The sequence below is a fragment of the Rhopilema esculentum genome, chromosome 5 (genome assembly GCF_057945365.1).
Source record: "Rhopilema esculentum isolate cy_ngs chromosome 5, ASM5794536v1, whole genome shotgun sequence".
Taxonomy (NCBI): Eukaryota; Metazoa; Cnidaria; class Scyphozoa; order Rhizostomeae; family Rhizostomatidae; genus Rhopilema; species Rhopilema esculentum.
The window spans coordinates 3,334,476-3,461,607 of NC_142819.1; the positions used below are offsets into that span (position 1 = coordinate 3,334,476).

A 127,132-nucleotide genomic window follows, 5' to 3' on the forward strand; every position below is an offset into this window, starting at 1 on the left:
GAGTTGAACTAAAAAGAAGTAAAGCTTTTCGAAAAGGATTTATTTTATGGTTGCTACATGATCTGGAAGATAATGAAAGATTTTATTGTGAAGATTACACCCTCAATCAGAGAAATATTGTTACAAGAAGAAGGCATTCAAATGCATGGATAAATAACATCTCGATAGACGGAAAAACAGATAATGATACAAAAGTATATAAGAACAGAGTATCGTTGACAATAATTGCACTTAGCCCGCCACAACTCCGGAATTTAGAGGCAGAATTGAAGTGGTAAGGAAAAACAATTCTGGAACATTTTGTCGATATTCCCACTGGAACACAAGCCTGCTTTAACCGAATTTGCAAAAACGCATTGAAAATTTTTCCAAACGTGAATTTGATATGTTTCTGTTAAAAACTTGTGCATGCAAATACAATACTCCTAAGACACAGCATTTTCTAGCTTGAAAATATAGTGAATAACTGAAGAACAATGTTTTCTTAATTTTCTTATGTACAATCTTACATAGAAAACCGCATGCTTTGTTCCTTCAACTGCAGGCTTTGTTCCAATCTGCAACCATCAACCAGTAAATGTAAAGCACTGTCCTATTCTGCAACATTGTATTGAAAATTTGTCCTATAGGAGTTGAGTTTGACTTTAAGCATAGGAATTTTTACTGCTTTACATATTTTTATATTTAAGTATGTAAGGAATATAAATTATACCCTTTCAGCTTAAATATATGATTTTGTTTAACCAAAGAGGATTTTACTTGTGGTACTATTGTGAATTTATTCATTGTGAAACTCTTATCTTCAAAAAGAGGATTTTTTGCACTAGCTCAAGTATTTTTGTTTGAGTATTCTGGTTTCCGTGAGAGTACTCTGTCAACAATTTACAAGCATAGCAAAATTATGAAGTAAAATATTCTAAAACACTCCAGAACTTCTGGCTTAATCTTTTTCTGTATTACTTGCAGTTTTCTAATTTTGAAATGCAGTAAATTAACTTTGCAAAAATGCATGAATTTAATCATAACTGATCTAGTTAACTTAAGGTTAATTTAAATGCAAAGTTTTTAAAATTGAAAACTTCTAAATTTGGCTTCTTATGAGTAGTGTCTTCTATCAGCCATGTTTCTTGGAAGCTTACGTGGTTTTTTAGCTGCACCTATACAATGACTCTGATGCTTTTTCTTAATTAGGTCGTCCCTACTGATGCCTCTTGTTCATCAAAAATTCTGTCTCGAATATATCCTTGCTTGCCTTTCAACTCTTGGTGGAGCTTATTCATCACTAGGTGAATGGTCAACAAACCATGTAAGTCTTAGTATCTCATTCATACTGATTTTCCTTCAGGACGGAACCTTTGCATTTTTATAATAATGTGATAGCGCCCTGTAATAGTTTAAGTTCGTGGATGGGTGTGTCTAGCGAAACTATCCTGAGATCATCTGGAGACAGAATGTTGGGGAGATCAATGACAATCAAGGTCCTGCAAAGACAAGATACTTAGGGAAAGAGTGAGAGAGATAACCCTAGCCCCCTGCCCCCACCCAATGCTGTAAAAACATCATTCATACTGATTTTGCTTTAGGATGGAAGCTTTGTGTTTTTATAATTATGTGATAGCGCCCTGTAATAGTTTAAGTTCGTGGATGGGTGTGTCTAGTGAAACTATCCTGAGATCATCTGGAGACAGAGTCTTGGGGAGATCAATGACAATCAAGGTCCTGCAAAGACAAGATACTTAGGGAAAGAGTGAGAGAGATAGCCCTAGCCCCCCCCCCCCCCCACCCAATGCTGAAAAAACGTTATAAAGAAATATTTTTGTGTGACTTTTTTAAAAGCACTGGTTTAGCCTGTATGCTTTCATTTATAAATGAATCTTTGCATATTTTTTACATTTAGTTAGAACGACTGTTTTGTATTTTTTCAGGCCAAAATAGCTGGTAATATCTCACTGAAGCAACTGACAGTGGCATCAAAACTTGGTAATCCTATTTTGGCATCACATTGTCGTTTGTATCATGCACATAGTTTAATACAAACTGGAAAGTTCAGATCTGCAGCTCATATAATTAGGTAAAAAACTCTTGCATATTTTGTTGTTTCCTTTATTATCCAATATCCTAAAACTAAGAAAGTTACAAGTTTGGTAAGGAGAGCAAATTATTATACACTTAGTTATACAGTGGAACCCCGCCTTTCGGACACTTCGTTAATACGGTCACTTCGTTATTACGGGCACTTTTGTTTGGCCCGGAAAAACGGCCATACATAGTTTCATAAAAAATCCGTTGATGCGGCGCCCCTTAATACGGCCAACGGCCACATTTTGCGATCCCAAATAACAGGATTCTTTATAATTTCACCCCGTTAATGCGGCCATTTGTATTTAGCAAAACTGCATTAACATCAAATAATCCCTTTAATTTTGAATAGGAACTTTTCATTATTGAAATCGCTTGCTTTTTTTCTTCCCGCTTGCTTCTTGCTATTTAAATCTTAGACTTTGGTATGTTTGGTGGTTGTGCTTCACAGAGAGGTTATTGTCCGTATCCAGTAGGCTCTTCTGAAGTTTAACACATTTTTTATGTTCCGCAAGTCTGTAAACGCAATACCGTACCCACCACCTCAATTTACAGCTTTCCAACAATCTCACATTTGCTTTGCATCCTGATTTTGGTAGAAAACGCCAAATGATCCCTGTTCATTGCTTTGTGCTTGCTAGTTCACGTTGTGCCAACTACATTCTTGTCTTGTTTTGTTTGTAGACCTTTTTTTACAATTTCATCTACATTCTCTAGAAGTTTTCTTAAATTAACATCTAACAGATGCCTAGGATATTTTTATTAACATCTACCACTTAAACTCATAAATTCGACGCTTCCTTGTTAATGCGGCCAATTTTTGGTGGCCCGTTGGTGGCCGTTTCAACGTCTTCAGTTTTATTTCCTTTACGTTAATAAAATCGTTAGGAATGATGCGCCTAGCTGGAGATCATCAAAAACTGCCAAATTTTTTTTCATTGATAGAAATGCTCTCAAATTAGATAAATTTTGCCTGATTGGGTGTGGGGGGCTGCATCACCTATTTTTTCGATGCCAATGGGCTCCCTGCTGCATTTTGAATGCTCAGATACTCCACTACGTTTTCCAAAGGTGCCCAGTCGCTTTCCAATGTCACTATCCTTTCTTAGTGTGCTATATTCGATCTAGACTTAAAACTTTAGTTTTCATTTCTTTAAGGATCAATGTAGCTTTTTAAGGACCTTACTGTGTATCCGCCCGTAATGAATTTGGATTAAATAATAAAATCTCCATTTTCTAGACATGAATACACAATTGCCAATTCTTCATTGGGGAAATGTGATCCGAAGGTATGTACCTTTTTGTCTCTTGTTCTGAAGCAGTTTCCTCCCTTTCCTTTAAAACCGCACTTCTTAATCCTGGGTGAGTGGGACGACGGAAGTTCTCGGTTACGAATTGAAGTAGTCTCGCTCTCAGAATGGTGACATAATATTTGTGTTGTGATTTATCTAATTTCCAGCAGTCCAAGACGGATTCAATGGTCTTTCCGATCTGGATTAATGTATATGATCCATTTTTTCGACTTTGGCCTAAAATCATGCCAAAGTAGGCCCTTTCTAGAACGATTAATGCCTAACGGTTTTTTATTACTAACTGGAAGCGTTAAAACGGGGTGCGGAAAGATTGTATCATATTGAATTGAATTATCTTTCGAAGTTTAGATGTGAAGTCTTTACTTGGGAAACTGCTACCACACTGTTCTCAACTACAAATGCCGTTTCTTTCTCGTTGGACAGTGAACAGTCTACTTTATAAGAGCACCGGGGCTCGGTTTGCCAATAATAGGAACATCGTAAGAACGTGAAAATGTTTAGAAAAAACGGTAAAAAAGACGGTAGCAACGTGTGTTTCAATGGTAACACATTTTATTCCCCTGTTTACTTAACAAAACAAATTTTATCAGCTAATCAGTTGTTGAGATATAGATTTTAGAATAAGAACAATGTTAAGAAATCTGCAGCCGTTGCTCAAAATATTAGAACATTGGACATTGGTTGAAATTTTAAGGTGCATAAATACTATCTGATCAATATAGACAAGAGACATCCTCGTAACCTCGGCAATCAGTTGCTAGAAATTGCAACCTATTGATGAGTAATCGATTCAGAAAGCAGTTATAAACAGGTAGGAAAAATTAAACTTGTTTGTAGGTGGGAGCAGCTAAATCGTTTTCTGCTGTGAGCAGGCTCTCAAAGAATACCCCCAAACAGCATAATAATCCCGAGGGACAGATAGGGGCCCGAATGACAGATAATTTTGCTCTAACTTCTTTGTCACATAGTTGGATTGCTGAAGAAGTAACCTGCGAACGTCACACCTTACAACAAGTAGGCAGCGTTGCTAAGTTAAATGGACTGGGGGCAAACGAAGCCAGCCTGGCGGAAGGGGTCTGAAAGAATTATCATGAGCAAGCCCTTTGGGATGCCATAAAACGCCCCTTTTTTTAAAAGAAATATGAAATTTGAGATATGCTTATGATACTGGTACATTTTCAAAAACATCAGTATTCTGATCATTTAAGAGGGCGGCTGGCTCCCCTTGCTTCCCTTCCTGTTGCTTACAATGTTCTTTTGCAGTATCTCTGGTACCTCAGGCCTTTGGTACACAAGGTCCCACATTAGTCGCAAATGGCTACAGGATGTATTTTTGTGTTTCTTGTGCCCGTTTGCTGCCATGACTATAAAACAAGCCACTAGGGCCTTGTTTTTGTTTTTACTGCATAATTCAAGATGTAAGATGCCACCTTGAAATCATTTTATGAATGACAACATGCTAGATAAAAAAAATTAAGGTTACAAAGATGATGTTAAGGCATTGCATGAAACGTCTTTCTGAAGACATCACAGATAATCCAAAATCTGATGTGTAGGAGATTTTTCTCTGCCTGTCAGAGTGCACATGGTGTACTCTGAGTACCCGAGCCTCAAAGACTCAATATAAGTAAAAACTGTGGAGAGAAATTGCGAAGGAAAACTAGGGAGAAATGTAGAGGCGAGGATCCAGAGTCTTGTATCTCCCTTCTTTCACCATTCCCTATATCCTTTGACTATCCCAGGCTCTTGTACCTCGGGTAGCTATAGAGCGTGTCATTCGAGTACATTCATTTTCAACATTTTCGAAAGTTGAAAAACAACCCTACCCAAATTAAAAAAAGATAAGTAACTTTTATAATTTGCAGCTTTAATTTTTCGAGTTTACACTCGAAAAAGTCTTGACATTGAACATCACTGTATCTTGCGACACTACACTTGACATGCAGTTTGCATTCATTCTCAGTAAATTGCACACTCAGGTAGTTTCCATTTAAAAATTTGTTTTGACTTCAACTTGACATTGATGAAGTTCAACGAGCTTAATTGTTTACAGATCTCAACAGAGTTAGTCATTCTAGGAAAACAAAATTTCTTGATCACTTTGTTAGTTTATCTCTGAATGTGAGTGAACTATTTACTTTACCTTGGAAACACGTTTAAAAAAATCATTACCTAACAAATTTAAGAAACATGTAAGAAACTTTTGATAGCAAAATGACTAGAAAATTTAAGAAACTGCCTACCAGCACCTGACCTCAGTTTCATATAAAATAAATACGTGTACTTGCATCGAGAAATTTCAACGAAAATTTACGACGAACTCCTTTTTTCTCATTGAACACCTTCTTATTGAAAGCTCTCTAAACGTGCTTAAAGAGTTACCCTCGTCCCTCGGTACCAGAACCATTTAAGTTATGTCAGTGATGTCGTTTTTGTCACAAAGGCACTTTATCATGTGCAGTAAATTACATGAATTTTTTCTGTTCTAGTTGCTGGTTTGCTGCAAAGCAGCATGGACAAGATTGCTTTATTTCCAGAAGAGACAAGCTAAAACTGCCAAGTCATAAAATGATACATGGAATAATAATGTCATAAAATGGAATAACAATCAATTAATGTAAAATGAAAAAAAATCAAGGCCACTGATGTTTAATGATTCGACGAGAAATGGTGAATAAACTTGTTTCCCTGTGTTATTTTTTATTGCATGACATTCTTACTAGTTTAAGTTGACGATTTGAGATTAGAGATTACACGCGATTACTTCTGCCAGCTCTGTTAGTGTTAGCAATGAGTCTTTAAAATTACATTGGTTTTCACACAAAGCAAACTTGTTCTATTTGCTTTCATCGCCCCGTGTTCTCTCTTATTTCACCCCCTTTTCACCGATTTGATCAAACCAAGCCTTTTTGAACAATAATGGCGGCCACGGTTCGTGGTTTTCCTCCAGGCGTGAGAACACATATCAGACTGGCAGAAAATACTGGCATGCGTATCTTGTTATTTGCGCGTGAACTTTTGCGATTGTTCAGCGATGACAAATATGACGTCATAGCCGACGGTTGCGCCAAGGTTTTGACCAATATAGCTTGAAGGCGTGAAGGTATAAGAATGCCGTAATTTCCTAAAACCACAAACACTCAAATCAACTCTTTTCAGACTAAATTGCACTTACATGAAGTCAGACTGCATGAAAATTAGACCAAAATGAACTCGTCTTCTTCATTTATAAATGACATGGCCTGGAAATTTAGAGTTGATATATTGTACATAACCTCAAATCTGCATTATTTTGCGCTTTTCGTGGTTTTTCAAAACCCGGGAATCTTTACGTGCGAAATTTTGTGAAAATCAGTGGCGAATTGTTACATAATAAACTACTTGAACTATTTACATAATAAATGTACTTGAACTATTTGGAATATGTTGGACCGTTACCCTGGGCACCAGAGCCGCAAAAATTTAACGGCAGCAAAAATAATGAGAGCTGCGGAGGCGAAGAAGAGAGACGAGGAAAGAAGAAAGTGTGACGTAAAATGGGACTTACCAGAAAATACAAGAATGCTTATAGAGCAGCCAGGAAACGTGTAGAAACTTAGTACCCTTGTACTTTAGACTTATTGGAGGGGCACTATTATTTGAGATTGTTCTAGGATAAGGAGTGATTGTTTGTAAGCAACGAAGGTTTTTAATAATTTCTAGAGGAGCACGAGTCCCCCCAAGAATAATAATAGCTATGAGCCCTAGAAACACTTAGAGACAAGTTCGTTATCAATCCATATAACAAAGGTCTGACGTAATCGTCGATATAATCTTCGAAGAGAATCTTTTTAAGGCTTTGTTTTTTAACATAGTTAGGTTTTTGTATTTATATTGCTTCTTGTCTATTTTAACTACTTTCTAGTTTAAACATACGACTATTTTAAGTAAAGGACTTGTTATTCTAAGAAGAAACTTATGATTTTCACATCACCAAATTCCCAAATCAAGACTGCTTTACTTTCTTCATACTTTCTAAAGGTTTGAGGTTATTTTCACAGGGAAGGATGAACGCTTTCGTAGTATTGGCATTTTCTTCATTCTTCAAAAAGTGTTCAGTTTTATTCCACACGTGTATGGGCTTCGCAAAACAAGCTTGATAAATTTTTGTTGAAGTTTTTTAATTCATCTTCAGACAGTAAGACAACATGTAATGAAAAAGAACCGTTAAGTTACTCTCTACTGTTGTGTCATGAATTGCTCTAGCATGCCTTAAATGCTTTGCTGTTTTAAACGATTTTCAAATTGTTTGCTATTCTCATTACTCATCAAATTCATTTTCTAATTTTTGAATTACGAGAATTCAGAAAATTAAAGTATTCATTAAAGAAATTAACTAGATTTAGACTAAAAGTTTCTGTTTGAGACAAGAGCTATTTCTGATTTAAAATTCTGGCAACATATTGCGCAGGTGAATTTTACTGTAGCAGTAAACTGATTCTTGCAACCAATTTCCATTGAAGTTGAAATCATTTTGAATTAAAACCCGTCCAAACCAAAGGAGACGTGTTTGCATTTTCTCGACAGTAGGATACAATAATTTTTGTATGAAGCTCGGGACAAGCACTCAGATTCTTAAGTTTCTTGTTGATTTCAGTGCTTAAAGGTCTTAAAAATTATCTTGAAAACCTAATGCTGATTTTTAGTAGCAAAGAAAACGTAACATGGAGCTATATGAAATAGAACACATAATAAGACACAGGGCTGCCAAGAAGTTTTGGAAGCCCTGGGACAAAAGCAATGGACTAGGCCCATGGCGAGTAAAAATTTTTGCAACCACGCCCTTTGGAGTAGCTCAAATTCACCCATTCGCTCAATATGTTTACATTTTTAACTGTAATTTTGTTACTTTTGATTAATTTCATTTTAAATGGAATTCGTTACTTTATGAGGCCCCCATAGATCTCGAGACCCTCTCGGCGGCCCTGCATCATGAAAAGGATCCTTCTTTCAAATTTTCTGAGTCAGTTAAACAGGACAAAATTGCCTGATCATCGAAAAGAATCATTTCCACCACATGGATTTCAAGAAGGATTTTCGAGCAGACTCTTAATGTTAAAGGTGATAAGTGGTTTCTTAACTTGTTGGTCATCCTAGGTCCTGGTTTCTCACAAACGATTTACTATAAAAGATGAGTGTAAGCCTACCTGTCAAAAGGATTACCAATAATCCCATCGGAAAGGCTGTACATCAGCTGTATCTGTATCTGTAGTGTTTTCAGTTAGCAAAATGTAGACACCTTCCGGAACTGACCCTTAAGTATAACATCTTTTTGGAATGATATCTTTATATATATATATATATCTAAAAGCCACATCAAAAATAGAATTTTGAGGCAAAGGCGGAAATTGTTTCATAAATTATATCCCTTCTAGTCGAGTTTCTAGATTTCAGGAAAGAGGCTGTTAGACTATTTCGGAAGAGAGGTTTATGCACTTGTCTGCGGGAATGCAAAGTCTCCTGGAATTCCCTGAGCTAAACAAGCCATTTTGTTCCACTCCATCAATGAAAACATATATAAATTGATTTTTAACAAAAACACTTAATCAGAACCCCGAATACACGCTACACCTCGATTGCTGAATAATTCTTCATTTCCTTTTCTAGGAGGTTTTTTCCAAACTCTGAATTTGAATGACGTCCTTTTTTATTTTGATTGGTTTTTTCAGTTTTCCTTTTGCACGTACGATTGTAACAGTCTTATCTATCGTTGCAAACCATCTATGTAAATGAGAGGTTCAAATGAAAGTTTTTCATTATTGTATATCATTTCATTACAACAATTGTATTTGTTAAAGCAAAAGGTTGAAAGATCTGGCCCAGGCTCCCAAAAGTTTGCCCACCCCTATTGTAAATAAATGTCCATCAAATTCTCATCACGAGCAGTGCACGACGTTTACATTTTAAGCAATCTTCTGGACTCCAATGCATACTTAAATTGAAGTATGAAGAACGCCGTTTAATGGGCTTGGACATTCGTACTTTGTGAAAAGTCAACCAAAAATTACATTTGTATATTACTAAAAAGGTTTTTTGAAGATTTGGACTTAAAAAAAGCTGGTTAATAATGAAAGGAAGAAGTAACAATATTTGGGTCGCGGAAAACTCAAATAGAATTTCCCGTTAATGTGATAATATTATCCGTTAATAATCTCCAAGCCTGTCGAAAAAATCGCGGTAAAACTTTCGCCAAAAGTCACCACGATAAAAGCACCGCACGTGGGGCATAGAGTCAAATTTAGAATTCATCACAGTATGTGCATATCAATATTTGTCAGGTTTTTTGAAAAAACTTGTCATCAAATTGAGGCCTTTTCCCGTTCTCTGTTCTGATTGTCACGCCGAATAAACAAACAAGGATGGCGGCCATAAACTCCTTAAATGAAGCCGTCAACATTTGACCTAAAAGAAATGAGAAAGGGAAATAAAACATATTAACTCTAGCAAAATAATATACCGTAAAAGAGGGAATTGCAGTTTAAATTTCCAGATTCTTAGATTAATCGAGTTTTCTAAATGTAACATCGATATTATAAACTTTTCTATTCCGCGAGGCTGTGGGGCTGTCCAGCCGCAGAGGGCTTTGTTGGAATCGAATGAGGACACAGAAATTCGTGAGTTAACTTCCGCGAGAGTCGATCTGTAATCAAAGGCATACTTTAGAAGACAGGTCACACAAACTGAAAAGAAATCGATAGCTAGGAAATATAGCGATTTATTCAAATCAAACAGAATTATTGTTTATTTTTGCATAGAGACCTGCTTGGCTCAGAAAGTATTTTGAATAACCATCGCATTACTTGTCTTTGATGTCCAGAAGGAATTGAAGTCACCTTTTCGATCATTTTTGGCATGGTTTTCTAGATTTTCAGAAGATCTAACCAGTATTGTTGTGGAATGGCCTTTTTTTGCTTCAGAAAGAAGTTACCCTGGTCAAAAACAAACCATTATAACTGCAACGGTAAGTTGTTTACATCATTATTTTTAGGTGATTTTGCGTGTCAAACGATCGGGGCTGGAGTACCACGTGTTACCATATGACCCAATTTATCATTGATTGGTATTAACTTAAATCCCTCAGAAGCCAAACATCTTTTGAACATTTTTACAATCAAATACATTTTCCTCGTGATCTCGTGCTGCATTTAAGCTTATTTCTCTTCAACGAATTCTTACAAGCCTTAAAAGTACCTGTCAAACGCGCAAATCAAATACGATTTCTCGCGTTCATGATTTGTGTCATTATATTCATTGATATTCTGGCTTTGTTTCCCTTGCAAAATTAATTACACTTATTCCGCAAAATTACCAATGTTTATTTTTAATCTGTGAAAAGTGAAATTAGTTTTACCACTGTATGTTTGTGGTTGAGTTACTTGTTTACAACATTGAATTGTAAAGAACAAAAAGAAGGTTACTTTCCGCTCATTTCTGAAAGTTGTCTAACCAAAGAGATTACAAAAAAGCGAATCATGTGCGTACTACATACCTTTAGTTTCAAGGAACGAATTTAATTGAAAAATGCACGAATTCACAGGTGCCCAGTTCATGTGTGGTGATAAAACTATGAAAATAAAACAATCAACTGTTATCTGTTTTCACCTTGATAAGTTTTGTACGCAAGTCGACCACAAGGCAATCTCCTCCTTATCAGATGAACAATGTTCACCTCACGACAAAAGCTTTCAAGGAATGAATATTAAACAATTTTAGAAAGAAACAGAATGTTAATTTAAAAAGTTTTGTAAAGAATGAAAGTTGGCCATTACGAAAAGGAGTTGGCTAGGCCCAGACGTTATGGCAGCCAAAGTCTTCGGTCCTTTTATCTCATAGAATACCTGAGACTGACACAAAAATGGGTAATCTTTTATGAAACCGTGTCCTTCCTGCCTACATTTTGAATTCTTATCAATTAAATGAAGGAAGCCTCAATTTTTTGATTTCTCTTTCTGCATTGTTTAGCTTATCAGGTCGGTTTCAGTTCGTACAAAACAACTAATTTACATGAAAGGAAATAACAGATAAGTCCGGATCTCACTCGGGTCTAGTGAAATAATTTATGATAAACGTCTAACTAAGCAAACATTCGCTAATTTTGTGGTGAGTACAAGGCTGCCAAAAATTTTCAACTAGATACTGAAGAGGAGATTTCTTTTGATATTTTGACTTAATCGAAGCTTATCGATTAAAGATTGCGAAATTCAATAATTAACTTATAATTTATATATAATATATATATGTATAATTTCCATGGCTATACATACAGGGTGTATTTTCATAGAACAACATGCGCCTATCCAGTCGGGGACAACCTATCCTATCCCGAAACCCAGTTTATGATAATTTTGGAAGTGACCATACCTTTTTCCCAGAAAAATTTATCCCTCCCTCCAATCTCTTTCTTACCTTCTCCCTTGAATTTTACCACTCGAAGAATGTTTTCCGTGCCCATTTTTCTGTCTAAAATGAAATAACCCATCTTACAGCATGGATAATTAATATATCGGATTTCTACTTATTCGATATGGTAGAAAATATTTTGAAAGAAGAGTATCTCACATACGATTTAATGAATGATAGATTTATATAATTGGTTTTTTAATTTCAAACTTTCATAATGATGGGTGCCCATTAAGAATATAATGATTCCTAAATGTTTGTATTCCTTTGCATTTAACTCATTGCGTATCATCTATCGAGGTTAAGAATGCGAGTAAACAGTTATAAAGATGGCAAGTTTTACTATGTTCATCAAAGTCGGCTTAAATTTTGTTTTGCTTTGAAGTTTTCGCAGCTTGATGTCTCTTTAAGCTATTTTTGCAATGACTCTTGACTGAAGCTTCTTATTTGGGTGCATCGAGACTTTAGGGCAATATTTTTCTAAAATTTTCTAGAAGGAACAAAATTTTCGAAATTTTCCGACAAATCCGGCTCTCTAAAAGGTGGAGGGGGGGGGGGTCTTTCTTGATTAGGAAACTCTGTGGACAGTATAGCCAATTCTTTGCGGGATGCAGGGCTTGGGACACGTATTTTTTTATAAGAAACTAATGTCCGGTGCTGGTAGGCAGTTTCTTAAATTTTTCTGGTCATTTTGCTATCGAAGTTTCTTACATGTTTCTTAAATTTGTTAGGTAATTATTTTCTTAAACGTGTTTCCAAGGTAAAGTAAATAGTTCTCTCACATTCAGAGATAAACTAACAAAGTGATCAAGGAATTTTGGTTTCCTAGAATGACTAACTCTGTTGAGATCTGTAAGCAGTAAACCTCATTGAACTTCATCATGGTCAAGTTGAAGTCAAAAAAAATTTGAAATGGAAACTTCTTGAGTGTGCAGTTTTCTGAGAATGAATGCAAACTGCATGTCAAGTGTAGTGTCGCAAGATACAGTGATATTCAATGTCAAGACTTTTTCGAGTGTAAACTCGAAAAATTAAAGCTGGAAATTATAGAAGTTTGTTAGTTTTTTTCAATTTGGGTAGGGTTGTTTCTTAACTTTCGAGAAATTGAGCCTACCATTTCTTATAACCTGTTTCTTATGAATAAAATGAGTGTAGTGGATTCTTAAAATTTTTCAGAGGCCACGTTTACTTTGTGGGTTTTTCACTAGTCACGATAACACAATCTTTCACTTCTGAACTATGTCGAGGAGGTAATGCACATGGATTAGTATAACGAACCTATAAATGTGTAACATTATAGACTAAGTCAGATCATCATCCATGATCAGTGATAGCAACCTCTCCGAGATGACATGCAACAATCAGTTAGGGACATTCGAATCCTATTTCAATCCATTTTCTGATATCCACTGTGACACAGTGAGAATAAATGTTCGCGGTTTCCGAATGAACTTACTAGATAATTTTTTCTTCTTCAACTTCCTAAAGTGATTTTCTGGACTAATCTGTAAACCGCAAATTTTATCAAAACGTTTCTGTTGTGACTGATCTTATGCAGACGTAATACAGGAACTCCATCTTTCTTGTCACTTCCTACAATTCTCTTCTTTTACTTTTTGACGTCATAAATCTATAGAGATGAAGGGTTCAGTGCAATGGGATGGGTTCTGGTGAATTGAGGCCTCAGGCCGTCTGCCATAACATTGCCGAGGCTCGGTCTTCTCATTTTCTGGATAGGCAGCGGCCGCTAGGCCAAACATATTTTGCGGGGCCTTAAAGAGCGGCAATGTGATGGCGTCATCATAATCTATTTCAAAAGTTTTTGAGCATTGTAAAAAATTTCAAAATTTGTAAAGACAGCTAGATCTGTTGCACTTTGGTTCTGGTTCTAAAACTTAAATAATTCAGATTTAAATTTCATTGATGCCGTATCATTAATGACAATAATAAGACATACGTGAAGTACTTTAAAAGATAACAGTGATATTGTAAAGGACACCGAGAATTGCTTATTGGACACTAGCAGTGGCGGACACTTGGGGGGGGGGGCGAGGGGGGGCGACCGCCCCTCCAATACTTTGGAGGACAATGGTCTTTTGTTCTAAAACAATGGGAAATGCTACGTCATCTTATTAAAACAATAAGCTTGCCCCCCCCCCAATATTTGATCAAATGTCCGCCCCTGGACACTAGGTATTTGTTCAGGCCCTTTAGGTGTTTTGCCATGAGTTTTCTATATCAGTTTACAATTGAAGGCTTCATTGAAGTTTAATAGTAATTTAATTATTAGAATTAATGAACTGCAAGAAAACAAGAATAACAGATGAAGAAAGATACAACAAAAAAGACAGATTTAGTGAATAAGAACAAAGGATAAAGACATTATGATATTTTTTGTTTTCACTGTATAGTAAGGACAAAGTAAACAAGAAAGGGTTCTTTGTTAGGATTTTTAGTAAGGTTCTCTTTAATTAGTAACTTATGTTGTTCTAAATATTTACGCTTTAAAGACCATGATTATTTCCTGTAGTTCGTTCGTACGGTTGATAGGGCAAAGTTATTGCTTTCGGCATTGTTGGGTACTTTTTTTAAAAAAGCTACATAAGACCTGTGTTTCTTATGTCAAACATAGATTATACATATTCTGTTTTAAGGAAGTCGCGGAAGTAATGAAAACAAAAAAAAACTGCTTCTGCTTTGAATTCTTTGAACAAAGCCAAATTAACAGTAATCCATTAGCAACATATTTATTAGTAATCCATTAGTTGCCAAGTGAACTTACAAATTTTACTTACAAACTTTTATTTACAAGAACGCCTCAATTGTTTCTGAGCCTCAATCTTGAATATTTTTGAAATTTTGTGATTCTTAGCTTGAAATTATTCTTGGATCATTCTTACGTATAAGTTTGTGTTCAAATCATTGCATGTCTAAGGTCAAAATGCATCATGAACATTTTTAGTTTGAATAGCTGGATTCTTTTTAGCAGGTTTTGCATGGTTTAAGCTGGGGAAAGGGTCCGCATGAAAGAAGGGGGGCTATAAAAGATGATTACCCGGCGCATAGTGAGACCTGTTTTTATGTTTTAAGAAATCCTTTTGAACATTGAACTAACTGATAATAAGTAGTTAAAAAATCTAAATTTAAGCCTCTAACAGTCTATGTCAAACAGTCACCAAGCACTTTACATGCCCAGGGTACCAGAGCCACAAAATTCCAAGCAAGAAAAAAAGATTGGAGCAGAGAAGCGGAGGAGCATCTTCTCAGATAGACGCTCTCTTCACTTCTCCGTTTCTATCTTCTATTTCCTTGCTTGAATTGTTGTGGCTCTGGTACCCAGGGTATGCTTGACATTACTTTGTGATCATGATTATATCCTTGACGTTGATTTATATACTTGACATAAGATGGATATGTTCTTGAACTTGGTGTAATTTTCTTGATCTTATTGGTAAATTTGTTTGAAGGTCTCCCAGGGGTTTTTGGGAACAAAGGAACATGACACCAAATGGTACAGGAACATGGGAACAACTTGAATTTTCCACTGGGAACATGGGAACATTATTACTAGTTTAAGGGAAGAAGGGAGCATTTTTCAACGGAAACACGAGAACACGGAAACATTGGTTGTTTTTTCAAAGGTTACCCCCCCTCTCTCTGGGAGACCCTTATGTTTGAATTTTCCACAATTTGGCCAACCAAACCCATTTGGCCAACCATATCCATTTGGTCTGCCATATCTATTCCCAATAATATGTTTGAGATGAGCTTCGTCTAGCTGCAGCAATGAAACAGTTTTTTGATGTTCTTCTGTGTCTGATTGTTGCATTTAGCTTGAACTCAAGATATTAACTTTCTAAAACTCAATGTAGGACAGGTCTTTCGATATCAGTAGAACAGAACGACCAAAACCGATCATAACTGAAAGTTGACAATATGATTATTTTGATGAAAGGAAGATTGGATACATGTTAAAAGGAACCTATTCATTCTAAAATTAACTCAAAAGTAAGTTTTATAAGGTCTTAGAGTAAATTCATGTAGGAATCACTTTTAAATGTAGTTTGTTTCCAGTGGACATTCCTGTTATTATGTTATGGCATATATGATAACCAATGGTGGTGTTATTGAAATCTCTTTACTTTCTACATAGATGCAAAAGACAGAAACAGCGTGAAAACTAGCAGGACTGGCGCTGCAGATGAAGACTATGGGCCGTATGAATGCGTGGACGCGAAGAAATCCAATGGGCTTAGTCCAACCTTTGGTAATAAAAATCGATTAGATAAATATGGTATCGACGTCACCTTGGATGGCAGCTTAAGACGATCAAAGAAAAAGAAGAAGAAACTGCACATAATGAAACCTAAATTGCACGAAAAGCAGAGCAAATCACCTGAGCGGAAGGACGAGAGGTTTAGGCTTGCTTCTATTCTTGATAATGCAACGCCAGATTCGCCAGTTCAGATAATTACGTCATTAGTTGATGACTATATGCCTACCACGGAAAATAGTGGATTTCAGGTTAAAGTAGGTGACAAAGTTCTTGCTCTGTACAGGCAAGGGGCCTTTGTGTTCGTTAAACGCTTTGATGGGCTGTCAGGGTTTGTACCAGTCCAGTTATGTTTCTTAGTTGGAGAGTATGATTCACGTTACGCTAACGAGAAACTATTTCCAACAGAGTCAGGTCTAGTTGCAAATGGTGTAGTGATGAATCCTGATAACTGCCCTGAACATCAGAACGAGCCAAGGGAACCTTTGAAAGACATCACTGATTCCCAATTGGAGTTAGAAGAAAACAGCAAGCAGAAAAAGCTTGTTACGGTTACAGCAAATGAAATAGGAGTTGAGTTGAATGACTATGAGTGTGATAGTTTGGCTCGGAAGGTTCAAAAGCATGAAATAAGACAACTTTTGAAGCAGGAAACTGGTTTACAGATATCATTAAGTTCTAATAAAGAACTGGAAGGGAATATTGGCCTAGGATCGCAAACCAGTCTACAGAAAACAAACCCACTGCCTCCTGAGTTAGAAAATGTTTCTAGTGAAGATAGCAGTCAAGAAGCGTTTGATAAGAAACAGGAAACGTTTGACAAGAAAGCGTTAACAAAGGATTTCTCTAAGGGGCTAATTTTACCCCAACAGCCCCCTGTTGGCCCATTTGTTAATGGGGGCTCATCAAGTAGCAGAAGCAATTCTAAGCTGAGTTTGATTGAAAAGAACGGTTCCCAGCACAGTTTGAATTCCCTTAAATCCAAGCTTATTAGGCCAGCTTTTTCGCAAGAGCACGCAAAGATGCACCCAAATGGCCTTCGTCATAACGTTAACATTGAAAGTATGATGCAAATGCAAATGGTACCTCATATTAGCATGCATGAAAACAGCAGTCAAGGGACCCTTAACAGCATACGTGCTCATTTTGACAATCAAAGTCTTAGCTCGTACGATGGCAGCATACAAGATATTTTCGCAAAGAGAAATGAGAATTCGTCTAAGTACGGCCAGAACTATCCTGCCTTAGGACACTTTTATGAGAATGGAAAGCCGTCTGGTTCTATAGAATCAAGAATACACGAACTGCTTCGGGAAAACCAGTTTATTCGGAATCGGAGATGCAGCAGCCTCCGCAAAACGGGTCAGCATGGCGGATATGGTAGGGATCATTCTCATGGTTACGGACATGGCTATAGTCCTGCCCTCGCTGCCGACGAAAGGTCCTGGAGAATTTATGCAGAAAGCATTTCGGCTCCTGGCTCTCGTGTTATGAGCCCCTCGGAGTTTGGGTACCAGTTCTCACCAACTTGTAATGGCTCATTCGAAGAGAGATCTGCATTTGAAGACAGATTTATGTTTGCACTGCGAGATTTTCGAAGCATGGAGAAAGATGACGTAAACCTTAGAAAAGGCGAACGGGTTCTCGTTTTAAGGAGCGATTCAGAATCATGGTGGTGGGTTCGAAATAGCAATGGTGACGAAGGATTTGTACCTAGCCAGTTTTTGATTCCGTTGCTTAAGCCTACGAAACTTGACTTCGGTTCCTCGTCTGACTTTTCAACGAAAAGCAGTGTCTCAAGTTATGGTGAAAAAAGAGGCAGTGATGAAGTAGACGCCACAAAAAACAGGGACATGCATCCAGCAAAACCAACTTCCTACCAGGAACGTCTTACTTTAATTGGAAATAATTCGTCTTCAAGGCTTGTAAGAGCCAATACTTTGGGATCTGAGACCAGAGGAAAACGCGGAGTCAAAGTAGACTGGACCAAAATGTATAACACCGGAAATGGCCATGCAGAGTTAAGTAAGTTGAAAAATTTGAATGGTTATAAAAATGGAGAGGAAGTTGAATCTAAAGAAGCACTTTTGAGAAAAATTCGTAGTGAAGTTCAACGAGATCCAATGAGCCCTTTGGTTGCAAATGGACGTGCCAGATCCAACGAAAACATCAATAGAGTTAATGTAAGAAGTTTAGACATGAATAAAGCATTAAACGTGAGCAATCACAAGCGGGTTACAGAAAATGGGCCAGCATTAAAGAGCAGAGTACCCCAAGAAGTGAGCCAGTCCTACGAAATGAAATCGAATGCTGTGAAACCGGTTGATGTTGATCGCAAGTACAAAGCAAAACCAGATTTACCAAGTTATGAACAGTGTGTGGACCAGATAAAGCGGGAAGAGTTCTTGGAAGGGCAGCTTTCTGGAAGCAATGGGGATGTCACTCAAGATTCAGCGTTGTTCTCAACCCCTCGCGTTCTAAGAAGACGCAGAACTTATTCTGGGACATTGAATAATAAAAAGGTCAGGTTCAACCAGATGGCTGATGATCAAACTGATGACCAGGTTCAAGATGACGGACACCCAGAGGTAGATAATCCGAAAAATACAGCAAATCAAAACGGAGCACAAACTTTAGGTGACGAAGTAGATCCAAGTCTCTCAACATGGTGTTGACAAGGAGTATAAGAATATCATAAATAAGAAAGTTTGAATATATTTAAAGAAGTAGTTATATGTTAATTTTACGAATTCATCTAGTTCTTATTATTACAACATTATTTAAAGAACATTTTGTGCTTTATACAGAGTTATTAATATTTAGTTCATTCGTATGCATATAGAATTCTAAATGAGATTATTTCACAAGATAATTTGAACGAATCCTCGTTATAAATGTTTATATGGACATTGACCGGCTCATTTACGTTACATGGCCGGCTCATTTCTTGTGATTACTTTAGGGCTAAAGACCACAGCCTACCAGGTCAAGTAAGAGAGCAAATTTGATATGATGAGAAAGATGAAGTACAGGTATCTATATTGGTAGATATTCGGATATTCGGATATTTACTCATAATACTGCAAGAGTGACTGTTTACACAAAGATGGGGTGTTGAAAATAGATCATGAAATGTACAATCATCCTCAGCTATAAATAACTGGGTAAATGTTTTTTCTAACTTCACATTTGCGGTAATTATTTTTACGTGTTATACCTTCAGAAGAGTATCAGATGAAAAGCTTTAGTGTGTCTAAAAATATTCGGTTTCTTTAAAGCCATGTCATCAGATAAGTGAGCAGATGTCGAATAGCGTCAGTATCTCTACACTACAATGTTTCCTTTAATGAAAACCTCCATCTTAATGAATGTGAGACGACGACTTCAGTAATGTCTGCCTTTGCTACTGCCTTTTTATCATGCACTAAGGCCTGGTTCAAACGTCGCGCTTCTCATGTGCCGAACCTAACTCGAGAATTAAGTACATGAGGGGCGCGACGTTTGAATCAATTTGGTACGGCAGGTTGAGTTAGGAGCGGCAGACTAGTTTGGATCAGCAGAGCTTGCCGAGCTGCACGACTCCAGCACGGCACGGTTTCAAGCGTCGAACTTGTCATGTACCGAACTCAATGCATAATTATATTTAATTTACTTTCCTTCCCAGAATTCATTTCTTTCTTGGAAGGCGCATGCGTTTCAAACAAATATTTGGGATTGCGCGCCTTAACCAAGATACTTCATGTAACAATCCTGAAACCCAATTGGCGCGACATAATTAAGTTCGACGTTTGAAACGGGAGTCGCGCTAAACATGCTCAAGTGTCGCTCCAAACAGAGTTAGGTTCGGCACATGAGAAGCGCGACGTTTGAACCAGGCATAAGTGTTCGATACAATTCTGAATGGAGCAATATTTCATTATTGTCCCAGTTCCAAATGCGGTTAAGTGTTAAGAGGCGCAATCTGGAAACATTCATGACAGAAGATAAAAACAAAATAAAACTCAATTAAACCAAGTTTAGGCCGTACTTTGATCTCTTAGCCGTTTCTTTAATCTCGTCACTGAGCAAAAAGTCTGGTTATTTGGAAACTCTGCATGAATGAAGAAAAATGTCTCACAAAGCCTATATAACCTTTCGGATAACATTAGTTTTGTTTTTTTAAAGAACTTACTACAAACTAACTTTTAAGTCTTATTCAATATTATGAATTGAGATTTTCCTAGTTTTTAACAAAACTTGAGCCTCGCGCTTCATAAATGCTGTAGATTTAGATGCAGTTATCAACGCGTGACCATGACTCCTTCACGATTCGGTGGAAGATCTACGAATTTCATGGCCAACGAGAGCCGCACACTGTGACTTCAGAATGTCACCAAACTGATTCGGCTTTTGTCGTTTTTTTCCCACGGAAAGGTGCAACTTTAAAGCCTTATAACTTCCAAACTAATTTGAATTTTGCAAAAACAACTACTTTGCCATGATACACGCACCAGATGCTAACTTTTAAGTCAATAAAAAAAAATTTTTCTGGCTGGAGAGGCCTTTTAACAAACCTTGAGCCTTTTGCTTCATAAATGCTACCCTGGGTACCAGAGCCGCAAAAATTAAAATTAAAAAATAATGAGAGCTATTATTTTTTAATTTTAATTTTTGCGGCTCTGGTACCCAGGGTACATAAATGCATGTCTCTTAAAAATGAATAATAATAACAAAAGACACTGGATCTTGAACAGGGTAAGATATTTCTTAGAACAGGCAATTATCTAAAAATCTAGAGAAGTTAGAAAATATTTAATTTTTATATTTATTTTAAATACTAGATTTGTTAAACTTTTATAGTTTTAGTACTAATTTGGTTATAGGTACATTTAGAAGCCAGATTCCTTTGCTCCTGTTTTCAAATAAAATAATTCCGGACAGTTTATCAATTTTTGCTACGTTACCTCTCATTGTAGGATATTTATCATGTGTGTTGCAATCTATTTTAAGCAAGCGACACAAGTTTAGACGACAAAGTTCACTCACTTTTGTGCCTAATTATGCTAACTTTCTCGCAAAAAATGAGAGCAGTAAAAGTTGTCATGGATTATTATCACCATGAAATAATGAAATTTATGCCTGATTTATGCGTGGGGCAAAAAAAATTCCTCATTACGTAACAGAAAATGTTTTGTCTTTTGAAAAGCAGTAGTTTGATGGTTTGACTCAGTGGTTTGACTTGGTAACTGCGAAGGAGACTTAGTAATCTCATGGCAATTTGAGAAGTTGATGATGATTACAATGGAGACGTGCATTGCAGTTGGTTAGGAACGCATCACTGTGAAATGCACTAGGTTTGTTTGAAGTTACTTTGTTTGAGCCATTTTATGATAAGATTCTCAACTTTTTGCTTATGTTGTTTACCGTTTAAGGGGTGATCTTGCGTTTAGATCAGCGTATGGTTGGTTATGGTTTCGTGGCACGAGCTAATTTTGCTTCCTGAATGCGACACGAAGCGTCTGTATTGCAGCAAGCTAGGCTAGCGATGCAAATGCTTAGGTATCTCTGCATAGCATTTTGCAACTAACAAGCTTGGATCGATAGTAATTCACTGTTGACTTGTTATGTTGAAAAAATTATTTGCATGTTGCGTGCAAGGATTCCAATTATTGTTGTGCTCAACTGCGCTGTTCAACAACTGACCCGGTTAAAAGGACAATTACATCGTGATTACATGCATTAAGTTGAAGGCTTCGCTGTGAAATTTTGGTTCTGTGCGTCAAAATGTAGATACAAGCCAGGTATCTCCCATCGTCAGCTTGAACATCCATTTAATAGTTGTTTTGACTGGCTATTACTGGATCTCAGTAGATAAGTGGAAATGATAACAATATTGTTATTGAATCTTGTTGCTCGCCTGGTCAATGTTTTGGCGTTGCAAGTGATAATAAAAATCGTAAAACAGATGGTAATCTGTCATATTTTATGAATGGTACTTGATGATTTCTTAGAATAATTTTATCGCTTAAAATCCCTCAATGTATATGCAGAGGTCATCAATGTCATTTTTTAAAAAACCTATTGTTGATTGCATTTGGAGTTGGGCAGTGTTGTCAAATTCCTGGCAGTAAAGTATTATTTGTTAATAAATAAATTTGTTAATTTGAAGTATGGCGACAGAAATTTGGAAACTGTGTGGTTAACTGTGTTCTAGATGAAAAAATGGATTGTCATCAATTGATCACTTGATCAAGTGAAAATTACAAATGTACAGGTCAATTTTGCTGTTTTAAAAAATATTCTTTGCTCCCTAACTAGAACTTGTATATTCCTAAAAAGTGTTCAGCGTGATCTTCTAACTAGACTCTTATTGATTAAAAATTTATCTTTATAAGTTTTCAAAGCAGATGAAAACATTCATTTCTATGCACACATTTTTAATTAGAATGCTTTAAAAGAATATTTATGCTACATCTAAGAAATTAATATCTAATATCTAAGAAAGTTATAAGGATATTGCTTAGCCAAAGCTTCCATATTTGATTTCTTTGTTGTTGTTTAGAGTTTTGTGGCTATTATTAAAAACCTTTCTTTATTATGTTCAAGTGCAAAATGAAAATAACTAATTATGGAGGCTGAAAAAATTGTTTTTTATGCCTTTATGCGCATATTTTTGTTTTTTAATTTATACTCTATAAGAGCAAGTAGACTTTTCTTCGAAAACACAAACATTTCTCTTTTTTTACAAAATATATAACTTACATATTGAAAAATTGGAAAAATTTGTGGCAAAAACACTTATGTGAAAAAATAATTTTCTACTTCTCAATGCAATTGTAATTAGAACACTCTATGAACACATCAAATTATTATGTTTTGGCTATTTAATTTCTTAATGGTGTTATTCCATGTCAGATCAAGCTATTTTTCACCTTTCTCAGATATCAATAAAATCTATAGGACAAACAAGATCAAAGCCAAGAAAAAATCTTGAAAATTATTCTGTTTCAGATTTAGGGGCATTTAAAGTTTTAGGGGCGAAAAGAAAGAAATTGCAGTAGCATTTCTTTTACTCTTTATTTGAAGCTTAGAGATGGCTCATTCCATTGCTTCTATATGGCATACCAAAGCAATTAATATTATTGCTTTTAGACTATTATGCTCCAAAGCAGACTATGCACCAAGGTTTTTATTATCATTACTTGGTTTTATGCAATACAATTTTGCAATTTTCATTATTTCTATTATTGTTTTTTGTCTGTCTTTATTTTTTATTATAATTTTTATTTTTATTGTGCAATTTTCTCTTGTGGTTTATTTGGCCTTGGAAATTTATTTTATTTCTTGCAATTTTTCATGACTCACCTGTGATTTGGTACATTTGAGTGCATCTGAAATTTTTTCCATGGCAAAAATGCTTTTTACAAATACACAGATGAAGACAGATATAATTTCTACTTGATCCCTCTAATTGTTTTGGATGCATCTTCATGCTTGTTCTATTCTTCTATTTTGTTTCTTATGGCCAACTACTAGGCTTTTTCCATGGAGCATGGAGGTAACTTAGTGGATATTTAAAGGCAAGGACTGCAGAGCAGATTACAGATTCAGGGGGCTAAAACATTTTAGGAGAACAAAATATGCTCAAGAGCAGGGCCATTTTTTATGGGTTTTAATTATATTTTGGAAGTTGGGGGGGGGGGGGGGCTAAAGCCCCTGTAGCCCCCCCTTGACTTCTGTGGCCGCCTGGTTTTTATGCAAAACAAACAAAATTTCCGAGCCTTGCTGAGAACTTTATCTTTTCTGGTATTGCCTCTCGCAGCCTTGTGTTGATATTTTTAATATCAAAATCAACAAGTTGCAAGAGTTCATCGATATTTTCACAAAAAATTCTCAAGAACATTTGATATTTGTCGACTTCATCCAGATGGAAATCTTGCAAAAGTGTGTTATCAATTCCTAGTTCATTTCTTCAGGGCTTAACCCAGACAGATCTTTGTTGCCTGTTAAATTTTTTGCGCATTAGTTTTCATTTTTTATAAACAATTGCAATCATAGTGAAAGCAGCTGCACATTTCGCATCAGAGTCAATGATAAAATGTGGCAAAGCTTTAAAAAACTGATTCAATTTAATGGATGAGTGTAAACGGAGACACTTTTTCATTTAATTAGACCATCCATTTAATCGAATCTATTTAAATGCATAGTGTATTTTTAAGCCTTAAGCCAATTGTAATTTTGCTCTTACATTGTATTAAACAAACTTACAAAATCTTTGTCATTCTTTTCTTAATTGAGAGAATTCTTGGCATTCCCATTATGCATTTTTATTCTCTAGAGTAAATAATTTCTGGACCAACATATCTGATTTTCACTTCAGAATTTTCAAAAATAGTTACAGCCAAAGATACCTAGTTTGGGTCTCTGATGGGAAAATATTTGATAAAAAATTGTGTAATCAGCAAACATTGATCCTTAAGAAGGGCAAGGGGCAAAGCACCAAGAAAAAGGGCATAAAATATGAAAGATAAAAAGAATTGCTAAATTTTTTAAGTGCAACTGGGCCACATCCCCTGATGTCCACTGCTGCCTCCAGGGCAGGTTTTCTTAGATAAAATTTACCAAGGAAGCCTCTTAATCATACAAGTAACCGCCCTCAGAATTTCAAACTTCAAGGAGGCCACTAGAAAAACTGTGAGGTAAAAAATGCACAATAGTGCTGAGGGAATAAACAATTTGAATTAGCACAAAAATATAAGAATTGATATCTTTCAGTTGTTCTTGCTTCATTTGCTATGGCATACAATACAATGCAATTGAATGCAAGACATAATCAAATAATATAATATAATATAATATAATATAATATAATATAATATAATATAATATAATATAATATAATATAATATAATATAATATAATATAATATAATATAATATAATATAATATAATATAATATAATATAATATAATATAATATAATTGATATAATATAATGTAATATAATATAATATAATATAATATAATATAATATAATATAATATAATATAATATAATATAATATAATATAATATAATATAATATAATATAATATAATTTTGTTATTTAAAACATACCCTTGTATAGTTTGATATAACATACCCTTGTATAGTTTTATATTGATATTTTATATTAGTGTCTACTATTGTGTATATTGCTCAAGAAAAACATTAGCAATATAGTGGTCTGCCAGATGTGGAAAAATAAGGTTTTTTGCTCTCTTTCTGATTAGAAATCTTTCTAATTTTTTATCATGCTGAGAGGGTGTCATATTTTTTGGAATAGTAGAGGGCAAATATGTCAGGTGCATTCCATTAAAATGTTGCAGGTAGCATTTACTCTGTGATTTGTAAAACGTAACTTGGTATTGGCTTTCTTCAATGAATTGAGTATCTCCCTTGACCAAGCTCCAAATAACTGAAAAAACAAACTATGATATATGGTTTATCTCTAAAAGGCTGCATCTTGATTGCAGGAGGATTGCCCTAAAAGACATGGATTTAGATGCAAAGAGCCGGGGTAAACATGGCTCAGTTGACCATGTTTCATATGCGTCATCAATAGACACAATTCCGTTTGTTGTCATGAGAAGAGTGTTCCTTTTTTTGGATATTGATTCATTGCTTACTTTGGAGAAAACAAGCCATAAGTTCGCTGATTATCTCTCTCTGTTCTGGAAGGAATTCTGTTTAAAGAGAGGCTATGGAACAGAAGCAACAGTATTATGCGTAGCTTGGGAGGTTAATCCAGCCTCTTTTTACTCATACGAAAAAGCCTCTCAGTTATGTACTGATCCTGTACGGAAATGGAGGTTATTGGCAACGAGAAATTACCTGATCGACAACTTCAAATGCGTCATCTGTGAAGAGTTTCTGAGAGATATGTGTGGCTTAAATGGATTCAAGTTCGCACATGATGTTTTGTTATGCCACCCAAGTTGCATTGGGAATTTTTCACTCTATCTCAAAAATGATGTGGTATGAGAATACTGAATTGATTCTAATAAACTAGTGTATAACTATAAAATTGCAAACTTCTCTCTCATACACTTAATGTTGCTTTCTCATCTCCTTTACTTCAAGGCTCTGACAAGCTTAATCCATAACCGATTTCACATGCTATTTATTAGTTACCTCATATTGGATATAGAGCAATAGAGTGTCGTTGCTGTTCATGATAGTATCCATTTCTTGAGATTTTTATCCGTGACGTCTGTTGACTATATAAACGATTGCTGTTCATTGTTGTCATGTGATATCTGCTCTGTATGTTTGTACCAGATCATGGCTTGGTGTAGCTGTTGCTCTGGTAAAGCTGGGCCTTTCTAATCTACTGTCAGGTTTGCATCCAACCGGTAGTCCAAGTAAACAAGTTTCAAAGTAGTCCAAGTAAAGCAGTGCCCAGAAAGCTTTACGGTTTAATGGCTGTGAGCTGGAGGAAGGTTTTCCAACGATGCAGCAATTTTGAAGAAGGCCAATAATAGCATGGCTTATAAAATGAGAGGAATTTACTGTTGAGTTATAAACGAGAGAATATGAAATGAGGGGAATTTACTTAATTGAAATTTTCGTTTTTCTGACACGGCGCAAGCCCAAATCATGCAAGACTTTACTTAAATTCCATTTCTTAGAAACCTTTGTTCGAAGTATAGAAGAAAATCTTGACGAAGGCAAATTAGAGTTAAAGGAAAGAAGGTTAAAGTGTCTTCTTGGCACTTCTCCAAATCTTTCTCTGTACACTTCACAGTTGTGCTGCCAATCGTATTCTATAGCATCTTTTCAGCATCCTATTTGCTGAACAACAATCTCCTAGTTTGCCTTGCTAGGAATGTTACTTCACGAAGTAGCTTCTTTTTGTGACGTGCCTCTGTTGCTTAGGGTGGGATACAGTGCAGAAACCATGTATTGCATACAATTCATTGCTCGATTGCATACACTTCATGCATTTGGATGTTGTTTTTCTGTAATATTTGTGTCATTCCTCGGAGTTTTGTAATTGCATGGATGATCACCCATATTTTAGTAACACCTGTGAAATGAAAAGAGCTCATTGCGTCTGTAGAGTGCAGCTGTTTATGATAATTCCTTTCGCAAAGCGTCTAAGATTTTATCTAACGTCAAAACCGAACGTGCTGTTATCCCATTCAAGAGACGGCTTTTAGACAATTCCTACTTTCAAGAACCTTCCCGAAGCACGAATGTTTTCGTTCATTTTTTGGTTCCTTTGGCACCTGGATGGAATTTTTTAATGTATATGACCTGGCATGTTGCACGGGACTATTAATTTACTGAAATACGCGAGGAACATATGGGAGAGTTTCGCCTCTTTAATTACATTTACGAAAGCCATCAACGTGTTCTTATTAAAGTCGTCAATATCTTATTAAATTCCGAGCTGCAGTTTTCATTACGACATTTTAATCGAGTGGTGATTTCATTTTCAGATAAATTGGTGAAGTTTTGTTCTTACACTTGGCCTATGCAATGGCATCTGAAGATGAAATCACCATACGATGGGATGATGTTGTCGATAAAAACTGCAATAATTGTTGCAAAGCTACCGAAAAATTCAACTATGACCCTTTGAAAATCAGCCCACAAGCACCACAAATGACTATCGACGCACTGCCAAAAGATATATGGAGGAAAATATTTTTTTACCTAGATTTTGATGACTTATTTCAGCTTGAGGACACATGTGAACGGCTGCGAGAATTGGTGTTATCATATTGGAGAGTTGTTTGTGAAAGAGAAAACTTACTCGAAGATCCCACACCACTGTGTGTTGGTTGGCCCTTGAACATTTACTCAATGTACTCTTTTGATAATGCTGTGGATTTCTGTTTAAACTCTTCGAAGAAGTGGAGACTAGTTGCACTGAGGCATTTGTTAATCGATGGTTTTCGGTGTGTTATTTGTCAACAGCACTTAAAGGACCGATTGAGTGTCGATGGAGTGTACTTCAATCATGATATACTTCTCTGCTTTCCTGAATGTTATCGAATTTTTACTGTAAATATCAACGAAGACATGGTATGAATATCTCCCTCGCAATAAGCATTCTTAGCTTTTCTTAAACATCTTTAAACATGCTCCTACAGTAAGTTGCTGCGTCTAGTCTCTTCATGTTTCATTTCATTTTGCTTCATCTCAACGCAGTCTGTTTCTATAAGCACAAGCAGCACATTTTGAGATGCTTTTCTAATTTCTGTCCTTTGTGTTTTTCCTTTCATCTAACACAATCGATTTCCCTCTAACACTTTTTTCAATTAACCAAAATAATCAAGCATATTTTTTCTGCTTCCCATTTTAATACTGCGTTTCCGTTTTTTTAACCACGCTACCTTATATTGCCTGTTTATTCTAGTTAAAGATATGCCAAAAGTTTGGAGTTGATGCGGATAAATTAGCCGAAACTGACCCATCCTACCCTGTGTTGCTGGTTGCGGACTTTATCAGAAAGTTACGTGAACTGGGTATTCATGAAAAGGAGGTTCTCACGGAATTGAGGCCTTACATAGGTTATAGCAAAGATCATTTGAGAGAATATTTCAACTATGTTGACAGCATTCGGAAATACTCTTTGCTTCTTTGAAGTCGAAATTCACAAAATCAGAATACAGAATATGATACAGAGTTTTCTGCTACGAAAAATAAAAAGAGAACTTTCACCGATACCACGTGAGATCGAAATAACATTATTGTATTACCTACTTTTATAGTAAATTTGGTCGAAGAATGGGGGGGGGGGAAGTAATTTAGACAGCTCCCTATTGAAGTTAGAATAGCTGTGAAGATGTCAGGAAGAATTGAATTGTTTATCTGCTGAAGAGACGGCATAAATCTAATAAAAAGATAAACCTTCCAGTTAGTAAATAGCCAGTTAGAGCACGAGCAAGAACAGGAAATCTTATATATGCTACTGTCGAAACGTTGATTTTCGACTGCTTCCATCTTTAAGCCTGATTTACACGAGACGAATTTTTTCGTGCGAAGCGAATTTTTCGCCGCGAATGCGCAAAAAATATGCGCAGAAGTAGAGATTAGAAAATTCGCAGCGAATTCATTGCGAAAAAGTAGAAACCATTCCTATTTTTTCGCTGCGAAATTTTTCGCTGCGAAATCAGGCTTTAGTACAGGCGTCAAAAAGAAAAAGACCTGTACACACTTGTTTTTATAAGACTTGTCTACCGAAATACTGAGACTCGAACTTGAAATTTAAGAATTAATTAAATATAATAACAAGGCTCATATTACATCGACCGTTTGACTTTTTATCGATCTGAGTTTCGCTAAAAAGTAACTAGAGATTTCTACCCTTGCTTACGTGGAGACCCTGGCCCCCATGGAGGAAGACCTTGGGGTTCGAATCTGCATGCAGAATAGCTATGCCCCAGTTTGTTATATTATAGAAAATGAATACGTATATATGAATCTATAAACACAGAACATAAGCTATTTGACTCTGTATCTTGGGGTCAGTATTTAAGATATTACATCCTGAATCTTCAGGCCTCCAGCACTGTCGGTAACTGCCCGATAGCACAAAATGAATTTCTCTTGAAGTCTGCTAAGAATTTCACAAAAATCAAATTCATGTGATCATTAAAGTAACTTTTATGTAAATGGCTACGTTTCTTTATTTTTTAAAATCAAAATATGTAGCTTAATGTGATCAAATATCGTATATTCCTATTTCAATATGATTTTTTAAATGGAAATGTATATTTGCGAATCCCCGCAATAGAAACATTAAGGCCTACACAAATATAGGTTCTAAGTCCTTGATATAGAGAACCCATGGTCAAACATGTTTCAAAGATAATTTTCAAGAATGTTGCATCTGTTCCATGGAATGATCCATGCATAGGCCAAGTAACACATATAGGCAGTTGGCTTGCCTTCAGGATTTTTATTTGGAATTAAATTGCCAATAAGATCTTACTCCTTGTTCACGCAACGTATGTAAAAAAGTATGCGATGAGAATCTCGCTTTAAGGACAAGACGCACGTCTTGTTCGCTTTTATCATTTCTTCTGTGAACTCTACGTATTCTACTTATACGTTGAAATTTGTGTTTGGGAGAGGGGGCTGCCCACTCATAAGCTACAGAGTCAGAATTTAATGCATGGCAATCGAAATTGTTCGATGGAAGGGGTCTCTAGTTCGGGTCTTAAAAGATAAAGTGGAATCCCCCTAGTTCGAATTCTGCAACCTACACGCATTTTATAAAGAAGGCGCAGTCCTTAAGAATCCCTAAACTAACTGCAAAATTTCAGTACTCTAAGTTACTTAGCAATTCCTTAACTTTTTATTCGTGTTTTTTAAATAAAACCAGGAACAAATAAATACAGCCTCATAAAGGTGTCAGAAGAGAAGTTAAGATGAGAAATTGAAAAAAATTGGCGAAATAGAAAACTTCATCGTTGTTATCGAAATTTTAGATGTAAGTCAGATGTCACAGAATAATGTTGTTTCTGGTGTACTCAGCTTGACAAAAGTTGCAAATACCGTGTCCTTTCCAATGCAATATCGGTAGAAATGAAAAACATGTGCTTCAATTTTTCATATTCCTTTAGTTTTGTACCTATCCGAATTAAATCTCCCTTATAAACTATACTTCCATATAAAAAAGTGCGTGTAGCCTGGTAGATCGTAACACATCGATCAATACAAGGGATTGTTTTTAAGGCGGTGCCTCTTACCAAATACTGTAGATCTCTTGTTATCAGAAGTAATGTACGCTTCTTCTCTGTTTTAAAGAATGGTCTGCGTAGTACTCATAAGACAATGTTAAGCATTTGCGCGGGTTGTACTATTTTGACGTATAGCTGTTTGACGAATAAGCAAATTTTGCAATATTTCTCCACTTTCAAGTAGTTTATTTTTATTGTACTTTAAAATTATATTTTAGCTACGCATAAATGTATTTTACTGCAGTAGAAGAGATTTTGCATTATACTTATTGTTTGATTTTCTTATGTTTGTGGCATTTTCATCACTTGTATCATGTGTCTAGTCCTGTAGCCAGGGTTTCGCCAGGGGGCAGGTTGTCATTCCCCGGCGAAAAGGCAACCTGTTCTTGTGCGCAGTGCAGTTGGTGTTGTTTCTGTTGAATAAACTTGTGAAATACGGGGTTTTCTAGTCTCCTAATGTAAAATAGAACGTCCGTCAACAGTGCAGTGCAGTGCAGTGCAGTGTACTGTCCTAGGTATGCCTTAACACGGCTAGCAACATATACAATGATACTAAGACTACAAGCCACTTGGGCTTTATGGTTTGCATGTTTAGCCCTAATCCTTTCAACTACATCTCTCTAAACTCTGGAAGTTACGGTGATTTGTACATCACTATATTTCGGTCGGCTGCGTAGGATAAATGCTCCAAATAACAATATACACCTTGTTTACGAAAAGAAAGTGAATGAACAAAATATCTTTTTAAAGTATACATCACATCGTATTCGCGCAGTTTTTTGTTTTAACTTTTTTCGGCCAGGGTATAGTGCTATAAAAAGAACAATTTATCAAAAACCCCAATAGCAAGAAGTAGAAATGACCTTGTTTTTTTACATTAGCGAGGGAGCTGAGCCCCCCCACTCATACACCCAAATTTTTCTTGCCCCCGCCAACCATGGTGTCGCCCATAACTAAACATCTGAACAACCAGTCAACCCTTAAACTCATGTCAGTCCGCCCCTGTGAAGGCGATTGCCATACTTGGAATGGCAGCATTAAGCCTTATTGGTCATTTCAGATAATTGTGTTTTTCTTTTGTTTATAAACAAAAACCTGGATAACCCTTTGTTTGCACAAAATTTGAAAACAACATGGAAAGCAGAAATATGACTTACTAAAGCACTTCGCATACTTTGTACGAAACGTGCTGTTGATTCATGTTTGTTACGGTCGCCCATCTAGGCCCATCTGTGTATACATTTACCTTCTTCTCCAAACATATTTAGCACCATCTGCACTTTTGATTATCAAGAGCATGCGCAGAACTTGTATCTTGGTTAATAAATCATTACTTAGCAATGTCCTGAATCGCCGTACCTGTACGGGTCAGGCTTGCAAAATATGGCCTTGCTTAGGCCATTGCAGTTTTACCTATTCATGCTGTGCCATACTTCACGCCAATATTCTTGATTATTAAGCCAGCGACAATATTGTATTTGCATCTCAATATGTCCGATTTCAAAGACCAAACTAATTAGAAACTCTCAAAAAAGGTACGTGTGCTTTTGAATGTAGAAAAACGTCTTGTCCTTATTTTTTACGTTAACGCCTTCTTGACTTGACTTGACGAGAATCGTTATTTCGTTCTTGTAACTGCTCATATGTTTAGCGTTTTAGCCTGCGCTCAAACACCAACAAATCAAAAGGCAGGTACTTATCTTTTGTGGTAGAGTCTGTGCGCAGGCTAGGTTTTTAAAGCAAAAACGTGCAATTTCCTGAAACGTTCCTGCACGTTGCAAAGTTTGTGTATCGGGTGGGGAACAACCGGCGAAAAGTATATGCTCCTGTTAAAATGGGAGCCTACCGATGAGAAATTTACCTGCTTTATCTTGGAAAGAGATTACTTTAATTAGAGTAATTGCTTCCTCTCCTTATTTTAGCAAAATCCTATTTCATAGTCGGCTACTCACTAATATTGCCGCTTTCGGCACTCGAAACTGCGAAGGCTTTTTGTTACAGATACCTTGATTAGTTAGGGGCTTTTTGACTTGCTCAATTTTTAGATGGGGCTGATTCAAGGTGCTTATGCGAGAAAGCGGCTTATAGAGATCATCTCAAAGTTGCCATACAAGGAGCTTTTTCAAAATTTCCATGTTCATTTTATTTGCAGGTTTACTTAATATCTCTTTCTGAAACAGCAAAGCAAATTATGAACCAAAGCACAAGATTTTTTTGTAATAAATATTGATATCTTCGTTGTCTTTAGCATACTCTTCGCATAAAATATTTTGGTTTTTAATTCTCCGCTGCATGTGCTTTTAACCATTGTGTGTTTTTTATGTATATCTATTAAGCCCCTCGAGGGTAGGAGCAATTTAAAAATTGTTCTTCCAGGATGGCATCTTACATTGGATTTGGGACCCAACTTTTTACACCTCTTTTATTTCTATAATTCTTATCTTGCTTATCGCGGAGCGCTGATACGTTGTTGCACATGGTTTCCTTGGACATGAATATCCGTCATGAATATCCGAAAATCTTGTCATGAATATCCGAAAATCCAAGTTTCTCGCCCCTCCTATGAGTTTTCTTATCTACGCCACTGTCTTACACCAGCCACGTAGCTGCACGGGGGGGGGGGGCACGGGGGGTTTTGAAAATTTGGTGTATTTATAATTCCATGACCTTGACTTTGTCCAAATATATCTGTTTGTTACGTATCTGTTTTCTTGTTTTAAAGCCTGCCCCCCTCAGGTATGGTTCTTGCTCGAGTTTGCCCCCCCCCCCCTAGCAGACACCTACAGCTACGTGGTTGTCTTACACCCTCTGACCATATACGCCCCTGATCAAGGAAAAGCATAATTATCAAAATTTTAAGCTATTAAATGTTGACCTAGAAGAGAAAATTATGAAAGAATAAATTTAGTCCGAAATATAAAAATTTTGCTTTGTCTGGCTGATTATCTTACTGCAGATATAAATAGCTTGTTTTCACCAACGTGGACTTTGACTTTTTTATATGGAGTGTACTTTTTTGTAAAATTGATTTGAAAATTTACATAATTTTTTTCAGAATGACCATGAATATAGCTGCTGGACCAGCTAGAAAATGCTCAGAATGCGAAGTTAATTGCCAGTGTGGCTGCCAAAGTAACATCTTTTCACTACCCCTTGAAGTTCTGGAGCAGATTCTTCTATACGAAGATCCAATCACATTAACTGCTTTGGAGAGAACCTCGAAATACCTCTTTGCCGTGGTGTCTAATTTCTGGGTGAAATATTGTAAGCAAAAAGAAATTGACACAAAGCCTACACCATTATGCCTTGGCTGGAATGGTATGATAGACGAGTTCTATTCCTATGACAAAGCCGTTGAGTTATCACGTGACGCTAAGCAACGATGGCGCATTGCCGCAGTGCGATGTTACTTGAGAAGAAATCGTCAGTGTGTTGTGTGTCGTGCCAGTTGTAGTAATATTCCCTTGAATGAGCTCTTCACAGCCAATAATGATGTCCTACTCTGCTACAGATGTTTTCCTCATTTCACAATCACGATAACTCATGACCTGGTAAGTTTTCCTAGAGATGTTTTTACATTACGCTTAGATTCTCATTGAAGAACAATTTCGACATGATTATGGTCAAGTCTATTGAGAGAAATTTTTCTGTTCAATGCTGTATATATGTTCAGCTAGAGACAACGAGGCGGCAATGGGAATTCAATTCATTGTAGATTTCTAAGTTAAATTCAGTTCAGTTCAGTTCGGCTCAGCTCATGGGTTCAAATTTTGAATTGTACTGTTGCTAAACTAATAGAAAAGAAGATAATGTTTTTGAAAAATATTTGTAAAAGAAAGAATTATTCGTGTTAGAACAGGGACGAGTAAAGAAATTTAGTGTCTTATGTTCACAAAAAAGTCGCTGGGGACCCTCATCGTTCTTCAAAATTATCTTGTTTGATGGGATGATTGCAGAACTTATGTAGAAATGCCCAGAAGCTATTTTCCAATCAAGACGTTAATTTGGGGCAAGGAGAATTGGCAGGTTCATTATACCGTGGACGTTTGTATATCTAAGATAGTCATATCCGAAGGACATTTTTTATAATGGAAATGCTATTGCTTTATATGAATATCCCTATAAATCCTTTTGTTTTGGTGGAAATCTCGCATGCCATTTACTGAGTGAATTGCCCCTCGACTTCCCCCGCCCAATATTTCCAATTTTGTGTGTATTTAATGATTAAATATAAACGGGTAATGATAGTTTAAGTTTTTTAGCATTTATTTATCAGGGTCCTTCTTAGGTTTCTAACTAAACTTTCAAAAACTTCGTGCAACGCATACAGTTAATTGGTGCGTTATTACGTTGGTAATGCTTAATTTAGTAATACTTTTTTCTACTTGTGTAAATATTTGATATCAATTTGTTTTGCAATGATTTCTGATTTCTCTTTGCAATTTGTAATACAATGATTGTAATTTCTTATCAGGTCCATACTCTAAATGACATTGGTGTCGTGACAACCAACCTTCATGTCTCCTTTGGCACTCTATTGTTGTCACGTTTTATAAAAATTTTGAGATCAAATAACCAAGATGAAAGTGAAGTTCTACAAAATCTGAGGTCCTTTGCTAGACCAAGCAGCCTGTCACCGATTGACATACGGCGATCAGGACTGATGAACATGGCTCTTCCGGCAAATGTGGACCAGTATCGGAATGTCACAGGAAGGTGCTGCTGTTCAGTTAGACAATGTTCTGCTGCGAGGGAGCATGTTCCATCACAACCTCAAAGTTCACGCGATAGGACACGCGAACGTCCATTTTACATCATTCTAGGAATATTCCTGTTTATAAATGCATTTGAGTTTGTGCATGCCTTGGTTATTATGAGGCACTTTAAAGTGATCAGTATAGCGCGGGATCAAACAGCGCACTTTATTTTGGTTGCATTTATTGAGGTGGCATTGCTCTTTTTTTGCTCGTGTTATTTACTCATAAACTGCTATAGAAGGCGCAACAAAGCAACATGGAATCAATCATTTGCAAGTATCTTGCAATGCTTTCTTCTAGCCTGCTTTTTGGTTGAGATCAATGAAGCTGTTTTGGCAAAATCATATGCAGGACAGTACACGTCTACGATGAAGAGTTTCTTTAACAACGAAATGAATAGCACGGCTCATGCCTTGATTGTTACAGAAAAACTCAATTGGATTCAAAGAAAATACAACTGTTGTGTTCGGACTGCTAACATATCTGAAGAAGAGAGACATACAGAACCCAAAGCATTATCACCTACCACCAGTCTAAGTAAATGCTGCCCAACATCATCACCCCACTGCAAGATGACGGATTTAGAGAACCTTTCAAGTTGCTACTCAGTTTTAAGAAGTATCATTATCCCTCTCATTCAGTCTTTTGCCTGGACAAACATTACTTGCTCTGTCTTGAGAATATTTCACCTACTTTACATTTGCATTTTATTCTATGTTTTTCGACGGCTTAGGCAACCTGCTAACAGTGCCTCTATCCAAACAATCTTCACAATGACTTAACAACCGACTTCGAAATACGAAATACAGATGAAAATCTACTCTCGACTCTCGACTTTGACCAGCTCAGCGTTCTCCAGCCTTAAGTGCCATTTCAGTGCCAATGTTTGACGTAACGTACTTCTGCCCTTGATTCTTCATTCTGATAAACCACATGTTAGTTATTAGTGTTTATTATATCTGCTTTGCAACTGTTTAAGAAACTTAGGTTTTTGTTTAGATTTTTGCTTATTATTTTCTGGTTAGAATTTCAGCATCATTTTATACTAATAGCAGTCTAAACAAAGATTTAATTTAAATCAATGAAATGTATTATTATTGCTTATAATTTTAGGACGGATATCATTGGTTTTAATTGATTTTGAATGTAAATCTTACAGCTTGTTTTTCTTTAACTACTGTTTTGGCGAATTAAGAAACAGCTATCTTCAACAAACTAAATATAATTTTTTGTTGTTTGCAATCAGTTTTACTTTTCGTGAACAGTACCAACATGCAGAAATGAGCCGAATTGGTTTTGGCAGAAATGCCGTCCTAAAAAGTGCAGAGGGGGCTGTAGTGTAGGCAACCTCGACTCAAAAAAACTAAAGTTGATCATTCAAGGAAAACCTATATCATAATAAAGGGTGCCAACCTCGTGCCAACACAGATTTCGTCCAAGGAAACATATGTTCGTTTGTTGAGATGGACTGGGCCCCCATATCTCTCTGAATTTTACCAAGGAAGGCTGAAACCCCTTCCCCCGAGCCCCCTCAACGACACTTCTAGTTCTAGACCAATTAACATCTTATGGTGATACTAAATAGTTTGAGACACATGGGAGGGGCCAATGGGAGCTGTAGCGCCTGTTTTAATAAATAATTTGATCAGCTCGTCACTAATGCGAGTTTTTATAAAAAGTTTTAAGTAAATTCAAACTAGATTTGAATTAGTAATATAGGAGGTTGCATATCTCAGTAGGCTATGGCAAAGCTATTTGGTAATTAGAAAATGTTTGATAAATTTTTTTTAGGGCGCGAATTAGCGGTTTCTACTGTTTTCAGGTGTAGACAAAAGGAGTTCGTTTTCACCTTAGGACTCCACTGGTAACATTCTAATAGGCAAGCGGCACTGATTGGTCAACCTTTACAGTCATGTGCTCGTGTTTCTGATTGGCCTATTTTGATCCACAACTGGGTATATATATTTTTTAGCGTAGAGTTTTCGATCTATGTTCTGACGTTTTAAACTCTGAAGAGTGTCAGACGAAAATCTTTTGTTTACTAAATGTTTGCTTTTTTCAAAGCCATTTACAAGTTTTGTACCACCAAAAGATTGTTACAGGAATCGTAGCTTTTTGAGTCAGGAATCTGGAATTGGCAAATTTTAGTGAGCGGGATTCGGGAATCGATAACATCGGGATTCGGGAATTGGTGGTCGGTAATTGGGAATCGGGCTAAATTCCTAGCGGGTATTCGGGAATCAGGGGGCCTATTGGCTACCCTCCTTACATGTATATTACGAAACAGCACAAAAACCCAGGCATTTCTAGGAAGGGGCAACTGCCCTCTAGCCCCCTGCTTTAAAGGGTCATGCATGAAATACGTTGCTTACTTTATTCGCTCCGATATATGTTTGGCCTCAGAGAGGGGGCGCTCGTTAGAGAGGAGCGCTCATTGAAAAAAGGCGAAAATTCGCCAATAGAAAAACTTGACATTGAATTTCAAACGATCATTGTTTCTACAAAGATCAATAATATTCCATTTGCCTCACACTTGTTAAAGGCAAAACATTTACAAGATGTCAATTTATTCCGAGTTGGAACCCTCGTTGATTTGCATAAATACTAGTGTGGTATCTTGAATATCTAAATTTTCAATAACATCGAATGGATTTCTATCTGGTTCCTTTAGTATTTGCAAATAACTTTCCCTATGGATACGGCATAGGTTTTATCAAATATGTTTTAACTAGTGACTATTGCGATGATCTGCTTGTCTCCATCAGCTTTAATAATATTCTAGGGGCGCTCATCAGAAAAGACTGGACATTCAAATTTGTGCTCAAAAATAGGGCGCTTATTGGAGAGAGGTACTCATTAGATAGAATACGGTATCCTTTATCCGCAATAATTGCTTCTTAACTGGTTGCTTTTTTAAAAAATGTAGTTCTAAAGATGTTTTGCTATTGGTTTTGCTTATGAGTGGGGTGATTTTTTAGTTAGACCAAAATATAATCTGCTTTTGAGAAAGTTCTCATTTTTGCTATTTCTGACGTATTTTCTTAAAGAGATTCTATTTCAGGAATTTTTGAAAAGTATAGACCACTTTTTCAAATGAATTACGGGAGGGCTTGCGGGGAATAAATTATACTATTTACTACCGCTGGGTACTTGAGATAAATTATACTATTTGCTACCGCTGGGTACTGGAGACCGATTTGGTACTGGAGACCAAAATTCAGCTTTTTCTGGCTTTTTCTGTGTTGTGAAAATGCGTCGAGTCAGCATGATTGTGTGTGTGTTGTTGTCGTTGTTGACAACTGAACGTTGCAACCTTGAAGACTGTACACAACAGAATGTTGTAGAGCTGTCATGGCGTCGTATTTTGAAGAACACAGCTCTGACAGTTTTACAGAGGACGATGAACGGATGAACTTTCTTCTTGAGTTAGCAAGAATACTGCGAAGGTATGCAAAAAGATTAAACCGTTCAAATGTGGAGGGAATTATCTTATTCAATTCATTCCTCCTATTTATAATTATATTATTGGTTTTCCCTCCGAGACATTTTTCTCACTTTTCTAACTTAAATGTAGTTTGTCCCAACATACAAAGTTACTCTATGTTAAATTACACGTCATTACACTAGTTACACCTACAGTGTAGTACAAAAGAATAAATTAAATACTAAGTTACATTATAGGTAGTAAATAGCTATTTTTAAATACAATAAACAAATACAAAATTAAAGTTGAATGAATACTAACTACCATACGAAAATGAAAAACAAAAACTATTAGCATTCAGGGGCAAATCCTGACTAAAGGAACTGTAGCTCAAGCTATAGATGAATTTTCCGTGTTTGATTTTAGGAATTCAAAGTTTCCTTGAATTTCTTCAATTCAAAGTAAAATGTGTTTGTTTTCACTTGTGTTTATCTCTGTTATCAGCATTTTACAGAAGCGTCCCTGGCTATCAAATGCAATTTACTGACATACTGTGCTGAATGTTTCATCACCATGCATCAATAAGATGTAAAATTTAAACGATGCATCAGATAAGATGTAAAATATAAAACACAATGGTTTAATATAGAAATTTGGGTAAATCACAAGTTTGGTTTTTTGACAGTAACTAACCAGAACTGAGCAATAGTGGATATTCCAAGCTATCCATGGGGATTTGCTCAGAAAAACGCATCAGAGACAATGAAACCCGTCCTAAAATTGTTAGTGCTATAGTCAGGTTTGAAAATGGCTGCTTAACCAATAGGATATAAGAATCCACAGTATTTCATTTCTTTTAACCTGGGGCAAAACACTAGACTATAGCTCATGTTTGCAAGGTCAGTTCCAATTATCACAGATACCAGGCCAGGGGCTCCGATACAGGATGAAAGGAAGAGGGGCCAAGGGAAAGTTAAAGACCCATAATAAAATATTTTACGAAGAAAGTTTATTAAGAAGGTTAAGTAAAAAGATGAACCAGATGAGCCACATAATTTAAACATAGGAGTCAATGAAACAGAATTTCAACTCAATTTAGTGATATCAATTTGCTATCATTTCATTGTGATATCATAAGGGTCCATATACAATAATTACTTTGTGCAGGCTCAAGACTCTTTTAGACATTGATAACATTATTAATGTCTAAAAGTCTTTAGCCTACACAAAGTAATTATTGAAGGAATTTGCAGAAGTATTTCTTAGGCTTGGATTTGAAAACATACAGGAACAACATATAGTGTTGCTGGTTTCAGGTTCAAGTCCATAGTCAGTAGCTTAGCAAAGGGGGGAGGGGGCAAAGGCAATATGAGCATGAGAAAATAGGGGTCTACACCCTTTTAAATGCTAGAAAATGCCCTTTATCAGAGAGATTTTTTGCCTCTGCCCCCTCTTGCCTCCACCTTGATAAGCCACTGTCTGTAGTCATGCTTTAGTCATTCCATGCAAATCCGTTGCTAGCATATCAGTTTTTACAGACATAGCTGTAAACATTGCTCTCAAGAGATCAGATATATTATCCTTTGTCCTCTGAGAGCATACTATAAAGTATTTTTTGCTGGAGGAACACCAGAACAATAAAAATCAATTTTGCAGATAACGAACGGTACCCAAGAAATCTTGAGTGAAATTTGTAGCAAAGGCTTTGGAAGTGATCTTGTATTCTTTGCTTTTTTTTCCTGTGCAGGCAGAATGAAAGATGAAAATTATTGCACAACGAACAAACTTCACAGTTTGGCTCTGAGATATTCAAGATCCCTTTTGTTGGCATAGGCATTTCAGCCATGGATTCTCAGTGCATATTTGTTGCATTAATAATAACAATGCAGGTTATATCTATTGTCTGTTCTATATCTCTTAATTCTTTGTAGGGTGCTTAGAGAGCAAAATGTCCAGCTTGAACTACCAATTGAAGAGTAAGTTGCAGTTGTAGCTCTATGTTGTCATCTACTTTGCTATGAATCAATCTCAATGCTTGCACCAATTGAACTTACATCCTCATTTTTGGATTCCTCCAAAGTTCGTTGTATGACTTTTTTGAGCTCAGATTTGGTTTTAAAACATATTGGCTAGTTAAAATAATGTGTAATTTCTGTTTTTTCGTTATCATACTAGATTGCTAAGTTTTATAAATGCATTTAGGGCCTGGGAGTCATGAAAGGAGTAAAGTCTCCAAAAGTGCCCATGATATTGAGTCATATGATTTTTTGATATTGGTGCACCTAAACCCTATCACCTCCTGATTCTTTCATGTCAATACTCTTTGCTTCACAGAATGCTTACTGAACACCTAACAACACCCCCAGCATCAAGAGAGTTCATTTCTAATTTACCACTAGCTATGAATATTGGAGGTATGGAGGTCCTTTCCATGTTCACAAATTAAATATTTGTCCAGTAGTCAGATTTTCTTTATATAATGGACTATATGATATCATCCCATTTTCAAATGATTCAAATTTCGAATTGTTTTGCAACGTTTGTATTTTCCATATTACCGTATTTACTCCAATATTCCCGCTGCGGGATTAGCGTTTCCACCCAACAAAAAAAGGCGGGATTATTCGAGAGGCGGGTATATTGGAGAGGCAGGATTATTTTTTCAATGCCTTGAGGTCTAGTTTGAGGATACCGTTTCAACAAAAAAGTCTCTTAAACGTGATTGTGGCAAGTCAGAGAAAAAAATATGCAATTTCAACATGAATGGGGTGCTAAAATTAAATGGGGGGTGGGATATTTATTTTCACAGACAAGACAGAGCAGATATTGTGCTTAATAGACAGTAGCACAAAGTCAAAGAATCAAACGTCTTTTTATGTTGCGAGACTTGGATGTTTGATAAACTTGCAAAATAAGACAGCTCTCTGCCCTCTCCCGTCTATGACATTATCATGGTATTTAACCCATTCACTCCAAGCATAAGTTTCAATGCTTGATTTACAACCCATATAAAGTGTGTAAAGAATAGCAAATGCCAATTAAAAGTTTCACAATCTATGAAATACAAGCGGGATTACTAGAGAGGCGGGAATAAAAGAGAAGCGGGAATATTAGAGTAAATACGGTATAGAAAAATTAATTTTCATTTGAAAATATATTCTTGTAGATTTGGCCTTTGGAAAAACCAGATATAAAATCAAGTATAAAATGTCATCAAACGATTAGTGGTATAAACTCTTGTACCAATATTATAAATCATAATATTGCCAGCATTTGAGATGGTTTAATGTTATTGTTAATGTTTTGCTTGGGGCAATATTGTTTCAAATTCTCAGGCACTCATTGAGTCACTTTCCATGGCTATTTTACAGTGCACTTTAGGAAGTTGTGCTTGTATAAAGCCTCTTTCAGGGAAGGCCTGATTTTCATAAACATTCAAAAATTCTTTATTGTTATTTAAATAAAAATTCCTTTATCGTACTACAGAAAAGTGTCCCATTTGTTTGGTCGAGTTCACTGTAAGTATTTATTCAAAGATTCAATAATTAAAATTGTTCAGCTTCAATTAAACTATTTATTAAACAATCGATGCTAGGACTGCTAAAAAGTTTGTAACTATTCACAGTTTTCTGTAACTATTATTCTATCTTAAGATAAATTTAAAATAGTAATAGTTTCTTATGAAGTTTATAACAAATTACACTTGACCGATTGGATACATTGCTACTTGAATTTGACAATCTTCCCTCTCCTCCATTCAAAGTTTGTGCCTATATACTTGAATAGCAGATATTTCAGCTTCAAGCATTTGAGATACAATAATTTACAAGATTAATTATTCTTATTTCGGTTTAGGAAGATGAATTAGGGAAGAAGCTTCCCTGTAACCACTGTTTTCACAGTGACTGCATCATCCCTTGGCTTAAAAAGGTTGGTTTTTAATATTTACCAGTTTCTACCAGCATGAAACATTTCCTGTCATCTAGTTGTCCTACAAGCCTTTAATCTATGCTGAATCAATAGATCAAAAACTTAAGTGTTTAATATTTGTTCCTAATTCTGGAACTCCTCTGAGAGCTCAACCATGAAATCCTCTGAGGTGAAAAAAGTTTAGTATGTTAACTCTTCGCAATTGTGAAGAAAAAACATAAAAATATAATGTAAAATAGATTTTGTAGTTTTGCCTGCATCTTATTCTCTCTAGACAAATTCATGCCCTGTTTGCAGACGAGAATTTCCAACAGATAATGCTGCATATGAAGAGTACAGAAAAGAAGTTGCAAGGGTGAGTTAGCCTTGATAGCATTAAAGGCATTTTAACTACCAAATCATTTTGGAATCATATCATTCATAGGATTCTTCTAGGTATAAGAGAAGCATTCAGCTTCTCTGAAACTATGCAGGTTTATTCCCAACTTTTTTAGATTCAGTATTTTTTGTTTCCAGTATCACTTTCCAAGGTTGGTATTTTCCTGACCTTAATGTCCTTTAGTTTCTTTTATAGTTCACAAAATATTTGTGTCCTATTCTGCTTTTTATAGGAAAACAATGTCGACCACATCCATCGTTTAGAAGAACTTCATGGCTCAATGTTTTCATGAATTCAAGAGATTTGCCAATTATGTTCATGGAAATGTGTATTTATCAGAAAATTAAAACTTTATGTAGTAGCCAGGAAGGTCTAGACCTGCAATGTAGTAGAAGGGTTTTCTACAAAGCAATATTGTCTTAACATTGAAAAGCACAAATTCAAAAGAATACTGAGTTAGAATAATGATAAGGACTAAGTATATTTTGTTCCTAGAACTCTCATCACTTGCCCCTGCCAAATATACTGACTTTTAAAGCTTCTAATTTTTATTGTGATTATTGGTTCACTTGATTCTTATCATGAAAATATATGTGTATTGTATTTAGTTAGTACTTTCTAGATTTATTATGAAAATGTATCACTATTTTTGCATTAAGAATGAGTATCTTTGTCAATTTCGGTTGTATATCTGTACTTGTAGGACCAATTTTAAAGATAGAATAAAAAGGATGTCTTTTATTTTTCAAGGCCTTTTTATCTGTGTTTCTGTTTAAGGTGTTTTCAAGTCATAATTTTGGATTTGAGCTTAACATCTTTGTTCTAGCATGATTATACAATTTTAGCTTTATCTGAAGACTATATTTCAATTTACCAATAAAGCTTTTTATTAGTTGCTTGATCTGCTAGAATCATTACATTACAAATATCACAAGAGCCATTACTATAATCATTTCAATCATTACAAAATATTAGTTAAATAATTCATATAATCCTTAAAGACCGCAACACCCAAACAACAATTACTTTATGTTATTAAAGACTGGTTCACATCCCAAGCAAAGCACTAGTGCACATGATGCCTTTGCAGAAATCTTGCTATTTGCGTTCCATTTTTAGGTTATATTTCCCCCATCCTGAAGGACTTCTAGTGACCTTTAACAAGAACACAGTTGAAGGACAAAAAATATTTCAATTTGAATAAGTTAAAATACTGCTTTAGAGAACAAGCAAAGACAACAAATATAGAAGGTAATTTTGACTAGAAAAATGTTCACAAACCAAACAGTACAAACAACTTGTTATGTGAAGCAAAATTCTAAATCAGTAGTTCTTAAAATACACTGAACCTATTATTTTTTCTAGCTTAGAAAATTCAAATCATTCTGTCACAACAACAAATATGATATATGAATAATACCTTTATAAAGCCTCATAAAAATTCTAATCCAGAGGGAATGAAAATATATGTTGTTCAGTCATTAAGTTATTTAAAGGGTTGTAAAACTAAAATCATGTTTATCCTCCATAAAATTACTATGTTTTGCCATATACAGTGGTTCACATGTCTTTTTGGGGATCTTCTAATTGTTCTAATATGATTTAGAAAAAGTCATCCTTTGGCTGCAGAAAATATGGGATATAAGATCTTAAACTTTTTTTTCTTTTAATCTTTTTACTGCAAAAGCTTAAAACCAATTACACAACACATCAAGCATGACTATAATTATGACATTGAGCTCTTATTCTTCTCCAGAACTGTTTTTCTTCCTGTCAAATGGATCATTCCAAATTTTCATACCTGTGGATGTAAAGAAAAATGAAAAATTTAGAGAGTGAATTATCAGTCAGCAACTATATCCAGCTAATCCCTTAGGCATATTTTGCAAGTTATGAAAAGTTGGTAGGGGCTTGTAGACCAGAGTAACATAGACAGGTTCAGTTCACTTGAAGGAGGCCAATTTGAAAATTAATATGGGGTAGGTGCAACCCAAAATAATCCAGGGAATGTCTTCAGTAGCTCAGTGTTTTATAAAGCAGTGTCTCCTGATAAAACCCTATAGTTTACCACCAAATGTGTCTTGATTAAAACCCTATACTGTACTGCATGGATATCAAGATAAATCGATGAAATACCTCTACAGTTACCCTCAAAAGTGCACCAAGGCAGCTTATTCAAAAAACTTTCTATGGTTCTTCCACATACATACCACCAGGCTGAATAGCTTCTCTGTCTAAACCTTCTCTATTCCTTTCTTGGACATTATCTGTAGATGAAAAAAAAATTTTAACTTTACTTTCACTTAAAATATCTTTGTGACACAATTGAAAAGCATGCAATGAAAAAATTGATTTCGCAGGAGCAAAATAAATTGATATATGTCTTGCCAACAATATGAATTAAGAAATAATGTTAGAAATTGTTAGAAAAAGGAACTTGGGGTTCTGAAGTACGACAAAAGCCATTTCATCTATGATAATTTTGATAAAATGAAACACAGATAAGAATTGCTCAATCGCAACAATGTTGTATGTATTACACTCTACTTACTATAGCCATTTGGATTAAATTTAGGGTATGCATAAATTGGGAGCAAAGCAAGACCAATGGCAGCAGCTATTCCTCCAAACAGAAATAAATCTCGTTTTGCCATCAATGTTTTGGGCTGGAAAAACAGTTTTCACGTTTAAGCACAAAGCAATTATAAACCAATTAATTTATACAACCAAGACATGAAATGGATTTCTTATTCAAATTCCCATCATACTTTTGAGTCAGGCATTACACCGGATGGGTGGTCCTAATTGATAACGGATGTTAAATAATTACAGTATCCCCTCTTTCACACCATATTTCAGAAAAATTAGCGATTAAGGGATCTTTATTGATATGTTTCATTACTTAACAAGAGACTGAATATTTTAAAAATTGTTTTGAAAATATGGCTGCCCTGCCACCCTAAAAGGTCACTAAAGCTAAAGCACCCCATATTTTATGCTCCTCCTGAAGAATTTCAATAGATTACTTCTATCTTACATCGGTATGTTTTTTTTTCAATAGGGCGTAGCCCATTAGGGGTAAAAGGGGCGGTAGCCCTAAATAACTCCTAAAGACATGATATGATATATTTTGCTAGCACCAGCTGAATGCAAATATAGATATACAAAAATTCATTTTTGTGTTCGCCAATCCTCTATTATCAATATACAAACGTCACACGATTGGCATGGACAGTAAATTTACCTTCCTAGGAACTACTACTGGCTGAAGTTTGCCAACCCTTTGTTTCTTCCACTTCGCGGCTTTTTTAGGCTTGTTGTTAGATCAAGCGTTGTTGTTGTTGCATGTTGACGATACTCCACCAATTAAATAGCATGGAAGCCGTCACGTGACTATGCTTAAATGATGGTCTCGCTTCGGAACATTTTCCACGTTTCTATGCGAAGTACGACGTAGGACTGTTAGTTGAAACTTGTACTACAATCGCTCTAATTCTTGATTAAATAATGGCTGAGCAAAATATCATAGACTGCTCATCAACTGCACAGAGGGATGAAGATGACGACGTTGGGTAAGTCTGACTAGGAGCAGTTTTCGACGGCGCCTACCTAATTTTCTGACACGAGCAGCCTGCTTATTTAGGCCATTTCTTTCTTTGTGTTCATCTCTAGATGTGTACGGAGCGAAATTTATGGTAATTTTAAGCCGATTTGGTTAATTTTATTGAGCTATTACGGGGTAGTTTTTTGGAGTTAATTTGGTCATTTGTAGCTTTATGAAATAAATATGCTAGTTGCGTGTGGTGTATGTTGTGGTGCTTATCTAAAAATAACGACGACAAAATTACCAAAAAACAGAAGTACCAAAACGAGAAAAAACTTTAAACTCGATGTTATTTACATGATAACGAGAACGTGCTTGAAACTTCGTGTTTTAGCAGTCTTGCCACGACATATATCTTTAAATAAATATTTACATATGCTACATACCTATATTGCCATGCCGGGATGGTTATCAAATTGCCTGTTATCGCAACTCAGCCGGTTGAGTATGGCATATGTAGCCATGACACAAGTTAATGCCAAAATTTTTTTTTTCAAAAGGGCAATATACCAATTTGATTTGAATGTCAATCAGTGGTTCTATGTCTTAGGGTTGTCAGTTGTTTATCTTAATATTTGCTAGAAATTGATTATAGATTTGAGAATCTTTTTGTTGAAATATGGCAGTTTCTAATGAGATCTCAGATGTGCAAGAGCAAAATTTCAAGTGTGCAAGTAAGCACTTCGGTTTAAAAGTGCACTTCAAATGTGTATAAATAGTTTCCACAACTGTCCTAGAGCACAAAGGTATTGCCAGGAAAATTGATGCGATTCTTAGGGATGCAATATTATGCCAATCTTGAGGAAACTTGATTCTTCATTTGCCATAAGCAATTAGACATACCCATGTTACATCCAAATCGACACACCCTCACTCAAAATGCCACACCCTTTGTCAGGTGTGCAGGAACATTTTAGAAAAAATATCTTGTGTGTGCACTTGCCATACTCTGCAGCCTGGGTCAAAATGGAACTGAGATTAGAAAACTTACTGAAAAAATACTTTGTAATATTTTAAATTCTATTTAAACTTGAAACTAAAATGCATTTGAAAAGTTATGCTAAATCTTTAAAAAATCTGATGGTGCAAATAAACTTTGTTAGAATTTGAAATGATTCCTAGGAGTTATTACTCTATGTCTAAATGTTTACAATTTCTCTAATATATATAGAAAAATTATTGTATTTTAATTTCATGATTCCAAATCAATGCCCAATCTCAAAACAATTAAACCAAGTTCCAGATATCAAGATAGTCAGATAACTGAAAAGGTGCCTTCCCAGTCACTTATATATAAACAATTGACAAAGATATATATCCTGCATTAATCCTTTATATGCAGTGATCTCTGTGCCACAAGCTTCTCAATTGCCATATTCCCCGAAGCAAACTGCCAATTTTGAAAATAGACTTTCAAGTTGAATTTGTCAAGGAGGGAGCAATTTGTTTTTTTGGACATCATGTATGGAGAACACAAAGAATTAGTGTTCTACAAATAATTAAGAAATGAAGGTTTCAATAGCAGTTTATAATCCAACAGCTCTTTATCCCATCAGCTAGCTTTTTGTTATGGGTATAACCCAAGATGGGTCTTTTCTTACAGCATCTACTGTCTCTCAGCTAAATTATATTCTCTATACAACTAATTATATCCAAAGAAAGCCAATATTACACTGAAATTAAGCAGACCTCCCTAAAAATTGTTTGTGCCTGCAAGCACATACTGTTTTGCAAAAGGTGCCTGCAAGACTTTTTTCATATGTATATAATGTGTAGGATATAAAATTGTTTAAAATAAGAAACATGAAGTAAGGTTTAATTACACAAGGACCAGTAAATTTTCAAAGAATAGCTTTAACAGGAAATTACTTTAGAATGACGATGGTTTATCAACAACAATAGCATTATAGAGTTTAAATAATCTTTATCTTATGACTAAAAGGGAAATCTGGCCATTATTTTGTTTACATTAAAACATTTGAAGCGATAGGGTCCTTAATTTTATACGAGCAACAAACGAAATGGCAGTCTGTTTTATTGCTTGATATTGTTTGATACTATAATTAATGATACTTTCAGCTTTTTTCAATATTTGGACAATACAGCAATCACAATTACAGTTTCTTGCATGCTCCACCCATATTGGTAGTCCTGAACTTCTGTACACGGAAGCCTTCACCCAATGGTTGATTCAACTGATAACTTGCTGCAGCAACGCAAACAGAATGATCAATCATATCAAGTTCTTTGGACATCTTGTTCTTGCTGTTAGGAAAATCTATTATTCTCTTTTTGCTACATAAATCACTTTCACAAAGCGGTAAAGCTTAATGTTAACAAGGTGAAACTTGTAGCTGAATTGTTTCGCTAAATTCTTAAACAATTGAAAACTTTGAACAAGTCTATCTAAGACTGCTTTTTCAGATGTGCCTGCAGACATAATTTGATCGGCATGGTTTGCCTGTGAGGACCGCTCGTGCGCTCACGCACTTTAACAAGGCCTGAAATTAAGCATTGAAGTTTTAATGTCCTAAAAGTATGGCATAAATAAATATGAATCTAGGTAAGCCCATTTAAGTGTTTGTCACCCTGTCCATTATTTGTCCCCTTTAGGCTATACCCTTGCAAACCCCTTGTAAAAGTTGACAATATTGGAGTTGTCAAACAATATTGTTTACAGCTTATTAGTTGGTTGTCAATTTTTATAACTGTTAATAAATCACTTGATTTGATCCATTGATCTTTTTATTGTCTTTTAGAAAACTGTTTGTTGGTGGAATCAGTAGTGATACAACAGAAGGTTAGTATCTGTTTTCCAGTTATAAACAAGCAATTTATTCTGACATTCTGTAAAGTTAATTATTTCATTTAAATCGGCAATTAATAGCATTAAAACTCAAGATGGTCCAGTAAAAAATATCTTCTAAAAATTGTTGATTTCCTTAGAGTCTTTGAAAGCTTACATGGAAAAACATGGGGGAGAAGTAGAGAGTGTGGAGTTGAAATATGATAAAGTGACACAAAGGATGAGGTTAGTATACAAGCATTTATATATATATAATATATTTAAAAGAAAATCTTATCAATTTGCATTTGTAGATTGTGCATTGTTGACATCAGTTATTGTAAATTTGCATGAAGACAAAGAACTTGTTACAGATGAAATAGGCCCCAGTGGGGAAAGCATGACAGCGATTGAGCGTTTAGGCAGGAATCCAGATGTGGTGATGGGAGAAGCTAATCATGCTAGCCAAGGCACTGCTTTTAATGGGTACTTTGAACTGTGCCGATATGTTCAAAGGTTTTTCCTTATTCACATTCCAGCACCAGAACTTAAATATCTTTTCATACAAATTTCAGTGTTGAAAAATTTCATGTCTTTGTTCTTAGGGGTTTTGGATTTGTCAAATTTAGGGAAGATGCATCAGCTGAAAAGGTTTGTTTTCATACTAACCGTATAATTGGAAGTATATATCAAATGAAAATTACATTCCATATCAAATCATCTGATGTTTCATAAAGTTTTGAAAACTATTTTTAGGGTCTTTAAGGGTACCATTTTGATGAAAAGTGTACCCAGTACTGAAGTATCAATACAAAGAAATCCTGAAGATGGCTAGAAACAAATGTTTAAAGAAAAAACCAAAAAAAAGATTGATAAGAAAAAACAGTCTCCAGAGAATAATCATGTGAATCATTTCTTTTATAAATGGAAAATTTTGAAAATCATTTAGAGAATTTATGTCACCAATGGCTTGTGAGGAGCAAAAAAGCAGGCGCTTGGCAAATTGAGCACCTTTCATTTGATTGCTTGCATTTAGTTTCATACATTCTTTCATTTGAGATGGCAAACCAGGTGTTTTTTAGTGGGTATTGCCTGAAAGGCTCAAGAGCCTATACCTAAACCCTAACAAGGGAAAGGGAGGAGGGATTAGGGAGAGAGAGAAGAAAGGTCAAGCTTGTTTATTTTTGTTTTGAATAAAGCCAGGCTGTAAGAGTCTGGAAAGCAGGAACAGTGTAAAGCATTCCAAAGTTTACAAGATTTAGATAGGTATGAAGAGTTGTGGGGTTGAGTTCGTGTATTTGGCAAAGAGACTTGGGAGGGTGAACACTGGAAGAATGTTTGGTATTATGTGCATGTCTCAGGGGACCTGGGCTCATATCTCTGATCTCCTGCGAGCAATGGTCATGGTAAAAGCTATAAAAATTGTGAGATCAGTGCTGATGGGAAAGAGGCTGAAGAGACTTTAAGAGGTTACAGTTGTAGGTGAGGCGAATGGCTTTGGATTGTACTTTGTCAAGGAGGTGCAAGGAAGACTAAGGAGCACCACCCCAAATATAGAAGCAGTACTCTAAGAAAGGACAGATTTTTTTCTTTCCAAATTACCATAAACTTAATTTTTTTGGAGCATATTCTCACTAGACACAGCTGATCAAGCTTGTAGAATTATTTAGGCGCTAATCACACTGATCAAGACCAACCACTTCTCTTTACAAGCCTGTATGTCGCATTAGTCTACAATTTACAAGACTCTTTTGTGCATCTTATCAGGCCTTGTGAGTAGCAAAAACCTTCAACTTTCTAGGTGCTCAATTGAGCATTATCAAATATAGTCAATAACAAGATTTGGTTTTTCACATTTAGTTTTTGAACAGCATAAACACGCTAGGTGCTAAATCAATCAAGCTCCTAGAACTTTCTAGGTGCATGCAAAGGTGCTTGATCAAGCTCGGGTGCCTCTCCTTTTATTGGCAAGGCCCGATCTTATATTGAAAAATCACTGGGATATAGTCCTGAGTGCTAGTTGGAAGATTGAAGCACAGCCTATTGTATAATGCAACCAGTGGTTATTTAGGTGACAACCCAGATTAGTCTGGAAATTAGGCCATTAAAGCAAAAACCATATTATTCCAGAGGGCTTTATTTTCATTAGTGAGTTATTCTTGACGTGGATGGCTCCAGTATGGGGTGGCGTATATGTCTTACAGACAGAGCAGAAGACAGGTTTTGGCTTTATAACATAGACACCTAATAACGTTTCCGTCAAGCAATAGTTGGGAACAGATCAAAAGTTTAAAAAGCAGTGCTCCACATTTGCCTAGCTTTTTCGATTGTCAAGTAAGCTTCAGTAAGAGATATGATTGAGAACATTGAATTATGAGTTACAAATTATGAATGAGTAAATTACCTGTTACTTATATACTACTACCATATGCTCAAAAGTTTGATTTTTAAGCTGTCGTCATTCATATTTCCTGTTTGCAATGCAGAAATTTCATTCAATCTCTTTGTTGTAACTAATGATGTTTTTCTCCATTTGCAATTGGGGCAGTGTTTTTGAATTGTACACTGAACAAGTTCTATTTTGAAGCTGTTTATATATATTTAAACAGTTAATGTAAGCTTTGTGCCCTTGTTTTATCTCTTTACCGAAATGCTGTTGTATTACAATACCAGGATAGTGACCTTTAAACTGCAATAAGCGCTCACAGCACTGGTGACTGTGCAAGGAGAACTGATTTAAAATTGATGATTTGAAAAACAGATCAATTTGAAGTATCAGTTTTAGAAGACATTAACACTATGTATATTATTCCCTCTATTTTTTCACAGATCTTACAAGGTGGTCCTCATGTAGTAGATGGCAAAAAGGTAAGCACTTAAAACGATCAGAACCTTCTGGTATATACAGGGGATTGGCCCCACATTTCCTCCCACCCCCCTAATTTACCCAATTACCTCATTCCCAATATTTTCTATTTGCATTTTGCCACTTCCCTCTCTTGCTTTTATTGGCATCACTGTTATTGTTTCATGTAAATGTTTTTGTTCTTGATTAAGCACCCCTCACAAATAAATGCTCACTGTTTAGCAAATAATTGACTATCAACGTTTGCTTGAATAAAAAAAGTCTTAACTTAAAATTATATAACTAAGGCACCCCTGTCCCTCAAAAAGCTCCTCCTATAATAGAATATTTATGTGTTGTTGTATTGAAATATATATAGAACACAGTTGTTTACACCATTGCATGGTTTCTTAATCTTGTGACTTTTCATATCGTTTTTAGAAGTATTTTGAATTGCAATTGTTATGCAACTATTGAGACTTCCCAGTAGCAGTGGCGGACACTTGGGGAAAATCAGTGGCGACTTCCCCCCCCCCCCAATACTTTAGAGGACAATGGTCTTTTGTTCTAAAACAATGGGAAATGTGACGTCATCTTATTAAAACAATAGGCTTGCCCCCCAATATTTGAAAAAGTATCTGCCCCTGCCCAGTAGGATACTTTAGTATGCCACAAATTAATTAGAATCTGCCAACTGATTTCTGTTTCGAACAAACAATTCATGTTTTTTGTATGGTGTTTTGCAGGTAGATCCAAAAAGAGCAGAGAAACAAGTCAAGGTTTGTTGATAATTAGCCATATTTTCATTACAGACGTTCCAACCTAATAATAGCTAAAATCGGGAGTTTTTTAATGAATTCGATCGTGAAATTAATTCAAAATAAACTTGAAAAATGAAGTGATGTTTAAGAATATTCAGTACTTTATGGAAAGTCGTTATACAAATCCACTTTCTAACAGATATGTGGAAAAAATGGCGATTGAAAAGTTTTAAGAGATTTAATCAAGAGACAAACTCGCTGGGATTTATCAGTTTAAAAGCTCAAGTTGAACTCGAATGTTCTCTGTTATAAATCATACAATGATACCTGCAGATTTACATTTTAGAATTGACTTATTCCACTTGTGTAGTTAGCAATAAAATTTTATAACAGATTCATAAAAAAATTTCTGAAAGCAGGAGGTTCGGTTTGAAATCGGGAGGACAGGAGATGAACTCCCAAATCGGAAGAGTTGGAACCTTTGTCATTAGAAATTGAGTTTGTAGTGTTAAGATTGTTGCCAAGTGCTCTGCCTTTATTTTGAATTTTTATATGTTTGTGAGAGGGTCATTTGCTTTCAGCGTGTTCGTTGTAGTTTCATGTGATATCAACATCCGTTGTTGACAACTTTCTATTGACGGAAGCTATTTTTTTTATCAGTACTTGACAACTTCATGTGATCAGTATCAGGGGCCCACCAATAGCATTGCAGCACGAAATCACGACTCAGCTTATTTCGGTATATCAACTTCTTTTATCATGACTCAATGCCTTTACCTCCATTGGTATATTGCAAAATCAACAATCTCTTCTTCCTTTTTGTGTTCAAGCAGCTCGGGGCAATCCGGACAAAGAAGATATTTGTGGGTGGATTGAAGCAAGAGATAACGGAAAAAGTTTTACAAGAATACTTCAGCCAATTTGGAGAAGTTTGTTGATAGTTTTTACTTAAATTTAATCTGCATTAAATTGAAAAAAAAATCAATATTTTTCTAAATTAGAACTATTCTGCTTATCTAGTTTTGTCTGGAATATATTTTTCAAGATATTGACCAGTTGAAATGTAGTGTGTTGGCAGTTCATTGGTTATTGTTTGAAAATAATATGATATATCAATATTTATACAGGTTTACTTGGTCAGCTAAACACAGCTGCTATAAATCAAGGCCCTTCCAACGAAAAGAAGCAAAAACTACTAATTACAAAATTAGGTTTCTTAAAAATCAAAGACATTACAAAGGTTCTTGAATCTCACAATCGAATTCGTTGATTTCCGGGGTCCTAAAATCAGAGAAGCATGAAAGATCAGATAACTGACCAATAGCAGGTAGAAGACTATCTTGATTATGAAAGAAAAACTCACTAAAAGAGATTTCGTTTCGTTTTACCATAATACCTGTTATAGGTGAAGATTCTACTAACGTGAATTGCGGGCGTGGTCTTGTCGTGTTATGTCTTACCCTGAATTAGCTATGTTGAAAATGAAATTTGACTAGCTTGATAAATATTTGTTGTCATTATTTAGGTTGTTCAAATTCAGTTTATCCCAGAAAAAGGCACTGAGAAAAGACGAGGTATGATTGGTTTTAGGTCCTCTAGTATTTTATTCAAGGGGGTGGGTCGCGTGTTGTCCTACGGGAAAATGTTATTGATGTTGTTGGTTAGCGTATTTGATCCAATATCATCTTTCGATGTTTTAAGTAGTTTTGCTCAAGCTAGGCTTTAAATACGTGCCGCAATGATTGTTTTGTTTATATAAATGAGGACTTTCAGGGGTCATTGCGACAATACTTTAAATGTGCATACATTTCTTCTCGTTATTCTGCCATTTGAAAGGGTAATCATCTCAGATACCTGGCAAACTGTGCTCTGTCTGTGATACATGACGCAGCCTGTTATATTATTAACTTCATCTTCATGTAAGTAGCGAAGTCTAGATGTGCTACTTTTTAATCTTACTCGTTTATCTTGCATGCTTATTTCAAATAATCACTGCTGCTTTTTTACTTATGTAACAATCCCTTTTTTGAGTGAGCAGCAATTTATGATATAGCTTCACAAACTATTAAGCTTTTATGTAACTTTTCGTCTGCAACAATTTTGTGGAGCTTCTTATATAATATAATCCATGTTGAGATAGCATCTTGTATTTGTTTTATTTTCAGGTTTCTGTTTTGTGGAATTTGATAACGAGGATGTTGTAGACCAACTAGTCAAGAAGCAGTATCACACTATTGCCTCAAAAACTGTGAGTTGGAGGTCGCTCTATTTTTCATTATTTTTTAACTGTTTTCTCGCAGTCCTCGTTGATTCTTCTTATTTTCAAATTTATGTAGATTAAGGCTTGTTAATATTGACATACTTCTGCCAGAATTGATGATAATTGATTTAGGAAAGGTAGAGGGGATAGGAAATGGATCTAGCAACCTATTATTTACATTCAAAATGCCCATTTCTTCTTAGATGTTTTGCTAATACCTGTCACAGGATAGCTTTTTAGTGTTAGAGACATTTTGTTGTCCTCTCATACCAGAAAGGCTCATTTTTGCTGCGTGTTTAAAGAAACGCGTTGCTCTAGACAACGCTCTCCTTTTTTGGTCGCGTTCAGTCCATTTTTGGTATAAAACATAGTGGCCTTTGGTTGTTTAATACTCGTCACTTGACGTGTAGTTTATGTATGTTTCTTGCCTTAGCACCACAGTAGACCATTTTGGAGTTCTTTTCTGAGATGGAATTCTGTTGTTCGATAGCTAGTTGAAATCGCTCATGTGAGGCAAAATAGTGACAAATTCATTGTGGAAGGAGACTGCTCTTCCATTATTTTGGCCGCAAAACTTCTTTAGATTAGAGAAAAATACTTTTAGGATGAATACCTGAATTTCTTTGATTAACAATGCATTTATTAACCATCTATTATTGGCATGCGTTGATTAACATTTGACTTACAGAAGAATTTACAAATCTTGCTATTATAGGCCATCGTTACGTTTATTATGGCTTTTGCCCCACTTGAGTCATGTCTCCGCGAACTTCAAGATGGGCTATGAAGGAATTTATATTTTTTTTTGCAACGATCACTTTCATGTAAAGAAGCTTTGTGCTCTTGCCTTTAAACGTTAATGGTTTTAATAACCGCGTTATGAGGGTTAAAACTATTGAGGCTGTTAGAGGGAAAAAGTTGGTTGAAAAAACGCCGAAACTTTATGTCTACGTATGTACGTATGCTGCCAATCCAATTTTTTGATGTTTACCATTTTACGGATTCAGGTTGAAGTAAAACATGCTTATTCAAAAGAACAACAAGCACAGTTAGCAGCCAAAGGACTTTGGGTACCAGGTAAGCTGATAAATGCATTGCATCAGTACTTCACATCGCATTTCTATGGAAATCTTCTTACCTATGCTCTCATGTAATAACAGCAGAGGCGGCGGACAGTGCTATTTATGCTATTTCATTAATAGCAATTTTTTTCCAAAGAAATGTTCTGCTTTTGTATTAGACAAATTAATGTAACATAAATTATACGAGTAAAATCTTTTCTGGATCTTGATTTCCTTATCCAGTTCCTTCATTCCATGATTTATTTGACCCCTCTGTGCTTTTTGATATTGCGATTGCCCGACTTAATCTATTCAAAGAATGCCGCGTGTATACCTTTCTGATCCACGCTGTGGCCGTCGATGGCCATGCTATTACTTGGCCCTTCTGAATAGCAAACGGAGGAAACTAATAGGAGTTGCGCCATAGTGTGGCTATGGTGTGACGGAACGGGCTATTGTGAAATACGCATATCTGACAGCCTTGCTATTAAATTCTTGGAATGAATAGCAAGAGCTCACACGCGATCACGCATACAAATCTTCAGTTCGATAAACGTTGGGAAGAGAGTAGAGAACTTTTCAGATACAAAATGAATCAAGTAGCGTCAGGTGGTGTACGATGGGGTGTTTCAACTGTCTTTTCCCTCATATCTATGCAAGGAGGTAAATTAACTCATGAACAGCGCCTTCGTCTTAAAAAAGACGGACGCCCATGCCCCGATGTTAAAGTTAAAAGTCGTTCGTGTGAAGCTGTGTATAGAGGTTTTTCTTGGATATGTGGTGATTCAGAGAAGAATACATATTTCTGCTGGCCATGTTTAGTCATGGGAGATCATTTGAAGGTAAGAAGATTACTATTTTCTATTTACTATTTTCTCTCGTCGGAAAGTCTCGTTTATAGCGGCTTTGCTATTACAAATTGAAGATGAATAGCAGGGCTTTTAACGAGCGGCGGAGAGCCGCGGTAGTCTAAACAGCCCTGCATATGTAGCCACCTTTTACAAACGCAAGGAATTGTGGCATTTTCATGAACACACTTATTCACAAGACACCGATTGATCAGATGTCCCTGTCATAGTCCCTACAAGAAGCCATTTTAGTATTACTTATGCTCAAGTTTACGGAACTGACCATCTATAACTTAATGTTTAGGTTTAGGCATAGTTAACTATCGTTTAGGCGTTTAGGTAAAGACTACATTTGCTGTAATTGTTTCCATTACTACCAAGATACCAAGGGGTGTATCACTCTTCCCAAAAGGCGTCCGAGATTTTTTAAAACATTAGTATTTTTGCCAAAGGTGTACGAAGGTGATACGCTCCTCGATTTCTACAAACAACTATTTGAAATTAAGAGCAGTTTGATGCTAAAATCGAGCTAAATATAAAAAACAAGGTTGCAACTCCACTGTAACTTTTATAAAAATGTGGGTGATAATAGAAGAATTTTTATCAATTTATTCACATAATTTATTTCAGATGAAGGCTTGCTTCGTGCAACCAACTGGATTTGCATCTGATGGCAGGAATTTGTCGAATGTTGCTAACAGGCACCAAGAATCAAAAAGTCACATGACATGTCACGCTTCGTACAAGCTTTTAGGGAATGTGGATGTGGCCAGTGCACTTGATGAAGCAAGACAGAGAGAAATTCTGAGACATAATGAAAATGCATCAAGATATTCAAAGATGATGAAGCACCATATTGATGTTGCAGTCTACTTGTCTGCCCAAGGACTCGCTTTCCGGGGGCATTCTGAAGACAAATTCTCTCCAAACAGGGGAAATTTCATTGAATTGATGGACTTGTTAGGGAACTACAGTCAAGAGTTGCGAGTTTTCCTAGACAAGGAACGTTTGTTGTAAAAATAAAATAAAAACAACAATAATGTTTGAGCTTAGACGAAATGTTTTCTTTTTTTCAAAATATTTCGTATCTTAATAGAAATTTTTGTGGCATTTCAGAAACGAGCGTAGTTTTGGAAAATAGACCATCATTTAGGAGCAGTGATAACTTTATATCTGTATCCCTCTTGTAAAGGATGGGCGTTTCCGCCCTTTTAAAGGGCGTGGCCCCCGGACCCACGTTGTTCACTCGCTTCGCTCGCGATTAATAGCAATTTATTATTGCTCCCCGCCGCCCCTGAATAACAGTTAGGGGGAAGGGTAGGAAACTGTCATGTGGGAAGTTTCGTGTTTATTGATGGTGCTAATAGTCACATTTCAAGGTTAAGGCGTGTCTGGCCTACAATTTTAAAAGTTTGTTTCGCAAAAATTCGTTTTCAGGAAATTTCCAGCAAAATTTGTATTGACCTTTGATGACAAAGGATTGTTTTTAACGAATTTTAATATTGTTATTGTTGTTCTGTGGAAATAATAAATTGAAAGAAACTTCAGTTGAATGTAACTGTATTTACGCCAAATTCCTGATTTTTAGTAAACGCGAGAGTTTTTTCTCGTGGAAGATCCTATTTTGCTTCCCTTCGCGAAAGAAAGTTAATTGCAAAAATTTTGCGCGGTATTTAGCGCCCCCTCCCCATTTCGCGAAACTTTCTTCTCACGATATTTCCCGCGCAACTTTCTTCCCTTAAAGCACTCGATCGATATTAAAGGCACGATAAATACCAAGTTTTTATTTATAATTTAATGCAGCTGTATCTTTACAGACAAGCATAAAGAATTTTCTTTGTTATTTGTATGAAGTAATGAGAGTATTCATGAGATGGAGTGCAGGCTGGGATCAAACCCCGTCTCTTTATCGAATTTATGCCAAGCGCTATTCAACTCTACAAGACGTGACTATGTGTTGTTACAGGTTAGCGCGGCTTTTATTCTTTAGGTGGTAGAGGTCGGGGACGCGGCTCGTATGGAATGGGCATGCCAGGGAGTTATGGAATGTATGATCAAAGCATGGGGTACGGGGGAATGGACGCGTATGGGTATGCTGGCTATGGCAGTGGTGCAATGATGGGCTACGGTGGTGCGGTTGGTGCCTACGGAGGAGGAGTCACTTACCCAACTATTGATTACTCTGGATGGTCAGGTCGAGGCACAGGTAATGCATTGTTTTTAATGGCGAAAGAAAAGATCTAATGTTTACATGCACAAGCTTTTAAGATTGTACTACGTCATAGCTGTAATTTCGTGTATCAGGAACCAATGATAAAAAAACAGAATATGTATATGAAGTACTAATTCTCAGGACACCGTTAGCGTTAGAATTCGCATTAAATTAGCAAGACAAACATAGAGTTATCGATACTACTAAAATAGCTTGAAATCTGGGGATATATAGCCTTGATTATATTCTCATTTAATGTTTGAGTTTTGAGTGTAAATAACACATTAGTCAAAATGAGGTTACGCAGTTTGTGAAAAAACCGCATCAGGCATAAAAGGTTGGTATTTTTCTGCATTTCAGAAAACTGGTATCATTTCATGGCAGAGCAACGGGAAGGCCGCGATGGCCAATTGCCCTGTGGCTAATTTGTTAATCATTATCTCAATAACTTTAATTTAATTTTACTGAAAGTAATATATTTTTGCGTTATAATGGTTTAGTTTTCTACCAGCTTCCCAGTAATGGTAAACTGTTTTATGACCTGATAAATTAAATTGAGCAATGGTAAAGCCGTAAAGATTAGTTGCCGTACGATGGTGCTTTAGATAATTCATGCAAATGTTATGTAATAACCTATATAAAGTAAAAAACCACCGGGGGATGAAGTGGAAGACCGGAGAAAGACATGTGGATTCTCCCTCATTGTGGCATCTTTGCAATTATTTCAAAGTGCATCGAATTGAAAAGGTAAGGGAAGTAGCCAAGTTCCCGGTTGGTTTTGCATCAAGTCAAGAGACACCATCATCATTTTCTACAAATTTGCTTGCCTTGATCCTTGTGTAAATTCACAGATTGTCTAGGCCATCCTTTAAAAGAAATAATCTAATTAACATCCAGAAGTTATTTCATAACAATAATTGTTTGTGTACGACTTGCGAACATTATTCTTCGTCATAATGTTGCTGGTGATTTGTCTGATCCTAGCAGGTAGCTCTCTTCTGTTTCAAATTTATGCAGAGTCCCTGTTTGTTTTTGTCAAAGAATGTCAAGTCCCGTTTATGGATGGGTTCGTCTTTTTTCACAAAAGAATTTCACTTTGCGACCGTTCATTGCTACCTTGAGTCTAGTGAGCTAAAATTACCCCTGGTCATGACTTTTGTGTTTAATTCGCAATTATTTTAATAGAATTGTGACTAGTTTTTTTTAATGCTCCTAGGTGCTGGCGGTCGGGGTTCCGGAGTTGGACCTATGTACTCGTATGGTGCTAGGAACACTTTCCACCCATACTCAAGATAAAAAGAATTTCAAGTTTACTGCGATGTTTTTTCCAAGCTGGAAGCTGGCAACAGTTTGTAAACATGGCTGTGGTATTTTCCTACTGACTCAACATAACTTTTACATGATGGGAATAGATCAGTTCGTTCCTCATATAAAATTCTGTATGGGCATGGATGTGTGCTCGCGACCCAAGACGTGCGCTTCCTGATGAAATACCCTGCTTTTTTAAATGGACTTGACTATTTTATTTACTAGTTCAATAAACGTTGTAAAGGGTAAATTTAACAGTTTTCAGGTTGTTTTCGTCGTATGTTTTGATGGTTGCTTTTTTACCTTATGTCATCTAAATCCTCTGATATCTCATTCGAAATAACTAAAAGGAATATAGAATTGAAAAAATAAGTCATCTTTATTTTATACATGTACAATTCAGAAAAACTTCGAGCTTTCTATGATCCATTGCATACAGATAATTAATTTTGCTGTTTTGTATGGATGAGCTGCTTGTAAAGTCATTAACATGCAGATAGGTTCGTTTTGCTACTTTGTTTTTCCAGGCTGTTTATCGTGTGTCGGTAAAGCATCCCAAACTTCGCTCAGTTTAATTAAAAAAGATGTTTACTTGCACGATGTATCCTGTCCCGTCTTTCTTGAATTGAAGATAACTTAAGTGTTTAATTTGTATTTTCGCTTGCCTTGAAGGGTTGCAAAATTTTTGTTCGAAAACAACGTCGTTATCATTTTAATGTTAACAGGTAAAGTTATTTGGTTTCCTGTCATTTGTATAGCCAGCATTTTGATACTTATTGAAAAGGGAATTAAATATTGTCTTTCTATTATATTGGGTTTTTATATATGCACCTTCTATGCTTTTCAACAAAGCTAATTTTAAAGCTTGTTGTCGTATATTTACGTTTGTACCTAGTGAGACGCAAAGCCGAAAACGCCCGTTTCTTATATTCGAAGACGCCCGTTTCTTATATTCGAAAACGCCCGTTTCTTATATTCGAAGACGCCCGTTTCTTATATACACTTAGGGTACAATCACATAATGTTTTATCTTATTCTGTAGTACAATGGTATGGAATAGGAAGTTGAAATGGCAGCACGCAGTGACCAAGAGTCTAGGCTAAAAACATCTAAAACAGAATTACAAGGTGAAGTGGCTTGGAAAAGATAGTTTGTGGTGCGAAAATGGCTTTCGGTTAAAATAAACTTTTTTCGGTGAATATTCAAACTTGTCGGCAAATGTTATGCAAATATTTTACCAAATCTCACCAATCAAAATTCAAGTTTTTACATGTTTGTGCGGCACGAAAAGTCTGTAAACACTATGTTAGCTGCTGTGCCGCACAACTGCTGGCAAGGGAGGAAAGTGGATGAGGTTGAAAGAGAAGAATCCCAATTTTCTTTATCTATACGAAAGAGGTGCACAGGAAGTGTACACTTCTGAAACTCAAAATATTTTGTCTCAACTTCGTGTTGGATTTGCCGGAAAATTTGGAAAACCTTTTAAAGGGAAAATTTTTTGATTGATCAATTAGAACGTTTCAGGGCCCCAGCCCCGTCGCCACCCTCAAAACTACTACAAGGCCTGCAAACCTCGTTGGTGAGGCAACTTCCGCTCCTAAAGATAAGGGCGTCCATTAAGGCGTTCCATCAATCAAAGTGAATGAGTCTTGCTTAGCGGGACAAAACGACGCCTAGAAAGTAAACGCTTACAACACATGAAACTAATATTCTAGAGCAAAAATCAAGATGACTTTCGTGAAAAAAGGCGAAATTATTTCTTTTATTTATAGTGGTTGAAATAATCGACATTGTGAACTTTAGGGTTTTTGCCTTTAAAATTAGATCTAGTTGCTCTGGTTCCGGGGGGCTGGGTCCCATTATGGCCCCGCCCTTGACCATGAAGAAGGCCCCCTAGACCGCCTGCTGGGTAGTGTCAATGTGCGATCGTCAACTTTTACTCTGTATCCGCCCCTGAAAAAGCTAGCAATCGCACTGCTTACACCCTATTCATTTAAGAACAACCATCTCAGATTTTCGAAATAATTAAGGACAGTCAGCCTGAACTTGAATTTACTGTTTCTAAAAAGAGTGTAGCTGGCAAGGATAATGACATCATATCCGCATTTGTTGGGCAGGAAATGGGTTGGGCAGGAAATGGGTTGGGCAAAGGCGTTCTGAGCAGGAAACATTTGGGTCCTCGCCCTTTTTGACCCAGTTATGGGTGGTGTTCACCCCTCGTTACGCCACTGAGTTAGAACTATTTTCATCGAACGATGGTGAAAATGAGGTCAGTTCAAGAACCGACAATAAAGAAGATGATTTCTACGATAAAGATAATTATGAAGATGATGTAAATTTGGAAATGACGTAATTTAAATGGAATAGATCAAAAGGATACATAAATTTGATTGTTGACCTCATGCAATAGTTTTTCTATGCGAATTTTCAAAAATCTTAAATGCAAAAAATTTCGTCGTGACAAAAATTCGTATCATTTTGAATTTCGTCGAAGAAATTTCCGTCAAAATATTTGTCCGAATTTTTGTCACGACGAAATTTTTTGTAATTAATGTATGTTATTTTGTCTGTCTTCGTCTTTCATAATTCAGATTCAGACTTTGCAAGCTTGCAAGATGTAATCTCTCAGTCCTCATTCATCAAGCAAATACGCATAAGTAGCGGCAAAGAACATTAAAATTTCGACAAGAATAATAATAATTGATGACAGTGTCTGGGTATACTTGAATTAAGTTTCAAACTAACAATTCATATAAAAATTGCATGTTGAAATAAAAAGCATTACTGTGCCTTTGTGATGAAGCAATACAAGGGGCAACGCAAAAAAAGGATTCCATCAAAACAACAAGATTTCTAGGGACTTTAGACAAAACAATGGGATTTCTAGGGACTTCAGATAAGACAAAGGGATTTCCATAGAGTGACGGGATTTCCATAGATTGATTTGCCCTGGAAGCAATTAGCCGGGCATTTTTGCAACAGGCTGCTCGTCTAGAAATATCGCATCTGGCCTACCAGCTACCTGGGGTATTAGAGCCACAGAAGACGGCGATGGGGTATTATAAATCTCAGATTTCTGATACTAGATTCAAACTATGTTTTTGAGACTCTGGGTACCTACCAGAGACTGTAAGAGACAGTTCTTGCTTGTGTTAATAAAATTCATGCTAAGAATTACTTTGCCATTTATGTGAGGAAGTATGCTTTGAATTTCAATTGTCAATTCATTCACTTGCTAATCTCTCAATTTTTCGCAAATTCTACTAAGAACTTGTTATTGCTATGTTTATAATTGTTTAAATGTAATTCTCTCGAAACTATGGCTCTTTATATGGTAGCACACGAAGGTTTCCCCTCTCTTCTTCTATGAGTGGGCTCTAAACCAACCATGACTGGTCTTCTTGCATGTGCCAACTCATTCTCCCTTACATTGATTACCCTAATTCGATCATGCTCAGGTATTTGATGTTGTGGCAAACCATCTCTTACCCCAATTCGGCCATGTTCGGGAATATGATATTGTGGCACTCTGCGGGCTTGTCTTTCAGCACGTGCCATCTCATTCTCCCTTACATTTCTTACCCTAATTCGATCATGCTCAGGTATTTGATGTTGTGGCAAACCATCTCTTACCCCAATTCGGCCATGTTCGGGAATATGATATTGTGGCACTCTGCGGGCTTGTCTTTCAGCACGTGCCAACTCATTCTCCCTTACATTGATTACCCTAATTCGATCATGCTCAGGTATTTGATGTTGTGGCAAACCATCTCTTACCCCAATTCGGCCATGTTCGGGAATATGATATTGTGGCACTCTGCGGGCTTGTCTTTCAGCACGTGCCATCTCATTCTCCCTTACATTTCTTACCCTAATTCGATCATGCTCAGGTATTTGATGTTGTGGCAAACCATCTCTTACCCCAATTCGGCCATGTTCGGGAATATGATATTGTGGCACTCCGCGGGCTTGCCTTTCAGCACGTGCCATCTCATTCTCCCTTACATTTCTTACCCTAATTCGATCATGCTCAGGTATTTGATGTTGTGGCAAACCATCTCTTACCCCAATTCGGCCATGTTCTGGAATATGATATTGTGGCACTCTGTGGGCTCGTCTTTCAGCACGTGGCATCTCATTCTGCACTGCATTCCTTGCAGCAATTTGAAAGGCAGCTCCCTGTGTATTTTGCATTTCAAGGAATGGTCTAGGTTGTCCACCTCTTTCGGCTTGTAGCGCTTCAGGGTGTAGAACAGGGGGGTCCATGTTCCCTGGGAATATCCCTCCACATCTTCCCAAATGGTCATAGCAATCACCACTTGACGAAAAGGTTTTCATGCATCTCCAGCAAATATGTGCACCACAATTACAAGATACATGCATGCAACCTCCGTTCTTTTCTATCAGATTGTTGCATTTTGGGCATTCTCTAACGTTTTTACCCCTCGCCCATTCAAAAACATGACTGTTGTCGTTGTACCCTTTCCATGACGTACATGATTTGAATCCAACATGGGCATCATTATGGCAAGCAGTGCACGTCTTCCTGAAACATTTTGGACAGGTGAAAGGTTTAGCATTATCTGGTTCTGATACTTTGTACACCATAGGGCAGTCTGGCGTTGGGCAGTAACTGTAGAGCTTTGGATTTGTTTGCACCAGATTAGATAATGCTGCTTCAGCTAGTCGACCTCGTTGTTCCCCGCTCTTAATTAAGTTCTCGATATCTCTGAGAACGAGGCTACTTGAACAGCCTTCACTACAGCATGTGATTGGAAAACTCTTATTCCGTTCGCTTGTTTCGAGCAGATCGTTTACACAGGCAACACAATACAAGTGTCCACACACCTCTAACGCATACCGCAGGATGTCAGCTTTGCAGAGACACAGACAACAGTCTTCATAGCCAATACTCTCATTTTGGGTGCCAGGAGATTTTAGTCCACCAAGGTCGGCATGTAATTTTGCGTCAACTTCGTTAATCATTGTATTTATGCGTTGTTGTGTTTGATCCGATGCCACGACCATTACCTCATGCCTTCGAATGTTAAGCTGAAGTTGAAAGAGACATTATGAGTTCAACGGTAACATGACTCGAGATTTCAAATTTCAAAGTCAGAGATGAGCGCAATTGCAAATATTCTGGACATGACTTCTTTTTCATGGGAAGATTTAAGAACAAGGCAGTAATACGTGGTGGCATAATTCGGGCATAGTTTTGAGGAAGGATATAAACATTACTTGCAATGGTAGGACCCATTAGAGGTGTTATATTATTAAAAAGAAAAGAACGTCAAGGGAGATACAATAAAAGAAACATTTTCTTTTATATTTCACACAGACATGGCCTGAAAATCCCTAAAACCATAATAATGCAAGACTTTCCGAGGCATTGATTGTAAGCGTGAAGCCTAATTTATTATATCTACCAAGTATTTTATTTCAAGAAGATCAACCTAGAGGTGCCGTTTAGGTATGCGAGCATGAGATACGCATTTCCGGCAAACTTTCGAGAGGTTAACAAGCTACAGAAAAAATTTTCGGAAACTTATTCTGTGAATGCGTGTATTCTTAACTTTTTTCCTCGAGACTTCCTGTGGAAGATGTTTGGTAATTGGTTTGCATAAATTGTACTTTTAGGCATAAATTGTATGTAAATTGTATTTTAAGAGAAAAAGCCTTGATAAAAAACCAGATGGCTTCAGGGTAATCGAGTGATGACGTCAGATCTATAAAAATTCAGTCTTATCACTACATCAGTTGAATTTATTAAAATGTTGAGGTATTCTGAGAATTCCTGTTGTTTTTCACTAGGTTCGTGAATTATTTTGAAAACCCAAATTTTCTAGGGAAGGAGCATATGTTCACTTGACTATTTCGAATAAACTTTCATACACGATAATATTTTGTAATGTTTCTTTCCAAATTAGAATATTTGAAAGAGATTTTCAAGACGCTATCAGTCTATGACTATGGTGTTGGATTACCTGAATCACTTCATTGTCTTGTATCATCCCTCGCAAGTCATTTCCATATTTCTGCATCAAAGCTTTCATAAGCCCAGTTGCCCTTCCTTGTCCACGTAGGTGAATTTTCGTTTCATTTTCAGAAACTGACTGGAAAAGTCTTTTGATGTCCTCCTCCAGTACTGTGCAAGCCTTCGGCTTTCCAAAGAGAAGCAATTGTTTTGTTCGTCTATCATAGTCGACCTTTGCATTTTCAATTTTTGTCTCCATGTCAGATATCTTGCTTCTTAATGTTTCGTACAAGAAGCTGGGCACAACCAAATTGCTGATGACTTTACCCTCCACAATGCTTTGTAAGCGACAGAGAAGCATTTTGTAGAGCAACGAATCCTTCCCACAGATGGTCACAATTTTACAGTTGTTATTTGACTTGCTTTTTTCCACTTTTATTTCTACATCCTTACCTCTTGAATCATGCTGCAGGGCTTTCAAATCCTTGTCGATCACAGGAAAGATGGCTTCCTTGCAATAGAATTTCTTCTTCAACTCAATGGCCGCGCTGCAGTCTTGTGTCCCTGAGAATAAATATATGATGGTGATAAAAGGAAGCAACAGCAAAATAAATATTCATGCAAGTTTTCTATCTGGATCATTTAGGAAAAGAGGCAAAACCACCATACCACCGCCCACCATCCTGCACCCATCATCCTGCACCCATATTGCTGTAACTACATTGGAAGGAAGCTTGCTTTCCATAATTTTGGTTGAAGTGCAGTTTATTTATATTTGCTCGATCATTACCATGTTAACAATAGGCCATGTCTCAAATGCAAGATTACGAGGATTTAAAAAACTTTGTCTTTATCAATATAACAAACTGAAGATTTAAATCCCAATACAGACAAAAGTCTACTTTGGCGCTTGGACAATTTTCAATATTATTAGACACAATCCCCAATCCCAAAGTGAAATGGTCCAAACCTAAGATTCCTGGACCATTCAAGCAGCGTACTGCCTCTTCAGCATCCTGGAAGCTCGCAAATAGTATACAAGCTCTACGGATGACTGCTTTCTTGTCCTTGATGGGTAATATCTTGATAGATTCAAAGGGGATTCCAGCAAGCCTTTCTTGCAAACTCCTCTCGTAGATGCTCTCTTCTTTTGCCGAATGTTGTTCATTCCTATATTCAATGAATGCATTGACGACCTTATTATTGTATTCGCTGACCCCAAGGTCCTCTTGCAGAGAATTTCTGAATTTCTCATTGTCAATACTTTTATCAATCAGTCGGCAAAATATTTTCAGTATATTTTTTTTGTCACTCCGGCAAAACCATCGAATTTCACTCTTAATTTCCTGTGCAGCAGCATATGATTTGCAAACAATGAATCCAAAACCTTGAGACCATCTTCGAGACCATTTGACAACAACTTTTACCAAGGATCCATTCTCCAAATTCCTTCCAGCAAAGAATTGGGGTTTGGCTATGACTTGATATCCATGCGTGGAAAACTGCAGTTTCTTTATTGCTTGTTGGGCATCCTCCGTATTATTGAAATGAACCATGCCCCATCGAAACGGATTACGCTGCTCAGATGTCTCCTTCTTGTTAATACTTTTCTGCTTCACCATCGCACAGTTTTTCAACTTTTCAGATATCTCTACTTTTATTTCTTCGAAACATTTTTCAGTGACACCGATATGTTGCTCATGAATCTCAATTTGAATTGCAGAAAATTCATCTGGTTCCAAGATTCTCAAGGCTTCACCACCAGCTCCGATCAAAATTCGATATCCAATCGTATTGCCACCCAACTGTATTTCTTTGGTTTCAGCCGTGAGTTTTTCTTGCATCTCTTTGACACAATCATTGAGCAATTTTGTTGCTTTGCTTTCCATCAATTTTGTTGCATAAATCACAAATTGCCTTTTCTCTGAGCATATTTCAAGCAGCCCTGGAAACTCTCCTTTCTTTGTTATTTCACTTTCTAGCACCTTCTTCTTTTCTGCCCGATTCGCAATGAGATCTTTCATAACTGCTGAGCCAACTGGTGAAATGATTTTCTTAAAAACTCTTTGATTTAACAGTGAATGTAATTCAATCTTGTAGGATGGATGGGGGCACAGCATCTCCAAAAACTGCTCCTCGATTGGGGTTATCCCAGTTATGTAACTGGCGGTAGGTGTTTTGAGGACATCCTGGAAAACCAGAAATTCCGGCTCCATTCCAAGTGCACTAACAACTGAAGAGGGGTGCAACTGAAACCTTTGAGAATACTTTGGACTCCAATATCCCAATCGGGAATTGCCAGTAAAGTAGGCGATGTTGTCGTAGAAAGCTGATGTTATTAGCCTTTTCAACAGAGTTCGCTCTTCTTCAATAGGACGGCTGTCTGGTTTGATACTAGGCTCTACTTCTCTTAAAGCAAACTTTATTTCCTTTTCAAGCTCTTTGATAGAACGCATCGATTTTGCATTTACAAAATTTTCCACGCACCATTTGTTTTGTTCTCTCTTTCCATCTTTGCTATTCCACTTTTCAAAGATGTCTACAATGGTCAACAAATCTCCTTCTTCCTTGCAGAAATCGAGTTTTCCTATGTCTGACTTTTCTTTATCTTCCTCGCTGCCAACTCTGATGTAGATGTTAGATGAGAACACTGTTGCAGCTGCAAGTATGACTGACTTGTCTTTGCACCCTCTTTCCAAACCATCAAGAACTATTTTAGCAGTACGCGGGTCAACAGGAAGCTTGGCCATCTTCTTGCCTTGCGTCGTAATAGAATCACCCCAATCAACAGCACCAATCATACGCAGAACATCCAAGGAGGTTTCTAACGCCTTGTCGTCAGGACGTTCAATGAAATCAAAACCTTTGACGTCATGAATGCCTAGAGCCATTAAGCTCAAAACTGCCGAGGCCAAATGCATTTTCTTTATTTCTGGTTCCGTGTTTTCGTCCAGCTTTTCGTAAGCGCCTTGGCTGTATAAACGAATACATATTCCTGGGCCTGTTCTTCCAGCACGCCCCATCCTCTGTATGGCGGAGCTTTTGCTGACCATTTTCACTTCCAGGTAGCTATTGCCCCTTTTTGCATCAAACATTTTCTCTTTAACCCTACCAGTATCAATGACAAACTTGATACCTAAGGAAAGAACGAAAAGAAAACATTAGGCCAAAACGATGTTGCATGGAGCATGTCCTACAATTTACCTAGGCTCCTATAAGTTACTTCTACTGCAATAAATTGCTTCTGCTTTATGACTTTGAAATTGATGAAAAATACTGTTTACAGGTCTGACATGAAGTCCTCTATACCAAAGGCTCCAACTTCCCGAATTAGGTGGGGGTCTCCCGATTTGGGAGTTCATCTCCTGTTCTCCCGATTTCCAATCTAGCCTCCCGTTTTCAGGAAATTTTGTCAAAAATCTGTTATTAACCACAGCTGATGAAATGCATCTTGTTTAAGGAACGGACGAGCAAAATTTTTCCGTGAACAAAGATAAATCTTGTTTAGCCAATCAGATGATTTTTACAGTTTGGCAACTCAGCCAGTCAGAAGCAGCTATTCATAATTATTTTGTTTCATTGGAATGCGAGACCTGTTCTAGCTTTGCTAACCTCCAGTTTGCTAATGAAAAATAAATATATTTTTACTCAGAAAATCAAATGATTGAAAAAAATTGTCGGCAAGTTATGTCCCAAAAGGAAAAAGAAACTATTTTATTAGAAACGAACATATGCTTGACTACTTACTACAACATAAATTTCTAAAGAAAATCAATTTGTGTGTTCCGACATAGAACAGTCAGTTCAACTTGCTTGCTTCAGTTCAACGATAGAACTGGTGCATTCGATTATTTGTCATCTAAATCTTCTTTATTGCAGATGTTTTTGCATTTTTATAGAAATTTATTACGTATTGAAATATAATACTTTCTATAAAATACTGTATTCAATATAGGCAGATAAAATAAAGAAATTCATCTTGAAATTAGATTGTTTAGAGATCAAGTTTTACTTCATTTTTCGTGCTTATCACCTCCCAGGGTGTTAAGAAAATCAATTTTCGCAAGAACAATAGCTTTTGAAGAACTTTTTACAAAATTGGTCAGGTATAAATCTTTGCCGATGGACCAAATTGTTTAATATTTCACAAGAATCTATTAAAATTATCCCGATTTTCAATATTTGAAAATGGCTTTGAAAAAAGCAAACATTTTAGTCTGGACTGTTAGAGCATGAATCATGCAAAATGTGATACCAGCATCAAAATGGGTACACTGGGGAAATTTCACACGCTGATAACGAAGCCGAACAGACACAAGCCGAAAAATGCCCCCAAATGCTATTTTTAGACTGGGGTACTTGGCCCCAGTCCTCGAATTGGGCCAATCTCCATATATCATTACTGATTTGTAAAAAACTGCAAAAGAAAAGATTTAGGTGCATTATCATATATTGAAATATATTAAGAGAAAAGGAAATAAAAAATTGCCCCTTGATGCTATTTTTAGAATATGATATTGGTACTCATGTCTCTTTTTAGGCATTCTTCTCTAAATAATTACTATCTTTTATATGAATATGAAATGTAGTTTTCTCTTTTCTTTCAACAAACTGGAAAGTTATACAAAAAGATGTATTTGACAATCTTACCCCTTTATGATAGTTTTAGAATGGGGTACTGCAACCTAGTTCTCGATTTGGGTTTTACCTTCATAGGCTACTTTTAGATACGATTGATGTTAAATCAGCAGCCAGCGCGAGTAGTTTATATGATAAAGGCTAAACATCCAAGGTGCAATCTGATTAAGGGCACTTAGAAACACGTGGAAATTTGACTCCCTTGTTGCTTTAACTAGCAACAATAGCATTGACTCTAACTCCATAACAGAGAACCAATAATAGAATTGCACTGATTCTTCTAGTCTCTGTTTTCCAACCTTCAATAGGTAGTTCTTCTATGCTTTTCTTGAAAGCCTCTGAGAGGAGTAGTAGCAATCCAGAGAATTAATATTCACTTTATATCACATTCATACCAAAAATAGTAATGATTTATAAAAGAAAGCTTATACAAATAAAGCTTGTAGAGGCCTGGGCTCCAGTAGTCCACTCTAAAAATGGCATCAAGGGTAATATTTCAATTGCTTCTGTGTTATACTTTTATTGTGTAGAATTGTGTTTAAACCTTTACCCTCATGGTCATTTTAATCGTTAGTTCACTACGTATGGATGAAATCCGAAATATATAGTCTGCAGGCAGGCTAGAAATATAGAACTTGGGTCAAGTACCCCAGTCTAAAAATAGCACTTGGGGGCGTTTTTAAGCTTGTGTCTGTTAAGCATCATTATCAACGTGTTAAATTGCCCCAATGTACCCATTTTCATGCTGGTACCACAAATGGAACAATTCAAGTCAAATACTGTGCTTAAAGCCTAGACTATGAAGGTAAAACCCAAATCGAGAACTAGGTTCCAGTACCCCATTCTAAAACTATCATCAAGGGGTAAGATTGTCAAATACATCTTTTCGTATAACTTTCCAGTTTGTTGAATGAAAAGAGAAAGCTACATTTCATATTCATATAGAAGAGAGTAATTATTTAGAGAAGAATGCCTAAAAAGAGACATGGGTACCAATATCATATTCTAAAAATAGCATCAAGGGGCAATTTTTTTATTTCCTTTTCTCTTAATATATTTTAATATATGATAATGCACCTAATTCTTTTCTTTTGCACTTTTTTTACAAATCAGTAATGACATATGGAGATTGGCCCAATTCGAGGACTGGGGCCAAGTACCCCAGTCTAAAAATAGCATTTGGGGGCATTTTTCAGCTTGTGTCTGTTCGGCTTCGTTATCAGCGTATGAAATTACCCCATTATACCCATTTTCATGCTGGTATCACAATTTGCACAATTCAAGTCAAATACTGTGCTAAGAGAACAGACTATTATAACAGATTGGCTAAAGCTTTTTTGTCTGACACCCCTCAAAGCATAAAACTTCAGAATAAGAAGGGTCCGAAAGTAAATGATGGAAAATATATACCCAGTTGTGGATCGAAATAGGCCAATCAAAAAAACGCAAGCACAAGACCCGTATACTTGACCAATCAGTGTCGCGTGCCTAGAAAAATTACCACTGGAGTCCAGGAGAGAAAACGAACTCCTTCTGTCTACATAATAGCGGCTTTTCCGTTTGTATGTAGATCGATTCAAAAACTGCTAGATGGAAAGACGACCGGGCTTTGCCAATTATCTGAAACATGTAGTCATTATAGAGTTTTGCACAATCTAGATTACCTAAAAGATGTTAACCGATGGCAGGATCACTTGTTTTAACGGTGTTTTCTAGACCTGCCTAATGGGCTCGCCTATGCAAGCATCCCATCCCTCTTCATGGAAATTGAGATAAAGACAAAAAATTTTTGCCACATACTTTACTGCCAGAAAATTCGTTTCACAAGCAGGGAACGCCCATTTTACCAAAAGCGAACGCCAATGACCCAATATTTGATTACAAAAAAAGCAGTTTCAATGTCAAAGAATCACATCAGGAATTTTTCTTTGTTAAAATGTTACTCCCTCCCATAATTTTATCATCGGATTTTCTCCTAATAGTATGCTTAAATTTGCCGGAAAATTTTGCTCTGTGCCCCCTTTGGAATTTGTCACCACGATGTTTCTGTAAGCTCTTGACATGCACTTACCTGGAATTGTTACAGATGTCTCAGCAACATTAGTTGAAAATACGATCTTCCTACTTCCATCTTTGACAGTTTCAAAAACTCTCATTTGTTCATCTGGTTGCAGCTTTCCATGAAGTGGTAACACTGTGCAGGCTGAAGCTTTCTTTGACACTCTATGAAAATGCTCTATTGCTTTTTCAACTTCCAGTGGGGAAGTCAGAAATACAAGGATATCTCCTGTTCCCTCACTTTCATGAACCTGAACTGCCTTCGCTGCTGCTTGCTTGATGTAAGTATCTTCTCGTCCACCATCCTTTGTGTTTTCCTGTTCTTCATACCTCACCTCAACAGGAAATGTGCGACCAGGAATTTCAAATACCGGACAGTTGTAGAAATACTCTGAGAATAATTTTGTTGAAATGGTGGCTGATGTCACCACGACTTTAAGCGTAGATCGCTTTGCAGCTGCAGTTTTTACAAAACTCAAAACCAGATCTATATTAACACTGCGTTCGTGGGCTTCATCTATGATAACACATCCAACGTCATCCAAATTTGGGTTTTCCAAACAGTAGTTTAACAGCATCCTATCTGTCATGAACACCAACTTAGTTTCATCTCCACAGACTTTGTTCATTCCAACCCAATACCTCACATGTTTCCCAACTGCCTCAAACTGCTCTAATGCTACCCTCTTTGCAAGGCTAATCGCCGCCACTTTTCTAGGTTGCGTACATATTATTTTCCCTGTCAGTTGACCTGATACGCCCTCCAGTATGTATTGTGGTACTTGGGTACTTTTTCCAGATCCTGTTTCACCTTTTAAAACAATATATTGGTGGTTTTTCAATGCTTCAACAATTTCGGTCCTGCTTGCGTAAATTGGCAACCCTTGCACCATCTTTCTACTTTCCTTCAAAATGCACCGTCCCATTAGGTCCATGCCACTGCTAGACGGCTTGATTTTTTCATTTGTTGACAATGTGATCCAGGTGCATGCTTCTGTCAACTTCATAATCATATCTTTGTATTCGTTTAGCTGAGCTTGTAACTCTTTTTGCAGCGCTTGCTTCGCTTGAAGCACAGTATGGTTTCTCTGGTACTCCTCTAGCGCCATGAATTCGGCAGTCTTTCTTTTCAGGTTTTCAAGTTGCTGTTTATGCAAATCTAGCCTTTGCTCTGTTAAATACAAAATCATCTCACGAATTCCTGATACATGCCTCATAAAAGATTGGCAAAAAGTGGATCTATCGCAGTTGAAATCCATCTTTCCAATATCAGCAACCACTTGCTCAAATTCCTTCAAACGTTTTTCAACTTCAGAGTCGTAACCGGCCGCCATTTTTCAGCATGAACTAGGCCACAATCGCTGGTGTCTGCTCACAGGACAGTTTTTGCACCTTTATAAAAAGTTAGATCTTTTCAGATTTATGAATTCATGAAAGTTCCCAAGATGTCTTTCTTATTTCATTTCGTTTCGCTTGAAGATCAGCTAGACATAAACTCACGGACTCACTTCGCTTGAAGATCAGCTAGACATCATCTCAATACAATCACTTCGCGAACAGAACAATCAATAAAGCCGGGGGTTAAAGAGCAGTCTGGTTGGGTGAGTAGACAACAAGAAAGAGAAACAAACACTTTAGAAAAATGTCGTTAAAATGTTTGTCCTCTGAAACTTCTATTTATTTAAGGTTTTTTGAAGAATTTTTCAAATGAATGTACGAGATAAAAAAATAAAACATGCCATAATTTCCGGCACGTATGAAGTGCTTCCCCTGTTTTAATGGCTCAAGGTAGCCCTATTGTGGTAGCAAACTTGCTTCTTTGAAAACATCCATAGGGTGACCAAAAAAGTTTGCGAAACTGCTATTTGTTGTTTCTGTTCATCGAACAACATGAACTAGATGGAGTGGGGTGTGTTGGGTAGTTGGCTGAGCATCCTTGTAAGGATACACGGAAGGTCCTGCGTCCTTAGTTTCCAACATTTACGACAATTGTAAATATTAAGTCCAGCTATAATGACTAAAAGATTGCCAGAAGACGATGATAATAAAACAAACAGTTACATTTTAGACTGTGATGATTTGTGAATGAATAAATGAAATACAGCGTTTCGTTGTGATAATGCGTTCGTTCGCGATGATTTCAGGCGACAACTCTCTTTAACAACTTTAAAGATAACACCTTATACAGAAAAAATAAGAAGGCCCTTACGTAGGCGCTTGTACATAGGGTGACCAACTAAACAAATTCAACACACTCCCCCCGATTGACGAAGTCAATCTTGGAATAATCTATTTACAAAAAAATGTACGTTAGTTGTTATTTAAATAATGTTTGCTATGTGTTCTCGAATGTCTTCATCCCGTACCATAGTAATCGATGGTTCATGTTCTTTTTGACCATTAAGGTGTTCAATTTCAGTTGAGTTTTCTTCGTTAGCATTAACTTCAAGTGGGTATAAACGTTGTATCGGTCTTTTGATATAGATGACTCGTCGCGACTTATCTAATGTTTTGATTTCTGCAGCTCTAACTAGTCCGTCTCTTCCAGTTAGAAGTTTAACGACTTTTCCCATCGCCCATGTATGTTTGGGAACCTTATCTCTGAAAATGTGTACGATGTCTCCGACTTGTATTACGCGTTTCGGGTTTTTCAAACAACGATGTCGTTCGTGTAACGATGGAATATATTCCTTTTTGAACCTTTGGCGAAAATGTTCAATGATTAATTCTAAATAACGAGCGCGTTTTGTTAATGAAGTTTTATCCGAGGACAACGATAGTGATTCCGACTGATCGAGGATTCGTCTTCCGATGACAAGACACGACGGCGTTAATGGTGGTTCCGATATCTCTTCACCAACGTATGTTAAGGGTCTAGAATTTATGATTCCTTCAGTTTCGATCAATGCTGTTTCCAGTTCTTCGTACGAAAGCTTTGCGTTTCCCAGCGTTTTTCTAAGACATTTTTTCGTTAATTTTACGCATATCTCCCACCAGCCGCCCCACCAGCTGGCAGTAGGAACGTTGAATATCCATCGAATGTTCATATTTTGCGCATACATTTGAACGTTTTTATCCAGAAATGTTTTTCCATTGTCTGAAACGATAAGTTTACTTAGTCCTCTCCGAGCTGTAAAACGTTTAAGCGCGCGAATGAATGTTTCTGCGAAAAGATCTGGAACTAACTCAAGGTGTATTGCTCGCGTATTTGCACAACTGAATAATGCAATGTAGCATTTATTCATACGATCAGTTTTGGTGTAGATATCCTTTACATATAAAGGACCTGCAAAATCGACTGCAACGTTGGTAAATGCTGCATCTTCTGATACGCGATATGCAGGTAACGGTGGCGCATTTGGTGTTTCGTATGGTTTTCCATGTATAGCTTTACATCTGGAACATTTCGCAATTAAGGATTTTACAATCTGACGACCTTTCGTAATCCAGTAATTGGATCGTACTTGCGCAAGTGTTTCATTGACTCCATTGTGTTTGACTGTTAAATGGCTATGCCAGATAACCAATTTTGTAAAATGATGCTGACGTGGCAATAATACGGGGTGTTTACTGTTATACGAAATCGATGCATTTTGAAGTCTACCCCCTACTCTGATTATTCCTTCTTTGTCGACAAAACATCCGAGGTTATTTCTAATTTCTTTATCATTTCCAGATAGATCAAAGACCTTTTGCACTTCTAAGTGCCACATGATTTTCGCTTCGTTGACTTTGGACAAAAAGTCGTCACTTATGTCTGTTTGTAAATTTTTAACCTTTCCTTTTAAAATTGCCACGAATTTCAATACGAGCGCAGTTACCCGTATTAAGCGAATGAAGCTACTGTAATTTACGCATGGAATGATTTTGTTCAGATTTAGCTGATCGTTATTTTCAGTTACGACAACGTTTGTATTAATTTCGATTTGCTGCGAGGGCGCGATTTCATTTACAGGCCAAAATTCCGAGTCGTTTTCCAAAAACTGTGGCCCGTTCCACCATAACCCGTTTGATTGCATTTTAGAACAATCAATGCCTCTTGAAGCGATATCAGCTGGATTTTTAGACGTTGGACAATATCGCCAATTTTTCTTTTCGGTTAAATCGCAAATTTCATGCACTCGATTTCTTACAAATACTTGTTTGTGTTCTTTGTTACCTAAAACCCAGTGAAGGACAACCTGTGAATCTGTCCAACAAAAGATTGATTCTAAGTTAATTGTGCTAATCAAGGCATTGTGGACTGACTTTATAAGACGCGAAAGTGTTACTGCGGCCATTAGTTCAAGTCGCGGTATTGTTTCACCTTTCATAGGTGCTACTTTGGTTTTCGCACAAATTAATCGGCTTATTACTAGTTTAGATGATGATTCGACGCGAAAGTATACACAAGCCCCATATGCATATTGACTTGCATCAGAAAAGCCGTGTAGTTGAATCGAAATAGCGTCATTACTGATAATATCTCCCATTAGGCTTCGTGGAAATTCAATTGGTGTTGTGTTTGCAATGTTGTTTACGATTTTGAGCCAATTAGTGCAAATGTCGTCAGGGAGTTTTTCATCCCAGGCTGTTTTCAATTTGCACAATTGCTGAAATATCATTTTAAGCGGAAGAATTACCGGCGAAAGTACTCCGAGCGGATCAAAGAACCGCGCGGTAGTTCTTAAAATATTGCGCTTGGTTACTTCAACATTACTGCTAGCGGCTTCGATAAACTCCGAAAAGTCAAACACAAATTTGTCGTTATTTCTGTTCCAAGGCATTCCTAGGATTTTAGATTCGGTACCATTGCATACTGTATTAGAGATCGATTTTGTGAAGGTTTCATCATCGTCGAAAATGACATTACTTTCCTTCGAATTTGCGGTTTTACTATGCATATTTTCAGCTAGTTCAATGCGTTCAATAAGCGAATCACTGTTAGAGGCCCATTTCCTCATATTAAACCCTCCAGAAGCAAAACAAAGTTTGAGTTTACGATAAAGTTCGAAACTTTCCTCCTCAGTATCTAATGAAAACGCAAAATCGTCGATATATAGAGATTTTTCGACGGTTTGCACAAATTCGTTATCTGACTGTCGATAGTTTTCAAGGTGGTGACGTACAGTAGCATTAAGAACATACGGCGAACTCGTAAGTCCAAAAACTAAACGTGAAAACCTCAATGTTGCAAGCTCAGGATCTTTTTCAAAAACGTTATCGTACCACAAGAATCGGAGAAAATTCCTGTCGTTTTCTTGTATAATGATATTCAGAAATGCCTTTTCTAAGTCACCAATTAACGCTATTCGTTTAGCTCTGAGTCTCAAAAGTACATCAAAAATGAGAGGTACCAGATTTGGGCCTGGTTCTAAGCAATCGTTTAAACTTACTTCGCCGTTTTGTTTAGAGCTTGCGTCGTAAACGACTCGAAGTTTTGTAGTTTGCCGCTCTTCTCGAACTACTTCCCTGTGAGGATTATAATACACAGATCCAACAGGAGCCGAGCATAACTCCGTATCCTCTACCTTTTCTACAACACCGGAATTTAGTTGTTCAGAAATTACTTCGTTGTATTGATGCAAAACATCGGGTTTTGAATTTAAGCGTTTTAACAGGCTTTCGAGACGTTTACGTGCTACTTGATAATTGTCTGCAATTACAGGATGATCTTCCTTGAATGGGAGCGAAATCTCATACTTTCCGAGTTTTTGATTAAAATGAATTTTTCCCTCTAATGGATTTTCGCTACAAGTTAGTTCTTGCTCATTAGACTTGATACCCATAGATTCGATATCCCAGAATTTGTGAAGTTCGTTTATCAAATGTTTATCGCTATCAACGACAATATTGTCAGTTTTAAGGACATGTGAAATGATAATGTTCGATGAGTGTTCATTTGTTGTCGGTATTTCTACGGGACCGTTAAGTACATACCCGAATCTGGTAAGTGTAGCTACGGGGCCATAACCATGCTCCCCCCGTACTACGTGATCTAACATGAACTGCCAAATGTAGTCCGCCCCAATCAATATGTCAACTTCAAATTCATCCATGCCGCTACCTTTATCAGCTAAAGGCAAATCTTTTATGTGGGGATATTTCAGTTTGGCTACGTCTATGGCTTGATTAGCAACCGGGCTACAAATATTGTCTACCACAAAAGCATTAATAAACACAGTTAGGTTATCTGCTCCTTCGATAGCAATTTGGATTGAATCGCACGTTTTTAATGTCCCACTAACGTTACCGAATTCTTTAATGATTACCTTTTCTGTGCTTATGGTGGGCAACTGTAACTTATCCCTTAGCCTGCGTGAAATATACGATTTCTGGGAGCAAGAGTCTAAAATAAGTCTTACAACGCATTCTTCTGTGTTACTGTCTACTCTTCTTACTTTAGCTCTTGCAGTTTGTAATAAGACAGCGGTATTTGTGGTGTTATTGCGAGACGCTAGCAAAGTACTTACCGATGGTTGTGTGGGCGGTGACTGAGGCGCGGCGACGGTTTCCTTGTACGCTGTTTCTCTTGCTTTTGCAAAACTTGCGGAACTGCCAGCTTTTGAGCCACAAATTGCAACATGGTGCTTTCCTTGGCATTTGAAACATCTAGTATTGCTTCTGCAAAATCTGCTAACATGTCCACCACGTAAACAAACAAAGCATCTCCGTTTCTCGCGTAATGTCTGCTTCCGCGCGTCAGGATTCGAAACCGTTGTGCAGCTCGAAGAAAAATGTTTCTGCCCGCAAAATAAACAAGATGGTATTCCATCGTTTGCACTCCTTTCTCGTTTCTGGTTGTTGATTAGCAGTGTAGCTGCTGTGGATTGCTGAAAGGATGGTTTTGATAAAACTGTTTTTGTATTGGTAGCACTACCAATAGGTGCATAAACGCACTTTTCTCGAAGTGAAATTTCTTCACCGAACGCTAATAATAGTCCTTCTAAATCCCATTCATCCGATAGTTTCCTCGAGATAAGAAGTCTTAACTCTACCGGTATTTTTGACATTATGATAGGCGTCAAGATAGTTCCGTAGCTTTCTGCAGATACCCCAATTCCATTTAAGCTGCGAACAGTGCTTTCAACTTTGTCGTACATTTGACGCAATTTCTTTAAATCCGCTCCGTTTTCAGTCCTTTGTAAATCCATTAAGGCTTCAATATGTTTTGAAATAATTATTTGACGATTTCCATATCGTTTTCGCAATAAGTCTAGCGCAATTTGATAATTTTCACTTGTGAGTGGAAGACCTGATATCGTTTTAGCGGCTTCGCCAAGCAGCGATTTCTGTAAGTATTTGAATTTGTCGATAGGAGCCAAGCCTTGAGATTCATCAATTGTTGAGGAAAAACTATCCCAAAATGATGGCCATTCTGTCGGGTCTCCATTAAACACCGTTAAAGGTAATTTTGGTAGCTTCACTTTTCCTGCTGTGGCAAAACCTTGTGATTCGAAGCTGCGATTAAGTTCATGTTGCGGGGCGATCGTGTCCTTTCTGCTAACTAGATCTATTTGACATATTATGTCTTCCGTTTCTTCTTCCAAATCGCTACGATCTACTATTTCTTTCTCGATATCGACTTCTTCCAAAAGATCCTCAATTTCTGTATCTAGTGTCGTGATAATCAATCGTTTTCGTTCCAGTGTGTTTTTGATTGATTCGAGTTTCGATTGTTGTTCCGGTGGAAGATTTTGACCGCGCGGAGGCAACAGCTCTCGGGCCTTCGCGACATTTTTGCGAACAACCAGGCGATGACCGTTTCGTGCCTGAATTTTCTTCTTTAATGTTTCTTTTTCAGACATTACAGCTCCCGAGTCACGGCACCAAAGTGTTGGGTAGTTGGCTGAGCATCCTTGTAAGGATACACGGAAGGTCCTGCGTCCTTAGTTTCCAACATTTACGACAATTGTAAATATTAAGTCCAGCTATAATGACTAAAAGATTGCCAGAAGACGATGATAATAAAACAAACAGTTACATTTTAGACTGTGATGATTTGTGAATGAATAAATGAAATACAGCGTTTCGTTGTGATAATGCGTTCGTTCGCGATGATTTCAGGCGACAACTCTCTTTAACAACTTTAAAGATAACACCTTATACAGAAAAAATAAGAAGGCCCTTACGTAGGCGCTTGTACATAGGGTGACCAACTAAACAAATTCAACAGGGTGTAAGGGGTAGCGAAATCCGCAAATCCGCTACTTAACGCGGAGCTATTCCGTGTTACACCCGATAGCAGAAGGTAACAACAGACGGCATTTATTCGTGCGAAAATTAACTACTGTTTTGTTTATTTAGAACCATAAAAAAGACAACCACCGCTTGTCAAAAAATCTGTAGCAATTATTTGGATCCAGCATCCGCGTTTTTTTCGCCTAAAGTCCAGAATCCGCTCAACTCGATCGTCGAAATCCGATATCCGCAAGTTTCTCTGGATCTGCAAATCCGTACAATGAAAAATCCTCAATCCGCGTACAAAAATACCTTCAACCCGCGGATCCACAGATACCTACACTCCCCCTACACGAATAACTAAATATGCATATAATTAGGCAAAGGATGCGAATAACTAAAGCTATGTTGCAGCATCATGAATTTCATGAATGACTATAACAGTCTAACTATCATTTTACAGCTTTAATTTTAGATTTCAATGTTGAAGGTTGCAATCATAGGCATACGGGACGGGGGGCTGGGGGGCTTCAAACTAGATTCGGGCAGCTGATTTTTTCGGGCAAAATTTGGGCAGGAGCCTTCTCCAAAAAGAAAAGGTAATAAGCAACTACATTTTGAACATTTTTAAAAATCTCTGTTTCTTATTTTTACTACACAACTTGTTTGATATGTATCTAAAAATTGATGTAATTTTCTGTTATATTGCTGACCATTACTGTGTGCTGACTTAATCGTTCTTACACTGTAGTTTCATTTTGCTACTATAATTGTTAATTGTTAAATTAGATAAAGGGTCATCTCGGCCTAGATGGAAGACCATTGAAGAACTTAAAAACTGTGAAACAAAAACAATGGTTTATAAGTCCTTGCATGAGTATACTCCAGAATACCTCTGTAGCCTTTTCACCCGTAACTCACGATGTGCTTCCCATTGCCTCCGTAATACTAAAACAGATCCAAGACTGCCCAGGAAAAACACAGCAAATGGGCAAAAATGTTTTTCTTATAGAGGAGCAAGACTGCTGAATAGCCTTTCGGCTGAGTCTAAGCAGGCATCAATACTGAGTAGTTTTAAACATTCTATTTAGTGGACATTTGTTATTTTTATTATAAATCTTGTATATTATTTAATGTAAATATGTATACTGCTATAAATAGCGTTTTATAATTATGGTTTCTTGAAGTATTATTAATTGTAGTTGTTATTTCTTAGTTAGGGCCCCTAGTAAATCAACTTTGTTGAAGGGCAACCCTAGAAATGAAATAAAAGAAAAAAATAAAATAGATAAAAGCGTGGCCAGGGGAGGGACGAAGGGGAACCCTGGGGGCTAGCTAGGCATTTTGAAGACCACATCCTTCAGAATGCTTGGAATTTTTGAATAACGGAGGGTTGTTAAGGACGAACGTCAAGACTTCGTACGTAACTAACGATCGCTGAAAATTCCCGTTCTGGAGTGGAGTCCGTGGTTGATTTCCTTCTCCCTCTCTTTCGATTTTCATTGAAAGAGGACTGGAAACTATTGAACATAGAAAACACGCATGCTCAGTAAAACGCACGAGTTACGACGAAAATGGTGGAGGGTGATCCATCAATTCAGAAAGACGCTTAAGTTTGGCGCCAGTATGCAATGGTGAGCAATGGGTTATTTGGTAACTGAACTGAAAATGAATCCAGAATGCCTAACACCAACAGAATCAAAGCCGTTTATCTGCATGAAATGTAAGTCTTCAGGGAAAAACTCAAAGCTGAAATTTAGTTACACGAACCTGAACACAGGAATTTGGCTTTGTTCTAGTCCAAAGGTAAGTTAGTAAAGTGACATAGACGCTGAAAATATTGTTTATTCTACCACTTAGATAGTCTTTGTGTAAGATTTGGTAGTTGAGTTCTTCATTTTGAGGTTGAGACCCCTTGTCAGGCAGAAAGGGGCATGCTGTCAATGCACACTACAGCTCGTGTAGAGAGCTGCCATGTTTTGAAGATTAATTGTCCTTGTAAAAAGTGGCTGGTGAAGATTTTAAGTATTAGATTCAAGGAGAGACAGATCTTTCTGCAGTAATATTAAAAATATTTTTACAGTTTGTTTCCATTGTGGTACAACTGCAAGTTTCCTAACATTTCAGAGCCACTGCCCAAAGTTCTGAGGTGCAAATCACTCTAAGGAATTTTCATTTGACATCTTGCCCTTGTGCTGGACTGCACATTTGTCAACCTTTTTACAGCCACACAAGTAATTTGACAACTGATACAAAATGCCATGTAAACTGCTTACATGAAAAATTGAAACTGTTTAGATTGTAAGACAAAAGATACACCCCAACTACTTAAACCCCCTATTATTGATGACAGCTATTCCCAACGAATGTCAAGTTGGAATAGTTCTCCAAGTGAAAGACAGATTGCCCAGTAGCAAAATAAGTTTAAAATCAATTTTTGTTGCCACTACACAGTAAATAAACAATTTGGCAAGTAACAACACAAATAAATCTTTATAAAAAATACAATTTATGCGCATAGTATTCTATATTCATTCACAAGACAGTTTGAAAGATTGTTAAGGCAGTGAAGTAATCCTAGTTTTGGAAGTTTTCTAACAAAGTTTTAATTTAACAAAAGACATTGGAAAGTCCTCACCATTGGCTTGAGAAAATGCTAGTTCCTATACGAATTTTGTATTCAATCTGATAATTATTATGATGGTGGTGGTGATGATGATAATGAGTAAAGCTGACTTTAATGGTTTCATTTGTTTGATGATGATTTGAATATGATGTGGGCATTGCTTTGTTTTTGACTGTATGTGTTGATGGAGAAAGGTTTATCCTTTTGCTACTTGTGAAACTTGTTAATGCTCATCATGATAATGTTAATCATTTTGATGACAAAAGAAAAGGCTCATGAGTCATCTTCCTCCACGGTCAGCTTAATGTAAAAGGCCGAACAAATCTTGCATTTTTTGTGCAAAACTAAAGGAAGACCGAAGATCAGTGCATTGAACTGCAAGAATAAAAAAATTGACAATAATAATTGGACATTAAATGTCAGATATATATTTGAATGTGTATTTAAAGGCTTGTTGTAGGGGTTGGGTATGTGAAGCCAAATCCTTTTAATATTCTCAAGATGTAAATGAGCTTTGATAAAACTCTAATTTTTTGAGACACTTAGTATATTTGAAGCATTACCTCTGCATGAAAACAATCATATTAAAGAAAGCATTAAAACTTTTCACTGTTTTTAGTTATAAGCAAATTTTATGCAAACCAACATTAACATACCTCATCTGTAATATTGGTTTCAATGAGGTCAGAAATTTTCCTATGTGGTGCAAATTTAAATTATCAAAGAATAATAATCATAAAAACATAAAATACAGCTTGTCTATGAAAAAATTCACGTAAGACTATATAAATTAGTTCTCAGTCAGAGCTTTAATTTCCACTAAGCTTAAGTTGGAATCACTAATATTCTTTCACTAAACTATAACTTGCTATAGATGTAGAGTACCAAAGTTTCGACCACATAATCTGAAAGAACAGCATAAAATACCCCTCAATATGCAAAATTAGGTAGAAATGATCAAAATTTGGCAGATTTCATGTTTTCCAATGGATTACTTTTATTCTGGCTTGGTTTATAAAGTTATGAACAAGGAGGTTGGATAGGGGAGCGGCTTATGTTTATGTGCCCATATTTGAGCACACATTCAACTGATTTTGCACATTTAGAGTTATTTTCATTATGCTCTTAAGGATATATAAGCTAAATTGAAAAATTCTAAAATGCATTTTTGTGATGTCATCACTTTGGTACTCTTTATTGATCACTCAGATCACAGACTGTACAATTGTTCGACGTCCAGCTATCAAAATAGCCCTCAACATAACAATATTCAGCAAAATATAATACTGGTCTTGTAATTGTCATAGCCATCCATTTTAGCTTGTATTAATATTTGAACTAGATTAAACCGATGCATTGATTATACACTTTAAAAGGCTTTTATTTTAGTCAACTCTGTAAAATTCACAACTAAAAATTTACAAGTCCTAATAGAAACAAACATCTCCCAAAAGGACTAAGAATAAAATTATTGTTTACCTGTTTTTTGTTTGGTGAGATCTAGTGAATTTAATGACTCAAAATTATATTTCTGATGCCTTTGTCTGTCAATTACCTTTTTCTAAAATAATGTGCTAGATCTAGATAAAAATCAGCAAGGTGCATCAATATCAATCACTTTGCAAATAATATTAAATGGTGACTATAAGTGCAAATAACTAAAGGAAGAAGACCATATAATGTGGAATCTCAATTGGATGCATTCTGGTAAGCTATATGACAGTTTTTCCTTTGCCTTATATGTTGGGGTATAAGACAGTTTCTCTCTGATAATGCCTAAATTGACAAAACTTCAGGCTTTCGTGGGAAAAATATGGCAAGCGTGCTAACCACTGCACACCACCGCATGAAAACATCCAGGTGTGTGGTGCCGTGTGATATTTTTTCGCAAAAATCTATGGTTATCATAATAGATCCATGCAGAAATTGCCAACACGACAATGATGACACCAATAATTTTGATAAAATTTAATTCGCTGAATCCTTAGCATCACTACTAACATTTTAACAAAAAAACATATTATTTCTGAAGTCTTGAGCAAGTTTCTACAAAAGTTCTTTCATCGACTTCAATAATATATCGTTAGCAGAGTCATTGGGGGCTTGGCGTTATCTGGTTGTAATTACCGTTCTTGCGTGTAAATCCTTGCCCCAAGAGCCCTGGGTTATCAAGCATCACAGCTATTTTATGTATATGACTGGCCAGATGTCGATAATCCATAAAGATAATGATGGCACATTTTCCATTAAATTAAATGTCGCCAAAATCTAGATTTAAAGCAAAGCGAAGTCTGAAAAGGGGGCTGTACATATGGGTAGCAAAATCTGCAAATCTGCTACTTTTTCCTGCATAATTGGCAAGTCTAAATTAGCAATCGAAAATGAAAATCTTGTTAACAACATTTGATGTTCCTTATAAAAATCGGAGACAGAAATGTCTGTTATAGTCTTCTGTGTTTGGATTTGTTCATTGAAATGCCATAAAGCCTTGTAAAGGTGTAAACTTTTGCACAAATCCCTTTTCCATTTTTTGCATAATAAAAAGTGCATGTTTGCCAATGTCTGTTTTGCCGATGGAATTAATTATTCCCCTGAGAAAAAGTGATAAATATACTCCGGGGAAAAAGTAGGCCAAAATAACGGTGAAAATTTGTAGAAAAGTTCGTCATATCAAGAAAAATCATGATGAACATACAATTCGGTTTGTAATAACAAGAGTATGTTATATATGGGATTCATTTTACTGAGGGATTTTGTAAGGGGTTGGGCAGAATCCAGGGGGCCAGACATACTTTTGTTACACCAGAAAATTAGTTATAGCTGGATTTAATATTATCAGGATTCCACTGTAGATTAGTCCAATGATTATTTCAAAATTTTCTATTTAATCCGCAATCCTGACAAGCTGTTAAGCCTATTTGAAATGGCATGGAGTAATAGTAACAAGGAAAGATTTACATTTGAACCCGTCTCAAAAATCAACAAAACCAATCATTGATGGAGAATTTCGCTCTCAGAATAAAAGAAGGCGTGTGATATTTTGCACTCCTCGAAAGCAGTAGCCATGCGCCAGGGCGTACACATGCGTCGCACCCCTTTCCGACGAAAGCCTGAAACTTCTTCAAACCAGGTCTAGCCCTTGTTATTGCAGTGTGTTAAGAACGAGCTTCTCTGCTCAGGGCTTCTGCAAGGTATAAACAATTTAATCAATATCAGCCAACTCCTGCTTGCATTTCACAAAAAGTGGCACCAGTTTGCCCCTATTGAGGTCTGTTAATGTGATTGCATCATTTAATCATCCCCTGTTTGGGAACATTACCTGCTTGAATTTTTTAGTCAAAATAATTCTGGGAAACAACAAAAGTGCTTGTAGTCTCTATGAGTGATAATCTTGTTGAAGTCTGCCAATTGCATATATTTTAGATGTTTCAAGTAATAATATTTCTGCTGTTGTAGTGCTGTTTTCCGCTGAACTCACCAAAGGTCAACAATTATATTGTGAAGATTGATTTGCTTGATAGAGACCGTGCACAAAGACAAAAAAGATCCAGGAGGAAGGTATGTTTGCATGTTTTATGTCTACTTTTGCTTTATGAGTTTTTTTTCTATTCTCTTTAAATTTTTTGAAAATTAATCATTCATGACCTTCATATTTATGTGGAAATACACCGTCATTTGTAAACCTGTTGCCTTTTAAGGTTTTGATTGATTTTCTTCCCACCATGAATATAAACTGAACTGATATAAATTATAATTTAACTATGGTCTGTCATTAAATGCTTGATGTGCACAGTTTAGGCAGAGATGTGCACACTAGTTGGTGTATAGAACAGGACTGTCCTTAGTTGCTACTTAGAGTTTCACACTTAATGCGATCATCAGGTAACTCCTAAATAATAATTTTTGGTAATTTATTGTAATCATCAAATTTTCACTAGTTTACTTCTTCTGCTATTATTCTTGAATATTCATATGATATAAAGATTCTTTTCTTTTTAGGCACCCCATTTGTCAAATTCACCCAAAATCAAAGGAAATTCAAGGGCTGGTGGAAGCTCGGTTTCAGTTTCCACTTGTCAACAAGAAGATAAAGTTATCAATGAATTAACAGGTAAGATGACAGAGTTGTGTTTGTGTTTTTGTTTTATAGTACTTGCTCACTGATTTTGTTCCATTTTCATTCTGGTCAGGGGTAGCTGGCACCAGAAATAAACTGTTGTTAGTCATCCAAGCAATGGAGGCATAGAGGGCTCCCCCCCCCCCCCCACTGGCGTTTTTATCAGGGAATTTGGGCTTTCAAACACCTGATATGTTGAGTCTGTTTTCTTGTCGAAAAATGAAAACAGTGTATACTTGGGGCATAGGTATAGCAGTTGTTTTTAAAGCCACACAAAATTTAATTCAGAACTACAATCCCCTATCACTTCAGGCAACCTCAAAAACAGCATCTTGATTGCCAGAACGGGAATGGGTTGCTATAGCAATGCGTTCTAGGGGCACAGCTGACCTTCGATGCCTCATGGGTTTTATCAATGCGGTCCCAGCAACATTTCGGCTACTACTTTATTAGAAATGGCTTTCTGATAACGGAGACATTGAAGACAGAAAGAACAGACCATCCTGGATATAATAGAGCTCTAAACAATACTTTTAAAAAGACTTAATAATTTTACCGTTGAAAATCTTCCATCACAAGACGCCGGCAACGAAAATTAATATATTTTCATTTCTTCCAAGCAAATCCACGGGAATGTCTCGTTAACACTGTAACAATCTTTATCAAAGAAGAGAAGTCTTTGGGTAGGCCATTGTTTATAAGGGAAAACTTTGTTCATGCATTAGACTTTTACCAGCTGAAATTACAGAGAAAAACTCGAGACACCCCAGTGCACAGAACCAGTTTGAGTTATGGTAGTTATTTTGTTTGCGATTTTGTTTCATGAAGTAAGCGGCCGATACCCCGGAATGCATTATTAGACCGAGGAGGCTAATAAAGTGCGAGTAAAATACAATGGCTTTGTGCCCTGTTTTCTATGACAATACTCACATTCACAGAGTAAAAACAAAGGGAATGGCGATTCGCGATTAGAAACACAATCCTAATAAGAGAGATGTTAGCCAGGGCTATTGTTGACATTTTCATACCCATCCATGTGAGCTATTGGTTGCTTGCACATGTTGGAAAATTGAGGAAAATTTTTTGTTGAATAAGCACATTTCCAGTCTTTTTTGTGATCCAAGCAAGGGACAAAGGCGGTGCAAAGCACTTACCGTATTTACTCTAATATTCCCGCTGCGGGATTAGCGTTTCAACCTAACAAAAAAAGGCAGGATTATTCGAGAGGCAGGATTATTTTTTCAATGCCTTGAAGTCTAGTTTGAGGATACCGTTTCAACAAAAAAGTCTCTTAAACATGATTGTGGCAAATCAGAAAAAACAGACAAGACAGAGCAGATATTGTGCTTTATAGAAAGTAGTACAAAGTCAAAGAATCAAGCGTCTTTTTATGCTGCGAGACTTGGATGTTTGATAAACTTGCAAAATAAGACAGCTCTCTGCCCTCTCCCGTCTATGACATTATCATGTGATTTACCCATACTCCAAGCATAAGTTTCAATCCTTGATTTTCAACCCATACAAAGTGTGTAAAGAATTGCAAATGGCAATTAAAAGTTTCAATCCCGCATGCGGGATTACTGGGGAGGCGGGATTATTCTTACAATCTATGAAATACAAGCGGGATTACTAGAGAGGCGAGAATAAAAGAGAAGCAGGAATATTAGAGTAAATACGTTATGAAAAGGAAACAAAGTTGGCTGAAACAAAGTTAACCATGTCTCTATGAAAAACTTCAATTAAATATAAAACTTTTTTGATCATCTGGCAATAACTTTCTGAATGATCATTGTGATGTATACAAAATGATATACAACACACATTTAGATTGGTTATTTAATCACTTTTGGAGTGCATTAAAGATCCTAGAAACAGTTTGTTTTCATTTGATGTTACCTTATACCAAAGTTCCTTATAACAAGATTATTCAGCTTTCTATAACCTGGATGCTTTTAGCATTACTGATTATTACTATTGATAGCAAGGCTGATTCTAAAATGCGCTTGACAGTGTAATATTGATTATCTTTACCTGGAGTAATTGCTCCTGCAAAATGAACCATGAGAGCCCTGGCACAGAGGCACAAGCTATGTGATAGGAAAAGGCCTGAATATATGTATACCATCTCAAGCCCTGAAAAACATAAGTGCGATAATATCCTCACAGAATAAATCAGTTTTAACCCCAAATAACAAAGAAGAATAATGATGAAACTGCAAAAAGACAACTGTCCATAAGGAAATGAATGTTTAACGTGCAACCTCATATATGAAGCAACAGTAAGCAAGGATAAAGATGATGAAATGAAAAAGTTTATTGGCCTTACCGAAGGTACATTCAAACTATGATATGCTAACCACAACAAGGATTTGAAACACGAATAAAAAAAAGAGTACTGAACTTTCAAAATATGTTTGAAAATTGAAGGAACACTGAAAGATACCAACTATTAATGGAGAATTTTCAAGAAAATAAAGGGCACAGCTAGAAGTAACTTATAGGAACGCTGATTGACGAGTTTCCTGTATTTGATGCTGCTAAGTTCTTTCACGGATGTGCTGTCGTTTCTAGATCGAAAACACGCATATAGATCTTATTTAATATGCATATAATTCAATATTTAGGGGACAATAAAATACTTAATAGAACAGAATTTATAAGCCAATGTAGACACCAGAACAAACTTTTGAATAGCAATTTTTGACCTTAGAATAGTTGTTACCATTTATCACTCTACACAATTAGCTTCGTTTGATTGTGTTCGATTATTTGTTTTTACTGTTATGTCTTGCTTGCCATTAGTTTGTGTTTTTTATACACCTGATGATTGTTTACACATGAAACTCAGAGTTGTGTTACAAAACTGGGGTTCGATTCTGACCAGGTGCAGCACCCGGTTTACAATTGGGCAGCACCCTTTTGGAAATAATCTCCCTTTGTCAGCCTTGGCCTACTGAATATTATATATTATATCATCTCCTGAAGAGTGAGTTACTCACAAAACAGGCTTGTAGAGATAAATCATTTAGTCCTATTTTCTTCAACTCTATGGTATATCACCCTCTACGTGCTAACGTATTGAGCACTGTGCTACAGAAGTATCAAAAGACAAATTTATGAATAATATATATTATATAGACATATGAAAGTGACTTTAAACCAAAATTGAAAGACGATAATATAGTGAGATGAAGTACCATGCGCAATGTACATGTACAACATTAAAAGAGATTGATTGATAACTTTCATAAAAGTTTATTACAGAGATGATTTTTTCAATGAAACTGTTGTTTATTATCCATTGTGTTTTTTCTTTTTAATTCAAGTTTGATAAAGAACTTTGTATGTGTAATGTGATAAAGGACTTTGTAAAAAAACTTTTCTTGTTTTTGATTTTTATATAACAAATAGGTACAATGGTGTTCATTTTTCGTTTCAGATGAAAAAGCAAAGCACCTGTTGTCCAGAGTGAAGTATCATGAATTAGACGATGTGGAAAGGTTACAAGGAGATGGCCAGTCTACTAAATCTGATTGTATGACTTCAATAAGTGGGTCAACTTCATCTACTCTGTCTGATGGAATATCTTCAAGGAGGACTCCAGTTGAAAGTCAGAACCCAATATATTTAAATAAATGGTTAAATAGAATGGAGTGTGGCTCTGGTAATACTGATGATATCCAGGAAAAAGATGATTTGGATATTCAAAGTGATAATTTTGTCAATTTGGAAAAGTATTTACCATTTGTGCCCAGGAATGGAAAAATGAGCAGTGAATGTGAATTTAATGTTGATGAGCAAACAGAACCAAGTTTTTCTGTTCTAGAGTCAGTATTGATGGAGAGTTCTGACTGTTCCAGAGGCCATGGTTTGATTTATGACTTTGATAGTGCATATTCATCGCCAATCACTGACTTTGACTTTCACAACTGTGATCTATCTGGGAAGAGTGAACTGCTTCCAACAAGCAATCTTCATCAAGATGGGGGGCTAGCCTCTGTACTGGGAATGGTTGATGGCCTATTTAAAGAAATCAACAATGAATGTCTTCCACATGATGAGAACAGTAACAACCTTGATTATGAAATTGATATAAGTAAACTTCTCTAAAAATGTATTGTTTCTCAAGTCATGAGTGACTCATGTTTGTACAAATGTATATATTGTTTCTTTGATATAAATTTGGGTTTTTATATGACAATAGTAGATTTGAATGTTGATAGTTGTTTGTGCTTTATTTCAAAGTCCTTTTGAAGTTTTTTGTAGTTTTATACACAACAAAACTAAGATTTTATACCTTGTTTAGCCTAATATATCAATACTACTGCAGTTTTCTTTGTTATGTCATGGTACGGCAGTCAAACCATTTAGAGGATAAAATCACAAATTTTCTTCAGAGTCTGCAGGCCTGGCCATAAGACTTTTGACAGGGGAGCAGTAAACAGCTCTCCTAGTAGTATTCAGGTGAGCTATAAGAATAGAAACAAAGGAAAAATTGATTTCAAGGAGAGCAAATTTGCTTTTTAGAACAATTTAGGAGAGCAATCTCTAGCTCCCCTCCAGCGTTTGAGGAGAGCCTGGAGGGGAGTAAGAGCTATGGCTCTCCTCAGATGGCCAGGCCTGAGTCTGTTGTTTACTGTTGTGTACAAACTGTATTATAAGTCTTCATGTTTTTCAGACATTTCTAAGGTTGCAGCTCTTTAAAAATTGTCAGGTTTAAGTACCCTAACCCCTGCCCAATGACGTTATTTTAGTGTTACACACAAGTGTGACTGTTTTTGCAGATATGAAAGGAATTGATAAGGAGTTATTCCTTTCTCAGGTTATGCAATCCAAAGAGAAAAATAATAAAAGCAGATTTTTTTCATTCAATCACTTTCAGATTTTATGGGTTTTTAAAGACAGTCCTGTTGCTGTGGCTTTTACCTGCTCTCTAAGAAATTGGATCTTATATTTAATTTCTTCATAAACAGTCATAACTTTTTTTTGTGGACACGAAATTGAATTGCAGTCAGTAATCATTAATAGGTGTTCTCTGTGTCTGTACATGGAGAAAGTGCACCTTAATTTATCAATATTTAGATATGAAATTTCTTAATTGTGGTTATCTACTTTTATTGATTAATGTCATTTTCGGGAACGCCTTCACAAGAATAAGGTAGGAGGGAAGTGTTGGTGATAAGGGCAAATAGTAGAATTTATTTCCACTACCATAATATAGTATTTGTGAGGGTTGGGGTGGGGTTACAAAATAAAATATTGTCATGGATCTATTCCACCCATTCAGTCGGGCGCTTCTTTACATCAAAGGCTCTGAACGTTCTAGACAAAATTATTGATTCAAGTAGGTATTAAATGGGCTGGTTGTAAAGCTTTGATTGTCCGCTTATTCTCAATACTCCATGGTTGCAGGGTAATTGAGAGTGTGAAAAAGAAAATAATAATTGCAAGAAAGAAAGGTTAATTAAGTAATTGTTTACTTCAGCGTGTTTCTTATAGCAAGGCATAAAATAAGCGTAACTTTCTTGTTCTAACAATGGGAAAAAGTCAGTATCTTATAACACGCCGTTGGTTTTTTATGTTTATTATCGTTTTCTGAAAAAGAATTTTCCTCTATCAAAGACCGACAGCAAAAAAGGTGATTTGTCTATTTTTCTTTTTATTTCCAATGGAAATTATCATAATGAGATTGGCTAAACTAATCATTTTTCTTCAAAATTCTATAATTTTTCTTTGTGTCTCCTCTGTCTCTCCTGGAAAAAGGCAGGAGGGGCAGCTGCCCCCTCTGCCACTCCAGGGTAGGTGCCCCTGGTCATTTTATCCTGTCTCGCCATTAACATAAACTGTATTAGAGACAATATAACAAAAGTATATGAATGAAGTAAGGTAGAAGCAGTTTGAGTTGTATATTTTTGTTAAGAATTTGTCATCTTTGTGGGCTTGGACTAGAGAAGTTGAAAAGCTTCTGAATGTTACCACAAAAATGTGATTGCAACAGGGCAACACACAGCAATATCTATGTCATACAGGTTTACACTTTGGCATGCGCATCTATTTGCAATATTGTGTCGGTTGTGGTTGAATTTAGTTAAGGAATTAAACGTTTTCCATTTTTTGAACTTATGGAATTTATAAGAAATTTTTATTTTTATGCGTTGTGGTGTTAAGATATCAGTTATGCTCAAATTATATCAAGTATGATTTAATTGGTAAGTATCATGTTTGATGATGCGTACATTTTATTTCGATCGTATTTAAGAAGTGAGAGATGCTAGAGAGAACGAAGCAGCGCGATTTGGAAGGAAACAGAATAGAAAAGGTTGCCAAAAGTATTAAATATACCTGTGATAAATTATATCACTTCCATTAAATATGCCTAAGTCTTGTGCCTAATCCACTTATTTGTTATTTTAAGTTATTAAAATGTATCATCTTGTACCTGTTATGTTCTATTTCTTTCTAATTTACAGGAGGGGTAAGAAACTTGGATTTTCCGACAAAAATCTAACAAGCATTTATATTTTTTCATAGGCTTTAACATAATTTAACAACATCGGAACTGAAATAAATGAATCTTTTGATATATCAAAATATTCTTTTTTTCATTTAGCTTCAAATTCTTTCCTATCAAAACATGGCAATATGATTTACATAGACAAGCATGTTAAATGTCCGACTGGACCAGAGGTTTTCCGACAACATGACAGTTTAGCTCTACAGAGGGGTTTTTTGCCCCTCCCGCCGACCCTTCTATCTACGCCACTGCTACCAGAGCAGTTTGGACACCATAGCATTTTTAGCAACCAAATAGCCACCAGAGCAATTTAAGCAACCATCGTTTTCAAAAATTTCTGGGGAGCATTCCCCATACTTTATTATAAAACTTTTATCCTGACCTGGGGCTCATAAATTCTCTCCGTGGCCCTGTCCGTTTTCACCTAAAGGATGACAAAAGGGATGGCGATAAGCTGTTTACACGTATCCTTTAAAAAAGGAGCCCTTTACCTTTTCGTTCTTTTCGTCATGGATAGGCCAACGAAAAAAGTAGCTGCTGCCTGTTTACTACGTGGATTGATAAAGTGCGAGTTGGTCCTGAAGAGCGTGTTGCGATTTGCGAGTTACAAGTGGGAAATGCGAGTTGGTACATTTAACATGCGAGTTGCAACTTAGAGTTGCGAGTTGGGTCAATTTTTTTGCGAGTTCCGTAAATTTTCCTGGGTAAAATGGTTTTGTAGTAGTTTTTCGCTTTTTCTTCATTGCAGAGAATTTTCCTATATTTCGTACAAACTTAATGGCAAAAATTGAGGTGACATAGCCGGACACCAATGATGGATAACAAACATCTAAGAAAATTAACATTAATTTCAAAGATGATTGTACCGTAAATCCTCGAATTGGCCCCCCCCCCTCGAATAAGCCCCCACCCTAGAACTACAAATTGTCAATAAGCCCCCCTCGTATAAGCCTCCACTGCTACCGTATATTCTCGAATTGGGCCCCTCAATTTGATGATTTTTGCCATCCGAGGTTACCTAAAGCGTTTTATTGAATAACCACAACAAATTCATACTTTTGGTAGTAATTAATTAAATGCTCATAAAGAAATTCCTACTAAAATAAACGAGGTCTTTAATTAATGTCTTTTTAATGTCTACAATAATTTTACAAGCCCCCCCGCGTATAAGCCCCCCTAAAATATCAAAAATAAATAAGCCCCGAGGGGGCTAATTCGAGGATATATGGTAAGTGTTATGTTATTCTGTTGCCCGTTTTTCGCTGTGATATTTGAAACGTAGGCAGGTATACAGTTATAGATGAATTCTGTTGTTGTTTTTACTGTACACGTTTGTCATTTCATAAAAAACCTAGCTCATACCCTACAAGAAAAAGTTTCTTAAATTTTGTATTATTTTCTATTATTAACTAAAATAATAGAACAAAAGAATTTTTTTCCATCATGGAAAATCAAAATAAAGGACTCCTAATATTGAAATACTCTTCCCCCTTTTCCAACCAATTATTGTGCAAAGTAATGTGTATTGTGTAAAAAGTCGAAGACAAACGAAAGAACTTAAGCCTGAAATACACGATATTTTTTTATCAGTTTTTAACTGTCAGTTTTCAGTCAACAACTGATCGTGTATTTAGCAAAAACTGATGCATTATTGACCGTCAGTTTTTGACTGAAGAAGTTGAACACGTCCAACTTTGTCAGTTTTTAACTGATGGGATTTCTAGTCAATGGTGAAGACTCTATTGTTTTAATTAAGCTGGCGCCAGTGCTTCCAGTGTCACCCCCCCAAAAGTATCTTAACAGGAATCCCCCCTTAAGAGACCTTCATGTCATAAAAACAATAAATGATCAAGCAAAGGTAGTTGCTCCATTGGTTAAGTATGATATTCCTTGATATGAATGAAGGTAACTTGTGTCCATTTTCCCTAAAGTTTCTCGGTAGAAGTGTCCACTGCAATTCACGACGAGCTCCAAACTTTTTTTACATTCAAAAGGCATGCTAAGATGGAAAGAGGGTTTTAAATTGACAACTAGTCCTGCTTATTACCTAGCTTTAGAAGTAACTGACAACATGGTATTTTCTAAGACCACGGCGAAATTTTACCAGTTGTTTTTATCTGCTGCTCAATTTGTTTGTAAAAATAAAAGAATTTTCAATAAGATTATTCCTGCCCAGCCCAATTCGAAAAATTCTCTCCTCCTTCGGCGGCAACCATGGTGCCGCCTCAGATAGTAACTTTCGTGTACTTCTTATTGGGACACGAGCATCTGCAATCTAGCTAAACTTAAACTACCTAAGTAAGGTCGGTCCCTATTCTGTTTAATGGATAAATGACGTCCTTTTTCTTACCCAGAAACGTTTAGAGCGTTGATAACATTGAAAAATCACGGGAAAAGATCGAAAAAGAACTTTCTTAATATGCCTTTTTTCTTTTAGGGACATTTTGTTAAAAATGCGAGTCCCCGCAGAAAATAATGATCCCGCTATAAAGATCTGCTCTTTCTTGTTTGTTGAATTCATGTCCTGTCATAATCTCAATGTTTGTGCGTCCTTTTCAATTGGGATTTCATGTTTTCACTTCGATTGCCTAGCCCCTTGTCGGGAGGTCAAGCCCCTCCGTCGGAGAACTTCTAGCGCCACCACTGTGTATTTCAGGCTTTATGAAGCCGATCCTATGGCAGCTGCACAGGAGCTATCTAAATTCGTGCCATCTAAATGAGGTATAGTGTTGCCAGGATACCTTATAAGCAGAGACCTAGAAAATGGAGTCAGAGAAGAATAAAAATAGTGAAGACAGTGAAGGGCCAAGTGTCGATTCAAGTAATCAAGTGGAGAGAATCGAGGCAAGAAGAAAGAGGATTCAAAAACGTATTGAGGCAGCAAAGCGGTAATATTAGTACCCAGTATGACAGTTTGCAAGCTGTGGTTTTGCCATATTTGCAACTGTGGTATATATAGGCCTAAACTACCTAAAATTTTTATTTTGTCATGTAAATGTACTAGTAAGTTGTGGATAATGTCACTTTGCTTCAATTAATGTACGAAAACTTACTCAAGACATAATTTCAAGCACAAATGATACAAATTTGTTGACTCAGTTTTACAAAAAATGCATTTACCAAAACAATTAGACCTATCATCAAAAGTTTTGCAATCCAGTATGGATTCCGTGGCAGCTGCACTCCCGATAAAAGATAATGAGTGCACTCTCGCACATCCGAAAGATGGGTGTGGTTTTGGGTGTGGCTCAAATAAAAAAGCTTTTTCAAATATGACAAAATGACTTTCTAAATTTGTTTGCAACTGAGATTGGAAAAAAGTGTGTCATTCTAAACTAAATTAGCTTGAGATGGATGCCGGGAAATTATTTGAGTGGCCCTGGGGGAAAACAGAAAATATGGTCCCATGTAAGTGAAACCAGCAGAAATTTTTGACCAGGTTCTTTAGATTAGCTTAAATACATATCAGATTATACAAATTTCGTTATAAGGCTCTCTAGACCTCAAGGCCCTTACACAATTTGCCCCCTGTCCCCTTCTTGGCATCCCTGCATGAGATAATCCTTTTGGGGAATCGTGCCTTTTGCCTTTCTAAACATTATTTTGAAAATTATTATTTTACTTGCGGAACCTTTAGGAATTTGAATAACAGCCACTGAATAACAGAATTTGAATAACTCTGGGATGTAAAATTGATGTAAACAGGATAAGTACCAGAAAAATATGAACACACTCAAGAATCACTAGGAGATTTGGTGCACATTCAAAGGTGCACACTTATTACAAATGCACTCTTGCACTCCCGGATAATATCTTGTGCACTCCTGAGATCTTGTCAAAAACTGCCATGAAATCCAGACCGGATATCAATGAGGCTATGTATGATTTTTGATAAATAGTCTACTGAAAGCATATTTGAAGGGTCAAAACAACTATTAGTTGAATTATTGTCTTGCAAGTAGCAAGGAAAGGATCAGTTGAATTTTTATATCCAAAAGAAAAATGGTTAAATTGCTTTAATTGATTAAGGGCTTCTAGGCAGACATAATACGTCATTGTCATTCATGTTATTTTCTTTCTCTTCTCTACAGAGAGGCCCTTGGCGAGAAAGTTGCTGAGAAAAAAGCAAATTACTTTGAAGAAGAGCTGCGAAAAAGCAGAAGGCAAATTGAAGATAGTTACCAGGTAAATGTTAACCTCAAGTTCCAATTTATATTTGAAAATTTATATCTTTTCAATCATTCTTAGCGTATTCTTTTTCCCTTCACTTTTCTTTGCTCAAGAAATAGTTTTTGATTTTTTTCAGAGACTTCTAAAACTGAAAAATGATGGTTCAGAGCTTGTGAGTAATGTCCAGGTGGCCTGCCATGCAAGGGAAGATATTCGTAGAACTGAAGAAGATGAAGTCAAAAGACAGAGGTAAAGAAAAGTAAATGAAGTAAATAAAGATAGTGATCCTTTCTCAAATAATATGCTGAGGGTCTTTCTCAAGTTCATGGTCTTTGTAACTTCTGTCAGAAATTTTATCATTCTCTCCCTTAGCCTTTCCTTTACAGTTTTTGTAATACCCCTCTCCTATACCATCCTTACCTGGGCATCCAACCAATATTTTACTTAGCCCAGCTTTGACCTAAATTAGATTAAGATAACCATAATCAAATATATGCCAGATGCTCATGATATCACAAAATACTATTTTTAGCTGTTTTCACTCTCTTATTAGCTGATGCTAGCTAGACTCTGCTTGTTATGGGTGTTTGAAATCTATTATTTTTGAAACTTATTATGAGGTAATCAATTATTTTTGCAAATACAGTTGTGTTAGGTAAATAATTCAATGAACTGAGATATAAATCACAATGACTTACATGGGCATTTCAGAAAATGTACTTTACATTTGCTTGATGTTTAACTGTGCTTTATATTAAATTCATTAACAATTCAGTAGGTATTGTACCATAAAGTATAAGATAGTCCAATCTTGTTTATCAAGAGTGCATTCAAATAAAATCTGAAAAGAGTACAAACTTATGAAGTTGTTGTAATCGTGGGTTGCAGTTTAACACGATCAAGGAGAATGAATTCATATAAATCTAACTCCACTCTATATGAAACTATTTATAAGGTATATATACAAGCATATCATAATTCTTGAAACCTCTACTCCATTGATTGTTCTTGCCAACACTACTCTCCTGCACTAATTTGACTCTTACTCGATCTAACTAATTATGCAAGAGCTGTAACTGTTACCATAACTACCTCTCAATAGAAGTCTACCTGGCTGATTTCCTTTCAGCCATATCTTGCTTAGAGTATTATCACAAATGAATATTATTAAAGTAAAAATGCTACATACTTATATATTATAGCAATCTGCCTAATTTACAATCTATGGCTAACTAATCTGTACCGTTTTTATTAAATTGGATCTAAGTGGATCTCATTGCAATTAAAATTTTGTTGCATTGTCTACAGGATTGAAAAACTTGAGACAGAAGCAAAGTCTGCTGTTGACAAATTTGAAGAGGTAAAGATCTAACCAAAGGCTCACAAAGCAATTATTTATGCATGGAAATTTTTATTATGTATTTCATTTGCCAATCTTAAGTTTGAAGTATGTTATGCTTTCTTTAAGGATGCAAATGTTCCCTACTGAACTGTTTTCAGTACACATGAAACTTTAAGCAAAATCGATTTTCTAATTCCAGAGACTAGTATTTTCCTTTATCGTCATTTTGTTTAAAATTTTTGTCATTGAACTATAGATAACAAAGAAATGGGATCTAGCTTCATCTAAGGAAACTCCACAGGATCTACATGAGGTAAAAATATTATTTGGCTTGGAAGAGGTATACATTTAATTGTAGACATTTTAAGGCACTCAAAACCATACGATTTTTTGTTTGTTTGTTATTGAACACATTGTCTTGTATGACTGACAGACCAGGGGGTTGGAAAATGTTCAGCAATATATGCACAGAAAATGTTTGAACAATTTTGGCAAAGCTTTCATAGAAGTTAGGTCAAAGAGTTTTAGGTTTTTTCTTTAGTCTCTTCCAGGCTTAGTTTCTGTCTGAGACTGCTTTCAGTGATGTTTTGCTGATTGTCATTAAGCAAAGAATGTTTTTCAATTTGATATAAGCTTAATAATCAGGTTTTTGTTGTTTTAGTGAAGTAGATGTTTTGTTCAGGCATTGTCTCTATTTGAATTCTCTCTCATTTTTCCAGATGTTGGTTGAGCAAAGAACAGGATGTGATGCAATGATTGATGAGAAGAACAAGCTGATAAATGAGCTGCAACAGGTGAGGCTCCTCAAAGTCATTCCATGACTCAAACATTTCTACAACTACAACTTATCAATGAGAATCAATAAATGTTTTTATCATCTCTGGTCTTCAGTGTAAATGCCTGATATATAATTTATATCATGAATGTTATATAAAAAAAAAGCAAAATTTCAAAGACCAACATTAGATAAAAAATAGGAGGAGATGACACCTGCCTGCAATTTGTCCCAATAAACACCTTGGCACACACTGAAACTTGAGAAACTTATTACTGTATCTTTAAGGCATCTAAAACAATACTGAATTTTTTCTGTTTGACATAAATCTATGTCAATGCGCATCTAACTTTTAGAATATCCATGTTTTGTTATTTTTAGCAGTATTTGTAATTGTAATTATAAATCAATTTGAATGGAATACAATACAATATAAATGATGCAATACAGTACAGTACAATGCAATACAATACAATGCATTACAATACAAGACAATACAATACAATACTGTTGAACAGATAATAGACGATTGTGCCAAAAACAACCATTATGAAATTGTTCAATTATAGTAAGATGATGTTTCAGCTTTTTACTTTGTTAGCAAAATATTTCTTTTTTAGGATCTAAAAGCTAAGGACGATCAATATGTAAAGGATCTACGTAAGCAGGTCTGATTTAACACAGATAAACCTTTCACGATTTATGCTATCTTTATGGCATGAAAGATCAGTCATTTTTTAGACAAGTACCAATCTTGATGCTTATCTTAGATATGTTAAGCTTGAGGTCTTTCTAAGTTGGATCTTGGAATAATTAATTTTCAGGATGCTGCATGGTGTTCAATTTGTCAAGACTTTTGCAAGATATGTCTCCGTAGAGACTCTTACCAGGGGCTAACCTTGTCAATGTTCTGACTTGGAATTGTTTTAGATATAACAATTTTGAATGACTTTAAATATGTAAAGAATTAGATTTATAAATTGGTAGTCTGTATTGTTCGGAACTTCTGTTTTGGAAGTTTTGTAATCATCTTTGATGATTTTCATTATGATGGTTGGTCTCTTGCATGATTTCTGCATCATAGGCAGAGGATATTGACCTGATGATCGAAAGAATGGAAGAACAAGTGAAAACTTTACTCCAAGCTTATCATGAAGAGCTCACACAAATCGAGGTGGGTGGCTCTTACTACTTTACAAAAACATAACTGTACAATTCTTCCCTTGCTATGAATTTTTGTACCTAAATCAGTATATATTTTTGTGTCAAGCTAGAATAATTTTTATAGTTTTTACAAAACTTCCTGGCGGTTAATCGAATAAAGAGACCAGGTGAGCTCAGTATCATAACATTTTGTTATTTAAATAAGACCTTACCTTCAAAAGGAAATGTCTAGATAATCGATTTTAAGATGTATCAAACGCACCCTCAAACAAAGCCAATAATTGTTTAGAAAATGGTGCGTCTTGTACATAGCAATATATAGTAGCTTTATCTTCCCATCATTTTGTAACATTTTTAAGCCTTAGTGTAAGTTGAGTTCTGTTCTTTTGAAATTCCACGCAGTGTTTTGAATTATTCAACGAAAGAAAGGCCAAATACCATGAAAATAGCAAACAGGAACCAATTCCATACTCAGTTGAAATTTAATAAACAAGAGCTTAATTTTGTTGAGCGCCTTGGGAGAAGCATTTCTGTCGGATGCACGTAAATGATTGAAGTAGAAAGCAATTCAAAAGCTTGGGCATTTGTAGGCGAAAAACGGGGCACCTCTTTGGGCTACAAATAGGCACGTTTGCTCTGTTTCTGTAACGTGTGCGGGGATGGACACGTCCTCTCTATACCCTCGTTCTTACATCCATGCTTTTAATGAAGCTATCTGGAGTAAGATGTCCCCTTGCCATATTCAGATTTGTAATAAAGAAGACTTCAAAAGACCCTTAAACCTCAAAATGATACTCAACTGGTTGCAAAAAGCCTTGCCATCTTGAAAACTGTTCGTCTGATTTCAAAATTTTCAGAAAGAAAAAGCGTCCTATTTTGTCTTTTTTAACTAAAATTTTGCACATGTCTTTCATTTGTTCTGAAAACAGTGTTGAAACTTTGTTACCAATTAAAAGATTTAGCCAATGAAACAACAAAGCTCTAAAAGTCCATCTGCGACGTTTAATCTTGGTTTTATGAAGCATGAAACAACTGGCTTTTCATCATGTTATAGCGGTTTCACGTGCATGGTGTCTTATGACTCCGCAAAAAGATTTTATCATCAATGCCGCGTTGTACACGAGGTACAAAAGTGACTACAAGGACAGGGAACAGCTTCGATTCCTCATTTTCTTTCTTTTTTCATCGCCAGAAAATCCATAGTTATCACATCACTACGTGAGAAACAAGTTGAACAATGTTGTGTAGGACAAGTTTTGTATACACAGCTGAATTGAAGAAATGTAATAATAGCAATGTACATTTTAGAAATCCTTTGATACGGAGAGGCGAGAATTAATTGAAAATCATAAAAAGAGATGGAGCGGCTTGATGAATAATAGGCACGAAAAAGAGGTAAAGTTTTACTTGATTGCTTTCTATTAACTTGCTGCTTAACTTATAAACATTTCTTGCATTTTAGCTACTTATAAAGGATAAAAGACTTTTCAGTCATAATCTGTCAAAAGATCGTTTGATTGTATTTAAATTCTTTGACAATCCTTTCTATTTTATTACTGTTTCTTGCTGTTGAAAAATGGAGGCAATGCAGTCTGACTTTCTGAAATTTTGTGATATTTTTCATGGCTGATACAAATATTTCAAGTCTTTTCGAACATGAGTTTTATGGAGCGTAGATGAATAGCTGTAGAAAGAACAAAGAGTCACCAAGAAATCAAGTAAACTGACTGTTAACGTAAAAGCTGCGAAATGTTTTAATCGTTATTTCAGATTTCTGAATCACACACCCGGTGAGCTTTTAGGGGATACGGATTGGCTAATGAAAAACCAATCAGAGTCGCATGTTGTCTTATTGATAAATCTTCAACAGTATCTTTATAGGAACGTAGCCACCCTCTGTTCATCAACGTTTAAGGTTCATACTCATGCTAGTCACAAACAGCTTTTGACGTTTTGAATAGAAAGTTATTTAAGAAACTAAAAAAACCTTAATTGCTTCATTTTGTATTTTACTCGGGGAAGCTAGCATGGTTACTTGATTTGTAGAGACATTAAGCCAAATGTTCTTTGAAAGAAGTAGCAATATTTCAGGTGAACTACATGGATTCAAGGCAGCGACGCGTGGATGATTTCGAGAATCAGCTGCAAAATTTACGTGTTCAAGATGCCGAAGAGTACAACATGGTCAAAATCAAGTTGGAAACGGATGTTCAGGTAACCTTTCTGTGTTTTGGTTTCTTTATACTTAATAGTTGGTGATGTTAAAAGAGTCTATTGATTAGTATACGATTTTATCTGCTTATGATCTGAGCTGCCGAGAGCCACGCCGGGCAAGGGCCAGGCCCAGTGTTTGGGAACCTTCATGCCCAAAGCAATAAACCTAAAATGCGTATAATGTGGATTTAAATTGCATAGAAATTTATTTGCTTACTTTTGGGTTGCATTCGTAAAGCATTGTCAAACTTTCCAAGTACAGATGTAATTTGCAATTATCATGCTATTAAGAGTCATTTTTTTAAATTATTCAGTCTTTTCTGTCTATAAGTATGAATGTTAATCGAAAAGAGCTTTTAGTTTTCAAATGCTAGATTGAACTGTAATGAATTCTTTTATCGCTTTCTGACCCTATCTTTCTTTCTCTAGATACTGGAACAAAACCTGCAGCAAATGAAAGCCACGTATCAACTGAATCAGGAGAAACTTGAGTACAACTTTCAGGTGCTTAAAGTTCTCTTCGACATTAATTGAATGTTTGTTTTAAAAAAACTTGTATGCGAATGTCTGTTGGCATCAACTCTGGCTGTCCCCTCTAACGTTTAACTCTGTTAGGAAAATACTTGCTTTTCACTTTGCTGTCTTAGGGCTAATTGAAAGGGGTGCAAAATCACGATAAAATAACACATTTTTAAAGGGTTTTCACAAGTTTGCTTCAGAAACATAACAATTTGAAAGTCAATTTCAGCAACAAAAGTACTGTGCAAATGCTTTGTTTGAAGGGCATATGTCGTGAACGTGACTGGTTAATGCAATACAATTATTATTTTTGTTTTGCACGGCATCGAGGATGGATTTTAACGGCAGTAACTGCTAGCGCGACATATGCCCTTGGACTTTAGTCATGTGATGAAAAGACAGGCATGTCTGGGTGGGGCATTTGAGTGGGCTATTCAGAAATTTCGATTTTCCTTTACATCTAGCAATTTTATCGGCCAATGCTAATCTGTAAGCATACAAAGTCACAATATATAAAAATCATGAGCGAAAATAAAATATAATTTCTAAATTACTAAAAATATACAAATAAAAGATTGATAACCTAGATTATACCAATATTAAGCATAAGTAATAAATAAAATGAATTTTTATATTCAGCGCAAATGAATTAATTGAATAAGTGATTAAGTATTAATTGATGCATCGTCAGTGATAATGACTATAAGGGTAATTATTCACTGTGTCACAAAAATCGTGAGAATGCAGCTGTTTCATAACTTCTGTGATTTCCTGATTTAAATTAAGTTCATTTTTACATTTTTAAAGATAGATTAATTTCGTTTTCTTGAGCGCCCGGACTCGCTAGATTTATAACAGGCTATGATACTGAATAATAACACAAAATATCGGTTTAAACTTCATTTTCTGTTTGAATATGTTTTAGCTTCGATTATGTTTGATTATGTTAGTCATATTTTTGTTTTAGGTTCTGAAGAAGAGAGATGAAGAAAATACCATCACAAAATCGCAACAAAAGCGAAAAATAACTCGGTAATAATTAATTCTTTCACCTATACATTTATATTTCATTACGCGCTTTCTTTAATAGTTATCTTTAATTTGAACATTATGATCAGCAAAATAATAGCACCGTCGCGAATCGAAAGTGTCATATTTTTGCTGTTTTGCCCTTTGTTTATGCTATTCATTTCTATACTACTTTATATTTCTTTTAGATTACAGGATCTGTTGAATAATTTAAAACAAAAGTCAAAGAAACAAGAAAAGCAGTACAGGTAAGCGGGGGGTAGATTTAGAAACAATTTAAAGCTTAAAAAGTATAATTAGAATATTCAAATTCACAATTCAAAGAATAATTTGCAAAGATTTTCTCTGATTTTTACTTGTATTTTTCAATTGAAACTTACAGTGACGAAAACCACGCACTTACTGAAGATTTGAAGAGAATCACAGAACAGTATAAGGAGCTGCAGAAGAAATTCAGGTAATGCTTAATTTAAAAACATCGTAACCATATTATACCCAGATTTCTCGTGTTCTAGACAAAGTATGTGCCATATTGACATGATTGCACAAAGGCCATTTGGAAGCCTTATGATTTTAAAACAAACTGAGGCTTTGGAGCCATTTCAACGTTGAGATGCACAGATAGCTGAAATATGAGGATTTTTAACCCCCATTTTCCCCCTTGTTTTCACTGTGTCACCAGCTTTCTGACCCCTTCTGTATTATACTACTTTAGACGTCACTTGTTGCAGTACCCTCCTCACCACCCTTGGGACCTTTCTAACAAATAGCGATAGCCTGCTACTATGTATCAACCCATACATTTAGTAAATGAACAAGGAAGTTTAAGTTCCTATAAATAAAGATAAAAGCAAGGTCTATAGTAGCTCTTTTTCACCAAGGTAACATCAGCAAAATTTGAATCCCTCCTCCCCTCCCCCTTTCGTAGTGTCACTCCAATCACCAAAGCCATAAACCCTCTCCTTCTTCTGTAAGTATGACGTCATTTATGTACTGCGCCTATATGTAAACCTACAATTTTCTCGTGTGATCAGCTACATGTTAATTTTTTTGAAATATATTTCCATTACTGTTTAATGACCAAGTTTCTATGACACTACAAATTTTTATTGTTAGGCATTTTCAAGCAACAGATGAAAAGAAGTTTCGTGATATTTGGCTGATGAATGAGGAGCGAGCCAAGACATTGGTAGGAAATGTTTTAGAACAGGACCGAATCGTCCACGAACACCAACTCGGTTTGCAATACGATGAAAACGATTTGTGAGTATTTGCATAACAATTTTGACATATGATGAAACATTTCATCAAATAGGCTAAGAAAAGATTATGTTTTAGTATATATATAAAAAATGTTGATAAATGAAACTGAGAGTTGTGTATGGAGAAGCCCATTCACTCATTAGTGTTTAAAATCCTTGGAATAATAGGCGACTGTCAGGGGTACATTGTCTATTATGCAAACTACAATAGTGAACCGAAGTGTGACATCATTAAAAGACTTTTTTGAATTTCTTATTTTGACCATATGATCTGTAAAAACAACATAAAATATCTCTCAATATGCAGAGTCAGTTAAATATGTTCAAAATTGGGCGAGATATGGCCAATGAAAGATTTCAAGTTTCCCAACAGATTACTGTTATTCTGGCCTGGTTCATAAAGTTATGAACCAAGGTGAAAGTACACTGATTTGATGGAAAAAACCTGAGCAAAGATGGCAATATCATAGCCAATTTGTGACATATTCAACTGATGTTGCCCATTTAGAAGTATTTCATTTGGGTTATATTTTCAATATTGAGAAGTTCTAAAAATTGATTTTTCGTAACGTCATCACTTAGGAACGTTACAGTCTAATTTAGTTTTTATCAATGCTATAATTGTTGCAGACTTTTCGCAATGCCCGTGCAAAACATTCACAGTTTCCCCTTCTCAAATTACAATGTTGCTAAATTTCAGTATAATTACCAGAAGTATATCAATACGATGCTTTGGCGGCATGCATAAATCTCTTCTAATAAAGTAATTAACCTTGTGCTTAGAGAGGTGGAGAAAAATTTAGCAGCAGTACCTATAGGTTGGTTCTATGGCAGTTAAATCCTGTGGTCGATACTTTTCCATCTGAATATTGTGGCGCTCCAATTGTATATTTATGCAATTCCTTTGTCAAACCCTGGATGCCGCCTTGTTTTTTCAAAATGTATAGTTTCATTGCTTATCGCTATATCTCCACTTTATTTAAACTCTTCTAGGGATTTTTTAAAAAATGTTGGTCCTCTACAACCAACTGGTGAGATTAAGAAAAGGAGTGCCGCTGAACTAGTGGAAGAGATTTTGTCCGGAGGTTGGTTTTTTATGTCGAAAAATGTTTCAAAATTAACTGACTTTCCATTTGTCTTAACACAAATATGCTGGCATTTATACTGCCATTGAAGTCGGTCTTAGTTTTTTAAGCTCTATAAGGTGTCTATTGCAGTTTTACCGCACCCTATAGATTCAGTTTTATAGGCCTAAATCTAGGGCTAAATCTCGGAATAACCTGAATCAATTTTCCACGTAAATGATAAAAATGTGAATAAGTTTAAGTAAATTGTTCTCTTGTTTGATCATATTTTATGAGTTATCACTAATCTTTTTTGGGCTGTATAGGCCCTAATACTCATATGTAGGTTCAATACAGGTCGGTTCAAGAAATGTTCTAGAAGTGTTTACTTAGGTTCCAGAAGTGTGATATCATAAATTTATGCATGTGGAATTTGTATATTAAATGTAGATTAAATGATTTTGACTTCCATTTGATTTAATCCACCCCGGTTAGGCAAGTAACGTCTATACTGATGTCTCATTATTGAAGAGTTCAGAAAACGCATCAACCTTTCAAAAGATGTAATTTTGCCATATTTTCCTTTCTCAAAACTTTTAATTTATCGTTTAAAAAATTCTTAGAAATTGAATTTAAATAAGATCATCTAAGGTTTGGTCTTGTGCAAGCACAACAGTAAATTCCTCAAAAGAACTTGCGTGTCTAAATATTAATATATAGATAGCAGTCAGTAGCGAAGACAGTAACCTCCAGAAACGTGTTTCTCGCAGATTCAACTAGCACCAGGACATCAGCGTCGCAAAAATCAGCTGCCGAAATGTCGATGACAACTGGAACAAGATCTGCAGATAAAACAAGTGATTCTCTAAAGGAAGTGGAAGTTGTCGAAGAAGAACTTTCAAACCGGAAAATCAAAGAGATGCTAGAGCTTTTGTGTGACGAAGCTGTAAGTTTTATATTGTTACCTCTCGTTTGTAGATGCAAGAATGGCTCGTAGTATCTCTAAGTATAGGTTGGCTTCTCTTGGTATCTAGGACAAAAACTAGTCTACTACCTGTGTTTTTTGTTAAACGCGTTTTATGAACTAAGCTTTGTTGGATAGACTAAAATATAGAACGACAGTTTATCGTAGTTTGACTCTAATATTTTGATCTGATCATTTCTTTGTGCATCCTCTTTTATTATCTATGCTCAAGGCAATTAAAATTAAACGCATTTCTATTTTCTTGTCGAAGGGTTTTTTGGTTGAAGGAAAACTGCTAAAGCTTCTCTCACCATTGGAGCAAGACGAGCAATCTTTGATGAAGCTTGATGCAATTTTCAGTGTATGTTGCTTTAGTCATGTTAATCTGATAGTCATAGATAATGACAAACTCTGCTCCTAGCCTGTTTTTGGAATTTCCAATCAAAATACCTTATAGCTCTTGATAACCCGTGACCAGGGTCACCAGAAGCGGGGAATGGGGGTGGGCTGTAGCCCCCAATAATTACTAAACTGTATTATATTTCTTTTAATACAATGATCTGAATGGAAAGCAATACAATCTGCTACCCCCAGCGATGGGCACTTGTTCAAATATTGGGGGGGGGGAGCAAACCTATTGTTTTAATAAGATGACGTCACATTTCCCATTGTTTTAGAACAAAAGACCGTTGTCCTCTAAAGTATTGGGGGCAGTCGCCCCCCTCACCCTCCAAGTGTCCGCCACTGGCTACCAACACCCCTTCCCACCCTAATATTAATTTCCTTCTGACGACACTGCTTACCAAGTATCGTTATTATTAAAATTGTTATCTAATTCCTTTTTGCTGGCTAAAATTGTTATCTTATTCCCAATTATTTATCTTGCATCTTTTGCAATGCATCTTTTATTTCAACTGATTTTTGTTTCCACTAGCAAAATAAGTATGCAACGAAGAAAAATTAAATTTAAATTTTTTTTAGTAATGCAAATGCTCGTAATTTTATCGCTTTAGTGCTTAAATTCTGAAAATCAATGAACATTTACTTGTTAGAATGATAGATTGTACACAGAAATAATTCAATGAAACATTTGCTACAGGTTATTTGTTTTGTCTCATCCTGATCTGATTCTAATTCAGGCACTTGGGATCGAAACAGAGGATGACATCCGCCTCCTAACAAATTACTTCTACAAATTGGTTGATTTGACAGAATCATCTACATACCAGTTTGGTGAAAGTCATGGAGAGGGAAACGGCAATCAAACTGTTTTCAAAGAAGGAGCAAGTCAACCAAACATAAAAGGTGAGATAGTGATGTAGTGAATTAAAGCTTTATAACAAAGTTCAAACGATAGAAAACTTCCTTAAAGAGCCAGGGTGCAAAAGGTAAGATTTTAAGGCTTGTTGTGAATTACATGCAATTGTACGATTTTGTGAAATGGCATGCTACTTATATTGGATGCTACATATATTAAACAAATTGCCATGGGGTTAGCAAGGCTGCGTTGCTGCTCAACGGCTCAGTAGCTGCTCAACGGCAACTTAGAAGGAAAATTTCCACACACTCTTCGTTTCAGACAATTTAAGAAAAGACTAATATTGTAATGATTTCTTGGAAACTTTCTTGGAAATATTGTCACCCATTTTTTATCAACCCATAATGAAACAAAGTTAAATTTAAAAATGTCAGCTGGGCTGTTTTGGATCAATCATGATCAAGGGCGGCGCGGAGTGAAAACAAATTGCTATTAACTCAAATATATGTACCCCTTGAGTTCTTTACCAGTGAATGTTTCAGGGCCCTACCTCTTAGAATACAGAGGACACTCAAAAAGACACGCATAAGTGTAAGCTGTAGGCTTATTACTAACTTTAACATCGGGTTAGGACGTCCAATGCCTGCCAAAAGTCTTGAAACACTGACATCAATTTCCAAGGTCAAAATCAATCATCCCCCTCTCCCCTACAAAACAATGTTGGTTTACTATCAAACGGTTTAGGATTTTAGGAAACACTTTCTTTTGCGCTTCTTTTATGATATTTCTCTAAATCATCAACATTGTTTTAGGGGGAAGGGGGCGGAAATAGCAATTTTTTTTCATGCAAGGAATGAAAGATATCAAATGCAGCGTAAATTGCTGGGTGTTCCAAGTACTTTTGGCAGGCATTGTCCATCATTTTGAGGTGAAGGCGCTGCTCATGAGTTGATTTGCCTACATATGCATAGATAGAAGGAAGAAAATCGTTGAAACATCCAGGGCTATACATCTATACAATCAGACATGATATGATTTGTTTTGTTTCGTATCAAGCTACTTAGTTCTCCTAGCCGATTGCACCGCAAACAAAAGGAGTAATGATGCAATGTTCTTTTGTTTTCCTTCATTTGCTATTAAAAAGGCCCAAGTAGCATGGCCGTTATGTGGCTGAAGAATGAGGCTCCTCTCAGGCCGTGGTGTATTGGCTTTTGATGAAAGGTCTGCTGCGGCAACTTCAGATTGATTAAATAAGGTAATCACGACTAGAACTGTGGTTGAAAATTTTTGTGTTTCGTTTTATTTTTCTTACATTACACAAGTAGCCTTGAAAAAATTGCTATTAAAGTAATAGCAATCATGGCACTGTTCGCCGCCCCTGATCGTGATACAAACTTGTGATTTTGTCTTGCAAAGCTTTTGAGTTTTCTGTTAACTGCATCAGAGGTATAAACTCGATCTAGAAAATCAGCTGATATATAAAAAATGAATCGTTTTAGACAAAATCAAAAATTTTCAACCAGATGTTGTCAATCCCTACTCCATCGTGTTCGTTCTATAAATTGTAACCAAGTGGTAATCATTCTTTTCCTTTATAGAAATTCTCATTCATCCAAACGAAGTTTTGCAAGTCCTGCGAACTTTTGCTGAAGATCACAGAGAGCCACACAAGTAAGTTTTATTCAATCAATACAGATTACTTAAAGTGTCTATGCAGCGAAACTTTATGTCCTGCTTTTTCTTAAGAGTTATATTTTCCCATCTTTTCTGATACGTTTGACACCAAAATTGTCATGATTTGACCAGCGAAAGTGTGTTTAATCAGAGTTTGAAATCAGGTAGTACTCGCGAAAGCCAAGGCCAGTTTGTGACGTCACAGTGATGAGTCGGGTCGACAGCAATCAGGAAACTGCGGTTGTACAGAATAGGTTTTAGTGAGGGAGAAAAGCAGAAGAATTGTGCAAATTGTGATACAAGCACCAAAATTTCAGGGAACTCCAATTTTGATACGCTGTAAAAGATGTGATATAGACCCAAATTACATCTTGCCCCTAAATTCTATTTTTAGACTGGGGTACTCTGGTCCAGACCCCTTATTGTACAAATGACCATAAACAAAGAATCCTAGTTCATAGAAAGTTGAAATTCACAATACAAAGACAGTTTAACGAGCCGAAAAAGATGTGAAACAAACCGAAATCATATGATGCCCCTAAATTCTATTTTTAGACTGGGGTACTCTGGTCCAGACCCCTGACCATAAACGGAGAACGCCAGGTCATAGAAACTTGGAATTCTCGATATAAAGGCAGTTTGACATGCAGAAAAAGATTGGATATCGAACCAAATATATCTTGCCCCTAAGTTCTATTTTTAGACTGGGTTACTCTGATTCAGACCCCTAATTCTACTATTGGCCATAAACGGAGAACGGAAATTCTCAATATAAAGGCAGTTTGATACGCTGAGAAAGACGTGATATAGTTCCTATTTATATCTTGCACTCTAAAAATAGAACAAAGGGAGCAATTTTCTGGGTGGGTCCATATCCTATCTTTTTAAGCGTATCAAACTGCCCCATATTGCAAAGTTTCATGCTAATCTACTTAAGTGAGACTGAGTTACGATAATACCGTCAATAAAGGTCTAGGACAAAGTACCCCAGTCTAAAAATAGAACAAGGGGGCAATTTTCAGTCGGGGTCCATATCCTATCTTTTTAAGCGTATCAAACTGCCCCTTATTGCAAAGTTTCATGCTATTCTACTTAAGTGAGACTGAGTTACGATAATACCGTCAATAAAGGTCTAGGACAAAGTACCCCAGTCTAAAAATAGAACAAGGGGGCAATTTTCAGTCGGGGTCCATATCCTATCTTTTTAAGCGTAGCAAACTGCCCCTTATTGCAAAGTTTCATGCTATTCTACTTAAGTGAGACTGAGTTACGATAATACCGTCAATAAAGGTCTAGGACAAAGTACCCCAGTCTAAAAATAGAACAAGGGGGCAATTTTTTTCAGTCGGGGTCCATATCCTATCTTTTTAAGCGTATCAAACTGCCTCTTATTGCAAAGTTTCATGCTATTCTACTTAAGTGAGACTGAGTTACGATAATACCGTCAATAAAGGTCTAGGACAAAGTACCCCAGTCTAAAAATAGAACAAGGGGGCAATTTTCAGTCGGGGTCCATATCCTATCTTTTTAAGCGTATCAAACTGCCCCTTATTGCAAAGTTTCATGCTATTCTACTTAAGTGAGACTGAGTTACGATAATACCGTCAATAAAGGTCTAGGACAAAGTACCCCAGTCTTAAAATAGAACAAGGGGGCAATTTTCAGTCGGGGTCCATATCCTATCTTTTTAAGCGTATCAAACTGCCCATTATTGCAAAGTTTCATGCTATTCTACTTAAGTGAGACTGAGTTACGATAATACCGTCAATAAAGGTCTAGGACAAAGTACCCCAGTCTAAAAATAGAACAAGGGGGCAATTTTCAGTCGGGGTCCATATCTTATCTTTTTAAGCGTATCAAACTGCCTCTTATTGCAAAGTTTCATGCTATTCTACTTAAGTGAGACTGAGTTACGATAATACCGTCAATAAAGGTCTAGGACAAAGTACCCCAGTCTTAAAATAGAACAAGGGGGCAATTTTCAGTCGGGGTCCATATCTTATCTTTTTAAGCGTATCAAACTGCCCCTTATTGCAAATTTTCATGCTATTCTATCAAAGTGAGACTGAGATACGATAATACCGTCAATAAAGGTCTAGGGCAAAGTACCCCAGTCTAAAAATAGCTAGAGGGGGCAATTTTCAGTTCGGGTCCCTATCCTATCTTTTTCAGCGTATCAAACTGCCCATTATTGCAAAGTTTCATGCTAGTATCACAATTTGCACAATTCGACCTATTTAGTGATTTAACAGGCCTGATTAAATGGTTTCGCCTCAACTCATCACTGTGACGTCACAGCGGGAAATAAAATTTCGCAACGCAACTGCAAAATATGCATACTTTGACACTCAATAACAAAAGAACCATTTAACTTATCATAATTCTGTTTTTTTGTATAAGAACAAGGGCGAAGGATTCTATAGTTTTCTTTTAAAATATTGGAATGGTAAATTTCGCTGCATAGGCACTTTAAGTTAGAAAGAGTGGCACTGAGGCAGCTGCTACCTTGCCTTTTTGGTAGCAGAAAGAGCTTGAATGCTATTTTAAATAGTACCAGATCATATCAATTTGTGATACCATGTAAAAAATGGGGTATGATGTTAATACCTTTTTCTCTCAACAAGGGTAAGGTGGTGTTGCCACCAATTGTAGAATATGTACTTGTAAATGGGAAAAGGATGAAGCACCCAGCAACTAGATTTGTTCCAGCACTAGATTTTGTTGAAATAAAGGCAAGTCATTACTTGATTTCTGGCTGTATTTTGTTACAGAGATGCAAGGAGAACAAGCTTCAGGCTTGGTGTTGGACCAACACGTGATGACAGGTATACACTCAAATATGACTTAGAAAATATGATTTTTTTGACCTGATAAATTTGAAATAGAAATAACAGCTCTAAACTCCCTATCCAGCTCAAAAAGCTCGATTTCTGCCATTGCTTGCAGTTATTAAGAAGAGAAAGAACTACCTCCCTCATTTCATCACCTATAAATTTCTTCCACAAGTGATAACAAAAAAACTGTCAACTTTTAATTTGCCTGTAATATTTCTTGATATAAATGGTAAAAGACCTTCTGCTTTGATTCGAGGGGCAATTCACTGTTAGAAAAAGCGTTCGAGATTTCCTGGATTTTTTAGATGAAACAATAGGATCTCCACCAAACGTGTACAAGATTTTCATAGAGTGATTTCCCCCTGCATTGAGTAATATGGCAACCCTGGTAAACATTTTTATAACCATACTCTTTTTGAAAAAATTCTTTTTTCAAATGCTAGTCAAGATGAAGATTACTGGAGGATGTTTCCAGCAGTAATTGGTGAAAAGAAGGAGCGATTATGGGATGCATTGATTCAAGGGTTTGAGAAATACAATGAAACATTAACTGAAAGGGCAAAGTTGATTCAAACGACTACTGGTTTGAGACAGCAAGTGAGTACACAAACTTTTATGTAATTTAAGACTAAATTCACACCAAATGTTGCTTGAAAAGGTCTGAAACAAAGCAGACTGTTACAGAGTATTACTGAACAATTTTGCGTTTTTGGGTCTTAATTTCAATATGTGAATGTAATCTGTATGATGAAAGTAGTGAATATAAGGGGCATGATCAACAAAAATTTCTTAAGGACCCCATCTAAAATCCCTGTTTTTCTGCAAAATGTGCAGTAACGAATTTCTCTAAAACTAAGGTGATAGTGGTAGATGCTTTAGAGAGAGCCAAATTTATTCCACACTTGTTGAAAATGAATGCCTCTGGCATTAATTTCGTGGTTTCAGTTAAATTCTTCAAAAAGTTATCAAGCTACTTGATCAGTTTAGTTTGTCTCTTTAAATATCACATTTTCAAAACTTGAGATTGAAAGGCAAAAATCTGGGCTGGAGACAACAGCACAATAGCTTTGATATAAAGTTGTTTAACATGACAGAAATGGCACTGCACAAATGCTTCATTTAGTTTCATGTTATTGAATATAAGCTGTACCAGGAGAAGATCATGATTGTAGGGAAATCTAGCATGTCCAAAACATATACTTCATCACTACACTTCAGCCAGTGGGCATGCTTTTTTCATAACTGTTTGAATAATCAACTCACCTTAGAATGACACCAGAATCACTGATGATTGTAAATAGTATTCTAATTATAGATGGATTAAGATTAGATACATTCTCTACTTCCTTATCAACAGAATACATATCACATCAAATTAACCAAATGTATCTTTAAACACCTTTCTTTCATTCTAGAACTCTGAGTTGCGCATGTTACTACACCAGTACATAAACTCTAGGGTAAGTAATTTCTAGTAAATTTTCTTTAGATTTCAAAGAAGTCAATTTTCTGATCTTTTCTACAAGAAATTATTTTTACTTGGTTTAAAGGAGAATAAGATTATTTGTATACTCTTTTTAATTTGAGCTTTGTTCATTATAAGTTAGAAAGGCAATTCTATACATAAGCTGGTCCATTTTCACCATGTTTATTGAAAGAAGATTGGACCAAGACATCAACATTTTAAAGCCAAATTTGCAATCTGTTTGCAGTAGGCAGCAAGTAATCAGCATCAGGCCTTGCAAGGAGAGGGGCTTGAGCTCGATCAAGTGCCTCACACGTACCTAGAAGGTCTAGGAGCTTGACTCACCAAGCACCCAGTGTGTTTATGCTGTCTAAAAACTAAACGCAAAAACCAAATTTTGTGATTTATGATATTTGATGATGCTCAATTGAGCATCTAGGAAGTTGAACATACTCTGTTTGTCAAGGATCTGCTTTCTGCTCCTCACTAGGCCTGATCAGCATGTGATTGTTCCAGTCTTTCTATCATACTCACATAAATATTTAAAACAAAAAACTCAAGTCCCTAGCACTTTGCTATCTGGTACTAGATTGTAAGGTATTGTATGCCTGTGTTGGATATAAGAGTTTAAAAGGGGACTTATTCCAAACATCTTACATTGTAGATAAACCAGGAGCTGGAGATCCCACCTACAAAAGTTTTACAGATAGATGGAAAATGAGCCTAAATACAAAAGACACTACTCAGGACACTGTATATGTGAATATTTTGTACAATAAAATGCTACAAGTAAGAAAAATGCAAATCATGCAACCAAAATGGTCTTTGAATGCTCATTAAATGCACACTTTGCCAGCTCTCTTTTGTTCCTCAGTAAGCAATTTATCCAAAGAATGTTTATAAAATAAGCTTCTCAAAAATTCACTTTATATCTTTAAACTTTTGAAGCTGCTAGCAAAGTTTTAGAGAATATTTATGTTAAATTTTTATAGCAAAAAAAGAATTTTTGACTTTGAATTATTAATACACCCCCCTCTAATAAGCCCCTTTTCTTTAAAGCACCCCTCTTTGACTGAAAAAATTAAGAAGCCCCCCTTAGGCTTAATAGAGCTTGTACGGTATGTTATTTTTACATAAAGATACCCTTGAAGCTTTGCTTTGGAAACATAACTTTCTATCACAGTTGAAATAATGCCTAGTTTCAATGATGTTACACCATGAAGGGTTTTCCTTCATTGCTTTTAAAAAGTTCTGGCCAGGACTTATAGTATTGTTCTTTAATGAACTTAAACTTTGACTGTCAGTTAGCTCTGGTATGCCTTTGGTGTGAGTAGAAGCGAATCTGCATCTAGAAAAGAAGAATTTATTGTATTTGGATAGATAAGGCAGACAATTTACAGCAAAAGATTTATTTTGAAAAAAACAATTAGCATGGAAACACACAAAACATAACCTACAGACTCACAATATGTCAAGATGAATCTCTTCAATCCACAAAGATGATACTAGAGTGACATGGTAATGATGTCGCAAAAATCTATTGTATGAATTTTTTGATTTTGAACAAATAGCTCGAAAGAACATCAAAAGTATATCTAAATGTGTCAAGTCAGTAGGGTCTTTTTCAAATTGCATGAGATAAAGCCACAAGAATATAAAGTTGGTTAACCTTGGAGAAAATTATGTCTGATGTGCCTGCTAGAAAAGTTAATGTGGCACCAAAATTCTGTCCTCGAATAGAACTCTGTTCTTGAATATGATCCAGGAAACTGATGGTTCCTCTAAAAGTAATTTTACTGATCAAACACCTTGTAGATATTGGAAAACATTTAAATCTTCATGACAAAAATCTGACCTATCCTAGAAAAGTTTATATGGGAATACCTGTCCTGGAAGGGACAAGAAGGTTAAAAGAGACAAAAGGTGTAATCATATCCTAGAATTTTCAGCCAAAATGAAATCTATTTGATCGCAATCATATTCCAGGGCAACCAGTGTATTAAGTAAAAAACCATGGCTTTTCCTAGTCCTTTTAATATTTGGTATTCAATTCCACCCACATGCCTCCAGAAGCACCTTAAAATTTCTTTGCTTACTTTTTATTGCACAAGCAGTGGCATCTTTCGAATGAGTTTTTCTTTTGTATCTTTGGCTTCTTTGAACTTCTTACTGACTTTTTCTAAATTAATTTTTCAATATTTTTTCCCTGTATTATCTTTACAGGCATACAACTTTTTGGGGACCATAACCACTCTTCAAAATTGTATGCTTTTTGTTAAAATATTTTACTTTCAAGAAACTTCTGTTAAAATCCCATAAGAATTCTATGGTTTATAAAATCCACATATGCAGCCCTCAAACATATATATTTATTTACATCCTTCAAACATTTTCACAAGAGCATATATGAAATTTGAAAGGCTACCAGGTCTGTATAAAACTTGTAAGGTTCATTTTATGGATGGCACACCACCAGAGCCTTAATTGTTCAAGCTGGGCAATTACCAGCACACCAGCAAATTTCATATTACCAAGATTTGAAAGATTGATTGGCTTTTTCCTCACCAAACCAATTTGGCCCTTGCTCTAACCTGTTAGCAAACTTCATATCAGCCATTGGCAAAATCTCAGAAAATATGCTAACAGATTTAACCAATTTTGCCTGTTTAGAGGTATTTAACCGTGTCTCTTTCTGCTTTTGCGTTCAAAGATAAACATTCTATATTGCCTCTCTATTTGGTGGTGCTCATCAGATTAACAATTAATTTTGCATAAAAAGCGAGTGCTTGCTGACTTAAATAAAGCTGTAACATCACATACACTGAGAAAGCAAGCCACATCAACAAAACTGTTTTCATTTACTTCACATGTATAGACAAATAGTGCATCTATATCTGTTATTCAAGTAGCATGATTTTCAACAGTTACTTACAGGATGAGCCAATCAAATGTGAAAAAATCAAACCAAAAAATGACATGTGGCCAGCTTCACTTTCATCAAGAGAGTCAAATTTCCTAAAAAAAAGACAAAATTAAACCAAACATATATAAAAGGAAAGCCTCAAAATGACATTTGTTTTTATTTCTGTCTAGCACCCAAAGTTGTTTTTTCAGGATACTAAGTTTTCTTTCCTCCCCTATTTCTCTTACGGCCTTCCACTATTTAATTCAGTCATTCACCCACCTACTCTCTCAATGAGGCTCTGGTACCACAGTAAGACACTGAGAAACTATGATTATTGAGCAGTATCCTGGCCCTTCCTTTGATGTGACCACACCTCAAAATCCCTAAAACCCTATAAAAGGCATTGCAACATCGAAGGAAGAAAATATGCTTCAAAAATTGTAATATCCCAATAAGAAAGATAATTGGATATAAAGACATGACAGAATGAAATTGAAAATTTTTAAATACTTTATAAAGATGAGATCACAAAGAGATGCTGCCTTTAGTTTTTGCATGTGTCTTGAAAATGATGGAAACACCCATTTTTGCAAATCCATTTTTAAATTTTAGATAAAGAAGAAGAAAAGATAAATTGAGTAAAATTTTGGAATTATTTGATTTCTAATGACTTGCAAAAAGATCTTTTTACAGAACCAAAGCAAAATTCACAAAATGACACAAAAGTATTTGAGGGTGTTCCCCACATCTTCCTGTTGGGTCCGTCTCTGTTGAAATTATGGGGAAACCTAATAACATATTGTTGTATACTTGGTCAACTTTGTCAAAACCCACTGAAACTGTAGTAAACCTCACTATGTTTTCAAGTCAAACAAACGTTTTTAGGATTGTTTACACTTTCATTCAAAGGTGAACTCACACGCAAAACTGTTTTTTGATATAATGCAGAAAACAATGCATTGGATTTTAATTTTATGTTTTCGGTGAAATATTGTTGTCCATTTTGATGAAATTCCGCTTTAAATGTCATGAAACTATCGTCGAGTGTTGACCATTGTTGGTATTTCATGTGACCCAGTGCCTGTGACGTCACAACACCATGTTTTTATTCCTTGAATGCAAATCATGCATAAACTGGACAGTTCAGTTTATCTCATTCAGTTTATCTTGTAGCCTTTGATCCAAGATATATGAAAATTCAAGACTAATGAATGTACAAAAAATATTGTGCTGGCTGGTTCTGCGTCATGTTAGGAGGGAATTCAAGTTTGGAAGGATTAGGCACTTTTAGCTGCTCGAAGAAGTTTAGCACGCTGATGAATGTTTGAAATTGTTCATATTATCATGAATCTAGCATATTTTTTCTAATAAATCTAAAATATCATGACTTGATATATTATTTCTACATCAAAATAAATTATGGGTGTTATTTTGAGTTTGCAAACTCATCACCTCACCCAAGTTACAGGGGTGAAATGGCCTGTAAGTTGAAACTTTTACAAAATTGTTTTCCTGCAAATAACAACCCGATCGTACCAGGTTCTTAACCCCTTAAAATCTGTCTTGTGATTGAATAAAGAATATGCCAAAAAGGGTGACTTAAATTCAAATTTTTTACAGCATATATTGAAGTTAATCAGGAGCAAAGACTGAGATAGAACTTTTGTTTAGGGGGGGCAGCCTTAGTGTAACAGCAGCCGTATTTTTCAAAATAAAAGTATTTTACTTAGGTTTTGTGACGTCACAATTATGTGGAATGCTCAGGCAAACTCATCTCTGCTCCGAAAAATGTTCAGTGGCTAACTTTGATGCTCAATAAGTTGAAAACTGTGTTGAATTTTGAAATATGATAATGTCTAAGGTATTATGTCCGATATGCTTTCATTTGAGGTCAAGTTAGTTTTGCGTGTCAGTTCACCTTCAAACCAAATAACATGCAGAGTTTTCAGCTCAATCATAGAGACATCTTCATGTTTTTTAGAATACGGTTTTGGGTTTTGTTTTGGGTTAGCTCAATTTTTCAACAACTAAATTGTGTGTCTTAGGGTGAAATCATTGCCTGGTTGTTGGAAATCTCTCCTATGCCCCTAAGATTTTGTCAATGCCGTTTCAGGAGGAGTAGGTGCCTCTTTTGGTAAATTTTTTGCTTTCACAGTGACCTTATTACCAGAACTCCTTAATGACAGGTGACCATAATTAGTGCACTACTAAACGTCATACCCCTAGGACACAAATGCTTCCTACTATCTTGACTATATTTATTAAAATTTATTTGAGATCATAAATGTTAATGTTTCAAAGTTCATCTCCTCAGTATGTAATGCCAGGTGAAAATGTACATTGCCTAGCAATTTCTACGAAAGGAATATGTTTTAGCATTCTGTGATTCTACTGATTGTCATATTCATCACATACCAGCCAAGATGAAAACCACAGTGGGGACACACACAAACAATCCATGAAAAGCCAGGAAACCAAGAGTATTCTGCAACTTTCTGCCAACAAATAATATCTAAAAATGTTCAACTTCAATGTTAAATATCAATAATTTTGACAACAATTAAATCAAATATCAACAATCAAGAAAATCACATCCAGCCATCCTTTTATTTATAGAATTAAGTATTATCCTTCTTTTATCAAGCACTGTTATTAAGATTTGATTTTGAAAAAATATCAGTTATTGTTTAATTTTATATATCTAAAAGCATAATGGCTACAAAAATTGGATAACTGAAAGATCAAACGAATGGGATTGTTAAAGGCTGGTTTTCATATATCGTAATTCCTCTGCGATGATCCCTGATGCAGCTTCCCGATGGTCTATGACAGTCTGCGATGGTTTATGACATATGAAAATCAGGTCATCGGGAACCATCGGCTATCATCCCCGATCATCGCAAAAGTCAAAATAATTTGACTTTCCCAACGCGTCCCGACGAACAATAGTAAAGGGAACAATGGATCAGGAATGTTCTGTCAAAAGTGAGTTCATTTGAACTGACTGTTTCGCAGAAAAATTTGAATGCTTTCGATAGTACAAGGAACATTAAGGGGGCTATAATTCATAGTTGGCTCCTAGTCTTAAGTTTGAGTTTCATCATTTTTTTAAGGTGAATCAGGGTAAATCTTCAGCTATGTCATGATCATTACATAATCCACTAAACAGAAAGTTTCCCAAGAAAATTCATACTGGAATCTGCCTCTCCTTTTCTATCTTCATTGTAACAATGGCTTCTTCTGGAGCAATATTTTTCTGACAGGTGCGCGGGGAAAGTTTCTTACTTTGTTGTAATGAATTTTCATTTGCAAATATTTCCCGAAATTATCAATATGTTGATCATAAACGTCAATGTGTTGATCATAGATTGACATATCAAAAGTTGACTATTGGCCTTTATCAGCAGCAAGATTCCCAAACTTTCATCAAAATTATAGTTTTGGCATTTAAATATTGTTTATAGCATCGGGGATCGTCCCCAACCATCGGGGATTGTCCCCGACCATCAGGAATGCTGTGCATCAGGGATCATCGCCGACGGGTTAGGATATATGAAAACCAGGCTTAAGAGTTTTGCTTACTGTAAGATTAAAGAAAACATATAATGTAAAATGCATATAATATTAGGCTTTTGATCATAAGACTTTTGAAATCAAGATATGTTCATATGAAAAGATAAGGTTCAAATTCTCTTGGATATGGTCTTTGGACAAAGTTTTAAAAAGAGCAGCATTTTTAGGCTGCAAATTTCCAAAACTGCTAAGAAACATAGGGTGAAAAATATGACAGCATATGAAACATAGAAGTTGAACTATATTTTTGTGTTTCTGGTCTTAAAAAAGTATGATATGACTTCTGTCCATCTAATTGCTAGGACTACCTATTGTGTACATGCAATCCCTAGTAAAAAAAATCACTTGAATGTATCCAGGGATATCTGAGAGACACAGGCCATAGTCTGTGTATGCTCAAGCAAAGTACTAGGTAAGGATTTTGCTTATTAAGTATTTTCTAAAAGGCAATGTAAGGTATTGCTAATTCTTGGATAAGCATATGTTGTAATAGAAGAAAATCAGTGCTCATATGGCCATTAAACTTATGTGGCTTATCAGCCCAAAACTTTTTTCCAAGCAAGGTCCAGTATACCATAAACTAAACATTAAGATGTTGTGAATTACCTCACCCAATGTATAAACATCTGCTTTTCTGGTGGTGATCAATTCAAACTTCAACCCTGGGAAGATGACAAAAAGCAATACAACCTTAGTTACAATACATACAAACAGCAATACAACCAACCAACACTCTCGTTATTAACCTTTTTTAGTTACTTTACAATAAGGTTGGCTATTTGGAGAGTTGATGGTGGACAAAAGCAAAAATTTCTATTAATCTAAGTATTTTAGTATACCATATGTCGACAATGAAATCACTTTTAAACATCACATAAGCAGCTTTTTTTGAAACAAGCATTCATGGGAAAAGTGAAAGACCAGTAATGGGCAATATTAGTGTTTGGACACTGGATCAATTTATAAAGATTTAACAGAAATTTACCTTGAGGATTTTCGAATAATTGTATTAAAGTATCTTTCTGTTTTGACACTGTATCATTTCTTTGGCGCAAAGCTTTTCTAGTTGGAACTGAAGTCAAGTCATCAGCTATTGTAATACCATGGCCACATTTTCGACATAGCAACTCATCTAAAATGTAAGGTCCAAAATTATTCATTGATTGTGAAGCAGAACATATATACAAACAACCATATTAAAAAATATACTTCTTACAATTTTGATAAGCCATACACAAATGGGAAATGGCTTTTGTCAGAATCGTAGTTTAATCTGCCATCAATTCTGTTAATTCACTACTTCTTGAAGTGGGCAATGCAATTGAAATTGGTTCAATACCTAATACAAAAGTTCACTCCCGTGTAAAATAAGAAAGTGTTTTACTTTTCCATGTTTTTAGCTTTGTACTTGACATATTAAGGGCAAGGGGGGGGGGCAAGTGCTTGAAAGAGGGTCCGAGCAAGTGGCAAGTGCCACTCTTGACCGTTGATACTCCTTTCAGAGAGCAAGGGGGCTAACAGTAACATGCATAACGTACCAAGTTGTAGCTCATTATTGGCTTCAAATGCACCAATCAGCTGGACTACAGCCATTAAAATCGAAGTCCACATCAATATCCCAAAGCACAGAATTTCTATTCGGTGCCCAAGGTATTTCGGTGTTGCCATATTGAATATAGGACAACTCAAGTCCTTTGCTGATGTTTCCTATAGCTATTGCAAAGTTGAGCTGAGCATGTTTTGTTAAGAGGCCTTTTCTCCATTACATACTATGATACAACTTGTAAAAACATTAACTATTTCTCTCGTGCTGGAACCATGCAACCATGTTTTTCGTCACGATTATCTGAGAGCCTCGTTTCTGTTTTTCTTTGTGAGGCACAATGAGGCCTTCAGCACTTCTATACTGTATGATTGGTGAGCCATGACCAATAGGTGTATGGATTATTCGGTCAAAATGAAGATTCCTTTTCGACCAACCCAAGGTGCGATAACACGATCACAGCGGCAAAACTGTTTTTCATGACTGTAAATAGCTTACGATTAGGCCCCATCTTCGAATAAGCCCCTACCCAGATATGCCAATTTGTATAATAGGCGAATCCAATCCACGATAAAATCATTTTCACAAAAAAGTGAAAGTCGAACATAAAGGAAAAGTGTTCACCATGCTTTGTTGTCAATATTGACTTTCAAAACGTTTCGCTCCTTAACTTTAAAATATAAAATGTTTCGAAAAAGTCTATTTGTATGGAAACTTTCATTAATTTTTTTTAAGCCCCCTCGTTTAAGCCCCCAATCGAATTAGCCCCCTTCCAGAAATGTCTCAAATAAATACCTAAACATTGGCAAATAGCTGTTTTAAATGGTGCTCCCATTGAAAATTGGCATTGATACATCAGTTTGCAGGGTTTGTCTTCCAACATACCGTAAATTCTCTTTTTAGCCCCCCTCTCTTATTAGCCCCCCTTTTCAGAAGGAAAACATTAATTAGCCTCCCCTCTCAATTAAGCCTCTACCCAATTTTTACTGATGCTGAAATAAGTAAACTTGACAAAAAACAGAGATTTTCATTTTGTTCATTGGTCTTTCATACTTCGCATCAAATCAATATTCACACCATGTCTTTTCCAGTCCCGACAGATCCAAAGACAAAGAAGCCTTTTACCAAAATTACTGGCCGTTCGTACTCCGAGGGATGAAGTCGACCTTTTCGAATGCTCGATTTTAGAAGATGACATGGCCAAAGAAGATATTTTAAAATTAATAATTGATGACGATGACGATGACAATATTGTAAAGCTACTGCGAGCTTCACAAATAATTATAAATAAAACAACAGCAATTCGGCCTTTTCGTCTTGCGTCTTTCTTTGCTTCTAACAACGTCTACATGCGCGGCATGTCTTCTACTTTCGGCTACAAGAATCGACTGACAACTGGGAAAACATCCTAACTATATAACGGCGTGACAAGAATACTACCAAAAAAGGTAAAGTTAACAGCGCGAAAGGGTGGTACCAGCGTACACAAGTCTTACGATAACCAAATATGGATAGTACTAGGTAATAGCAATATCAACAGAACTGGCATAAACAAGTCAACAAACAGGATATAAACAAGTTGTTTTAACGAGTTACTTGAAACTGGGCAAACCAGAATAACGAGTTTAATAGGGTGCATGATTCGACGAGCGTCTATATCGCAACAATATTACTGATGTAGAAGGCTGATTTGATGTTTTTTATTTCGTAAATAACAAAAAATTAGTTTACCACTATTTATGGTTTTTATTGCAAAATATTAATTAAGCCCCTCTCTCAATTTAGCCCCCCTCTCTTATAAGCCCCCCTTTAAAGTGTTGACAATAAGCCCCCTGGGGGCTTAAAAGAGAATTTACGGTATTTTAGGACTACCGATGGACCTGAAATATCACCATCCTCAGGATGGGTGTAAATTTAAACACATTGACAGATTGAGCATTCCTTATGTGCTGAGGTAATGGCCAGAAAATCTCCCTCATAAAAGGAGGGTTGATATTTTGCTTTGTTTTAAAAATTGAGAATCGTCAGAGCCAATCGCCAGAATAGTCAGGCCAGAATGTAGTAATAAAACATTAATCGAACAACATCAAGTGAATACATCAGGTCAATTATTCCAAGTTGTGGATCGAAATAGGCCAATTAGAAAAGCCGGCACATGGCTGTAAAGGTTGCCCATTCTGTGACGCTTGCCTACTGAATATATTACCAATCTATCGTAAATATATATAAAAAATACTCAAAATATTAAATAAATTTTTGCTATTTAATAATGGTATTTAATGATGATTTTTATAAAA

At 36.1% G+C, this 127,132-nt stretch overlaps 12 protein-coding genes across 24 annotated transcripts in view; 8 read left to right on the forward strand and 4 right to left on the reverse strand.

Annotated features, from left to right (window-relative positions):
* Positions 1-6,078, forward strand: part of LOC135689363 (uncharacterized) — a 6,851-nt gene extending 773 nt beyond the window's left edge. Inside the window, exons 1-5 of the mRNA XM_065206557.2 lie at positions 1-274; positions 1,192-1,306; positions 1,926-2,071; positions 3,320-3,368; positions 5,882-6,078. The exon at positions 1-274 is cut by the window's left edge and continues 773 nt beyond it. Of these exons, the coding sequence (XP_065062629.2) occupies positions 1-274; positions 1,192-1,306; positions 1,926-2,071; positions 3,320-3,368; positions 5,882-5,959 (662 nt within the window). The 3' untranslated portion in view covers positions 5,960-6,078. The remainder of the gene's footprint in view (positions 275-1,191; positions 1,307-1,925; positions 2,072-3,319; positions 3,369-5,881) is intronic.
* A 3,748-nt stretch (positions 6,079-9,826) lies between these two features.
* Positions 9,827-19,483, forward strand: LOC148960212 (uncharacterized). Its single transcript, XM_089108684.1, has 2 exons — positions 9,827-10,392; positions 15,985-19,483. The coding sequence occupies exons 1-2, from the start codon at positions 10,329-10,331 to the stop codon at positions 18,777-18,779; spliced, it is 2,859 nt and encodes a 952-aa protein (XP_088964810.1). The 5' UTR covers positions 9,827-10,328; the 3' UTR covers positions 18,780-19,483.
* Positions 19,484-20,799: 1,316 nt separating this feature from the next.
* Positions 20,800-36,798, forward strand: LOC135689355 (uncharacterized). Of its 8 annotated transcripts, none has more exons than XM_089108732.1 (6): positions 20,813-21,437; positions 25,597-26,098; positions 27,565-28,153; positions 28,488-32,351; positions 33,872-34,367; positions 35,291-36,798. In XM_089108732.1, exons 5-6 carry the CDS (start codon positions 33,873-33,875, stop codon positions 36,353-36,355), a joined length of 1,560 nt encoding a protein of 519 aa, XP_088964858.1. In that variant the 5' UTR covers positions 20,813-21,437; positions 25,597-26,098; positions 27,565-28,153; positions 28,488-32,351; position 33,872; the 3' UTR covers positions 36,356-36,798. The 8 variants fall into 8 exon arrangements, with proteins under 8 accessions (XP_088964864.1, XP_088964861.1, XP_088964858.1 ...); XM_089108737.1 differs by having other exon boundaries at positions 20,814-21,437; XM_089108738.1 differs by lacking the exon at positions 27,565-28,153 and having other exon boundaries at positions 20,800-21,437.
* A 2,061-nt stretch (positions 36,799-38,859) lies between these two features.
* LOC135689366 (E3 ubiquitin-protein ligase RNF181) lies at positions 38,860-44,049 on the forward strand. Its single transcript, XM_065206559.2, has 7 exons — positions 38,860-39,019; positions 40,929-40,973; positions 41,332-41,411; positions 42,484-42,515; positions 42,853-42,927; positions 43,202-43,282; positions 43,539-44,049. Exons 1-7 carry the CDS (start codon positions 38,925-38,927, stop codon positions 43,596-43,598), a joined length of 468 nt encoding a protein of 155 aa, XP_065062631.1. The 5' UTR covers positions 38,860-38,924; the 3' UTR covers positions 43,599-44,049.
* A 509-nt stretch (positions 44,050-44,558) lies between these two features.
* Positions 44,559-46,669, reverse strand: LOC135689368 (small integral membrane protein 20-like). The gene is made up of 4 exons (XM_089108742.1): positions 46,551-46,669; positions 45,858-45,972; positions 45,517-45,573; positions 44,559-45,107 (listed from the first exon to the last, which is right to left on the reverse strand). Exons 2-4 carry the CDS (start codon positions 45,958-45,960, stop codon positions 45,049-45,051), a joined length of 219 nt encoding a protein of 72 aa, XP_088964868.1. The 5' UTR covers positions 45,961-45,972; positions 46,551-46,669; the 3' UTR covers positions 44,559-45,048.
* Positions 46,670-46,719: 50 nt separating this feature from the next.
* On the forward strand, positions 46,720-61,799 carry LOC135689362 (heterogeneous nuclear ribonucleoprotein D0). Of its 3 annotated transcripts, XR_016143804.1 has the most exons (13): positions 46,720-46,878; positions 49,670-49,710; positions 49,857-49,941; positions 50,301-50,346; positions 52,525-52,563; positions 53,287-53,319; positions 54,132-54,230; positions 54,827-54,875; positions 55,467-55,549; positions 56,569-56,638; positions 59,461-59,676; positions 60,043-60,429; positions 60,899-61,799. XR_016143804.1 is itself a non-coding variant. In XM_089108739.1 (12 exons), the coding sequence occupies exons 1-12, from the start codon at positions 46,814-46,816 to the stop codon at positions 60,976-60,978; spliced, it is 906 nt and encodes a 301-aa protein (XP_088964865.1). In that variant the 5' UTR covers positions 46,720-46,813; the 3' UTR covers positions 60,979-61,799. The 3 variants fall into 3 exon arrangements, 2 of the variants coding, with proteins under 2 accessions (XP_088964865.1, XP_088964866.1); XM_089108739.1 differs by lacking the exon at positions 60,043-60,429; XM_089108740.1 differs by lacking the exon at positions 60,043-60,429 and having other exon boundaries at positions 54,135-54,230.
* LOC148960213 (uncharacterized) lies at positions 56,648-59,454 on the forward strand. The gene is made up of 2 exons (XM_089108741.1): positions 56,648-57,464; positions 58,101-59,454. Exons 1-2 carry the CDS (start codon positions 57,123-57,125, stop codon positions 58,485-58,487), a joined length of 729 nt encoding a protein of 242 aa, XP_088964867.1. The 5' UTR covers positions 56,648-57,122; the 3' UTR covers positions 58,488-59,454.
* Positions 61,800-63,648: 1,849 nt separating the features above from the next.
* Positions 63,649-75,207, reverse strand: LOC135689367 (uncharacterized). The gene is made up of 4 exons (XM_089108730.1): positions 73,677-75,207; positions 67,938-70,103; positions 66,978-67,531; positions 63,649-66,042 (listed from the first exon to the last, which is right to left on the reverse strand). The coding sequence occupies exons 1-4, from the start codon at positions 74,995-74,997 to the stop codon at positions 64,318-64,320; spliced, it is 5,766 nt and encodes a 1,921-aa protein (XP_088964856.1). The 5' UTR covers positions 74,998-75,207; the 3' UTR covers positions 63,649-64,317.
* A 777-nt stretch (positions 75,208-75,984) lies between these two features.
* LOC148960214 (uncharacterized) lies at positions 75,985-81,450 on the reverse strand. Its single transcript, XM_089108599.1, has one exon. It carries the CDS (start codon positions 81,448-81,450, stop codon positions 75,985-75,987), a length of 5,466 nt encoding a protein of 1,821 aa, XP_088964725.1.
* Positions 81,451-83,360: 1,910 nt separating this feature from the next.
* Positions 83,361-92,788, forward strand: LOC135689353 (uncharacterized). Its single transcript, XM_065206538.2, has 4 exons — positions 83,361-83,629; positions 87,906-88,007; positions 88,449-88,560; positions 92,006-92,788. Exons 1-4 carry the CDS (start codon positions 83,465-83,467, stop codon positions 92,674-92,676), a joined length of 1,050 nt encoding a protein of 349 aa, XP_065062610.2. The 5' UTR covers positions 83,361-83,464; the 3' UTR covers positions 92,677-92,788.
* A 4,999-nt stretch (positions 92,789-97,787) lies between these two features.
* On the forward strand, positions 97,788-118,252 carry LOC135689352 (dynein regulatory complex protein 1). Its single transcript, XM_065206536.2, has 24 exons — positions 97,788-97,968; positions 99,172-99,265; positions 99,387-99,499; positions 100,559-100,610; positions 100,849-100,905; positions 101,312-101,386; positions 101,988-102,035; positions 102,452-102,541; positions 103,840-103,926; positions 104,623-104,745; positions 105,175-105,249; positions 106,232-106,296; positions 106,482-106,541; positions 106,676-106,750; positions 107,410-107,556; positions 108,549-108,640; positions 109,390-109,565; positions 109,855-109,944; positions 110,723-110,888; positions 112,440-112,512; positions 115,287-115,340; positions 115,793-115,946; positions 116,765-116,809; positions 117,479-118,252. The coding sequence occupies exons 1-24, from the start codon at positions 97,844-97,846 to the stop codon at positions 117,533-117,535; spliced, it is 2,193 nt and encodes a 730-aa protein (XP_065062608.2). The 5' UTR covers positions 97,788-97,843; the 3' UTR covers positions 117,536-118,252.
* LOC135689354 (protein cereblon) lies at positions 117,967-125,159 on the reverse strand. Of its 4 annotated transcripts, none has more exons than XR_010516509.2 (7): positions 124,831-125,159; positions 124,278-124,424; positions 123,899-123,954; positions 122,135-122,231; positions 119,747-119,829; positions 118,484-118,595; positions 117,967-118,162 (listed from the first exon to the last, which is right to left on the reverse strand). XR_010516509.2 is itself a non-coding variant. In XM_065206540.2 (6 exons), exons 1-5 carry the CDS (start codon positions 124,958-124,960, stop codon positions 119,774-119,776), a joined length of 486 nt encoding a protein of 161 aa, XP_065062612.2. In that variant the 5' UTR covers positions 124,961-125,158; the 3' UTR covers positions 117,967-118,162; positions 119,747-119,773. The 4 variants fall into 4 exon arrangements, 2 of the variants coding, with proteins under 2 accessions (XP_065062612.2, XP_065062611.2); XR_010516508.2 differs by having other exon boundaries at positions 122,135-122,214; positions 124,831-125,158; XM_065206540.2 differs by lacking the exon at positions 118,484-118,595 and having other exon boundaries at positions 124,831-125,158.
* Positions 125,160-127,132: the final 1,973 nt, after the last annotated feature.

What these genes read in the sequence shown, in the direction of transcription:
- LOC148960212 (XM_089108684.1), top strand. Translation starts at nt 10,329, where the DNA reads ATGGCCTTTTTTTGCTTCAGAAAGAAGTTACCCTGGTCAAAAACAAAC. An exon ending in AAACCATTATAACTGCAACG is followed by an intron (nt 10,393 to 15,984) that starts GTAAGTTGTTTA and finishes CTTTCTACATAG; the next exon opens with ATGCAAAAGACAGAAACAGC.
- LOC135689355 (XM_089108735.1), top strand. Translation starts at nt 33,873, where the DNA reads ATGACCATGAATATAGCTGCTGGACCAGCTAGAAAATGCTCAGAATGC. An exon ending in TCACGATAACTCATGACCTG is followed by an intron (nt 34,368 to 35,290) that starts GTAAGTTTTCCT and finishes ATTTCTTATCAG; the next exon opens with GTCCATACTCTAAATGACAT.
- LOC135689366 (XM_065206559.2), top strand. Translation starts at nt 38,925, where the DNA reads ATGGCGTCGTATTTTGAAGAACACAGCTCTGACAGTTTTACAGAGGAC. An exon ending in TTAGCAAGAATACTGCGAAG is followed by an intron (nt 39,020 to 40,928) that starts GTATGCAAAAAG and finishes AATTCTTTGTAG; the next exon opens with GGTGCTTAGAGAGCAAAATG. An exon ending in TTTGTTTGGTCGAGTTCACT is followed by an intron (nt 42,516 to 42,852) that starts GTAAGTATTTAT and finishes ATTTCGGTTTAG; the next exon opens with GAAGATGAATTAGGGAAGAA.
- LOC135689368 (XM_089108742.1), bottom strand. Translation starts at nt 45,960, where the DNA reads ATGGCAAAACGAGATTTATTTCTGTTTGGAGGAATAGCTGCTGCCATT. An exon ending in ATTTAATCCAAATGGCTATA is followed by an intron (nt 45,574 to 45,857) that starts GTAAGTAGAGTG and finishes TTTCATCTACAG; the next exon opens with ATAATGTCCAAGAAAGGAAT. An exon ending in AGAAGCTATTCAGCCTGGTG is followed by an intron (nt 45,108 to 45,516) that starts GTATGTATGTGG and finishes TTACATCCACAG; the next exon opens with GTATGAAAATTTGGAATGAT.
- LOC135689362 (XM_089108739.1), top strand. Translation starts at nt 46,814, where the DNA reads ATGGCTGAGCAAAATATCATAGACTGCTCATCAACTGCACAGAGGGAT. An exon ending in GATGAAGATGACGACGTTGG is followed by an intron (nt 46,879 to 49,669) that starts GTAAGTCTGACT and finishes ATTGTCTTTTAG; the next exon opens with AAAACTGTTTGTTGGTGGAA. An exon ending in ATGTAGTAGATGGCAAAAAG is followed by an intron (nt 52,564 to 53,286) that starts GTAAGCACTTAA and finishes GGTGTTTTGCAG; the next exon opens with GTAGATCCAAAAAGAGCAGA.
- LOC148960213 (XM_089108741.1), top strand. Translation starts at nt 57,123, where the DNA reads ATGAATAGCAAGAGCTCACACGCGATCACGCATACAAATCTTCAGTTC. An exon ending in TCATGGGAGATCATTTGAAG is followed by an intron (nt 57,465 to 58,100) that starts GTAAGAAGATTA and finishes AATTTATTTCAG; the next exon opens with ATGAAGGCTTGCTTCGTGCA.
- LOC135689367 (XM_089108730.1), bottom strand. Translation starts at nt 74,997, where the DNA reads ATGGCGGCCGGTTACGACTCTGAAGTTGAAAAACGTTTGAAGGAATTT. An exon ending in GACATCTGTAACAATTCCAG is followed by an intron (nt 70,104 to 73,676) that starts GTAAGTGCATGT and finishes TTCTTTCCTTAG; the next exon opens with GTATCAAGTTTGTCATTGAT. An exon ending in AAGACAATGAAGTGATTCAG is followed by an intron (nt 66,043 to 66,977) that starts GTAATCCAACAC and finishes TTTCAACTTCAG; the next exon opens with CTTAACATTCGAAGGCATGA.
- LOC148960214 (XM_089108599.1), bottom strand. Translation starts at nt 81,450, where the DNA reads ATGTCTGAAAAAGAAACATTAAAGAAGAAAATTCAGGCACGAAACGGT.
- LOC135689353 (XM_065206538.2), top strand. Translation starts at nt 83,465, where the DNA reads ATGGGTTATTTGGTAACTGAACTGAAAATGAATCCAGAATGCCTAACA. An exon ending in GGCTTTGTTCTAGTCCAAAG is followed by an intron (nt 83,630 to 87,905) that starts GTAAGTTAGTAA and finishes CTGCTGTTGTAG; the next exon opens with TGCTGTTTTCCGCTGAACTC. An exon ending in AGTTATCAATGAATTAACAG is followed by an intron (nt 88,561 to 92,005) that starts GTAAGATGACAG and finishes TTTTCGTTTCAG; the next exon opens with ATGAAAAAGCAAAGCACCTG.
- LOC135689352 (XM_065206536.2), top strand. Translation starts at nt 97,844, where the DNA reads ATGGAGTCAGAGAAGAATAAAAATAGTGAAGACAGTGAAGGGCCAAGT. An exon ending in CGTATTGAGGCAGCAAAGCG is followed by an intron (nt 97,969 to 99,171) that starts GTAATATTAGTA and finishes TCTTCTCTACAG; the next exon opens with AGAGGCCCTTGGCGAGAAAG. An exon ending in AGCTTGATGCAATTTTCAGT is followed by an intron (nt 109,945 to 110,722) that starts GTATGTTGCTTT and finishes ATTCTAATTCAG; the next exon opens with GCACTTGGGATCGAAACAGA.
- LOC135689354 (XM_065206539.2), bottom strand. Translation starts at nt 124,960, where the DNA reads ATGGCAACACCGAAATACCTTGGGCACCGAATAGAAATTCTGTGCTTT. An exon ending in ATGTTTATACATTGGGTGAG is followed by an intron (nt 122,215 to 123,898) that starts GTAATTCACAAC and finishes ATTTGTTGGCAG; the next exon opens with AAAGTTGCAGAATACTCTTG. An exon ending in TGTGGTTTTCATCTTGGCTG is followed by an intron (nt 119,830 to 122,134) that starts GTATGTGATGAA and finishes TCTTTTTTTTAG; the next exon opens with GAAATTTGACTCTCTTGATG.